Source organism: Hypomesus transpacificus, unplaced genomic scaffold (genome assembly GCF_021917145.1).
Source record: "Hypomesus transpacificus isolate Combined female unplaced genomic scaffold, fHypTra1 scaffold_62, whole genome shotgun sequence".
NCBI lineage: Eukaryota > Metazoa > Chordata > Actinopteri > Osmeriformes > Osmeridae > Hypomesus > Hypomesus transpacificus.
In genome coordinates, this window is record NW_025814035.1 from 205,987 (window position 1) to 327,546 (window position 121,560).

At 41.2% G+C, this 121,560-nt stretch overlaps 1 protein-coding gene and 3 long non-coding RNA genes across 13 annotated transcripts; all 4 read left to right on the top strand.

Moving 5' to 3' along the window:
- The first annotated feature begins 14,967 nt into the window (after nt 1-14,967).
- LOC124466063 lies at nt 14,968-47,947 on the top strand. Of its 5 annotated transcripts, none has more exons than XR_006955871.1 (4): nt 14,968-15,006; nt 37,251-37,374; nt 47,408-47,510; nt 47,702-47,947. It is a non-coding gene; the product is annotated as an uncharacterized LOC124466063 (long non-coding RNA). The 5 variants fall into 5 exon arrangements; XR_006955870.1 differs by lacking the exon at nt 14,968-15,006 and adding an exon at nt 22,868-23,188 and having other exon boundaries at nt 47,702-47,946; XR_006955868.1 differs by lacking the exon at nt 14,968-15,006 and adding an exon at nt 22,922-22,963 and having other exon boundaries at nt 37,248-37,374; nt 47,702-47,946.
- A 2,132-nt stretch (nt 47,948-50,079) lies between these two features.
- LOC124466059 lies at nt 50,080-52,074 on the top strand. Its single transcript, XR_006955865.1, has 4 exons — nt 50,080-50,853; nt 50,933-50,993; nt 51,099-51,227; nt 51,534-52,074. It is a non-coding gene; the product is annotated as an uncharacterized LOC124466059 (long non-coding RNA).
- Nucleotides 52,075-53,543: 1,469 nt separating this feature from the next.
- Nucleotides 53,544-78,067, top strand: fgfr1op2 (FGFR1 oncogene partner 2). Of its 3 annotated transcripts, none has more exons than XM_047017716.1 (6): nt 53,544-53,842; nt 54,606-54,742; nt 55,530-55,647; nt 63,527-63,669; nt 64,403-64,516; nt 77,653-78,067. In XM_047017716.1, exons 2-6 carry the CDS (start codon nt 54,611-54,613, stop codon nt 77,788-77,790), a joined length of 645 nt encoding a protein of 214 aa, XP_046873672.1. In that variant the 5' UTR covers nt 53,544-53,842; nt 54,606-54,610; the 3' UTR covers nt 77,791-78,067. The 3 variants fall into 3 exon arrangements, with proteins under 3 accessions (XP_046873672.1, XP_046873674.1, XP_046873673.1); XM_047017718.1 differs by having other exon boundaries at nt 53,544-53,706; nt 54,636-54,742; XM_047017717.1 differs by having other exon boundaries at nt 53,719-53,842; nt 54,636-54,742.
- A 3,128-nt stretch (nt 78,068-81,195) lies between these two features.
- LOC124466075 lies at nt 81,196-86,327 on the top strand. 4 transcript variants are annotated; one of them, XR_006955875.1, is made up of 5 exons: nt 81,196-82,983; nt 83,081-83,149; nt 83,249-83,302; nt 83,441-83,533; nt 83,636-86,327. It is a non-coding gene; the product is annotated as an uncharacterized LOC124466075 (long non-coding RNA). The 4 variants fall into 4 exon arrangements; XR_006955873.1 differs by having other exon boundaries at nt 83,093-83,149; XR_006955876.1 differs by having other exon boundaries at nt 81,196-82,361; nt 82,927-83,149.
- The last annotated feature ends 35,233 nt before the right edge of the window (nt 86,328-121,560 follow it).

The following is a 121,560-nucleotide window of genomic DNA, read 5'->3' on the forward strand; positions in this document are numbered from 1 at the left end:
TGCTACAATCCTCCCCTGCTAAACAAATGTTGTCCTCAACACTAGCAAAGTATTTTATACCAATATGAACCAAAAAATGTACTTTTCATGTGACCCAAACAAAATACCATATGAGCAGAATAGAATAAATGTTTCACAGTGCAAGTTCAATTTATACAATACTATTGAACCAAAAGGTGATACAATCACTTTGTACCCAATACTCAGACAAGCACATAGCTTATAACTTTGTTGAGTTATCAATAGCGTAAGTATTACATTTGACACTAAACACGTGTTACTATCACTTCTCTCTGTACTCTTTAACTTAGACAGTAACCTTACTCTGACACGCATACTTTAGCCAGTGTCATTTCAAACCCATTTTCTGTCATTTTACCATATGAATTGTTTGTAATGCCCAATATTTGATCAGGGAAAGTCACAGTTATGGTTAAACCTAGTACAATCACAATTTTATATATATATATATATGGAAAAGTAAACAAGAGTGCATAAGAAACTATTTCAATTCAAGTTCAGTAATAACTCACAGGCACTAAAGTTGGATAGAAAGGCATCAGTGGAGCTATCCAAGGTATTCTATACTGTCCATGTCCATATAGTGGAGATACTGCGCTTGCATACAGTGGACTGGCAATAAACCCAACAACTCTCTGGACAGGCTGACCAAGTGCATCGTAAGTTAGTCTCTCTCTCGGGCGTCGATCTCTCTGAGACCTCCTCAACACAGTGTCGGACAGTTGGTTATCTACAACTCCACTGGGTTGGTCTGGAGAGGGAAAAGTCTCTGTTGGTTGTGAAATGTCCATTTCAGTGTCCTGATTCGGTAAAGTGTCCATTCTAAACTCCTCAGCATCTGCTCGGAGCTCTTGAGTGTCCATTGTCAGCTCCTGAGTATCCTCTGAACACTCGGGCTGATAACTTTGGTCTGGTCCAATAGAAGTTGCTACTGACTCCTCTGGAGAGCCATGATGGTGCTGACACCTTAATCTTTGCGTCCAACCTTGTTCCTCTCCATCTGAGCTTTCCTCATGCTCAGATGTGTAACTCACATTTTTGTCTTTTGATCTGTTTTGTTTTGTTACTATTTGACTCAGTTCTGGTTTCTTGGGGAAGTGGTAAAGCATTATAGGGCATTAACATGTTGCGATGAAGAATACGACCACATCCGGTGCCACGCTCATGCTTAACTTCCTAAACAGGGCTATTTTCCCCTTTTTGAGACACCACCACATGAACCTGATCCTCCCAATATGAACGCAACTTCCCAGGCCCTCCCCTCTCTGACATGTTCCTTACAAGAAACCCTGTCCCCAGGTGAGAGCACTGCACTTCGTCTCTTTTGATCATAATACGTTTTTCCTCTAAAGTCTTTTTGATATTTTTGGATGCAATGTCATATGCTTCTTTCATTTGTTTTTGCCATTTTTGAGCATATTCCTCAGGCGTTTTGCGTCCTGTTGTCTCATTCAGTCCAAATATTAAGTCTATTGGAAGACGCGGGTGCCTACCAAAAAGTAGGTAAAAGGGTGAGTAACCTGTCGATTCAGTAGTTGTACAGTTGTAAGCGTGAACAACCTTGTTTACATAGTCACTCCAATTTCCCTTTTTCTCTTCGTCCAGGGTCCGCAGCATAGAAAGTAAGGTACGATTGAATCCTTCTGCTGGGTTCCCATGTGGGTGGTAGGGTGACAATTTGTTTTTGAATTGTCAACTCCTGTATATTTTTGCAGCTGTTTAAACAAGTTATTCTCAAATTCCCTGCCCTGGTCATGGTGTAATTTTCCAGGAAACCCAAAGTTAAGAGAATAGTCATTAAAAATCGTATCTGCTGCAGTTTTGCCAGATTTGTTGCGAATTTGCCAAGGCTTGGGCAAATTTTGTGAAGTTGTCAAGCAACACTAAAATATACTCATACCCTCCCTTGCTTTTTTCAAGATGAAGATAGTCTACAGAAACCATTGCAAATGGTGCAGTAGCTGGTAGTATTGCAGTTAACACTTTAGGTGAACACTGCTCGGTGCATTCAGACATGTACAAGTCCATACTGGCAGGTGTTCTGGACAAGAAGTCTGCGTCCACATTGCTTTTTCCAGGTCGGTATTTGAGCGTTATGTTAAAGTCAGCCAACTCGGAAACCCATCTGTGTCCTGTCGCATTTAGTTTGGCTGTACTTAAAACATAGGTTACAGGATTGTTATCACTATAGACTGTCACTGAGGGGGCATAAAACAAGTAGTCTCTAAAGCGCTCTGTAACAGCCCACTTGAGCACTAAAAACTCAAGTTTCCCTGAATGCAGCCTGTAGTTTTTCTCTGCTGGTGTCAGTGTACGTGAGCCGTACCCAATCACTCAGAGTTTACCTTCCTGTCTCTGGTACAAAACAGCACCAAGCCCTTCCTCAGATGCATCTATGTGCAATATAAATGGATCCTCAAATCTGGGGTAAGCTATGACTGGTGGATTGGTTAAAACGTCTACCAGATAGTTTAGAGCTTTTTGATGTGTCAGTCCAGGTGATTTTCTGAGTGGGTGCGAGTTGTCCTGCCTTGCCTGACCGTACTTGTGGTTGTGAGCCTGAGTGGTCGGATGACAACAATTCATACAAACACTGCATGTCTTGAAAAATCCTGAACATAACTTCTGTAATACCCTAAAAACTCTAAAAAAAGTTTGCGGAGTTCTTTGATATTTGTAGGCGGGGCATTTTTAAGAGCTTGTACTGCAGATACTTCTTTATTGTCCATTTTGTACCCTTCAGAGGAAACGATTTTGCCTACATAGCGCACTTCGTTTTTGAACAAGTCACATTTATCGGGTCGCAGTTTTATTCCCCAAGCTTGTTGACGGTTGAGGACAGATCTCAAATCCTCAATATGTTGTTCAAATGTCCGACTGTACACTAAGACATCATCTAAGTATGGGGTGCATATTTTGTCTCTAAGTCCTTCCAGGCTCTCCTCCATGCTGCGCTGAATAGCTGAGGGCGCGTTAGTGAGACCAAATGGAATCCTGTTCCACTCGTACAGCCCCCAAGGCGTTGTGAAGGCTGTGTATTTCTTTGAATCCTCACTGATTTCACCTTGATGATACGCTTTACCTTGGTCAAGCACACTAAACCACATGTTGCCGCCAAGTCCATAAAATATCTCCTGGATACGTGGTATAGGGTGTCTGTCTGGAATTGTCTTTTTGTTAAGGCCCCTATAATCGATACAAAGTCTTAGGCTTCCATATCGTTTCCTTACGCACACCACGGGCGAGGCATACGGTGAAGTTGATTTGCGAATAAAACCTTTACTCAACAAGTCCTGGACATGTATCTTCACTTCATCATATAGTGCACGAGGGACTGCATTGTAGGCTTTGGCTACAGGGATCTCATCGGTCAGTTTAATGTCCATTTTTTTGTTTTTTATGTACCCTATGTCCTCTTCGTGCTTGGCAAATGCACCTGACTCCTCCCTAAGCAACTCCATGATGACAGCTTGTTGTTCTGGGGTGAGGTGACTCAAGTTGAGAGGTGGGTCACAAGGCTTCTCAGGTGGGTAAGGCGAACATTGAGAGTTTTCAGCTACAACTGAGCAAACCTAAATTTGGTCAAGATTGACTGGATAGCAGTGTGTCACTCTCTCAATGCTACCTAAAAATGTCTTTGCTGGCAAAACTATGTCACGCTGTGTAGTGTTAAAGACATAAAACGTAGCTTTTTTTGAAGTGCCTGATACGCTTAACAACTGACAGTTAAACTTTAACCCTTCATCTAAGGATACTTTTTCATCTGGCTCAAAAAGCATTTCAGTTTTTACTCTTAGATCTGTTTTAATAGGACAGCTAATACAGTGTATTTGTCCACTTGCCACAATAATAGCTGTGCGCCCTGTTCTGACTGGGTAAGTGACAGTTTCACTAGTACCTGTATGGATAAGGTTCAAAAGTGCTTCTGCTTTTCCCGCCCCAACTTTTAGTGAGCTTCTGATTAAAGCTACTCTTTCACCAGTCTCAGTAGGGTCACGTTTTATTAGTTCTTCAATAGCATTAAACCCTATTATAGGCTTTTGCATAATGTCGCAACCTACTAAGAATGGAACTAAGACATAGTTTTCAGCTGCAGCTTTCCCTTTTGGATCGTAAAGGCTAAGGCCAACTTCCACCCAGCCCTGAAAAGGGATTTCAGATCCGTTTACAGCTCTCAGGTCTAAAAGTTCATCACCTAGTAGTTCACTAATGGGATGGACTTTTAAATCTGGTAAGTTGATGGATTTCCATGACTCACTCATTATTGAAACTTGGGCTCCTGTGTCCCATAGAGCTTGAGTTTTAAACTTGTCCATTTTGCACCAAACTAGACACTTTTTGCCTACCAGCTGCGCTATTATTTTGCGTTTAGCACTAGGGTCAAGCATGCTAGATGGTTGGTCTTTAGCTTTGGCACGAGTTGTCTCAGTCTTTGGTAACACAGTTTTCCTGCTTTGGCTTAACTCTACATACTGGACCCCTTTGGAGTTTTGGGGTTTAGCACTTAAGGACTTTGGTCTTGGGGATGTGACGCGTCCCTCAGTCACAGCCTCCTCCAGTTTCCCGGTTTCTGACTTCCCCCTACTCTACATCCTTTTGCCCAGTGCGAGTCACTGCCACATTTAAAGCAATGGTCACAGTCTTTGTTCTCTTGTTGACACGCAGTGCATTGCCTTCTCTGTCTTTTGATTTGTTTGTCACTGTCATTTCTTTTGTCACGTTGGAGCGTTTGCACAAGTGAAGCTACTAGACCTGTAAGCTCTCTGATTGCTGTGTTACTTTCCTCTATTTTTGTGAAGAGTGAGTTGTCTTTTGTTGGTTTGTTAGGTTTTGCTACAGGTTGGCTTATGCAGGGGTCATTCAGTGCTTCGGCCTGCTCAACAACATTTAGTCCTGCCCTAAGAGTTGACCTGTTTGCTTTAGTTTTTAGGGCTCGTTCACTTTCATTGTATTGTGCGATTTGCATTTTCTGTAACAGGAGCTCATCAGTGCTGTTTTCGTCCTGTAAATACATCCTCATTTCTGCCCTGATATTGTCATTTAACAGTCCGGTCATAATTGACTGAAAACATTGACTTTGGACGAGCTCCTTGTTGTACCTGAGACTAGACTGGGTACGCTCAGACGCAAAGAGGATTTTCTGACGTAAATCAAGCACTCTAACCAGAAAGTCAAGAGGTGTTTCATTAGCTCCTTGTGTTGCTTTTGTCAGTTGTTACATTACATTTACATTTATTCATTTAGCAGACGCTTTTATCCAAAGCGACTTCCAAGAGAGAGCTTTACAAAGTGCATACGTCACTGATAATAACAACAAGATGGCCCCAAAGCATTGCAGGTAGCCAAAAACAGAAGTACACATTGTGAACAACCAAAAATAAGTGCTAAAGGGAAGAAACCATAAGAGCATGTAGTTAAGCAAATTACAATACACAACATGAATCTCTAAGTGCAAGTGTACCTGTAGGAAAGCAATAAAAATAGGATTAAATATAATACAACAGTTTAAATAAGCTACCACTAACCAACAAGAGCAACAGTCTAAGTCTATTGTGATCCTTGAGGAAACTAGCGTTGGGTTCAACAAACCATTCCTAAGTACCGTTGTACTCCCGGACAAGTGCGTCTTGAGCCTTCTCTTGAAGGTGGAGAGACAGTCTGTGTCTCTGATGGAGGTGGGGAGGTGATTCCACCACTGGGGGGCCAGGCAGGAGAAGAGCTTGTGTTGGGACCGGGCGGTCTTGAGCGGTGGGACCACCAGGCGGTTGTCTGAAGAGGACCGTAGGTGGCGGGTGGGGGTGTAAGGCTGCAGGAGAGACTTGATGAAGTCGGGTGCAGTCCCGTTCACTGCTCGGAAGGTCAGTACCAGGGTCTTGAATCTGATGCGGGCCGTTATGGGTAGCCAGTGTAGGGAGATGAGGAGCGGGGTAACGTGGGAGCGTCTGGGTAGATTGTAGACCAGGCGGGCCGCTGCGTTCTGAATCCTCTGAAGAGGGCGGGTTGCGCATGCTGGGAGACCGGCGAGCAGCGAGTTGCAGTAGTCCAACTTGGAGAGGACCATTGCTTGGACAAGCAGCTGGGTGGAGTGCTCAGACAGGTATCTCCTGATCTTCCAGATGTTGTAGAGGGTGAATCTACACGACTGGGAGACCGCAGCAATGTGGGCCGTGAGGGAGAGCTCGTCATCCATGGTAACCCCAAGGTTCCTGGCAGAGGATGAGGGGGTCACCGTTGCAGATCCCAGGGTGATTGAGAGGTCGTGGGAGATGGAGGGTTTGGCCGGGATGATGAGAAGTTCCGTTTTGGCAAGGTTCAGCTGGAGGTGGTGCTCGGTCATCCAGGCGGAGATGTCTGCGAGGCAGGCCTCAATCCTAGCTGAGATCCCCGGATCGGTCGGGGGGAACGACAGGTACAGCTGCGTGTCGTCAGCGTAGCAGTGGTAGGAGAAGCCATGGGAGGTGGTGATTGGTCCAAGTGAGGTGGTGTACAGAGAGAAGAGGAGGGGTCCAAGGACGGAGCCCTGTGGGACACCAGTGGAGAGCTGGCGAGGGTCTGACACTTTGCCTCCCCAGGACGAGGCTCCCCAGGACGAGTTGTTGATACAACACAGTTGCATCTTTCTCTGTATAATGGGCTCTTAAGATTTGTCTTAGGTTGGTCAAGCTGAGATCAATTTTTCCTTCTAAATAGCTCCTTATCTTCAGTTCAGGACTTATTGCACGGACTACAGCCTCTACTACTTCAGTTTCAGGGTAGCCTTTTCTTAAGCCACTTTCAATCTGATGCTCAAGGCTACTGAAGCTCAGGGTGTCTTTGGATGTAGACTCACCCACATGACCATTTATGCGTAAATCTTTCCTGAATCCGCCTAAAGATGCCATGCAACAGCTGTTGCTCGTGGAGCCTCGTCCTTTGCGCTGTGTCCCACTGTCCAGCGTTGTCCTCGGCGCCGCTTGGTGCTCCAGCGATGACAACCACGGTGACGGTGCCTGATCCACTGACGGTCCGTGGTCCTCCCTCTGGGCTGCAGACCGCTCCATGCACGTCTCCTCTGCCGCTTCCACGCCCGTCGGTAATGACAGGGACGCTGCTCCCGCCGCCACAGACGATGGCCTTGCTTCTAGCAACGAATCTAGTGTATCGTTCAACTCTAAAAGCACAGACATGCCTTCATCTTCGCTTTGCAAAAACTCGTTGCGCTCGCAAAAATCAACAATGAGCTTAACCAGAGCTTGGCGGCCCCTGCTCGAAATGGCTTTGTCTTCTTCGGTAATGCCACACAGTTCACATACTCTTAGCAGTTCGTTCACTAGTCCGCATAATTTCTGTTCTAAATTCAACAGAAAATCTTTGCGATACTCTGACATGTTTGCAGCTATGCCTGTTTATTGGATTTAACTGAAAATTACGCAAAAATGGTCCGTGTCGTACTAGCTTGACTGTAGCTTTTCACTTAGTATTAGCTTCTCGCTCTCGCACACTTCACCATCTCACCGGTCTTTTTCAGTCTTTCTCCGTGAGGCAATCAAGATCTCGGTAGGACCACCAAAATGTTACACCACTCAAAGACACTTGGGTGTAGAAAAGTTGAGCTCTTTATTAACTCCAACAGGTACATACAGCAACATTCAGAGCACAGTAATACTTTCAACTGCCAAACTGAAAAAAAGCATTTTTCGAACCACTCGACCTGTGCCGTGCTCTCTTTTTCTGTATCTCGTCCGCACCAGCGCCACTTTTGGCAGAGATGTACAGACAATTAAATCCAATGCAACTAAATCAACTAAACATATATTAGAACAAGTCTACTGCTGTTGTAGACAGTTCAGCCAACACTTGTTCAAGTGCTACAATCTCGCTAAGCAAGCTGTATGATGAGGTAACTTTCAATTGCTAACGAGGCAATTAATGGCAGCATGAGTGGGTGAGGGGGTCACAGAGGCATGGATGCCTGAGTTGGATGGGGAAGAGAAACTTGTGGATTGTTTGCTGTAACAGCCATTCCACACAGTTTGGATAATGCAGCAAAGGTGAGGATCGACCAACTCTACAAATAACCAGTTAATCTCACTTTAAGTGAGTTAAGCATCCCAAGGCATGAGAAGTCATTACACTCAATGTTTGGTTTATTTCGAAAATGTCTGAATATTTGTTTTTCCTTTCAAAAACAGACAGTGTTGTTAGATTCTCACTAGCGTACTAGGTGCTGGTCCTAGGTCACCTCATTGGACTAACAGGCTTCTGTGGAGTTTGATGTGGTTGAAGGGGGGTAGAGAGCCGAGGTGGCTAACTATGTCTGCAGGAAGGGCCCTCCCAGTGGTGAAAACAAGAAGAACCAGCAGAGCAACATCGGAGGGAGATTGTATGAATTAGTAAACTGGGTGTGCATGCCCGGCAGGCAACTTGTGGTATATGGGAAACAGTAGGTTTGCTTGAAATAGCCTACATAAATCTCAGCGTCTCAACAGTTCCATGCTACCTCGTCACAATAAGTTTGTTCCTTACCCACGTAGGAGGGGACGTTATTTAAGCAATAAGCCCCAAGAGGCCGTGGTTTACGCTTCCGACGCGAAGCGGTGCATTTCTAAAACTGTAGTATAGTTTAATAATAAACCGTCATTCTTCCGCTACTACAAAGTATAGTTCCTACATAAATCGTTGCCACACAACAGCCAGATGGACATCTTTGCCGTCTTTTTCAATTTGAAATATTCGATGCGCGGTAATATGGAATGTTAAAGAATGTTATGAGGACAACCTGTGAGGTTCTGCTGGATTTTACAACGGCATGGAACGCGATATAGCCAATCACAATCAAGGATGGGGACAACCTGTTATAGAATTTAACTTTGCATAACGTTCCCAAGCCTAAAAGTTATCTAAATGTGACGAACGTCCCGAACGTTTACAGAACAAGGGGGACGTTTTTTAAATGTTCTCTTTTGGTTCTGAACGTACTTTTTTGAAAGTTTCCTGTATGACTTTATGGAGACGTTCCATGCTCGTTATTTTGTGGTCACACCGCAAACATTACAAATATGACATTTGGGATTTTTAAAGAACGTCCCCATACAGTCCCCTGATAGTCACATGGCGTTCTATGTATGACATTGGGAGAACGTTGTTTTGGTTATTCTATGGTCACATACCACTAAGGCCGTCAGAGTTTTCCTTAATGCTACTGTAGCTAACGTTGTTAGTTAGTGGATTGATGCTAACGTGGTTAGTCCCTTTTTTGCATTCAGTTACATGTAGGAACATTTATCTGTATTAGCTTAAATGCTTAGACATATCCAATGTTTATCAGTGTTTACTATGACCAGGGGCCTATTCCATAAAGGCCGCTCAAAAAAGCTAGACTTAAAGTCCTAAACCAGACTTGAATAAGTTTAATTAGTCAAGCGGGGCTTAAGCGGTTCCATAAAGGCCAATTTCAGCTCACGCAGTCCTACTAATTCAAGTCAGATTTATGTAGTCAAGCTAATTGCGCGTGCACCCTATTTTTTAACAGCCCGAGAGGTAAAACATGGATCATACAATCCACCACGGCAAAAGCAATGCACACGGCCACATGACTTCTTCCAGAAAGAACGTCCCCTTTAAATCGTGTACAATGACAGCTTCTTCATCCACCGCTTCAATCAAAGTAAAATGACACGCCATGATTGACGTCATCAACGATAAGACCTTCGTTGATTAATTACCTTCTAAACTAATCTAAATTGACTTTTTTGACATCGTTTAAAATAAATAGCCTACTATTAATTAAAACATTATCCAGTTACCTAGTGCTAACTTCTTAACATGGGTTTTGTGTCGGGGAAATGGAGGGCGGATTTAGGTTTGTTTTGCAATTGTAGGCTACTGTTAACAATTATATTGCTATGATAATTATACTGGGATAATTTAGATTGAGATGTAGGCCCATGCCTGATGCCTAAACATTTGAAATCACAAACTAACATCCATACATTTAACGGCTATGGTGCATAGCCTATCAAAGCATTGTTCATCAATGTTTAATGCATTAGGCTAAATGTTGTTGCCTATGTAGGCTATTTACGTTGATTTTCTATCAATGTTGAACTGATGAGCGTTTTTTTTTTGCAAGTTGAACTGTTTCCTGTCTGACGACCTACCGCGCTGCACCTGAGCTGCTCCAAACTTTTCCCAAACTTTTTTGTCTTGTTTATTGCTATATTTTATATATTACTTCATTTATTCATTTATTGTGTCGTTACCGATGTAATCTATACATCTACTGTCTCAATTATAGGTTTACTCGGCACGGCTTTTTTCCTTGGAGCTCGACGCTACTGTTCCTGTTGAACTAGCCAATTCAACGTTCTGACGAATTATCTTGGCTGGCATAAACTATTAACGTAAGTTAATTATAATGTCTCACACCCACTCACATTGTCCTACATGTGTCATTTTGTTCGAAAAGTTGACTCTATTAGAGAGTCGCGTTCAGTCGCTTGAGGAAGAACGTATGCTAGTAACTTTAGATGCGACTGGCGCAACATCACAGACAGGGAGTCCTAGCGTGAGTGAGGACTCAAGTTTAGCCCCACCGGTTTCACCTTTGCAGCATGGTGGGAGTGGGACTCCGCAGACGTTAGTGATCGGTGACTCCATCACTCGTAACATTAGATTGGAGGGACCAGCGACAGTTTACTGTGTACCTGGGGCCAGAGCTACCGACATAGAAGCTAATCTTAGGGTGCTGGCTAGCACTAGGGCTAAGGCAAATGCCCAAGCTAAGGCACATGGCGCACGCACTGATGATAGGTATGAGAATATTGTCATTCATGTCGGCACCAATGATGTTAGGCTGAGGCAGTCAGAGGTCACGAAGGTTAATATTGCTCGGGCATGTGACCTTGCTCAAAAGATGAGTCGGCATCGAGTAATAGTCTCTGGCCCACTACCTGGTAGGGGGACTGACGAGATCTACAGCAGGCTTGTCTCTCTCAACCGCTGGTTGGCTCGCTTTTGCTCAGAACAGGGTTTAGGATTTGTAGACAATTGGTCTCGTTTCTGGGCCAAACCTGGCTTGTTGAAAAGTGACGGGCTCCATCCTAGCTGGAGAGGTGCTTTTCTTTTGTCTAGGAATATTGAAGCTATTCTAAAGCAGACCTGACACTCACTAGAACAAGCCGGGCTACAGTCTCTTAGAGAGTCTGATAGGTATGTTGATAGGCATGCTGTGAGCTGTTGGGGCCCCGATAGCTCAGCTTGTAGTGTAGCCAGGGTGGTTGCTGATGTTGTTTTTCCCATTGAGACGGTGTCGGCCCCCCGCCCTTTTTCCAAATTCCGGCCCTCAATTATTAGGAATTATACCAATTTAATATATATTCAGCCTTGCTCACCCAATGCTCTTCCAACTCAGTTTCCTGATAACAGTGCCACCTTTTCAGAAGTATTATCTACGTCTAAAGCTGCCAAAAACCCATACTGGAATGTTGGGCTCCTAAACATCAGATCTCTATCCACAAAGGCCGTTTTGATTAATGATCTGATGTCTGACTGCAGCCTGGACCTGATTGGTTTCACCGAAACCTGGCTAAAACCTGATGAATATTTCCCCCTGAATGAAGCTTCGCCTCCTGATTTTGCGTATTCACACATCCCTCGTGTTTCAAAGAAAGGTGGTGGTGTTGCTATGTTATATAAAGCTAGCTTCAACCTCAGCCTAAAATCTGTCAATACCTTTAAATCATTTGAGATAATTTGTATGAAACCACCAACTACTTTAAAAAGGACTAATTCTACTACTGTTGCCCCCCCTCCTTCGTTTTGTATAGTTACTCTATACCGGCCCCCTGGCCCATACTCCCTCTTCCTTGAGGAATTTGCTGATTTTAGTGCTGATCTTGTGACATACACTGACAATATCTTAATTATGGGTGATTTTAACATTCATGTCGATGACCCAAAAGATCCTCTAAGTAAGGCCTTTACTGCTCTTATGGATTCCACAGGTCTCACTCAGGTGGTTTCTAAACCTACCCATCTTCACTCGCATACATTGGATTTAGTTCTCACGCGGGGAATCAAGATTAGTGATGTCATTGTTCATACCCACAATCCTATATGATCAGACCACTGCCTGGTAACCTTTAAAATGGATCTCTGCCAGAGCCTTGGAGGCACCCAGAATATTTCTATTAGCCGCTGCTTAACCCCAAATACAGCTCTGGAACTGGCTAGTATTCTACCCGCTGCACTAGAAGCACTTGATGTCCCGAATAAATCATTAAATGCTAAAACAAGGGATCTGAATTTGGTTCTTCAGCAATCCCTAGATTCTGTTGCTCCACTCAAACCAAGGAAAAGAATAGACAAGAAACTGGCTCCATGGTATTCAGAGGAAACCCGCACTCTCAAGAGGTCCACTAGAAAATTAGAGCGTAAGTGGCGTACCACTAAATTGGAGGTTTTCCGCCTGGCCTGGAAGGACAGCCAAATAGAGTACAAGCAAGTCCTCATCAGGTCCAGATCAGAATATTTCTCTAAGTTGATTAGTAAGAACAAACACAACACTAAGTTCCTATTTGATACTGTTGCAAAACTCACTAAGAAAAGTACACTCTGTGTTAGTTCAGATCTCTCTCCCAATGATTTCTTAGATTTCTTTGACCAAAAAATCTATGCAATAAGGGACAAACTACAGACTAGTCCTGGAGGAGTGGCCATCAACACTGATTTTCCCTCTGTACCCAGCATTCTGCATGTTGAGACTCTCACTCACTTTAACCCTATTTCTATGGAAGCATTCATCAAGCTGATAGATTCCTCGAAACCCACTAGCTGCCTTCTCGATCCCCTCCCTGCCAAACTTTGTAGGGAACTTCTCCATATTATTGGACCGCCCATGCTTAGTATTATTAATGAATCTCTTGTAACTGGACAAGTCCCTGACGATTTCAAACAAGCTATTATCAAGCCCCTTCTTAAAAAACCAAACCTGGATCCAGGTTGTCTTAGCAATTACAGGCCCATTTCAAATTTGCCATCTCTCTCCAAAATTTTGGAAAAAGCTGTGGCAAAACAGCTCACTGAGCACCTCTCCTCAAATCAGCTCTATGAACCTCTCCAGTCTGGATTTCGTCTTCACCACAGCACTGAAACTGCATTAGCCAAGGTAGTCAATGATCTATTATTAGCCTCTGACGCGGGCTTTAGCTCTGTCCTTGTTCTTCTAGACCTAAGTGCAGCTTTTGACACTGTAGATCATGAGATTCTCCTGGAACGTATGGAGAACTATGTTGGGATTTCTGGTACTTCACTTCAGTGGTTCAGATCGTATCTATCTGATAGATCACAATATGTCCACTATGATGGTTGCTCATCCAGGAGCTCCATTGTAAAATACGGAGTACCACAGGGTTCAGTTTTAGGCCCTCTGTTATTTTCACTCTATATGTTGCCTTTAGGAAACATAATTAGAAGTTTTGGGGTAGATTTTCACTGCTATGCAGATGATACTCAGCTATACATGTCTATAAAGCCGGGAGAATTTCCACATGCTATGGAAACCTGTGTTTCCGGGTTGAAAACTTGGATGACTGCAAATTTCCTTCTTCTTAATTCGGATAAAACCGAGGTTCAAATTTTTGGTCCGAAAAAACACCGAAATAATTTATCCCATCTAACCTTAGACTTAGACGGCGTCAAAGTATCTCAAAGCCAGCTGGTAAAAAATCTGGGAGTCACAATGGACCCAGACCTTTCATTTGAGTACCATATTAAGCAAATCACCAGAACAGCATTTTTCCATCTACGTAATATTGCCAAAATACGAAAATTCCTCTCAAAGGATGATGCTGAAAAACTAATACATGCTTTTGTTACGTCCCGATTGGACTACTGCAATGTGTTGTTCTCTGGCCTCCCAATTACCTACCTAAAAAACTTACAGCGGGTGCAAAATGCTGCTGCTAGACTATTGACTAAAACTAGAAAGTTTGATCATATAACATCGACTCTTATCTCTTTACACTGGCTCCCTATCCAAGCCAGAGCTGATTTCAAAGTTCTACTACTAACTTACAAATCTCTGCATGGATTGGCACCACTGTACCTCTCCGGTCTCCTTGCACCCTATTGCCCCGCAAGGTCTCTAAGATCTCAAAATGCCGGCTATCTGGTAATACCCAAAGTTAAGAAAAAAACTGCTGGAGGTAGGGCGTTCTCATATAGAGCACCTCTTCTTTGGAACAAATTACCCATCTCAATTAAGGAAGCTGATACTGTCTCGACATTTAAAACTAGATTAAAAACGTTCTTGTTTAGTCAATTCTATGATTGTTAAAGGGAAGTATGTGTGTACTTTCTATGTAAACCTGGGATGTGTGCTTGCCTATGTGTGTATCACATGTAACTTTTAAATTTTAATTATAGCTTATGTTCACATTGCCCAGCTAGATGTTACAAATAAAGTAAACCTGTTACTGTATATTGTTAGTATTATTATTATTATAGTTCCGTTGCTGTATATTGTTACTGTTATAGTTTTTATTACTAGTTGGAGACAACGGGGGACTGGCTGTTTTCATCCTTATTCGTATAAGTATAACCTACTTTAGAGTTCTTTCCCCTGGAACAGATTTCATGTTCCAACTGAGGGGGGCTGTCGTTGTTTTGGTGTGTGGGGCTGCATCAAATACCCTTTTTGCTCTGTTAAATTGCTGCACTAGTCCACACTTGACCGGTGGGGATCTCATTCTATTTTGACTGTAACTGTTAGCTGCTCCTGGCATTCTCTAATCCCTGCTCTCCTCTCTGTCCCCCCCCCACACATTCCCTGTGGTGTGGGGGGTTTGAGCTGTCAGGACCTGCTTGGTCGTCGGTCTGCCAACGCTGAACCAGGTCGTCACCCGGAATCCAGTCTCCATGACGGCCAACAGCGAGTTTCCCGGTCCCATCCAACGTCTATAAAGCCGAACAATGGATTTTGGTGTTTCAAAACCCATTGACACTGTATGACTATGTTTAGCTTGTGTTCTGCTCCTCTCTCTTACCAACCGTCTCTGGAGGAGGGGATCCCTCTCTGAATTGCTCCTCCCAAGGTTTCTTCCATTTTTTCTCCCGGTGGGAGTTTTTCTGGGAGTTTTTCCTTGTCTTCCTTGAGGGTTTAGGTTGGTTGAGGGGCAGTTCTATGGGCGCATGTGAAGCCCTCTGTGACATGCTTGCGTGTAAAAAGGGCTATACAAATAAATTTGATTTGATTTGATGAGAATAAGAAAATGAGAATATACGTGGTAAATCATCGTCTTCCCGTTGGGTCAGTGTTACAGGGACGTCTGGTTAAGCACCAAGTCACGCTAAGCCTGACAGTTAGTCTGACCCTGACCAGACTAGTTTCGTAGCCTAAGTTGCCATAGTAACCAAGTTCGAACTACGTTGAGCTAGCTTTATGGAACCGAATGAACAAGAAATGAGTCCGACTAACTGACATTAGTCTGGCTTATTTGGTAAACTCGCTTTATGGAACAGGCCTTTGACCATCCTCAAATCTCAAAGCAGACAGCTATTTATCAGCCTGCCTTTCAGGTCCACAACCCCTGGTACCCTGAGTGTGCTTCCTGCCTACCAGCCTTCTACCCCTACCTCCTGCTCTGCATCCAGCGCTTGGCCCAGCCTCCTACCCCTACCACTTGCTCTGTATCCAGTGCTGGTCCCAGCCTCCTACCCCTACCCCCTGCTCTGCGTCCAGCGCTGGTCCCAACTTCCTTCTTTGCATCCAGCGCTGGGCCCAGCCTCCTACCCCTAGCCAGCTTCCTACCCCTACCCCCTTCTGCATCCAGCGCTTGGCCCAGCCTCCTACCCCTACCACCTGCTCTGCATCCAGAACTGCCACTCTCGGGAAACTTCCGGGTTCTGAACTAGTTGCAGTTCCACTCTAGTCCCAAATGAGGGCACTAATGGTCGAGTGCAGAATGAATGGAGGTCTATAGAGTTATACCCCTCAAAATCCACTTTTCTCAGGATATCATTTGTTTTCTAGTAATTTGAATTCTGAATTTGAAAGGGGAGGCAAAACAAATACACACTGCTGGGTGTTTAGTTTTTTTTAAGTAGCTTTTTTGTTCTAAAAAGCCTTTTACAATGTCAATGACGTCATAGACATTGTACAGCCAGAGATACTGCATTTATGGCAAGCTCTGGTCACTTCCTTTTGTCTCTCGAGGCATCAACACCACAGCTGACAGGTTAGGCTCTACTCGTCAATACACATGCTAGAAAGAGTTTTGGAAATAAAGGTATATATAAATTAGTGCTGTCAGTTAAACGCGTTATTAACGGCGTTAACTCAAACCCAAATTAACGGCGTCAATTTTTTTATCGCGCGATTAACGCTCTTTTTGACCGAGCAAACTTTGTCGTTTTTTTCACATTCTGTTGCAACAACTTCTGACGTTAGAAAAACGACAATACCACACCGGATCTAGCTAGACCGGAATCAAAACAACAGGCACGCCACATACTTGTTTGGGCTTGCGAGCCGGCTAAAGAGTAGTAGCAGAGCCCCTATACGGATTAGACATTCTCTGGTAGTAGGCTAACGTTACGTTTTGAGTTGATTGCCAGCGCCAGACACCAAAATGGATGCCAATAAGATTCTGAATGGAAAGTTTACTTTTAAAAGGTTGCCAAATGGTTCCATTGACAAGACCAAAGTGATCAGTGTGTTCTGTTGTTGTGAACTGAGCTATCATCGCAGCACGTCGTGGTGAGCTATCATCGCAGCACACAACTGATGCAAATTCTCCGCCCGCTCGTCAAAGCCAGGCGATTGCAATGTTGTTTTCAATTTAAAAAAAAACTATTGCACGAAATCCTAACCACTTTTCCATGTCGAGAAGAGCATTAACATTTGAAAAAAGAATGGATGAAAAAGAAATCAAGGGACATTTACAATAGATAAAAATGTGCGATTAATTGCGATTAATCGTGAGTTAACTATGACATGAATGCGATTAATCACGATTAAATATTTTAATCGTTTGACAGCTCTAATATAAATATATTTAAATTAGTACAGATTGTTCCTGTTATAATTGCCTTTTGTTTAACCCTTGTGCTGCCTTCGGGTCACATGACCCAAAGGTTCATAACAAACCATCGTTGTGTTTACCCAATTTACCCAATACAAAAACAAATAAAAATATAGCTGCAAGCAGTGATGCGGGTTCCAAAATATTATAAAAATGTACATTGTAGAAGATGGAGAGTTGGACAACAAGAGAGTAAAACTACTTCATGTTTGGCCAACAACAACTGGCTGAAAATTTGAACTCATGAGCATTAGGTTACAAGTCAGTCTCTCTATCCTCTTTGCTACACACCAACTGTTGAGATTGTAAGAATAGAAAGGGCAGAGTATTAGCTTTAGGACAAAGGTTAAGAAACGGTTGACATTTCAAGGTAAAATTGCATGAAATTGCCCATGGTACATCAGAATGATGTCTCCTTGAAGCCAAAAAAGGTTTGAAAAACCATTCAAAATTATATTTGATTTATTGACACAAAGATATTGAGGCAATGTGGACATTTACATAAATACACCCCTTTCAGACATTTTGTATTGCATTTTTCATTCCATTTCAACCTATATAAGGACACATCTGCCCCCACACTATTCCCATCCATACTGTTTCCCTCTCTGCCAGCGCAAGTCACGCCAAAGCATGTTCAGAATTTCTCAAAGATAGCTTGATAATTAAGCAATAAGGTACGAGAGGCAGTAATTTATCGTCAATAAAGTAGGCCTACGTGTTCCAGGGTGTTGTTAGGCCTGACGCGCAGCGGAGGAGCTGAAAAGCACTTTATAGCAGTGAACCCTTAGCCTGGCTCTGCCCTCCAACGTGCTTCCGCTCAATTTGGATTTTGCTTCTGTACTAGGTTTGGGAGCTAGGCTCTGATGTCGGTTTCCAGAAACAAATTTTTTGTAGGTCCAATCAGCGAACAGAGGGAGTGGCTGAGAACGATGACGTTAATGTCTTGTTTGAGTAGTTCAATAATGGCGGCGGAGAAAGATGCGAGCGAAACTATTCTGCGGTTGTGGCAACGCTGCCAAATATAGGTTAAAGCCGGAGCAAGAACATTCCTTGCTGAGTTTTGTTGGTGGCCATGATGTTGTGGCCCTCCTCCCCACGGGGTTCGGGAAAAGTTTGATTTTCCAGCTACGGCAGCTAGCTCCGTTACAGTAGTGGTGAAGGAGTTGGCTAAGGCGAACGCTTGCGATTGGTTATGGCAAATCAGAGTGGCTCTGGGCGGATCCAATAGTTTTAAACTTCAACAGAGGACCCGCCTTCAAGGAAGTTAACGTTTGTCAATCGAGAGATCCCAGACCCTCTGTACAAATGAAATGTACGAGGGTCTGGTTAGGACCAGGCTAGTGAACCCTACGGTTACCAGCGAAATTATAATTAGTAAATAAATAGTAAGCTGCATTTCAGCACAAAATAGTTATAGCCAACAAACGTTGTGTATCGCATTTCAGTAGCCGAGAGAAAATAGTCCCGTACGTGTGGCTGTTGCTGCAACGGACAAACAGTATTGTGAACTTCACGTTTGTTAGCCTAGCTAGATCTCGCACCATCTCATTCATTCACATTGCTCATTTTATAAAAGTTGCTTTAAAATAACAATAATGACAATAGGACACTTTCAATAAAATAGTATTTAATTTAAATACAAGGCCTAAACATTCTAAATCAATCATAAATGTTTCGTAGGCACTGGGTATATGCTAGCTAGCTAGATATGCTGTAAACTAGTTACGAGTGACTTGGGATAGGGAGGACAATAGAACGCGTCATTTTTGGCCTAGGCTAACCAACTGTCAAATACTGTGGAACGCCGGTAGCAAACGCATTAAATCGAATGCTAAGTTAGCCTGAATGTAGCTAAGAACGCCACTGAGAATTCTGGCACCGGAATTTTAAGGTCCACGTCCTTTTCTTAGCTCTATAACTAGCGACTACTATCGAGATATTAAAAACAAACATGCCAGTTAACATGTAGACACTTACCCCTTAATGCTATCAAATGTTGGTTGCAATACATATTGAGGAAGTGTGTGAAAATAATGTTTATACTTTTTGCTGCTTTGGCTACCTTTCATAGAAGGTCGGCACCACTGGGAGACATATCTTAAATGAAAGAGTAGGTTGTTTTCTTCAAAATAAGGTATATTTAGTCAATTTTAAAACATATACATTTTGAGAAAAATCAAGTTGAAGACATGTTGCTGAAAATCCCATAGGAATGCATTGAAATCTGAACGTTCTATCGAGAAAAAGGTTGGTTTTTCCCTTGTAACTTTTTCCCACATGTCGGCACCACCCTGATACTTCCTGGAAAGCAAGGTTACGTAGAAAGACGTCATCAGTCAAATTTGAAAGAAAATCGAAAGACATACATTTTGTGTTTTGGCTCCCTGAATGAGTCTTTCAGAAACCTGTGACGTCAGACGTTTTGAGCCTCTAGAACTCCCGCGCTTGACTCATGCTAGGCTGCTTCCAATGCTCACATCAATTGATTGACAGTATTAGTCTACTACTAGCCTTATTATATATACCCGTATGTGGATGTAAGTATCGGTCATGGTTACTGGTTTGAAAGATAAATATTTTTGACACTTTACATGCATCTTTTCAGTGTGCAGAACAAAAAACAAACATTGATGATATAAAAACCACTCTCTTGGTGATTTAAAAAAAAAGAAGTTTCTATCGAAATGATTCATGGTCGTGATATGCAAATGTTGTTGTCACATAGCACCAATCGGAACCAATCATTACCCTTTTGTCTGTCAGGAAATGCAAATCTATTTTTAAAAAAAGCGCGAATATTCTTTTTTTCCAGCAATCAATTTTGCAAGACAGGAAATTCTATGGCAGATAAAAAGACAAGAACTACTGAAATTGCATTCACAGGTGAGGGGGAGCAACACATGGCCACTTGCAAAAGTTTAGGTATCATTTTAGATCCAAATAGTCTTAGGGTTTGTGGTAAATTACCATTAGAAACATTAACAAATGGGATCATGATCGACATTATCACGCTTTGTCACACATTAGTATTTCAAATGCCAGCGCACCTTGTAACGTTTAATATAATTAAAAATGACTTTAAACTCCACAAGCATTGAAAAGATGTAACTTTACCGGACAAAATGACCAATTTAAATGACCAAATACTGTAGGCCTACTGGCAGGGCCGCCCATAGAAATGGCTGGACCCCTGAAAAGGTCCAGTGAATGAGCCCCCCCTAATAGGTCTTTAGGCTACTTATATTAACGCATGTACGTGTGTGCTCTCTCTCTCTACATTAAACATATGTAAACAGAGAGATACTTACTCAGCGATGGGTGCTACATTATAGAAAAACAAATACATCTTTATACATAAAACTTAAACATAAAGTTTAATAAATATAACTGAGAGGCCTTAACAACTTGTGTGGTGCCGGGCCAGACACACACACATAAAAATAAGAATTTGACATACTGAGATCTGCTACACTCACACCACATTTTGTAGTATAAAATGCAATTTACCTGCCTTCATCTTTGCCTATTACACAGCTATCTTCCTTTTCTTTCTGGATGCAAAGTCTTTTATAATGTGTTTAAAGTCAATTTGTTTAGCCATTTCACACTCAATGGCAAGTATTGTGATTGAGCCTCTCCTGGCTCATTGTGGAGCGCAAGACTTTGAGTTTACTTAAGGACCTTTCTCCTCCTGCCACAGTGAATTGGTTAAGGTAAAGTGCAGAATATCCTCAGAGCAATGAGCAATGCAGAACATGCGCTTTCTCAGTGTCAGCTTTGCTCAAACTAGCTTCCTCTTGGCTAGCAACGTGACTACTGCTGCTCGTCTCTGCCATAGATATATCGATGGTCTCTGCAGCCTGGCTGGGAGCATCTTTCGAAGTTGACTGGAGAGCAAGCAACAACAACCATTATCTAGCGGCTAACTTGGTCTAGCGTTATGTTGTGTCCTGTACCCTGACTCTGTTTAATAATCAACACTTGGTCCAACCCTGCGTTCGCACCACTCGTTGACTTCACCGGTTAAGTCAACAATACAATGTTTATGTTTGCTTTTTTTAAGTAGACCCTAATCGTGAGTATTTCAGTTCAAAATAAAATTGGTTATAATTTCTTAAAATATTTTGGGACGAACATGATTATTGCTGGCATCGCGGCGTGGCCCCACCACGGCAGGGCCCCAGAAAGTTTTCCCATATATGGGCAGCCCTGCCTACTGAACATGTATTAGCAATGAATGATAGGTGTAGAACGCTTGTTATAAGCTTAGCGAGTGGCAGGCAGACAGCAGGCAGTTTATGAAGGGTCACTCTGTTTGAGGATGTAGACATCCACAGAGGACCCATCTTAGATAAGTTGTTGGAGTCAACGTCAGAGGAGTTTGATGCTATGACTCAACAAGTTCTAGAACTTGTATTTGCTAGTTTAGTGAAAGTTTGCTGTAGGTTGGTAGCGGACCACTTGGAACAAGGACGGTATGATGATGTGTCTGAAGATCAGTATCATGTCCTCAGATCAGTGCCCAAAACAAATGTTTCATGCGAGAGGGATTTTGTGATATTTGATTATTTGATTAGATCAAAGTTCAGGGCAAGTAAAATAGCATTAGAGGGTATGGTCATGTTTAAGAAGAATAGGTCCTGGGAATGGTTGTCAGGGTTAGATCCAGATAGAAGAGCTGAAGTTCTCGCCTCAGCTCGGACATCTGTGAAAGGATTTATAAATAGGTTTGTAGTCTTGCAATGGGTATGTAATATTCAGACTGTATTGGGTAAGTAGTCATTTGTTTGGTTTTAGCATTGTGTTGTCTGATCAAGTGGGCCTGTGCGGCACTGACAGACTTAGCTTTGCAGTGTGTCATTTAGCTATTGGTATGTAATATTCAGGCTTTGTGGTAGCTTGAGGATATTCATGATGGACCATTTTGTGATATGAGACAGGGGGCCCCAGTAGGGGGTGACTCCCTGTTAAGCCAAATGGTCTGCCATAATATCTGATAGCTGCATTGGGTAAGTACTAGTAGTATTTGTTTGGTTTTAGCATTTGGTTGTCTGATCAAGTGGGCCTGTGCGGCACGGACAGACTTAGCTTTGCAATATTAAAACGGAGTATGTCTATAAAAGTAGATACAGGTAGGATTAAAAGTAAAACAGTTTGGTGATATGAGACAGGGGGCCCTGTAATGGGGTGATTCCCTGTTAAGCCAAACTGTCTAGCTAGTATAGAAGTAATAGATACAAGTTGCTCCCCTGAACCTTCACCATGGATGCAGAGGTGCCCAATTGTCCTCTGAGAGCTATCAACCTGTAGGTTTTTTTCACAGGCAATGACTACATTTTGGACCATAAGTTTCATATCCCTATAAATAAAGTATATTATTTATAATACAATTAGTGTATACTTTTTTTCCATCATAAACAAACAGACGTGTTCAAATCAAGGTATTTGAAAATAATGGGCAATGTCTCAACAAGCACATACAAAAACCCTGTTCAATGTTAAATACACCCCCAAGTGGCCCAATTTACATTACAGCAGTAATGCTAAACGTGACAAACATTTGCATATTCGTGGTCTCGATTTAACATAATTATTTATAGCGAAGTACTGGACACCCCATTAGCTCGCAATGTACAAAGAATGTAAGTCTGGATAAGAGCAGATAATCTGATAATAGCATCTGCTAAATGACAAATGCTAGTCATATTTCCCGCGCTGGCTAGAAGCAGAGCTCTGTGACGTAGAACAATGGCGTTCTTAAAGGGAAGCTTACAGCTTCTCGGTGCCACAAAACTCAAGGCTTAAAACGGTGGAACGTTTCAAAAAATTACCTAAAATCACGCCTAAAAACTGGATTTGTGAGAAAACTAATAGAGGTAACTGAAATCTGACTTCGGATAAGTTTAAGTTACGTTAGGTTACATACGGAATTGAAAGAAAAACTGAGCAAAACTGATAGGAAATTTTTGGTCTGTCCTCCCTACTTGGGACTCGATAGACTAACATTAGGCTGTTGTTAAGGTTAGCTTATGTTGATTTGGTTATCTCCATTAATTGTACATCTGTGGAAACGTCGTTTTAAGAAGTCAAGACCAGCTCAGGTAATTGCGTGGTTACGAAGCTCAAATTAAATAAGTGGATATCCAGTCAGCAACTAATGGCTGGCAGATGTGAACTTGTAACTAGCTAGCTAACGCTAGCTGACTAGACCTGAGCTTCCGTGCAACGTTTCATTAGCTAGACCTAGTTAGCACTGATAGCACGGGACAGTGCAATATTATTATAGAGGGGGTTCGGGAAATTTGTAATCACTGAGGGTCATCCGATTAGAATGGGAAAGAATGGAGACTTGGAGGTCCAGCTGGATTATTAACACTTTGTATTGTATTTGAAGAATGTATTGTTGTTGGGTGAGTGCGTGTGTGTGGTTCTGAAAGTAAAGTACAAACAGAATGTACATTAATACACGACCCTGTGTGCTGCATTTAAGGAACAAATATATACAGGGAACTAACTAAGGATTCAACCTCTTAAGTAACAACATGCTACTGGCTTACTTTAAATCAACAATGGCATGTAAACTAAATGAGAGACCGCTCAACAGGTTAGCATCGGTAAACTTGAACACTCGTATTTGTGCGTTAGCAGTTTATGCTAAGCGAGTTCACGAACATCATGCTAGTTTATTCAAAATACACTCCTTATGACAATTATGAGTAACGTAAACTATCACGAACAGATAATAACGAGATACAAAGTCAACGTACATATACATGGACGCACACAAAGTCAACCCAGTACATTTATGGGTAATTATCGTTCTAAACAAACTGCCACTCTATCTCACCGTGCCATGGAGCAAACCTAAAGCTATACCATGTGGAGTGGAGTCACATGACCAAACAATTACCAAATATGGTCATTCTCCCAAACATGCTCTGTCTGGGCAACTTAACAAATAACACTATACAGTGTTTCCCACAGATTAGAAAACTATATGTGGCGGGGGGGGGGGGGGGGGGGGGGGGGGATTGGAAATAATTCACAAAATCAACAACAACAAACAAATAATTTCTGCATATGCAGGTAGCGACGCTGCATACAGGGTGCTAAATAACTATTTAACTGTTCGGCTCCATGACGCCGGGTAAGTAGCTAGCTCTTGAAACTTCTCACCAAAAGAACGTAGGGGAACCTTCGATTAAGACATGTCCGTCGGTACCTAGCGAAAAGTAGCCTCAACTTTCCTAGACCTTTAGCTACGGCACTAATGCTGAAGGCTCGCTGATGTAGCTGTCGGTCTCACTAGAACGGCGTATGCATTGTTGCTAACGTGTGCTGACGTAGTGACTGTGTGTGTATGTGAGAAAGACGCGTGCGTGAAAGAGACGGAGGGAGAGCAGGGAAAGGAAATGCAGCTGAACGAATACGCTGCGTGTTTTTACCTAAATAGCGATAAAAAAAAATGTTTTACGAAACGCAATGTGTGGCGGCCGGAGTTGATTCTGTGGCGCACCGCCACAAATTAGTCTATGTGTGGGAAACACTGCTATAGCCTTTTTAACAATGCCGCCCCCAAATATACCCTGTATATTTGCCTATAGGTGAGGCCATAACAGTCTACTCAGTCCTGTGTGGAACAAGAGTGATAGGCAGATTTTCTGTGTACAGAGAAGCTTGAGTCTCTTGCTGTGGTCAAGAGGTCACGCAGCAGGTCTCGGACAATACACATATAGATAGGAGAATGTGCACTTTAACCTTTGGACAGAGCAACATGCAGAAAATAGTATAAACAATGAGTGATGACTGCACCACCTGTGCGTTGTTCTTCCTATGCCTTAAGTTGTGGAATGTCTACCGTTTAAGGACATGTTTTGGTGGTTACTATATTTGTATGGTCCAGCTCATTAGGGATGTCACGAGAACCGATACTTACGGTACCTTCCGATGCTAAAATAACAAAACACCAACGATGCCCATTTTTTTGAAGCACCGTAAGTACCGTGAGCGCCGATGCCAGATGTTAGCATCGGTGCTGCGCCTTCAGGAGTGTTCCAGTCGACGTTTACATTAAGAAAAACAAGATAACAACTGCTGCTTTGGCGATCGCCCCGCTTCGACTTGTTGACAAGAAAGGCAAAAAAAGTAGTTTGCGTTTGAGGCAGATGACCGTGGCGTTATAATTAATCCGCAGAAGCCATTATGCAAAAAATGCTACCGCAGTCTTCAGACCAAGGGGGAATACTTCCAATTTAGCTAAGCACCTGAAAGATCGTCATCTGGATTTGTTTAAAGAATTCAAGGCAAGTTCTGATTCAGTTCCAGAAGAGGCGCAGCACCGATGCTAACATCTGGCATCATACAAAATAAATCAATGTTCGTTGAAGTCGCGGCGAAATTCTGAATACATCCAAAGAATGCTCTTTTTCTGTTTGTTTAATCTGTCATACTAAAATACACGTTACATGATGTTTGAGATGGTGGGCACGTGTGTTACAATGGCTTATGTACATAGTTTAGGTTAGCTGTAGTTTTAACGTTAGCCCATAGCTTAGAAGGTAAACTCATGTCATGTTCATCTTGTTAGCTGAATGGCTTAATTGCACTTTATTATGTTGTGCTATGCTCTATTGCACATGTTTTGTATGTCTTTGTAGGACATTTTGCTATTTTTCAAATATTTTAAAGAAGTTCATGGTTCAAGTAGCCTACATGGAATCTTAGACAATCCTCTTTTTTTTACCATGGTATCGAAATTGGCATCGAGAATCGTGTTATTTTAATGGTATTGGCACCGACTACTGAATTTTTGGTATCGTGACACCCCTACAGCTCATATATAATGTCTATCTGAGAGACATGTTTCTCACTCATGCCTATCACTCTGTTGTGGACTGATGGTGTGATCCGAGCAGCTCGATCAATAAACGAAGTCAACTCTTTTTCATTGTGGTGCGTTCCTTGGCCCATCCTCCGACAGAATATCATCATAACAAAGAGGTTAGTGGTATCTGATCATCCTCAGGCAGGGTTGACAGGCGGACCAATCTGGAAACGGGTCTGGTATAGTCCCGGTCCTTCACTTGCACGGTCGCCGATCTGATCCTCCCATCAGCTCCCGCAGTAGTGTGGGTTACCACCCCCACTGGCCACAGGGCACGAGGCAGGTGCTGATCAACGATCATCACCACAGTTCCGGTTTGGAGGTTGTCGGTTTCCTTGGTCCACTTGCTTCTCGGCTGAAGACTAGGCAGGTACCTGCGGATGAAGTGTGACCAGAAATGGTCAGCCAGGATCTGACTGCGTCTCCAGCGTTTGCGTGTCAGCATTTCCGAGGCAGGATAGACTTTCTGAGGTAGTGACGAGTCAGGCCGCCCCATTAGAAGGCTGTTCGGGGTCACTGGGTCCACGTCTCCTACATCAGATGACACATAGGCAAGTGGTTTTGCGTTCAGTATCCCTTCGATTTCTGTCAGGACTGTTCTCAGCACTTCCTCTGTGACTGACTGGCTGCTGGTTTCCCTCGCCACCTTTGACACTGTGTGCAGCGGTGCTGATGTCGCTTGATGGTCTCCCGTCCTCTCAGGATCCAATATTTCCTGCGAAGCTCAGCGAAGACCCACTCCACTCCTGGGTGACGAAGGTCTTCATCATAACACTTTATGAGATGGGCAGTGAGAGGGTGTTTAGGGTCTAAAACCACCGGATGTGTTACTTCTTCGTCCAGTCCCTCTCCACGGCGCAGGCGCCCACCAACTCTGATAAGCCTGTCAGCATCCAGCTCAGGTGATAAGCTCAGGAGTCTGCTCGTGGAGGGCACTAGTTTCCCTGCGGAAAGGGTTTTGACCTCTTCTGGGAAGGTAGACGCTTGGGCATCTCTGTACAGGCTGATCTCAGCTGACCAGCCGCCCCGTGTAGGCCCCGCGCTGCAGCATCGACAAGAACTTGAAAGGCTTTATATCGGCATGAATCAGATGTAATCCAAGTCAGCACGGTGGATGAATCAGTCCACATATGAACATGGCGGACGTCCAAGGTGAGCTCTCTCCTGAGCGTTGTGGCTAGCTGAGCTCCTGTGAGGGCTGCACAGAGCTCTAGTCTAGGCATGGACTGTTGCCGCTTTGGTGCTACTCTGGAGCGGGCTGCTATGAAGGCCACCTTTACTTCTCCAGAGGCATCCTCTGTGCGCAGATAGCCTACCGATCCATAGGCCCGCTCGGAGGCATCGCAGAACATGTGGATATCTCTCCAGGCATTGGGTGAATCCGACACAGCTGTGGCATAACATCTGGGGATGTGGAGATCTTCCCTATGTGCTTCAACTCGCTTTCCCACTCCTTCCATGCTTGCAGAATGTCAGCTGGCAGCAGAGGATCATCCCAGTCCCTCTGTTTCTCCCACAGCTTCTGGACAAGGATCTTCACTCTGGTGGTGAATGGGATGATATATCCTAATGGATCATACTGGCTGGCGAGAATACGGTAGATGATCCTCATAGTGGGAGCTGCCTGGCTCTCCATCTGACGACATTTGTAAGTCAGTGTGTCAGACTGACAGTGCCACTGTAGGCCCAGGGTTGACTCCTTGGCATCTGACTGTTGGTGGGAAAGCCAGAGCTCGGTACTGGCTGACCGGTCTGCGGCAGGGAGATGACCGATGACCTGAGGGTCATTACTGGCCCACTGTCGCAGAGAGAACCCTCCTTCTTCCAGCAGCACTCTGAGTCTGTCAACCAAACCTTTGGCATCCTTCACGATGGCACAGCTCTGCAGCCAGTTGTCCACATAGAAATGGTGCTCCCCTACATTGTGCACTTCCTCCTGTGGGTCACTGTGGTCAATGACATGCTTTTGAAGGGCGAATGTTGCACAACACGGGCTGCACGTCTTGCCTAAGGGAAGGACATTCCACTGGTAGACTGTCACTGGGGCGTCACGGACCATGTCTCGCCATATGAATCGGAGGAGGGGTTTGTCCTCAGGCAACAGGCGTATCTGGTGGAACATCCAGCAAAGGCAACTGTATGCTCCCTGAAGCGTAGCAACACTCCTAGGAGGGATGCACCCAGAGTCGGCCCTGCCAGCAGACACTCGTTTAGATTGCCACCTTGGTACTTGAATGAGCAGTTAAAAACTACCCGATGCTTTCCATTGTGGCTGACGAGATGGTGTGGGATGTACCACGACTCGGGTGACCCGTTCAGACTGACTGATGGCAGCCTAGTGACATATCCAGCATCCTCTAACTTCCTAATTTCATCATTATACACCTTGGCGATTTCTGGGTCTTTACTCAGGCGCTTTTCAGTTCCTCGCAGCATTGGCAGGACTGCTTGAGGTGAAGACCTTAACAGTGGTGTGGATTTCTTCCTCGGCAGAGGGGTTGCATACCTGAGTGTACCATCTACGTCCACTCTCACTGTATTAGCCTGCAACAGCTGCACAGCTTCTTGGTCACTCCTGGACCGGACCACCTCCTTCTTACTCCTGTAAGGAAGTATGTCCAGGTACCACAGCTTCTCTACATGCTCACGCAGCTCAACAGCAGGAGATTTAAGAGCTGTGAAAAAGCACTGTTGAGGGGACAAGCGGTGCTGTAGCAGCTTAGTTGGTCCTTGTAATGTCCATCCCAGCCTGGTTTTTATGGCGGCAGGTCCACCTGGTGGTCGCAAGCGCACTGGCTTTAAGGGAGTAATCAAGTGGGGGTAGTCTGATCCTATCAAGAGTGGTGGCTGGACATTGTCGGAGTGAAGAGTGGGAGATCTCGCAGGTGATGGTACTTTGCCACTGGATGGCTGTGGCGGGCGAGTCCCAATGCCTCCGCTTTAAAGGCACCCTCTATCTGGAACTTCCTCTTAGGCTGTGAGGCGGGTGAGAGGGTGAAAGTGACAGTCGCTCCTGCTATGACCTGTGCATCATTCTTCACAGTCCTGAGAGAAAGGTTCTCCGGCTTTCCCACTAAGCCAAGCTGGTTGGCAGCAGCCTGCAGCAAAATGGTATTTTCGGATCCATCGTCCAATATGGCATAAGTGGTCAGTGTGCGTGGGCCGTGGTGCAGGAGTACTTTAACTACTTTCAACAGAACACGGTTACTGTGACCTGGTCTGTCTAAGTACAGTGTCTCAGTTGAAGTTTCGGCCACCACTGGTGGTTTCTCACCTTCAGTGTGAGGTCTGGCGTTGATTTCGTGGAGTGCTGTTAAGTGTTTGCCTTTGCAGGTTTGGCAGGTGACCTTTAACCTGCACTTGGCAGCCTGGTGTTTCCGACCACATCTCCAACGCCGGTAAATAGTCTTGATCCAGGCTGTCTTCTTAGCACTTGTTAACCCCTTGAAGTTACTGCACTGATTAAGGTAGTGACTATTGCTGTCACAGTAAGGACAGTAGCTCTTCACCATATCTGGGGTCTTCACGGCTGAGTCATCACAGATGGCTGAGGATGGTGAGGTGCTTGTAGGAGAGGGGACTTCCATTACTGTGGTGGAATATGCCGCTGACTTGCGCTCCTTCTTCTCTTCCTGAATGCATCTCCACTGTCTGCACGTGCTGGTTTGACCTCTGTGCCCTGCACCTCCAGTTCAAATTCAAGCCAGTCAGCGAAGTCCAATAAGGTAGGCACAGGCTGCTTCCGTGGGTGGGTATGCCTCCTAAAATTGCTTCGCAAGTCGTGTGGCAACTTAGAGAGAAGCCTGGCCACATGCGAGCCACAATGGAGTTCGATAGCTCCCTCGTCCACCATCTGATCCAACATTCAATCCAACCAGGGCCCGTACATTAAGTGCGAATCTCCGAAAAGCTTTGAGGTCTCCGCTACGAATATCTGGCTCATCCATCACCTCGGCTATTCTCTTCAGTGATAACTTGTGGGGCTGTCCATAGTGCTCTATCAGAGAGCTCATGGTGTCACTATAAGGAAGGGGCGAATTACAGTATGAATCAGCTATAAGCAGAGCTTCCTCAAATCTTAAGTGGTCCACCAGTACCTGATATTTAAATCGCTCTGTGGCATCTTCTTGCGGTAGATTCTCTAGGGCCAGCTTCAGCCTAGCGAACTGATGGGGATCATCACTGGTGAACTGCGGTATGGATGGCTGAGGGCCTCGGTAGGTTGTCTCTCTCCTGGGTGGAGAGGCGGAGCTGGAGAGGCTATGGACGCTGGACTGTGAAGGGCTTGCTGGTCGTAGTGCCTGGCGAAGCACGCGATGTGGCACATGCCTGTATGGGCCCTCATCAGGATGGCCAGACCTGGCGTCCTGCTGACGTGGTGGAGGTGGATGTGGCTGATGCAGGACTGCATGCAAGTTCAGGCATTCCATGGCCTCATTGATTTAGTCACGTCCACTTGGCTCTGCTGACTGATGGACCGGAGCTTGTGGCAGTGGGTCTTAGAACGATGGTAGATAGGCAGCACACCCATAGCTAGGTGGCTGCGAGAGTGGCATAGGAGGCACATTGAGTGGGGCATAGACTGGCAACTGAGGTCTGAAAGCAGGGTTGGTGCTGTGTCTCGCTGGATGAGTAGGCGGGTTAGGATATGCTGCTTGAGGTGTGAATGTGAGGTGCTGACGAGGAGTAGGATTAGCTGTTCTGTCACTCTGCATCCTGTCCGTCAGAACCTTAACTGTCTCCGTAAGTATCCTATTGTGCTCACTCAGGGCGCGGATTGTGCTGTACACATCTATGGCTGCATTTGCAGGTGCTAGGGGGGTGTGCACAGTACCTCTGGTTGCGCTGGCAGCTCCTTGCACAAGCCTCTGTTGTTCAGTCTGTTGGCTACGAGTAGCATTATGTTCATCCTCATAATTTTTCTCATCATCATCCAATAACTGTGCGTAGCTGGGCTGACGACGATGAGCTGCATACTCAACTTCAAAGTCAGCCAGATGAACCGGTGGTCGGATGGTGCGGGTTGAGTGATGTCCTGCCTCCGGATCAAACTGGTCTTCCCCTCCATACATCTTGTTCCTCAGTAATCACCAATCCCGGGTTTCGGCACCAAATATTATGAGGGGGTTCGGGAAATTTGTAATCACTGAGGGTCATCCGATTAGAATGGGAAAGAATGGAGACTTGGAGGTCCAGCTGGATTATTAACACTTTGTATTGTATTTGAAGAATGTATTGTTGGTGTGTGGTTCTGAAAGTAAAGCACAAACAGAATGTACATTAATACACGACCCTGAATGCTGCATTTAAGTAACAAATATATACAGGGAACTAACTAAGGATTCAACCTCTTAAGTAACAACATGCTACTGGCTTACTTTAAATCAACAATGGCATGTATACTACATGGGGGAGTCATAGTAGGGAGTCAGGTGGCTGAGCGGTTAGGGAATCGGGCTAGTAATCAGAAGGTCGCCGGTTCGATTCCTGGCCGTGTCAAAAATGACGTTGTGTCCTTGGGCAAGGCACTTCACCCTGCTTGCCTCGGGGGAATGTCTTACTGTAAGTCGCTCTGGATAAGGGCGTCTGCTAAATGACTAAATGTAAAATGTACTAAATGAGAGACCCCTCAACAAGTTAGCATCGGTAAACTTGAACACTCGTATTTGTGCGTTAGCAGTTTATGCTAAGCGAGTTCACGAACATCATGCTAGCTTATTCAAAGTACACTCCTCATGACAATTATGAGTAACGTAAACTATCACGAACAGATAATAACGAGATACAAAGTCAACTTACATATACATGGACGCACACAAAGTCAACCCAGTACATTTATGGGTAATTATCGTTCAAAACAAACTGCCACTCTATCTATCCGTGCCATGAAGCAAACCTAAAACTATACCATGTGGAGTGGACATTACCAAACAATTACCAAATATGGTAATTCTCCCAAACATGCTCTGTCTGGGCAACTTAACAAATAACACTATAGCCTTTTTAACAAACATTATTGCTCAAAAATTAACCGAATGTTACTAGGGATGGGCATAATTAATGGGCATAATTAATCAACGATCGATTATCGATCATTAAGAATTTAGTCGATTACATTATTTGTTCATCGATAAAACGAATGAGTGTTCTGTTGCGTAGTGTGAGTCTTGAAGGAATGCAATGGATTTCGCTATGTGGCAGCAAGTAAACATTTTACCAAAACGCCACATGCCTACTCAGTTACCGGCGAGTTTCCATGTATTTCAAAAGTAAACATGAAGAGTTCACGGCGAAGTGTAGCGTGAGACCATATTGACTAAAAAATTACTTTGTTCACTGCCAACACTGCAAAGCTGAGTATAAATACAACTCCTCCACGACTCAAATGATGTACCACTTGAAGAACGTAAATCCGACCCTGGTTAGTGGCGGTGCATCCTGCTCTCGGTGCTGTGCTAGGAGCTGCGATGCACAACGAGCAGAGAAAATTACCCAACGGATCTGCAAGTCCATCGAGATGGATATGCTACCCTTAAGTATTGTTGAGGGAAAAGGTTTTTATGAAGCTTTGTTAATTAGCCGGAAAAAAACGAGGGGTCAGTTGTGTTTGAGCACAGGCTTCTAGCTGCTTCTAGGAGTTACAGAAATAGTTGTTTTTCTTGTAATAGCTACAGATCTCAATGCGGAAACACGCTGTTTTTTCTATTTTCACTGCATTTTAATATAGCCTATAAATAGTAAATTTTAATTTAACAATTTTAATGATTAATCGAAAATCGATCGTTAATTCTCCCGACGATCGATTAAGACTATTTAGTCGAATGCCCAACCCTAGTTACTAGTCTAGCTTGCTAACCATTAAACTGCTGAACGCGAGTACTTGTAGACAGTCTTTTTCTTCTGCAACCTTTTAGTTATTTTGAGTGCGCACTAATATGGAACTCTCCCCTTCAAGGTAAATGTAAAAATGCGTAGAGTACTTTAAATCAATAATGCACACCCCGGAACTCCCTCTCAACCAGTGGTGTAGTGGTAAAAATTGAGGTGGGTAAACTATCAATTTTAGTATTTATTTATTTACAGGGTCGTCAAGCCCCCACCCCACCCACCCCACCCCCCGTAGGCTACGGTTGCCGGAAAACTACGTGCATTGACATTTCAGCCCCTTCACAGAGGCTTGAGAACCCTGTTTATTCATTCATCATTAAGTTTCATTAGGCCTATTTGGATGGAATCAGTAAAGTTGGCTTGTATCTGCATCATCGTATTTAAAAGAACGTTAATAATAGTAGGCTATAGCCGTTTGTCCCATGTCTTAATGCGATGTTGTGCAAACCAAAACTTTTACAAACGTGAATTGATCTTACTCTGTACTTGAGGCCTTTTGCGGGCATCTGTGGGAGCGGGAGCACTCGATGGTCTCCAAGAAAAGCCTGATATCCATGGCTAATTAATCCATTCCGAACAGGTAGACTAATCCACAACGTGTATGTGTGTGGACATACTTTGTGGATCCTGATTGGTGTCGCCGCCGCAATGCATTGATTGGAGGGTCACAGACCATACAGCGCAGATGAAATGATTCAGACTACAGCGTTGATATGTTAAACAATATGAAATACATTTATTTCGGATTATTCCAACGGCAGAATACGAGGCGCAGGGAACTTAGATATGCGTAAACGCGCATAAACGCTATTTAGAGGCGGATAAACGCAATGTCTGCAATTTTGAGGTGGATAAACGCTATTTACGAATTTCGGGAGGTGCGTAAACGGCGTTTACGTGCGTTTAGCCCCCATTACATCCCTGCTCTCAACCAATCAGAATACTTGATTTCATCCACCCGTATTAAAACCTCAGATATTTACCCTCCTTGAGTAGATGTTTTTCTAGGACCTCAGTCAATCCGCAACCCAGAATTCCCTTGTTTACATTTAGTCATTTAGCAAACGCTCTTATCCAGAGCGACTTACAGTAAGTACAGGGACATACCCCCCGAGGCAAGTAGGGTGAAGTGCCTTGCCCAAGGACACAACATCATTTTGCACGAAGGGGAATCGATCCAGCAACCTTATGATTACTAGCCCGACTCCCTCACCTTGTTGGCAACTGAGCTAGGGCACAGCCCTCAATTGGATCGTTACGGGCACAGCATTTGATGGTATATTGGCGGACTCTCTGTTCCCATTAAACTGCACAACATGCACACTCAAGATTATATTAATTTACGGGCTTCGGAAAAACAACATAAGAAAAAGACATCTGCCAAATTCATGAACGCTTGAAAATGTGTTCCTACGCAACAGAAGATTTCTGAGCTGTGCTCCCCCGGAAAAGTTTTCTTAAGTTGAAAGCGCGTCCTCGTGCTCCTGAATTTGCATACATACACGCCTTGACAGCTCCTTATAAGGGCACGCAACAGCAATGACGTGTGCAGTCAGAATCGACACAATCAGGAAAACAACAGGAACAGTAAGTTATGTCCAAGCAAAAGCAACTGGTGCACAGGTGCATCGGTGCAACATCATACCAGAAAGATGAGCAGTCAGACCCCCCAGAATATCACAGGCCTTTTTTGTGACAGTTGCGGGCTAAAATTCCTGATTTCGCGGGAGCTTTTCCAAAAAGTTGCGATGAAAGTTGCTGTGTTTTTTAGATGTTTGTACAGTAACATCTAAACAGTAAAAGTCAGAGCCATAGAAAAAAAAAAATTCTATGGCTCTGGTAAAAGTGAAATGGAACCCGTCTTTCTGCTTTGAAGCTGTGTGCGCAGAAGGGGTCACCATCAAGACCCCATCTATTCATAGTTTTCAGTCACGTGACATGCGCGATTAGCTGGAGGGCAAAAACAACGCTAGCGATGGCAGCTCACACAATTAAAACGCAGAAAAATAAAGATATGTACTCAAACTGCAACTGTTGGGCACTTGAAATCCATATACAGCACACGCTGCCGTATTTCTGCCGCTAAAAACCGCAAAGTCCCTGCCAGAGCTCGACTTCGGTGACGTTTACATCTGTCTTGGGGAGAATCCCTTACCTTACACTGCTGCCAAGATGAAAGCATATAAAAGTACTGACAGTTATATGTACTTTCGATCTAGATGGGTTAGTAATGCTGCTGTTTTGGAGGTGAAGAACAAGAAATTCTTCATTGTAAGAGCAAAGGTTAGCATACCTGTCAACATTGGAGTGAAGGTAATTACGTTTACGTTTCTTGGCCTGGTTTTCCATCTTTATATTGTCTCTACTAGCTAGCTTTATATCTGTCAGTGTCACTGTTGTGTGCATAGACGTTCATTTGGAATAGACCAACCGTCCTGGGGAAAGGGGTGGCCAGCCAACCGTGTTGCTGACCAACCGTGTCACTCAATCTCAGCCAAATTTTACAGTTCAGTGGCGGTTCTGGCACAATGTGCGCCCAGGGCGAGTTTATCACTTGCACCCCACCCCCCCCACCCCGGGAGGAAGAAATCGTGTGCCGCCCCCTACCCCGTCGGCCACCCCACGACAGCGCCCCCAGAACGAGCACCGCTACAAACTGGCTGCGACAAACGAAAACGAAACTGCTGCACGGCAAGCAGGGGTGCCTGCAGCTGCCTGAAGGGGGCGCCAATATGCCAGTTCCCCACTAACTGAAATGATCGATAAGAGAAAACCACGCAGATATTTCTTTTTTTTTAAATGCTCGTGCGCCCCCCACATGACATGAAAAAATGCCGCCCCGGGCGGCTGCCCGGTCTGCCCGTGCCTAAAACCGCCCCTGTTATAGTTAGTAAAAGGAATATAAGGCAAGCGAATTATAAGGCAATCAGAAGTGCTTCGGCCCATCGGGAATTCTCCAGGTGCTCCCGATGGCCAGTCCGCTACTGTGTAGCCTACTGTTAATTTGCAGCTGTACATATTTTTTTTTGCCGTAGCACCACCTGAGACTTTTGCCATTTCTACAAGTAATTCTGTATCAAAAATCAACCGTGTATTTTTCAAATTCTCCCGCCTACCTACGGAGATATCAACAGCGCAACTGGGTTGTACTGTAGGTTGCGGCAGAGAATGTAGTTAATATAGACGGGCTCTGGTTGCGGTCACAAATGGGTTGAAAATTGTATAATAGCCTATGTATTATGTGAGTAGGATGCGTTTCATTCAAGATCTGGCCACTGGACAACATTGAAATAATATATTGATGTGAATATTTATATAACGAGGTTTGGCCATACAAATTACGGGAGTTTCACGGGAGAAATGACAAAACGGGAGGGGGGCGGGAGATGGGTGTGAAATACGGGAGACTCCCGGAGAAAACGGGAGTGTTGACAGGTATGAGGGTGAGTAACGTTACTAAAGTTAATTGGCACACTAGCTAACGTTTTAAAAGTTAATTTGTGGTTCGTTATTTGCAGGGCTTTTGTAGTCAGCGTTGTAGGTCAGTTGTTATTATTAACATATGACATAAATCTAATCAAACCTTGTTTTCAAACGTCAGGTAAACCATTCCTACAGTTTAAATGACCCCCCCAGTAACAGCCTGGGTTGCGTTGGAGGAGGGATTGGTGCGATTTGGGCATGGCACCTGTATGGCAGGTTTAGGCGAAGTTTGTTCACATGTAGGTGCCATACTCTACACTTTGCTAGCAGCTGTGAACAAACTGAGTGGCACTGCATGCACAGATGAAGCCTGTGTCTGGAATGAGCCTCGTATAGCAGTCATCAGCAAAGTAGGCTATGCACCAGGGAGCCAGATAGCTTTCACAAATGCCCAGAGAAAGAGATCTGTTGATGGGTGTGGTGTCCTCCCCCCTGCCAAGTTACCACCTCCAACCCCAGATGAATGCACATCATTTTACAAAATGGTACATCTATCTGAAGACACTAAATGTCAACCAGTCAAAAGCTCAATTTTGTCTGTTGTCCCTGGCCATGCAAAGAGGTACATATATCGGGCCGTCCAACTTAAACCAAATATACAAAGTACAGGTCACTGTCACACCAAGAGCTGCAGGCAAAGAGTGAAGAGATCTTTACAGGGTTAAACATAACAGAATAACAGGTAAATATGATTGAAGTCAGGAATATCACAGGCACAAGTGTAGAAAAGTTTTCCACAGAATCCAATACTGTCATTTTCTAATGTTTTGAATAAACGTTCATTCATCATTGTTTACATTTGTCACATATTACAAACTTACTTACTCAAAGTTGTTTAATTGTAGTGTCATGCAATAGAAAGGGAGACAATACTTCAAGCAAAATGTGCCATGTGGTTTGACCAGCAGGCAGAAAGGGTGGTGACTGCATCAAACATTAGAGCTGCCTGCCACACGAGTCCTGAGGAACCAGTTGTCTCCCTGCTGAAGAAGCTGCGCTACCCTGTACCAACAACACACCACACTCTCTCAGGTATTTACATTCACTTTACACTGGATAAGAGCAGCAAACAAAAAAAAATTGAAATATTTTTCTGTTTTCAGATGGGGCACTGAAAACGAGAGTAAGGTAGTTGAGCAGTATGCCAGGATGATGGAGAGCCACTCAAAATCTTTATCAGGAAGGGAGGACTGGTCATCAACCCTAAATACCAGTGGTTAGGGGCAACCCCAGACAGCATTTTAACATGTGACTGCCATGACATAGGTGTGTTGGAGGTAAAGGGACCAAGCAGCCTTCAAAAGAGCACTTTACTAGAGAAAAGCAAAGAGGACAGTACATTTTGTCTCCAAGAGGTTGAGGGTAAACTTTCATTAAAGAGGGACCATCAGTACTTTTATCAGGTTCAAACACAGATTCACCAAACACAAGCCAGCTACTGTGACTTTGCTGTCTGGGGACCAGGGGATGGAAGCAAAGGGGAAATCTACATAGAGAGAATACATACAGAGATACTGACTTTTTTGACACCATTTGTAAAAAGGTACACACATTTGTCCAGAAGTGCATCATTCCAGAACTAGTTGCAAAAGTGTTTACAGCTCCTATTCTGCCATAATCGTATACTTACTGCGAGGGTCAGGAATCTGTCAAAGACAGTACATTCACAAAAGTTGTTTGAAACTTGACACTACACATTTGAAGATGTCAAGTTGGAAATGCAGCGACTGTGTGTGGGAGCCAAACCAAAGAGGGAAAACAGAAAAAAACAGCACAAAGTATAACTTTCAAGTGTTTTATTGAACACAGGCCACATACTTTGTGCCATATATAAATGTGTGTACTAACGCTATATTATTTTGTTGCTTTACTGTATATGGTTACCTAGCTTGCTACCCTTAGAATGTGGCTGTAACATTAGTTCTGCAGCTAACAGCTGAGTGACTGTTGCTAATGTAAAGATAGATGGCATCAAGTATGTGTGTGAATACAAACGCTGTAACGCCAGTGTTGTACACGTCTTTGTTATTTGGATAACCGTTATGCTGTTGGTGTTATGGCACGGGCGATATCCGCCTTTCTCCTCATTGAAATGTATTTGAGTGTGCACCTCTGCAAACCAGGGTGATCAGATGAGAATGAGCAAATTCGAGGCATCTTACAGCAACGGGGCTACGAGCTAGCTGAGTTACTGTCGCTAATGTAAAGGTAGATGGCATCAAGTGTGTGTGTGAATACAAACGCAGTAACGCGAGTGTTGTACACTACTTTGTTATTTGGATAACCGTTCTGCTGTTGGTGTTGTGGCACGCGATATCCGCCTTTCTCTTCATTGAAATGACTATGAGTGTGCACCTCTGCAAACCAGGGTGATCAGATGAGAATGGCTAAATACGAGGCATCTTACAGCAACGGGGGCTACGAGCCATTGCGATACATCCGTTGTAAACATTAGCGCATGTTGCCGCCCCTCTCCTCCTCATTAGCATTTACAGCTACAGACACCAAATCAGCGCGTTCTGAGGAAAGCTCCTTGTGGGACTACTCGTAGTGGCTATAATTCTGCACCATGGCTGAATTTCGGGAAAGAGACTTCAGATACAGTATTAGGGGACCACTAAGGCCTATATAAAAGCATCCAAAAACAGCATTTCATGTCTCCTTTAAGAGTATAAATTCATCGATGACATCTCACATTGTTTAATTGATGAAAACGATCAATTGTGTACCAACACATTTTAGTGTTTAGCCCGAAGGAACAACTGAGGGAGCCAAATTTGTCAGTGCACAGCACACATGGACTATTTTATCTAGAGCTGTTAGACCTTTTGGATGCTCAGCTTCACACATTTGAATTCCTATTGTGCTTTGAAGTATGGTGTACCGATTCCTTGCCTCACCAACAGGGCCGCCCATAGAAATGGCTGGGCCCCTGAAAAGGTCATGTGAATGGGCCCCCCCTAATAGGTCTTTACTTATATTAACGCATGCACGTGTGTGCTCTCTCCAACATAAAACATATGTAAACTGAGAGAGACTTACTCAGTGATGGGAGCTACATTAAACTTAAACAAATACATCTTTATACATAAAACTTAATCATAAAGTTTAATAAATATAACTGAGAGGCCTTAACAAAATTGTGGCGCCGGGCCAGACGCACACAAAAAAATAACAATTTGACACACTGAGATCTGCTCGTTCACGCCACATTTTCTAGTATAAAATGCAATTTACCTGCCTTCATCTTTGCCTATTATACAGCCATCTTCCTTGTCTTTCTGGATGCAAAGTCTTTTATAATGTATTTGTGGTCAATTTGTTTAGCCATTTCACCCCTTACAAAAAAGAAGTATACTTCAAGTTTATTTTGTAAGTATACTTAGTATAAAAAGTATACTATTATCATGTTACTTAAAGGATACTAGCAGTGCACTTTTTAGGGTTCCTCCAGTAGGAGGAAACCTATTGTTTTTGTTAGTATTATTAGGGTTCCTCCGGTAGGAGGAAACCTATTGTTTTTGTTAGTATTCTTATTATTCTTATTAGGGTTCCTCCGGTAGGAGGAAACCTATTGTTTTTGTCAGTATTCTTCTTATTAGGGTTCCTCCGGTAATAGGGAAACTATTGTTTTTGTTAGTATTCTTCTTATTAGGGTTCCTCCGGTAGGAGGGAACCTATTGTTTTTGTTAGTATTCCTATTATTATTTTATTTCTCAGCTAAATGGCCCAACAGCTCAAAAAGTCCTGGAGTCGGTTTTTTCCAATTTGGCCCAATGATACAACAGGTCACTCATTACTCCCAGACGGCTAGTGGCCCATGTGCGCCCATAGGTGGCGCTATAAAACACGCCCAAAGTCTACGTGATTTCCCCAGTGCCTCGTTACTTCAAAATGCCTGAAAATTGGTATTGGCTTATTTCTCATGGGGAACAGAAAAGCCTCAAGGACCCATATTGTCAGACTTATGAATGTTCTTGTATTGTCCAAATTTGGTACAACCTTCAAAACCCTTCTACTCATAAACCATAGACCCAATCGACTTGAAATTAGTTACAGATGTGTAGAATACATGTCTTTACATAGGGTGACATGGAATAAGAAATGCAATACAAAATGGCTGAAAGAAGTGTATTTATGTAAATGTACAAATTGCCTCAATATTTTTGTTGTTAATAAATCAAATATAATTTTGACTGATTGTTTTTCAAACCTAATAGGGTTCAAGACGACATCAATCTCTAGTACCATAAACAATTTCACCTTGGTATGTCATATATGATTGAATTCAATTGAATTGCTCCACAGTGCGCACGCTCCAAATTCTCACAGACTCATCCTGCCCCTTGACACTAGGGTGACCACCTGTCCCGCTTTACGTTGTGTTGCACATCATTTTCACCCCTTGTTCCGCAGGTCGCGTATAAAAAATGCTGTGCTATACAGCGAAAAGAGGGACAGGTGGTCAACCTACTGACACGCGCAAGCTTGGCAAGACGCACACACATCCTTTCTGGAAATGGTGTGCAGACCAAGCCCCACCCTCACCCTCATTTCGCTTCCAATCGCAGCTCGCCGTTACGAATATAAATTCTTTTTCGGCGGCCATTGTTGTTTTCAACTGGAATTGCCTTAAAGCCATGCTGGAGGCAGCCACGTTCGGTAAGTCCTATTTTTACACATTTTAAGCTAGAATCAATGATTGGGTTCGTGAAAGTACCCTACTCTTGAATTATGGTGAAGGTTTGAGCACTTAGAGACCTTTAGATCGTGAGTTTGAAGTGACGGAAAACCGAACTCGAAAAGTAGCTAGCTTTTCTCCCTGTGTAATTAGTGAATCTTGTAGCATCTCGGCGAATTCATCAAAAAGGTAGAGGAGGGCAGCTTTTAGGAGAACAAGCGATTCCCCACAGACCTGTCGGCTCAGAATTGATTTGGCTCGTGAAAGTCTTTGTAATACATTTACATTTATGCATTTAGCAGACGCTTTTATCCAAAGCGACTTCCAAGAGAGAGCTTTACAAAAGAGCATAGGTCACTGATCATAACAACGAGGTTGTCCCAAACATTGCAAGCAGCCAGAACATGAAGCATACATTGTGGAAAACTAAACAAGTGCCAAAAGGGAAGACCCATAAAAGCATGCAGTTATACAAGTTTACAAATTAAAACAACATGAACCACAAAAAGTGCAGGACTGTTACCTGTGGAAGAACAATCAATAGTAAAATATTTCACAGCGAGTACAAGACTTAACTTCGTTATAACTAACCTACAAGAGCAACAAGTCACTCAATAAGAGTCATTGTGATCCTGAAGGAAACTAGCAACAGGTCTAGCCAAGCATTCCTAAGTGCCGTTGTACTCCCGGAACAAGTGTGTTGAGCCTTTTCTTGAAGGTGGGGAGACAGTCGGTGTCCCTGATGGAGGTGGGGAGCTGGTTCCACCATTGGGGGGCCAGGCAGGAGAAGAGCTTGTGTTGGGACCTGGCAGTCTTGAGCGGTGGGACCACCAGGCGGTTGTCTGAGGAAGACCGTAGGTGACGGGTGGGGGTGTAAGGTTGAAGGAGAGACTTGATGTAGTCGGTCGCAGTCCCGTTCACTGCTCGGAAGGTCAGTACCAGGGTCTTGAATCTGATACGGGCGTTGATGGGTAGCCAGTGGAGAGAGATGAGGAGCGGGGTAACATGGGAGCGTCTGGATAGATTGTAGACCAGGCGGGCCGCTGCGTTCTGAATCCTCTGAAGAGGGCGGGTTGCACATGCTGGGAGACCAGCGAGCAGCGAGTTGCAGTAGTCCAACTTGGAGAGGACCATTGCTTGGACTAGCAGCTGGGTGGAGTGCTCAGACAGGTATCTCCTGATCTTCCGGATGTTGTAGAGGGTGAATCTACACGACCGGGAGACTGCGGCAATGTGGGCCGTGAGGGAGAGCTCGTCATCCATGGTAACCCCAAGATTCCTGGCAGAGGATGAAGGGGTCACCGTCGCAGATCCCAGGGTGATTGACAGATCATGGGAGATGGAGGGTTTAGCCGGGATGATGAGAAGTTCTGTTTTGGCGAGGTTCAGCTGGAGGTGGTGCTCGGTCATCCAGGCAGAGATGTCTGCGAGGCAGGCCTCAATCCTAGCTGAGATCCCCGGATCAGTCGGGGGGAACGACAGGTACAGCTGCGTGTCGTCAGCGTAGCAGTGGTAGGAGAAGCCATGGGAGGTGATGATTGGTCAAAGTGAGGTGGTGTACAGAGAGAAGAGGAGGGGGCCAAGGACGGAGCCCTGTGGGACACCAGTGGAGAGCTGGCGAGGGCCTGACAGTTTGCCTCCCCAGGAGACCTGGTAGGATCTTCCCGACAGGTAGGATGAGATCCACTGGAGTGCAGTGCCAGTGATGCCCATCTCAGAAAGTCTGGAGAGCAAGCGAGTAATAAGCCTATGCGCCAGGGAGACCGCATACGCTTAGGCGGCAGCCATGTTTTGGTCGCGTCATGTTCCTAAGTTCACCATTACACAATTCGGTCGACACCAAAAATGTGTTTGTTACCAAACCTCGAGGAGGGAAGCCTTTCAGGAATTGTACTTCTAGCCAGATGCTCCGATTATTTTTGTGGAAAACTTGCAAGTGGAGTGAGACTGCGTCCCGAGGGTACATTGTTTTGACTTAGCCTCAATGACAGACTCGGCTCGCTCACTCACTGGCAGTGTGTAAACGATATCGTAATTCACTAAATTCTAGTCCTAAAACGTCAGGGAGGGCTGCTTTTTGTAGACAAGAGTCTACTGAAGATACAAAACAAGCCTATTTCATTTGTCATTTTCCTGAGAAAGCGACCTACGTTAGCCAGGCTAGTTTCACTCGGTCAGCCTATTTAAAGGTCTCTGACAGTCAGAATCACTGTTTACAGGCAAAGTTCGAGCTGGTCTTTGGTCAGATGTGTATATTGACCAGTTTAGAGCTAAATACTCTTGCCAGAGCCTGGAATCGAGCCAAACGTTTTGAGTGACTTTGCATGGCCGGGTCTTGTCGTGGAAGTTTCTGCAGACAATCAATCGTTTTAAGCTGAAGTCTGGTGAAGTATAGAGTTAATGTTTATTTGAGGTAGGTTTGAACATAATAACATCATAAAACAACATGAACCACAAAAAAGTGCAGGACTGTACCTGTACAGTGTACAACAATCAATAGTAAAATATTTCACAGCGAGTACAAGACTTAACTTTGTTATAACTAACCTACAAGAGCATTTCACAGTCAAAACTGTAGTTTATGTAAAGTGTAGATGTAAAAAGCTTCATTTTTCACAACTGACATGGATCTTTGCTTCACTTTTACATGCAGAGGCCTGCTCAACAGAGTTCAACAGAGGATGATGATCCCTTGCTGGACTACCCCCCTCTAGCGGGACAGAATCAGAATCAGGACAGCTTCTCTTCAGCCCTGACCCCAGGACAGCTTCATCCAGCTGGCCTGCCCTGACTGCCTGCCTGCAAGCCCTGCTTGCCCCTGCCTGCAGGCCCTGCTTGCCCCTGCCTGCAGGCCCTGCTTGCCCCTGCCTGCATGCCCTGCTTGCCCCTGCCTGCAGGCCCTGCTTGCCCCTGCCTGCAGGCCCTGCTTGCCCCTGCCTGCAGGCCCTGCTTGCCCCTGCCTGCAGGCCCTGCTTGCCCCTCCAGAGACAGACAGTCAAGGCCGATATATGCTTCTGCGTTTTTCGAAAAACGGACACATGGGAACGCCCTCGTCTCCGTGGAACGCCCTCTAAAAGCTCTCCGTCAGCCCTCGTAGAGCCTCGGAGAGCTTGACGTGCACCTCCTTAATTTTGTAACTCTCCGTCGTAGCTACGGAGAGCTACGGAGACCCCCTTGGCTGTGATTGGTCAGTATTAAGTACCTCTTGCGTCAGGGGTAGGGTTGCCGTGATAGCAGGACGAACAGAATCCTTTGACCGCCATTGCTTGTAAAGTTTTTACAATTCATTTTTCAGCTAAACGGTACATGTAAATCAGAATCTGAATTAAAATGTGATGAGAAATGGGCAGTGTAGTTGCTGAAAATGTGCGTATTTTATTGATGGAACGGCTAATTTGTAAATTTGCTTCGACTTTTCGGTAACCTAGGTAAATAAACACTCAACGACGTTGAAACAAAAAACAGTTGCGCCACCTACTCTTCTGGCGGTGAATTGTTTTCAGTACCCACAGCCCACATCTGTGCGCCCGCCCATCCGTAAACGGAGACGCAGAAGCATATTTCGGCCTTCACCCCACAGACACAGTAGCTCTGCAGACTGCTTTTTTGAGGATATTGATGAAAAAGGACAAACCAGCATTTTTTACTTTGATGAAAGTCTACATTTTTTATCCTTTCCATGTCCCAGCATGCCAAGCTGCTGACTTTTAGTGTCTTAAGTAATGAAACCAGTTCAAGTTATGGAGTTTTGACCTGAATCCAATGATTAGTCATCTGAATAAAAACCACTCAAGAAAAGTACTGCTTCTTGGATGATTTGTGCTCCACATCAGTACATCTCACACATTTGCCTTTGTTTCCATGGGATTCATGGAATTGCTAGTTTCTGCTCCACCATTGTTTAATACAAAATATAATTTAGGACAGCAATTCAATTTTTGTGTTATCCTTTCGCATTACACACATTTAGTCAATGTACTTAAACTCAACCGATTGTTGTCATTTTACCATACTGTTCATATTGAACAGACATCAGTGTTTGGGAAGATTACTGTATATTTCCACTTTTGATCTGTATTTCCATCGTAAATTTGGTCTTTAATTTCAATTGGAAGGGGTATTAAAAGGTCCTAAAAAGTCTTAAATTTAACTTGTTTATACCTTTGCTTAAACCGTGTGAAGCCCCCACCCCCCACTCCAGAGACAGTTGGTGACAGAGAGGCGCAGACATTAAGTTAAACATAGTTATGCCTTAAGAGTAGAGTAAAAAATAGAGATTAAATGTGTAAATGGATGTTGAAACTCAGTTCTCTGAGTTGGTGAAGTTTCAGTTTAGGCAAAGGTTGTCTTTTAAACCTCTAGGTTTAAAAAGAATTCAGATTTGATTGGAACTCTTTATTTTATAAATGTATAGTTGGATTTGACATATAACAGCCATTAAATTCATTAAGCAAGTTGTTTAACTCAAACAACCATAACACAGTAGGCTACATATGGTATATAAAGCTGCAATCAGATTTGCAGAAATTGTTAGCTTGGATGTTATCTTGTCATATACATGGGGTCTTGATGATGATGCGCACGCAGCTACAAGGCAGAAAGACGCGTTACATTTCAGGAGACGCGGGACCTTTGCGTGTCAGTAGCATCTCGTCATATCACACAGTCGGAGAACAGCTAGATCATCAGCGTCAGCGCTCTTGGGTACCCAGCATGCAGTGCGGCATGTCAAAAAACGCCAAGACTTGTAGTTTGGTTACAACAGCTATGCAAGGGATTTTTGTTGTTGCGTTCGTTCAGTTAGATGTTTGTAATATTGTTGTATGTTAGTTAAAATAATCTTGTTGGTCACCCTGAGAGTGCATGTTGTGTGGTTTAATCGGAAGTGAGAGTCGGCCTTCATACATTTGTGACGGCAAGGAGATCATCATGGACTGTGTTACAGACCTTTTGCCAATGAGGCTATTCTTCATTGTAAGAAGAAAGAAAGGCTTCATGCGTCCGCTACAGCCTTTCTGTTTTGGATTGACTTCTGCTGGGAGGGAGGTAAACAGCATGGATTGGGGGATAGTGTGCGGGCAGGTGTGTTTTTATATAGGGTGAAATGGAATGAGAAATGTAATACAAAATGTCTGAAAGGGGTGTATTTATGTAAATGTCCACATTGCCTCAATATCTTTGTGTCAATAAATCAAATATCATTTTTACTGATGGTTTTCAAACCTTATTGGGTTCAAGATGACATCACTCTGAAGTACCATCAACAATTAAAAATAGGATTGAATTTGAGTAGTTTAAACTTTGGCTGAATCTAACAACTCTTACCACAGAAACAGTTTACTTTTTTATGCAGTAACTGAACATGACAATATTCAACACTGAGAATAACTCAATGGACAGGGACAGTGACCTGCAAAGTATAAGATTATAGGTTTGAATCCAGCCACAGTCTTTTAGCCTGCCTAAAATTTGAATATCTGTTTAGTTAAACAGGATGACATCATTATGAAATACCATGCGCAATTTCAAGCAATTCCACTTTGAAATGTCAACCGCTTCTTAACCTTTGTCCCAAAGCTGACCAAAGCTAATACTTTGCCCTTTCTACTCTTACATTCTCAACAGTTGGTGTGTAGCAGAGAGGATAGAGAGGCTGCCTTGTAATCTTATGCTCATGAGTTCAAATCCCCATTCAGCCTATTGTAGTTGGCCCAACATGAAGTAGTTTTGCTCTCTTGTTGTCCAACTCTTGACCTTCTACATTGTACATTTTTATAATATTTTGCCATTTTGCGGAGGAACCCGCATCTCCAACAGGCTATCAGGCGATTCCAGTTGAAAACAACAATGGCCGCCGAAAAATAATTTATGTTCATTATGTCGAGCTGCGATAGGAAGCCAAATGAAACAGGAGCTAAAGACCAAGGGTGGGGGCTTGGTCAGCACACCATTTCCAGAAAGGATGTGTGTGCGACTCGCCAAGCTCGCACGTGTAATAACAGCGTACATCGCATTGTACATTAAATCTCACAATTGTGTTTTTGATCACAATGTTAAATGAGCAATACGTTAAATTTTGCATTTGTTGACGCTTGGAAGAAAATAATTCAGACATCGCTGTTAAACCAGAATGTGTTAGCCTAGCTTATGTGTATGTATGCCTAGTTACCTTTTACAATACAACGCTTCGACATAACATGTATATGTTTATTTTGCTATATTAGCTACATCCCTTTAACCTTTCTGACCAGTGTGTCAAGCGCTAGCCTACTGTACTGTACTGTAGCCGGTTGGGGTCCCTAGGGATGCCGTGAACTATGGCTTACACACAGCGTTCAACGTTCAAATTGGTGCCAACAATAAGTTCATGACTTGTAATTGCAGATGCTGTGATGAAGTGGAAGACGGGACTGGGAGAGAAGGCTGTGGAGCTCCTCACAGCGTAGACACTCAAACACGCCCCGGCAGCCCATTCAAAACAAGCCAGGTGAATGAATCATGATTGCAGCTTCCCGATCCAACCTTTCACATGGCTATGTGACCAAAAACTAGAATCCCATAATATTTTTTTGATGATGTATATTATTCTAGATGTGATTTTTTTATGACTTGTATAGCCCCTTTCATACGTGCAATTATGTCGATAGGACACTAACTTATTTTGTGCTTCATTGTCAGGGCCAACAGACAGGACCTGTAGCGGGGACTGGCAGAAGATGTTCATTCACTGTTTGGCACTTTGTTTGAAAATAAAATGACTGAATGTTACATGGAAATGCTGCCTTGTTTATGATTAGCTTGAGTTATGCTACACACCACACAAACATAGTCCTCCTGAAGTTGGCTATGTAGCCTATTATACAAGAACAAGTAGCATTTGGGGCAAATAAGGTCTGCATATGAACCGCCCAAATATAAGCAACAGAATTGAGAAATATAGGTTAGTAATTAACGTCGCAGTTACGGACTGGCAACGTCGGAAAATTACGTTGCTAGGAGGTTGCGGTTACGGACTGGCAACGTCACAAAATTATATTGTTAGGAGGTCGCGGTTACGGACTGGCAACGTCGGAAAATAACGTTGCCACCACGTCGCGGTTACGGACTGGCAACATCCGTCCATCTCGTAATAGCCTCGTTTTGGTTTTAATTGTACGACGCACGTGAATATAGCTTAAGTCAGGCATGAAAACGGGTCAGGGGTGAAAAAGGTGAGAAGGATATTACCCCTCTAAGGGGTAATAAGAAAAAAAATAAAAATCCCTATTTTAAAGCATCAATCTACGGAGCCCCTAAAGGGACATGAAAAAAAAAAAAAAAAAAATGAAAAAAAAAATCTGAAAGGTTCTCGTGCGCACGAGATCCTTTCTGGTGCGCACAAGAAAGTTTCTGGTGCGCACGAGATAGTTTCTGGTGCGCACGAGAAATTATCTTCTCAGACACTGTTACTTGTAGGCGAGGTGGAGGCTCAAAAACCACATTATTTGGTGGCCGTTGGATCACCAATAAAAACTGTGCGAGTTGCAGCATATTGCTGCTGCCATCAACTGTGCCAGCGATACCCCGAGTCGAGATACAATTTGAAAACAAAAGCGTTTTGTTGTGAACAGTATTAAAGTTTGAAATGATAACAAGGACGTAAAGTGTTGCGATTGCGCCGGGGCTTATAACTGTATTTCCAGTTTTTGACATGATAATATATGCACATTATTAAATACATATATTTAGTTATACACTGTGTTCTGCAGTTATCTAAAGGTAGGATGTATGATGTTATCCTGTATTCCATGCAGTCAGGGCATCTCCTGCAACCATAGTGGACCATGTGATGTTGAGACCGCCACATTTATAAATGAGACCCCTGCTCAAGACGGGTGTATCCCTTGTGCCAAAACAGACAACACAACTTCAAAATTCGTTTTTAATGTCTTTCTAGATAATATAGTGGTGGCGACTCGCAAGCAAACGTCCTTAAAAGTCATTTCCACGCATGTGACAGCAGATCTAATGCTCGCTTCTGTGCATGCGGTATCCACCAGATACTTAAGCGTGGTAACGAGAAAGTTTCTCGTGAGCACCAGAAAGTTTCTCGTGCGCACCAGAAAGTTTCTCGTGCGCACCAGAAAGTTTCTCGTGCGCACCAGAAAGTTTCTCGTGCGCACCAGAAAGTTTCTCGTGCGCACCAGAAAGTTTCTTGTGCGCACCAGAAAGTTTCTCGTGCGCACGAGAAACTTTCAGATTTTTTTTTTTTTTCTTGTCCCTTTAGGGGCTCCGTATCAATCTGATGCATTTTGAGATACTTTTTTGCCAACCTGGGGAGAACTGGAGAAACGTAACTTAAGCCATGAGTCAAACATTTTTATGGCCTCCTTACTAAGTATTATGCAAGCCATTTCATGCCAGCCTGTCACTGGGTCTAACATTTACAGTATATGAGGTACAATGTGGTAAGGGCACCACAAATGTGCATAACCCCCACAAGAGATGGTGGACATGCTGTAACTTAACTTGTCTACTCTTCCATCATGATTGACAGCCAATACAAGTACCAGCGTATTTTGAAGTCAAAATGCGTATCCGCTACACAAATTGCGTACAGGTTGGCAGGTCTGCTTATTGATAGAACGGCATTAACGGACTGGAAGTACAAATAGGCGCTGGACTTTGATCCAGACCGGCCCACCAGAACCGGTCCGTATACGCCACCACACCAAGCGCCTTGCTAATGCATGCAAATTCTGTCTGATGTGATGGTAGTTAGGGACTTTCATGGTTAATGCGAGCGCGCATGGCGCGCGAGCGAATTTATTTGGCTGATTTGCAGTAGCGGTTAGAACCGAAACTGTACTGTCCTGTAGCTAGTGGTCCAGGACAGTGTAGCTAGTGGTCCAGATAGCGCCTCCACTGGTACATGACAGTAGCTAGTGGTCCAGGACAGTGGTCCTGGAAACAGCGCCTCCGCTGGCACAGGACAGTAGCTAGTGGTCCAGGACAGCGCCTCCGCTGGCACAGGACAGTGGTACGTGACACCGCCGGAGACGTTATTATTGTGGCGGGTAAGGCGACATTTTCTGATTCTGATTTCAGATTTTAACAATCAATTTGGTTTTGAAATAAGGTCAAAAGATAGGCAAATTAGATAGGCTATTTGACTGTATGATATGTTTTAACACAAATGGTATATTTGTCCATAGAAGTGTGGCGATTTGTAAGAGCACAAATCCCCGCTGTCCTGTTACCGTTGTCTCTGCAGACTGCCACTGCTGCACAACACACATGCTATTAAGCCTATCTCATAAAATATATTTTTAGCACAAACTGTATATTAGTCTATTGTAGGCTATAGGCCTATGTATTTGGGTTCGGGTTAGAAGCGTCGATTACCGGTCGTATGTTTACATTGAAGAGTGAAAAATATTTGCACTCGACAAAATTTCAGGAGCTAGCTTTCTTGACTTTTCATAGATATGTTTTATCATCCAGTATTTTTCATTTTCAAAATCACACTGGGAAAAGCAGTAGGCAACATGAGTGTATGGCGGCTGACCTGAATGTCTTTGTTTTCCAGAAGCTGGGGACAGAGGGGTAGGAAATGTATTTACTGAGCATATGCCTGCATGAGGGAGTATGTGTTGGTTGTAGGTGTTGTGATTTTCTTATATTTATTCCACCTGCAGTTCACTCTATTCAGAGGTAAAGACTCTCCTCTGGCTACAGTGTGAAGACTGCAAAGGATGGCTGCACACAGATTGTGCTGGTGTCGCAGAGCAATCCATCAGAGATCCCTACTGGTGTGGTTGCAAGAGACCTTTGCCTTTGAACTTTGATGGGTATGTGGCTGGTTTGGTATACTTTCCTACTTTCACATTACAAATTAAATGGATGTCAATGACTTGTTATTCTTTGTAGGACACTAAGAGTTCTGCAGCAGGATGGAGTGCAGGGTCTCATTGGTGACGATGAGCTCCAGGTAAATCTGGTTCATTAAACAATAGTAATCAACAATAATAATAATAAACACACATTATTGTATTGGCTTGTGTGTCTTATGGTCTGCAAAAATATGTCCTCACAGAAAATACATCAAGCACTGGTGTCTGATGAAATTAAGTCAAGCCGGATGTATCTTTGGAGAAATCCCGGAACCTCATTGAAACTGAAGCAGCTTTTAAGACCAAAGCGTTTCCTTTTCAATGAAGATAATGTAAGTTTAATGCATTTGGTTATTAACAAAATATTCCACAAGTGCCTTGGATTAATTTATTAGTCATTGGATTCTGCTATGACCATTACATATCTTTGAACAAAAATATATACTGCATGCGTTTGCCAAAGTAGCCTATGTGGTCAAATAATGTACATATGTCAAGAAGACAATTAATGATCCGGACATTACATTATATAATCTTCACATATTAATATGAAAACTCATTGTGTGCTTTAGCAAGAAACATGCATTTTTATAATAGACTATTTCTCTCTTTTCTTAACATTTTGTATCCATCCCCAGAGTATCAAACTACTTGACAGAATAAAGGGTACTTTGGAGTTGGATGGTGACTGGACACACTTGATTTTCTGTTTGATGTGATGAAGCCTGAAGTAAGGAAATATCAAGTCAATTCATTTCACACCTTTTATGTAATGTATATGTCTAAATTGGCCCTGGTCAAAATAATTGTAATAATATATTCTGTTACCGTTGTTTTTGATGAGCATTTCAATTGTTGATGTCTTTGTTAAGGTCACCATCCACATCATCAGAAAGAACGACAGCGTTTGCCGGTACATGGCTGAGATGTGCCTTGCCTCAGGAACTGTGTTTGAGTGAATATATAGTGTACTACAGTGTTTTGTACATGTACAAAAAGTGTTTTGAATTGTATTATTTATGTTTTCAAATACATCTATTTTTATTGAAAATATGAATGGTATGTGTTGATTTTTATTTTATTGAGAGAAATGCTTGTAAACAAAGAAAACTAATGTAACCTGGCTGTGCTAACTGACAGGGAACTGCAATTTAACAGTGTATTTGAAAATGAAAATACTCAAACCTTGTTATTATAAACACATTCATATTTCATTTTGTCTTTAAAATAATAAAGAAAACATAATTCTTCATTATTTCCATATGAAGAACAATGTCAATAAATGACACCCCTTGACTGCAAAATGTAGGTAACCTATAGCCTATGTTGACTTTAATCATTAAAATTAATGATATACACGCCGTCACTAGGAGGCGCTGATAACAATAATGCAATAACAACGTCTCCGGCGGTGGCTCATGTGCATTCAGTTACTCTGAGTAAAATACGTTTTTACTAAGTCAATACGTAACAGTCTGCTTTACATTACACACAAAGTAAAAATTGACTACTTTGTATGGTAAGCTTGTAGCGACACGTCAAGCATGGTTTAGAGACAGTTTAACTTATATTTTGAAAATAAAAGTTTATAGCCTGTTCTCCCATTCTAAAATGTTATGCGACAGTCAACAAAAATGCTGCAAGACAACCAATGCAACTGTTACGAGACAGTTGCGTACCACTATCAACAGAACAGTAACTGTCATGTACCAGTGGAGGCGCTGTCACGTACTACTGTCCTGTGCCAGCGGAGGCGCTGTCCTGGATCACTAGCTACTGTCATGTACCAGTGGAGGCGCTGTCCTGGACCACTAGCTACTGTCATGTACCAGTGGAGGCGCTGTCCTGGACCACTAGCTACTGTCCTGTGCCAGCGGAGGCGCTGTCCTGGACCACTAGCTACTGTCATGTACCAGTGGAGGCGCTGTCCTGGACCACTAGCTACTGTCCTGTGCCAGCGGAGGCGCTGGCCTGGACCACTAGCTACACTGTCCTGGACCACTAGCTACACCGGACCACTAGCTACACTGGCCTGGACCACTAGCTACACTGCCCTGGACCACTAGCTACACTGCCCTGGACCACTAGCTACACTGACCTGGACCACTAGCTACACTGGCCTGGACCACTAGCTACACTGTCCTGGACCACTAGCTACAGGACAGTACAGTTTAGGTTCTAACCGCCTCTCCGCACCTGTTTGCAGTTCACTGAATATGAATACCAACCCCCCCCACCCCCCAAAACAATTTCTCATCGAATCTACAGGATTCACGTAGGTCACCTATTTTGGTTTCAAAACGGCGATTTTCGCCGAAAGGTGAGGGATTTTCATGTCTGCCATATAACCAGAAATTGACGCCATAGGGTGTGTTAAACTCGTCTTGATCCAGGGAATCCAATGGTAACAGTAACTAACCCTAACCCTAACCCTATCCTGATGGAGGAATCCTAAATAAACATATTTTGACTAAGTTTGCTACTTAAAGTACCTGTTTTGTTTGATGCCGGGTCATGCATTTCGATATATATTGAGATTTCCGCGGTTGTATTTCTGAATGCCATGGAAACGCTCAACCAGTAGGTGTGTTCGACTTCATGTAGCACCGGCTGACAATGCCTTGGATCATAGAGTTAGCATTGGATGCTTCAAGTCAGCCGGCGGGCTGCAGGCGGCTGTACCGGTGCTTCATGAAGACGAACACACCTAATGACAATCGATTTAAAGAGCCGAAGTTACACGAACTCTCTTCATTTGTGTACGTCATTTCCTGATAAAGGACCGAAGTTACACGAATTCTCTTCATTCGAGTACGTCATTTCCTAATTTTCTATCCGGTGGTGTCCCAAAACCACGTTATTTCTCCAGTTCTCCCCGTGTTAGACATTCTCTGGTATAAGTCTATGAGCCAAACAAGCTAAAACAGGAAGTGAAAATCGAACCAAGGTATGCTAGCTATCTATACACAAACACACATGTATTACACAGAACTGAAGCTGTTGCTTAAGGAAATAATACATTGCCAGGTATTTCTATAAAGAACAATGAATGTTCCAAAATAGTTATCATCTCAGTCGATGTGATCTGAGCTAATTTAGCTAATCAGCTAGCTAGCAAATAGTTACCTATGTGACCCAGCGTTAATAATTTGTATACCTACACAAGATTATCTCAAACAAATGTGTCGACCTTTCCATCAGGCCACAGATATAATCACAGTTTTAAACAAGCACAATTTTATTGGAAAATAAAATACAGATGAGTTGGACCAGAGCCCGTCTACATTCTCTGCTTGGACTTTAGCTCTAGCAGTTCCAGTAGAAGGCCCTGAGTACTGTCAACTTTCCGGACATGCGCTGCCTTGTTTCTCCAACCTGAAGTTTGGCTAGCTAGCCTAAAATGTTCGATCTACAATGTTTGCCAAACGAATGGGAACATAGCTGCTGAAGAACATAGACTAACCATTAGCATACCATTTATCTATATTGTGCGTAGGTAGCTAGCTAGATAACACCAGGTTCGTAAATCCACTGGCTAACTGGTGCTACTACTCAGGCAGTGGACAAGGAAAAAGTAATTTCAAATGATGAGCCACATTTCGATACGTGTGTATCCGACTGTTGTCTGCAATCAGAATAGTTTAGGCAAGAGTTGAGTGTGCTCTTACTTAAAAGTGAAATTGAACTACTCTTTCATTGTACTGTAACAGGAATTATGTGTTCATTGGAAACGGTTTTAGCAGATGCCAAGTCGCTCGTGGAACGTCTGCGCAACCATGACAGCGCAGCAGAGATGCTCATTGAACAGACAACTCTCCTTAACAAGCGAGTGGAAGCAATGAAACAGGTAGCAATGCAATGAATCACGTATCAGATTATTAGTTCTGTATGTGTGCCAAGGTGTCGTCTGAATGCCGTTTGCACAGCAAGTATGATCACAGCATAGTCAACATATTCAACAACATAAAACGTGTACAGCTTGTTGTGTTGGTTAATATAAAATTGATTTTATGTATTGAATCATTGTCAGCAATATGTCTTTCTCTGTTCAGGTTATGTTTTTTTTCTTCTCCACCATACCTATTAATTAAGGTTAAAAATGAGACAGTTGGATTAACAAAAAAACTATATTGGTTAAATAAGTATTCACTCACCTTTGTCAATATTTCATTGAATTTGGGAGTGTCCGCAACATGAATATCTCCTTCATAATGCTATTTGTTAAATACAGACTGTTCCTTGATTTTGACCTCAAATACTGTAGAACTATGCACTACTGCTGTACTTTCTATATGCGCCGCTTCGGAAAAGAGTCTGGTAAAATATTTTTTTTAAATTTATTTTTAACCAACTGAGGTACTGTCTAACAAACTGAAGCCTTACAAAGGTTTATCAATCACTTGGCAGAACTGTAATGGTAACAGTGTTTATAGTTAGGGTAACAGTTCTGACATAAACTTGTGGCCTTGTAAACCATTGTCATTAGATGGCAGGTGTTAGTGTGGAGCCCTGAATTATGAAAATAATGACAGAATGACATTTGTTTGGATTTGTGGATTCTTTCACACATTTTACAAAGATAATTGTTGCTCTTCTAAACAAAATTTTACCATGGCCTGTGTTTTTGTTGCCAGTATCAAGAAGAGATTGAGACGTTAAATGAGGTGGCAAGACATAGACCCCGCTCCAGCCTTGTAATGGGAATTCAGCAGGAAAATCGACAGATCCGTGAGCTACAACAAGAAAACAGAGGTACAAATAGTGTAGGAGCCATTATTGTGCACTTATGGGGTTAATGGGGCTTGTTTCATTTGGGTGTGGTTAGGGCTGGGGGATAAATCGATAAAAATAACTATCGAAGTAATGACTTCCCTCGATAAAGATATCGTAACATTAATTACGATTAAAATATCGATAATGTCGATAGAGAATAATTAAGAACAGCAGTCCATTTAATTTCTGTGATGCAGCAGGAAGTTTCAGAGAAATGGTAGCCTATGCTCACTAAAATATACTGAGCACCTTGAGTGGAGTAGCTATTATTAACCGCGGAAAATTAGTCTTATTGCCGAAGCGATAGCCATGGCGAGGGAGCAACTTCCAATGAATAAATTATTGATAAAAAGGGTTTGTCTTGAGTTATTTGGAAGTTGTTTGGCTTTTTGAAATCCGACAAAGAGCAAAGCAATGTTCGGTGCAAATTGGTGTAGCTAGTAAACAAACAGGTGGCTACCAAGTCTGGTAATGCGACAAACTGTTCTTCTTGTTGACCTCGACCTACAGTTTCGGTTAATAAACGTTTTAACAAATCTCTGCTTACAAAGGTGTTGGTTGATCTGTCGAAAGTCCATATTAGTTTTTTATATAATATAACAACACGTAGGAAAATCCCAAATCAAACACGATGAATCTGGAGCAGACGCCATGTTGTCAACATCTCCAAGGCAACCGCTCTCTAGGTCCGTAAATCGTTTGCGGACCTAGGTTTAAGGTTTTAAAAAGTTTAAGTTATTTGACCCCAGGTACTTGCTCCCTGGCCGCAAACATTTCTCTCACACCGCTCTGCCTAAACCTTATGCCGAGTGTTGGGAAAAAGTTGAGGAGATGTATTTAGCTACTACTACAGATCTGTGGTCTATCGTTTAATTATTGTTATCGAATGTAAATATAAATATCTATATCGATAATTTTTTACCCATATCGCCCAGCCCTAGGTGTAATTTCATTTGGGTGTGGCCTGTGGTGGCTGGGTTAAATAGGGTCACAGGCACCATTTGACTGGAGGCTAGGGTGACGGGAGGTCATACTGTTTTTACCGCTTTTATATTTAATAAATGGGAACACCCCAAACGAATGCAATTCCGTCTGGACATTGGTTCTGTATACAGCGCGTCATGAACTGGATCCTCCGCGCCCAGAAGCGACTACAGAACTGGATGGTCGCTCCAAAGTAAAAACATCGACCTTTTGGACAAAGTTAAAATCCCAAACTTTTGGAAAAGGTAGAAGCCACTTTGGATTACTCACCTGGAAATGTTTCGAGCACAGGACAGCTGGGCCTAGCTCAGCTGCATGACAAGGCAAAGGACAGTCATGTCCCCCTTCAGTCATGGATCTATCGCTGTCAGCAAAGTACGCTCCTCAAATGAGGTATGTGTACTACAGGGTGGACCGCAGCTTGATGTGAGGAGGCCTCCAGCCTATTCCAGGAGTTTGTGCTTGTTGGGCACGGCCAATGATCTTGTGGTGGCTTTCATTCATTCACAGTCAAAAATGTCTAATAAGAATATTGATAGCCCTGAAATGGAGCTTACTGGCATACAAGCCAAAAAAACACAAAGTAAACTGTCGACAAAGGGTATTGTTTTAGACATGGAATGGTTACAAAAGGAAAGAAGTGATGTTTTTAAAAGTGTAAGCAAAATAAAGGAGAAAATAGGAGTTATGGTCATCAAATGCAAATGTTTCTATATTTCAACAACAACTGAAATGCTTGAATACATTGTGTGAAAATGCATCATCTCTACATGACACATTGTTAAAGGATTTTAATTTGCCCATGGACGAAATCCAAACACAAGATGCCTGGTTTCATGTTAAACAACGCAATAAGAAAACAAAAGGAACAAATGGAAATGGACGCTGAAATGGCTGCCGCTGCGGTTCCTCCGTCTGTGTTGGAGAGCAGTTCTGTAGGAGGAAGTTCTGGCACAAATTGGATGAATTCTTACGTGGGCAAAGGGCTCGAAGAACAAAAACGGACCCTGTTTGACCCAAAGCTAAAGGAATTTGTGTCTGAACCTAACCTTATTAGCAGCGCCCCCAGCACTTGTGCTAGGTGCGAGGCCTAAAATACGCAGCCATGTCAAGTCATACACACAGGAGAAAATACAATACAACAGCAAATCACAGAGATGCCATTCTCAAATATGATTTACAAATGGAGCCTGAGTTGTCTACTTCAAAGCCTCAATCTGTAAATTCTATTTTTAATCCACTGATCTCTGATCATCCCGCAACGTCACAATATGAGGAGTTTAGTGCACCATCACAACAGTTCACCACCCTACAAGACCCAACTGCACTAGATAATGCCATCTGCACTATTATGCAAAAACAAAATGAAATCATGTCAATGCTTGTACAGTAGCAGTTAGCTGCATCTTTGCCTCAGCTAGGCCTGTCGTGATAGTCAATATATTGACTTATCGCACGGTATATGGCAATGAGCGCAAACATTTTTGGTGCCGCGATATATTGCAACTGATCATTTTAATAATAAAAAATAATGATTATATACATTTCTACATAAGAATGTCACCAACATTTTAGTAGATCCCGCTGTCTGTCATCTTGTCTGCTTTCTGTGTCGAAAGCGTAGGCGGGACTAGCGTCTCCACACACACAGAGCGGACACCGACAGGTGAAGAGAAGGCGTGAACTCACTGTTATAAAGCGTTCTGTTTCATGACATCTACAGCTAGTTAGGAAGAACAAGTAAAAATTGACTTGGTTTCAAAGCCGCAATCTTCAGCTCCGGTGTAGGAACATTTTGTCTTTAAGCCAAATGAGATGAGAGCCAATTAATGTGAACGAGCCGGTAAGTCGACTTTGTTTAAAAACAGTGTAAACGAAAAGAGGCAACTAACCTAACGTCTCACTTAGCAATACATAACTGTCCCACCCAGTTTTTCAACCTGTGAACAACAACTGCAGCTGGAGCTGGAATGGGGTCTTCCATACAGTTCTGTTACAGATACCTTTTCCCGACAGTGCAAATATAAACGTGACAACGCGAAATTGCGTAACTCGCTATATAGACAGAGATGCAGCCATTACACATGGTCTAAAAACCAGCATTTACAAATATGCTGCAAACTTTTGACAAACACAGGGCCGCCAACTCTCACGCATTGGCCATGAGACACACATTTCAACCATTTCACACGCTCTCACGCCACACCTTGTATATCTCAAGCTGAAATGGCAACGCCAACCAAGTAGCCCTGTTCACGTTGTAAACAATAAGGGATGATGGACTGAAGCGACATAGACGTGCGAACAGCCGCGAAAACTCGCCTATGCGGGGGGGGGGGGGGGTCATTATGTAATCAGTGGCATACAATTTTGACTGAAAATTACAATTAATGTGTGCAATAATATCATTTATCACAATTAATTTTGGTGCAATATATCGCACAAGAAAAAGTTGTTATCGTGACAGCCCTAGCCTTAGCGTGACATTCCCATTTTTGATGGCAATCCATTGCAGTGTATTTCATTTATGAGAACTTTTGAACACTGTGTGGAGGAGAGAAAAAGAAGCTATCTGGATTGCTTGTATTTCGTGGAGCAATACACCAGGGGGCCGCCTAGGGAAATTGTGAGGAGCTGTATGCATATGCCATCACAACAGGGCTAACAAAAAGCAAGGGGACTTTCAATGGAAAATTTTGGAAACAAATAAAAAGTCACAACAGCATACATGGACAAACTCTTTATATGGCCAGTCATAAAATCTGAGGATACTCATGCACTGGAGGAATTTGCTCTGTTCTTAAGAGGATGCTGCAACGCCATGTCAGAAATACAGTACATGGAGGAGCTGAACTTACCATCTCATATGAGGCAAGTGATCATGAAGTGGCCCAACAAGCTGCGTGAAAGATGTAGATCTACAGCTTGTGACACACAGGAATGGCGAAGCTGCAGCAAGTTAAGATCCTGTGCCATCCTCTGTTTGGAGACCTCTCTGACAGCTGACAGTTTAAGTCCTGCCATACAGGGTACATACAAGGACAGAGACACTAGGCTATTACCAGAGAATGTCTAATATGGGCTCTGCTATTACCATCGAAACCTGGGACATCTCATTGGAAAGGTGTTGCCAACGTTGGGGAAAATATTTAATTTGGGATGATCTTGGAGGGATTTTACAGGTGGGACTGGCAAGTTAGCCCATAGCTAGCCCATAGCTAGCATGATGTCTTCTAGATCTAGATAGAGCTATATTTACCGGTAGTACTAGTCTACTTATCTGAACTACAACGACATGATTGTCCGGGACAAGTGGATTTGTAGGGCAAGTGGAAGAGAATATACTTGCCCCACTGGACAAGTTTAAAGTCAAACAAAATAAAATGGCATGTTACTTGCACTGGCCAGCTTGCAAATACTGAGGATGGCCTACTGAAGTTGGGTTAGCCAATGTCGTTAGCGATGCTAGCTAACGTTTGTTTTCTAACTGTATATAATATTTCACTGGGTCTTGCAGCTGTTTGACTGAAATTATTATAAAATGTTAGGTTCTACTACTAGCTATTTGCCTACTTTAGCAAGTCACAGTATTTCCAAGCCCTGATAATGTAACTGAGAAGACGCAGTAAATAATTCCTCTTTCAAGTAATAAGCCCCCGTTCAAGTCAAATTAGCTGCACGGTCTGTAGAGATATTGGGAGGAAGCTGCAGTACAGTACGTAACAGAAAGTGTTTAATTCTGCAGAAATTGTGTAAATGTTTAATGTAACAAATACTGTTTTTTATAACACCTCAATTGTTATCATTTGTATAATATTACAGCTCATCTTTGTTGGTCAAAGGCACAATCATTATCCGGACGTGACTTTTGTGCATGGAAAAGTGAAACGTAAATGTAGGCTAGTGTAGTGCTTCAAGTAATGTCAGGCCCTGAATGATCACTAGATATAAAGAAAACGTTGACTTCCACTCTATGCTATTCACTGACAGTAAAAATAAATGGTATATGTTCGTAGACGAGCTCCAAGGTCGTTGCTGCCCTCCTTTCAGTCACCACTGCCATCCAGTCTGCCAGAGCGGCTTCAAGGTCATCCGTCATCATTCTGCTGGACCTTTCTGCGGCGTTTGATACGGTTAACCACCAGATCTTGCTCTCCAGACTTTCTGAGATGGGGATCACTGGCACTGCACTCCAGTGGATCTCATCCTACCTGTCGGGAAGATTATACCAGGTCTCCTGGGGAGGCAAAGTGTCAGACCCTCGCCAGCTCTCCACTGGTGTCCCACAGGGCTCCGTCCTTGGACCCCTCCTCTTCTCTCTGTACACCACCTCACTTGGACCAATCATCACCTCCCATGGCTTCTCCTACCACTGCTACGCTGATGACACGCAGCTGTACCTGTCGTTCCCTCCGACCGATCCGGGGATCTCAGCTAGGATTGAGGCCTGCCTCGCAGACATCTCCGCCTGGATGACCGAGCACCACCTCCAGCTGAACCTTGCCAAAACGGAACTTCTCATCATCCCGGCCAAACCCTCCATCTCCCACGACCTCTCAATCACCCTGGGATCTGCGACGGTGACCCCCTCATCCGCTGCCAGGAACCTTGGGGTTACCATGGATGACGAGCTCTCCCTCACGGCCCACATTGCTGCGGTCTCCCGGTCGTGTAGATTCACCCTCTACAACATCCGAAAGATCAGGAGATACCTGTCTGAGCACTCCACCCAGCTGCTTGTCCAAGCAATGGTCCTCTCTAAGTTGGACCACTGCAACTCGCTGCTCGCCGGTCTCCCATTATGCGCAACCCGCCCTCTTCAGAGGATTCAGAACGCAGCGGCCCGCCTGGTCTACAATCTACCCAGACGCTCCCACGTTACCCCGCTCCTCATCTCCCTCCATTGGCTACCTATAACGGCCCGCATCAGATTCAAGACCCTGGTACTGACCTTCCGAGCAGTGAACGGGACTGCACCCGACTACATCAAGTCTCTCCTGCAGCTTTACACCCCCACCCGCCACCTACGGTCTTCTTCAGACAACCGCCTGGTGGTCCCACCGCTCAAGACCGCCCAGTCCCAACACAAGCTCTTCTCCTACATGTATGTGTAAATGTGCTGCGTTGCTAAATGATAGCAACTCACCAGCAGGACAGTTAATCAATTCTCCACTCATTCTCCTCGGTACAATGAACAATCGATTTATTTGGCTTCGACGGCCGGCTGCGGACCATCATATACATTAGTGGTTCTTGCCACCTCTTCTTCAATCCGGTCAGTCGCCGTAGTTCTAGTACTAGACTGAGGCTATTCTCCTCCACGACTCCCCAACGTGACGTCATCGTCAAATTGCGCTAATATGCTAATTCTAGCATAAAAAATGAAAACTTGTCTTAAACACCATTTTGAGACACCATTTGGAGATTTCTGGAACAATATACATATCTTGAGTGCTTTATGTACCCATTAATCGACAGTGGTGGTTAACCTGCCATATGGTCTTTAAATACATACTTTTTGAGTTGCTTTATTTGTCTTAAATAATATAATCTACAATTTCTGTAGAACATTTCTTTAATTCAGCAATGGTGACACAATCGGGAATCAGATCTCTCCATACGGCAGCGCGACAAAAAAAACCTTAGTCGACCAAGAGCATATCGACCAGAAAATTGACTAGTGAACTGAGTGGGGACTGGGGCCCGTTCTCCGTACGTCGCTAACTCAGTTAGCTGGATTTAAATGTTGATGATTTGTCATTATCTTGGATTGTTCGGCTCTTCGAAGCTCATCCTGGACTTGCTGTCATAGCAACAGGTCCGCAAGCTTATGTAAAATCGATTAGATTGAGGCTGTACAAGCAAAGGTGATACAGGAAGTCTGTCACAGATATGTCTTGTCCGTTTTTACTACAGGAACCTTTTGGAGAAGGTGCAAGAATAATTAGCAGAATTTAACATGAAACCGAATTAATTGCTCATTGCGTGATAGATAGGCTCCTTGAGCACAGCGCGATATGCTATCCTTTTTGAGAGGATAGCCTATCGTTTTTTTGTGAGGGTGTAATTTACATAATAAATGTGTTGAAACCACATGATGTAAAGATGATGAATGAAAATATGAAAGAAAAAATTAAAATGGGCCTAGCTTACTTTAATAAGCGATAAAATGTGTGGTCACTACTCCACATTTAATTTGGTCTGCTACTTTTTCCCAGCCTTCTTTCTTGGATTTTGCAGACTTTGAGGTTTTCCCTGGCGTTCTGATTAAATCTTCAAATTCGGAGTAACCTTCGAGCAAGCTGTTGTGCTGTTGGCTCTGTGAAAAAACAGTGCGCTCATTTTGGCCACGGTGAGCAGCCATAGACTTATGTGAGCAGCCAATAGCAGCGTTGCTGATCAAGGTTTCTACTATCGATACATACCCCCTTTTAGACCAATGCATAACTCAATCCAGCTATACTAATTATAAACAACATGGGTGTTCATAGAACCAAATTAGCCATATTATGATTAGCAAGCTGATGTCATCTTGGATGTGTCATTTGATCTCGAATCAAATAAGCGACGTACGGACAATGGGCCCTAGCCCTACTGGTTATGTAACGTTGGTAGAATGGTATACCGGTCACGGTATCAGCTTACAGCAGGCACTGTGCTGTAGGCTATCTAACAAGCATTTTATAAAGCAATTAAAACAGGTTGCACCATAACAATTATTTGCATTCGCACAAATGTTCCCAAATATATTTTTGGGTTGCACAGATACAATTTCGGGAGCATATGCGCCAAAATGGTTGCAATTTTAAGCCCTGATATACATAAATTTGTATATACACACCCACACAGTTTATTGTACCCCTTCTTCCTGCAGAGTTGCGAACGTCTCTAGAAGAACACCAATCAGCCCTTGAACTTATTATGACTAAGTATAGAGAGCAGGTCTTCAGACTCCTTAAGGCCAGTAAGAGAGATGACCCCGCCATTGTTTCACAGTTAAAGGAGCAGCACACCACCGTAAGTAATGCCAGATTTTTGGTCTTAAAATTGTTATTGTATTGATTTGAACGCAATTGATTTCACCCACTCTGCACAATGAATGCTTAATCTTTTTAAATAATTGACATGTTAAATGCTGTTATATCCACAAAAGGGGGAGGGGAAACCTCCTTATTAATGCCCATGGTTTTGGAATGAGATGTCCAATAAGCTCATATAGGTATTATGGCCAGGTGTCCACACTAGGTCATATAGTGTATGTCTCAAACAATGGCAGGTAAAATAAATAGATTGCAGAAGATAAAAATGCAAGGATTTTGTTAAAAGCTTCCTCAATGTTCCAATATCCTTATTTTTTGCATGCATTTCTTCTTTTTATATATTTTTTTGTCTACTTTGTTTTGTTTGGCTCGGCTAAAACATTGTGCTCTTATAAATATGGGTCTGGGTGTTTTTGATGCATAAGTGCATTTAAGTTTATGGCAAAACATGCCATAAACTTAATTGGAATCATCAGTATTTTCTGACAGTGTAAAATTATATTTAAAAAATTAAGATATTATTGGCCATATAGGTTCATACAAAATCTATTCTTTCATCCCCAACCTTCAAGTGGATTCTATTAACATAAACCTTTAGCATTTTTGCATGTCCCATTTACTGATTACTTTGCTAATTAATACAGTTGTTAATGTGGATTCCAGTATTAAAATATGTTTTTATCCCTAAAATCTTCCATATATTTAAACAGGAAATGCGGGCACACTATGATAAAATCAATGAGATGGCGACAGTAATGAAGAAGGCAATTGAAGTGGATGAGGAGAGACAATGTGAAGATGAGGAAAGGATCAAACAATTGGAGGTAAGCAGTCATTGGGGTTTTCACACTTGGTCCCATTCAGCCCTGAAAACAAACTCGTATTGATTAGTCCGCATTTATTGCGCATGTTAAAACTCTAGGGAGGTGGTCTAAGTTTGCTTCGCTTTAAGTCCTCATTGTGGATCATTAACCTGTGCATTGTGAAGAGAAAGTGCTCCAGGTTCGCTTTGCCATTGTATTTTATCCCTCTCGGCTTGATGTAGACAAACCATATATTGACTGGGACATTTGAAAAAACAAACATGCAGCAATGGGAGCTAGTAATGCTGGTATTACTAGTGGATTGGGAATTGTTTGGTCAGAGGAAGAAACGACTGCACTTCTCCAGATATGGAACGAAGAACACCTCAAAAAGCAATTATCTATCATGCACAAAAACTTATAAAATGAGAAACTTGAAAAAATTAGAAAAGGTTCCAAGCAATAACTACCCATAATCCAAAGCAGTAAATGTCTGGTGCCGTATTCACAAAACAGCTTAAGACTAAAAGTAGCTCCTAACTTGCTGGTTGATGAGAAACTCAGCTTGTCACTCCTAATTTCAGGACGCAACATTTCTGGCTCTGGCTAGTGTTTTAGCGCTAAAACCATCTCCTAAATCTGTGAAAATGTAGGGGTGGTCAAGAAGTCACTAAGACTAAATCAAAATATTCTATTTTAGTTAATCTTATTTTATTTTTTACTGTTGCTTGCTTTTCTACAGGTACACTTGCACTTAACGATTCATGTTACATTACATTTACATTTATGCATTTAGCAGACGCTTTTATCCAAAGCGACTTCCAAAAGAGAGCTTTACAAAAGAGCATAGGTCACTGATCATAACAACGAGGTAGTCACAAACATTGCAAGCAGCCAAAACATGAAGCATACATTGTGGAAAACTAAACAAGTGCCAAAAGGGAAGACCCATAAGAGCAGGCAGTTATACAAGTTTACAAATTAAACAACATGAACCACAAAAAGTGCAGGACTGTACCTGTGGAAGAACAATCAATAGTAAAATATTTCACAGTGAGTACAAGACTTAACTTTGTTATAACTAACCTACAAGAGCAACAAGTCACTCAATAAGAGTCATTGTGATCCTGGAGGAAACTAGCAACAGGTCTAGCCAAGCATTCCTAAGTGCCGTTGTACTCCCGGAACAAGTGCGTCTTGAGCCTTTTCTTGAAGGTGGGGAGACAGTCGGTGTCCCTGATGGAGGTGGGGAGCTGGTTCCACCATTGGGGGGCAAGGCAGGAGAAGAGCTTGTGTTGGGACCTGGCAGTCTTGAGCGGTGGGACCACCAGGCGGTTGTCTGAGGAAGACCGTAGGTGACGGGTGGGGGTGTAAGGTTGTAGGAGAGACTTGATGTAGTCGGGTGCAGTCCCGTTCACTGCTCGGAAGGTCAGTACCAGGGTCTTGAATCTGATACGGGCGTTGATGGGTAGCCAGTGGAGAGAGATGAGGAGCGGGGTAACATGGGAGCGTCTGGGTAGGTTGTAGACCAGGCGGGCCGCTGCGTTCTGAATCCTCTGAAGAGGGCGGGTTGCACATGCTGGGAGACCAGCGAGCAGCGAGTTGCAGTAGTCCAACTTGGAGAGGACCATTGCTTGGACTAGTGGCTGGGTGGAGTGCTCAGACAGGTATTTCCTGATCTTCCGGATGTTGTAGAGGGTGAATCTACAAGACCGGGAGACTGCGGCAATGTGGGCCGTGAGGGAGAGCTCGTCATCCATGGTAACCCCAAGGTTCCTGGCAGAAGATGAAGGGGTCACCGTCGCAGATCCCAGGGTGATTGACAGATCATGGGAGATGGAGGGTCTAGCCGGGATGATGAGAAGTTCTGTTTTGGCGAGGTTCAGCTGGAGGTGGTGCTCGGTCATCCAGGCAGAGATGTCTGCGAGGCAGGCCTTAATCCTAGCTGAGATTCCCGGATCAGTCGGGGGGAACGACAGGTACAGCTGCGTGTCGTCAGCAAAGCAGTGGTAGGAGAAGCCATGGGAGGTGATGATTGGTCCAAGTGAGGTGGTGTACAGAGAGAAGAGGAGGGGGCCAAGGACGGAGCCCTGTGGGACACCAGTGGAGAGCTGGCGAGGGCCTGACAGTTTGCCTCCCCAGGAGACCTGGTAGGATCTTCCCGACAGGTAGGATGAGATCCACTGGAGTGCAGTGCCAGTGATGCCCATCTCAGAAAGTCTGGAGAGCAGGATCTGGTGGTTGACCGTGTCAAACGCTGCAGAAAGGTCCAGCAGAATGATGACGGATGACCTGGAAGCCGCTCTGGCAGACTGGAGGGCAGTGGTGACTGAAAGAAGGGCAGTCTCTGTGGAGTGGCCAGTCTTGAAGCCCGATTGGTTGGGGTCAAGCAGGTTGTTCTGAGAGAGAAAGTGAGACAGTTGGTTAGATACAGCACGTTCAATTGTTTTTGAAAAGAAGAGTAGCAGTGATACCGGTCTGTAGTTCTGGAGGATGGCAGGGTTAAGGGAGGGTTTTTTGAGTAGAGGGGTGACTCTGGCCTGTTTGAAGGCAGAGGGAAAGGTGCCGGAGTTAAGGGAAGAGTTTAGGACATGGAGAAGAAAAGTTATGATGGAGGGGGAGATGGTTTGAAAGAGAGGGGAGGGGATGGGATCAAGGGGACAGGAGGTGGGGCGATGAGAGAGAATGAGGTCAGAGAGCTCTGCCTCGGACAGGGGAGAGAAAGAGTTTAGACGTTTAGTAGGGTCAGTCATGGAGGTTTAGGGGGTAGGAGAGGTGGGTTTAGGGAACCGACTGCTAATGTCGGCGACTTTTTTCTCAAAGAAGGAGGAGAAGTCGTCTGCTGTCAGGGTGGAGGGAGGGGGCGGGGGAGGTGGGTTAAGAAGGGTGGAGAAGGTAGAGAAAAGTTTGTGGGGGTTTGAAGCAGAGTTAATTGTGTTAAGAAAGTAGAGGGTTTTAGCACCAGTTATGTGAGAAGAGAAGGATTTAAGGAGGGAGTGATACTTATCAAGGTCCAGACCGTCTTTGGACTTGCGCCATTTCCTCTCAGCTGCTCGAAGGGTGGACCGCTCTTCACGAATAACATCCGTAAGCCACGGGCAGGAGGGAGAAGATCGCACAGGCCTGGTTGACAGGGAACAGAGAGAGTCAAGTGATGCAGTTAAAGTGGTTAACAAGGAGTCGGTGGCAGTGTTAGTGGGGTGGGACGAGAACTCGTCAATGGGAGGGAGGGAGGATGTTACAAGAGAAGAGAAATGGGAGGGAGACAGGCAGCGGAGGTTGCGGCGGAAAGTTACAAGGGGAGGGGAGGTAGGAGGGGTTGGAGGGAGAGAGACAGAGAATTGGATAAAGTAGTGATCAGAAGTGTGGAGGGGGGTTACAGAGGTTAAGTCAGTGATACAGTTACGTGTCAAGACGAGGTCTAGCTGTTTGCCTGCCTTGTGGGTCGCCGGTGTGCTCAGCAGCGTCAGGTCAAAGGAAGTAAGGAGAGACAAGAAGTCGATGGCCTGCGTTCCTTGGAGGTGGATGTTGAAGTCCCCAAGGACTATCAGGGGGGTTCCATCATCCGGGAGGACGCTGAGGAGCATGTCCAGCTCCTCCACAAAGTCGGCTAGCGGTCCTGGTGGACGGTAAAGAACAATTAAGCATGCTTTGATAGGATCAGTTAGCATAACATAATGATGTTCAAATGATTTGGCAGTAACAGGGAGTGGTGTGGATGTGTATTTTATATGTGGGGATAGAACCAACCCTGTCCCACCACCACGCCCAGTTGAGCGGGGTGAGTGAGTGAAGTAGTGGTTGACGGAGAGAGCAGCTGGAGTTGCAGTGTTCTCTGGGCGGATCCATGTCTCAGTCAGCGCAAGGGCATGAAGAGAAGCATGAGATGCAAACGCTGGGATGAAGTCTGCCTTGTTCACAGCAGACTGGCAGTTCCAGAGCCCTAAAGAAAGAGAGAGGGCAGGTGGAGAAGAGCTGGATAGCTAGTGAAGGTTAGAAGTAGACGTATATACTTTGTGACATATCTACGTCTACGGGTAGTGTAATGAACAGGAATGCTAAAAAAAAACACATGGTAGCTATGAAAAATTTCTAGGTAAGATATAATATAAATAGGTTGATACTTATCAGAAGAGGTGATCCAGCCCCGTCGGCCTTCCTCGGTGGACTCCGCAGGTAGACTCCTTTGTCTTTGTTCGACTGAGTCTTTGTGCGATGAGGCTGGCAGACGAGGCTGCCTCTAAAGTGCCAGGCGCCTTAAATATGCAAGGCGCAGCTGACAATGAACCCGAATTATGTAAACAAAGGCCAGGGTCTCGCGCAGCGGCAAGTACCCTGAAACTCGATCTCTAGCTAGCTACTTTACTTAACGGCCTGGATAACTGCTGTCTACCAGCCTAGCCCAGACAGAAGATTTAGCACAACACAACACAATACTACAAATTGAAGTCACTTACTTGGTCAGGAGACAGTCACGATGTACACTCAGTTAGACACTATTCGCTCTGAATCTGGTTACAGAAGTCAGGGCTATTTAGCTACTTTCGACAATGAACCCTAATTATGTAAACAAAGGCCAGGGTCTCGCGCAGCGGCAAGTACCCTGAAACTCGATCTCTAGCTAGCTACTTTACTTAACGGCCTGGATAACTGCTGTCTACCAGCCTAGCCCAGACACAAGATTTAGCACAACACAATACAATACTTCCCTACATTTATGACAATACACAATACAATCATGTTGTTTAATTGTAACTTGCTTAACTACATGCTCTTATGGTTCTTCCCTTTGGCACTTATTTTTTGGTTGTCACAATGTGTACTTCGTGTTTTGGCTACCCGCAATGCTTTGGGGCTATCGTGTTGTTATTATCAGTGACCTATGCACTTTGTAAAGATTTTTCTTGGAAGTCGCTTTGAATAAAAGTGTCTGCTAAATGAATTAATGTAATGATTGTAGTAGAGTTATCAGGGATGCAGTCACTTATAGAAACAATCCAATAACACCGGAGAGCAAGGTTGACAACTCTACTCTACTTGGCCTCAGGGAAAATACTGCGATGCAGCACAGACGAGCGAGGTAAAACTGCCATCTGTCAGTAGATCATACAATATGCCCAGTGCAGACCCCACATCGACAATTCATGTGGCTGTCTTTATGAATATTTGCAATTTCTTCACGAGATGCACATGAGAGGAGAATTAGAGGCTTAGAATTAACTGAACAAAAACGTGTTTAATTAGTGAGACTTACCCTACAATTGAAAATCTTTATTTGAATAAGGCTAAATACAATGTTTTAAACCTGACATCGCAACATAATACCACGTTTTACAATAGTTCTATGATGAAATCATTGACAGAGATCCATCCCCTATCAGCCAATCATTGTGGGCATAGTTAGTAAGCTTTTTGACATCATCAGAACATTTATAAATATTTAGGAGAACTCTTAGTGGTAAGATAAAATGTTTTGTGAATATGGCCCCAGAGCTCCAGATAATTTGAACAGAAGGACTGAGGCCCCATGCAAGGTTCCCACGGGTCCTTAAAAAAAAGAATAATATTCACACTCGATCAAATTCCAGAACCCTGCTTTCTTTCACCCAGTATTTTTGCATATGCAAAATATATATAGTTTATATAGTCATTATATTAATTATGTGCTAAATCACAAAAATATAAGTTTACATGGGCGTTTGTGTATTGACTGGTAGACACAATTCTTATGTCATGACATAGTGGGTACAATAATTGTAATCGTAGAATGCAAATATGTTTTGTAAAGTGGATGAACATAACTAATAAATGTATTCAGCATAATCACATATGAGCGAAACAAATGACTTTACTTTATATGTATAGTTCTTGAATGCTTATAATCTAATAATGACAGTAATGTGCGTGTGCGTGCACTTTTACAACTAATGATGAGCTGCTTTCAAAGGGAAGCAAACAGAACTAGCAAAATAAGGTGGATATACTTCCAGTTTAGATCAATGAATTTTGTTTTGCAAATGCTGTATGGTAAATTAGGCCACAATTATGACAACTGGTTCAACCATTGTGCATATAATGACTTCTGTTATTAACTAAATGTTTAGATGTTTGTGGTGGTAAGACAATTTAACAGAGTACAAATATAGTAAATTGACAAATGAAGGCTACATAATAAATAGCATGAATGTAAGCTACCACAGCTTTGGCAATTTGACTAGAATAGAAGTGGAGGTTGAACAATTACTTCAGAGATGACAGACAATTTAAATGGTGATCTGAGAAATACAGGTACCAAAACCACTGAGAAGAACGGTCATCACCAGCTGCCAGTGTTGTAGTACCCTGAGACCAATCTGACATTTTGAAGGTCTCAGTCTTATCTCGGACTTGACCGCTTTTTTACTTGGTCTCGTCTCGTTCTTGGACATAGAGGACTCAGGATTTTATTTTGAGACCGGTCACGACCACAATTGCGGGAATATCACTAAATTGCCTGCGCATTGTTTAATTTATTTGTTAATGACTACTGTTATTGGATATTAAATATCATGCTTCAAATGCAACCAATTACTTAACTAATTTCTTATTTGAAATTACCCATCACGCCTCCTCGCACCCCAAAAGTGAATGAGGAAGATGGGCAAAACAGTGGCTTTGCAAAGTGGCTTTGAAAAGTCTGTCCTATCCTTTCGATGTCAAAGTGAACAAAGGTGAAAAGTATAGAAATAATTTAGCCTACCAATACACATTTATTTTTCCTTTAGTGGCAGAAACATAACACACAATAAGTATGTGCTTTAGATAGGACATGGAAGCAGCCTATGAAGGAAGGGAGGGAGTGAGGTTATTCTTATTGTGTGTCATGCTTCTGCCACTAAAGTAAAAATTAATGTGTACTGTATCAACAAAACATAACCAGGTGAACAGTTAGTGATACACTAATACATTTCATTTTAGTTACAGAAATGTAGTTTCAAGTTAAGTGTTTTGTCAGGTGCACAGGAACAACACAAGGTCAGACTGGGCACTGAAATTCTTGGGACAAGACAACGCAAGCAACCTGGCATAACATAACACAAGTACTAAGATAGTTAGTTTCCTAAAGGATCACAATGACTTACTTAGACTTGTTGCTCTTGTTGGTTAGTGGTAGCTGATTTAAACTGTTGTATTCTATTTTTTTAGGTAATCTTATATTTTTATTTTACTGTTGCTTGTTTTTTTCTACAGGTACACTTGCACTTACAGATTCATGTTGTTTAAATTGTAACTTGCTAACTACATGCTCTTATGGTTTTTCCCTTAGCCACTTGTTTTGGCTACCCGCAATGCTCTGGGGCTATCTTGTTCTTATTATCAGTGACCTATGCACTTTGTAAAGCTCTCTCTTGGAAGTCTCTTTGGATAAAAGCTAAATGAATAAATGTAAATGTCAGAACATAGATTATATCTATGATAAACTAAAATAGAATAGAAATAAAATAATAATAAACCTCCTAAATATACAAAATTGTATGCAATATACAAAACAATATACTAGACCTCTAATACACCTGTAGTTACCTCATAGACCTCAGGGTTTCCTTATCTATTCTTTTTTTAGTTAAGGCGGCTTAAGCTTAGTTAAGTTGGGTAAGTTAGTGTCAGTGCAATAATTAATTGAAAGTGACAGTGTTTAAAGTGACTAGTGAGAAATGTATCAATGGTAAGTGACCAGTGTGAAATGTATCAGTGTCCATTTAGAAGCCTGATGACCCTTGGATAGAAACTATTGTCCAGTCTCCTAGTGCGAGACCGAATGCTACGGTAGCGCCTGCTAGAAGGCAACAGGACAAAGAGACTGAAGAATGGGTGGTAACAGTCTCTTAGGATCCTGTCTGCTTTCCTGAGGCATTGTGTGTGGTAGGTGTCCTGTAGGGCTGGGAGCTTCCTGCCAATGATGAACTAAGCAGACTTGCCACACTACGTAGAGCCTTGTGGTCCCTGTGTGCAGCAACCAGTCAGAATGCTCTCTATTGTGCATCTGTAAAAGTTAGTGAGGATGACTGAGTCCACACCAAACTTCTTCAGTCTCCTCAAGAAGAAGAGCCTGGCCGCTTTGACCACCTTGTCCGTGTGGACAGACCAGGTGAGGTCATTGCTGATGTTCACCCCGAGGAACCTGATGCAGCTGACCTTTTCCACTTTGGATCCGTTGATGTGAAGGGGTGCATGCTCCTCCTCCTGCCGCCTCCTATGGTCTACAATCATCTCCTTGGTTTTGCTGACGTTGCGACGTTTGCTGGTTTTGCACCATGATGTCAGGGTATTAACCTCCTCTCTGTAGGCTGACTCATCACTGCCAGAGATGAGGCCCACAATGGTTGTGTCTTCAGCAGACTTAACAAGAGTTTGGAGCGTGAACAAGGAGAACAGGAGAGGGCTGAGCACACAGCCCTGGGGGGTGCCTGTGTTGGTGATCAGTGTGGAAGAGGTGCGGTAACCGATTGGCACCACCTGTGGCCTCCCCGTCAGTAAGTTGAGGATCCGCTTGCAGAGGGAGGCGCTTAGTCCCAGGTCCACAAGCTTGGAGACCAGTCTGGAAGGGGTGATGGTGTTGAATGCTGAGCTGTAGTCAATGAACAGCATCCTCACATACGTATTCCCATTGTCCAGGTGGGTGGGAGAGAGCGGTATGCATTGTCAGGGCGATGGCATCATCTGTAGACCTGTTGGACCAGTATGCAAACTGCATAGGGTCCAGGGTGGGAGACAGCGAGGAGCAGATTAATGATTTGACTAGCCGAAGCACTTCATGATGACAGAGGTCAGTGCTATCGGGCAATAGTCAATTCATGCAGGTGACCTTGGTGTTCTTGGGCACAGGGACGATGGTGGTCCTTTTGAAGCAGGTGGGGAGTACAGACATGCTGATGGAGAGGTTGAAGATGTCACTGAAGACCCCTGCTAGCTGGTCAGCACAGCCCCTGAGGGCCCTACCTGATATGCCGTCTGGGCCAGGTGCCTTGCGAGGGTTTATCTTTTTGAAGGGTTTATCTTTTTGCTTCACCTAAGCTACAGTTAATGTAGGCATGCCACTGGCTAGGCCTTCAGGTAGCTCCACTGCAGGGGGGGTCACTGTCCCTCCCAAAGCGAGCGTAGAAGGTATTCAGCTCGTCTGGCAGTAGGACAGAGGGCATGGGTCTCACTGTAGTCTCTCCCTTTGTAGTCAGTAATGGCTTTAAGTCCACTCCACATGCGCCTGGGGTCAGAGCTATGGTAGCTGGGTCCTGTAAGCCCTTTTCGCTGATTTGATGGCCTTCAGAAGGTCATATCTTGCCTTCCTGTACTGAGAGGGCTGGAGTCACTGCACAGGACCAGGGAGCAGATCAGGCAGGCTTACGCAGATGTTGACCCAGAAGTGGCAGAGTTGCTGAGGGAGAATGCAGATCAGTCATAAACGTCTGTTGACGGCACCTGGCAAAAAAGAGGCTTCACCTCTCCCTATGGAATTGGTGTGTGTGTATTGACCTCCTTTCAGCACTGGTGACTGACTATGAAGTCCAATCCTCATATTGACATGCTTGTGCCTTGAAGGAAATTGCCAAGAGAGAGAGAAAATAACAGAGCAGGAGTTTGACAGCTGGAGAGAGACGCACAATAACTGTGCTAAAAACTTTGCAGGATCTAGTAAGGCAGTGGAGCAGGAGTCAGCAAAGAGGATGTGGGCCAGATCTGTGTATTGCCGTGCGGTACACCGAGATGCTCTCAGATGGGGATAGTGCAGCATTTAGGGAGGTGGTTGCACTAAACCCATACCCTGGGCATGACATTTTAAAATTGGTGTATCTCAATTAGGGATAGGGACCGTTAATTTTTATCGATATCTATACCATTTTCGATACTTTTCTGGGGTGAGCTTGAGCTTTATGTAAACAAGATTACTGAACAACATTTATAACAATAACTTATAGAACAAGGGGAACGTGTTGCTCTCAGAAGGAGGCTGGATTAAGGAGCACATATTTGCACAATGGATCCTGGCTCTGGATAAATCTACAATTGTCCACTACAGATGTACTATCCACAACCTGGATGAGTAACTAGTATAAATGACTGATTAGTTGGTTGGTTGACAAAAAGTAACATTGACAAGCTGTCATTGTTCAAGACGTGACCAGCTAACCAAACTTCCTTGTCTCATCCCTATTTTGTTCTGTCTCTGTTATTGTTTAACAAGATGCTTAAGCAGCCCACAGAGCCATGCTCCCGGTGACAATGTTTAGAATGATCAGCAGCGGGGTGGGGGAGGCTAGTCTTGACTCACACAATGACTGTGCTCGTCAAAAAAAAATCTGGTTCGTGCACGCATCAAATTTTAGGGGCATATGCGAGTAAAATAGTTGCACTGAAGAGCCCTGGTTCTTATTATTGAGGTTTATTATTGTCAACAATGGAAGTTGGGGTGCGCAGACTGCGCTCACTGTCCTGCAACGGCAGCTGGAGTTGGCACCGTTGCTTCTCGAAGACAGTCGAAAGTACTGCATTTTAAGTACTGCATTTTACCTTTAGCTGATGCACAACGTTGAGGTGCTTATTCATTGCAGTAGTGTTCCCCCCCTTACAAGAAATTATCTTCGAACATATATTACACGTCGCTTCGTCCTTATCTTTGGCTTTATTAAAATGTAGCCAAGCCTTTGACCGCTTAGTACGTTCAGCCATCGTAGCTGCCAACAAAATGAGAAATGTAGCGAAGTAGGGCGTGAGCCAATTAAATGATTCTTCTTTTAGTTTAAAGGCGGTTGGGAGGCCATTCAATTGAATTGAGTAATTGTATTAGACAATTGATGTACGTGCACCAGTGATTTGATTTAAATTACCTGGCTTATCTCTTGAGACATAAGTTACATTATATTACCTATATATGGGGAAGAAGCTTATCCCACTGTACAACCGCATGTAAAGTGACAGCCTGCTGCAGCGAATGCAGCATGGAGGCACTCAGAATACAAACTAGTGCCTTTACCCAGTTATACGGGCGCGGTTTCCAAAAACAGTCTTTGTATGTAGGGAAAAGCTGGGTTGGCAGCAAGTATGGCCATCTCCACTTTTAATGAAAGTGCCTTTGCCAACTGTGATGGAGAGGTTGTGGCTTCAGAGAACTGTTGTTACTGTGGATGCAATGAGGGAAACAGATCGGTTCAGAATCGCTAAAGTTGAGGCTGTTACCGCCAGCATGAAACATAGGCGCAAGAGTCTGAGCACAGAAAAAACCCTGAAAAGACACAAGCAGGAAATGGATGATGGGCCTACATATGGAGCAGGCATACAACTAGGCTTTAAATAGGATGGGTAACTAGGCAGTGTTGTCCTCGATGGACATAAAACCAACTAGGGTGGCAGTTCTACTAGTGCCAGTGTGTGTGTGTGAGTGTTTTACTAGTTCTGTTCAGTTGAAGGCCATGCTGTCATTCCGTTAAGTTTTTATGTCTTTGAGATGTTTTATATTGTTGTTGCTAAGGATACTTAAAGATAATTTCTGTATATTGTATTTTCCCCCAAAATGTATGGAATTTAACAAAAATATTTTTTAAGACCGTTTTCACAAAATGATTTTTTCCTCATACTATGAGCCAGAAATCTAATTCAGTAGCTCTTACATCAAACTTTTCATTTGGATTCCTTTCAATATTCTGAAGGTTTTTACAAAGGGGTTTGTTTACATGTAATTCATAGCCTGATTTATCTAGCATTTTATTCATAAAACATAGTGAAATTATTATTTTTAATGGCTGTATGACTGACAGTATTTGCAGATTTTTGGAGTGATAAAAATGTATATAAAAATGTCCTCTGTAAAAGCCTTTGACTCTAAAATGTCAATTCTCCATTGTTTAGATTTATGTTCAGGAAAAGTATGCATATTTCATGAAATGATGCCTAACTTGCATATTTACATGTATTATTTAGCAGACACTTTTATTTAAAGCGACTTCCAAGAGAGAGCTTTACAAAGTGCATAGGTCACTGATAATAACAACAAGATAGCCCAAAAACATTGCGGGTAACTAAAACATGAAGCACATATTGTGAACAACCAAAATAAGTGCCAAAGGGAAGAACCATAAGAGCATGTAGTTAAACAAGTTATTTTAATGTTGCTATAATTTGCATATTTAAATATAATATTTCTAAAACTTGTGATACAACGTATTTTTGTTTTGATGTAAGTGATCAACTGGGGAAGTTTCATGGTGACATCTGTTAGTTAAAACCTTTAGACCAGGGGTGTCAAACTCATTTCGCATCGTGGGCCACATACGGCCTAGGGAGATGTCAAGTGGGCCGGACCATTAAAATTATACCATACTCTGCTATAAATAACCAAAATATCATGTCTTTCTTCTGTGTTATCTAGTTTAATTGATATAAAGACCATATCGTATAAAGTCCGTCCAACCGCTTTAACAAGTAATGATCTCTTCGGTGGTGTAGTTGGTTAAAGCGTTGTACGACTACATATTGTTAATGCGAATCTGGGATCCCAAGTTCGCGCCCCAGTCCAGTGAATCTCGTACGATATTCTTTAACTTTTACTGTGAGAAAATGACATAATTCTAAAGGCCTACGGATGTATCACAACATTTTAATGTGTGAGCACTAATATCAGATCAAAATGAACACATGTAGCCTTAATTAAATATTGAATAACGTAGGGTAGTCTACCGTCGGAGACAACCACTACACCTCATTCAGCCAGTTTAAACGGCTGCTAGATGACGCTGTTCATTTTCAAAGCGCCGATAGTTCGGCTCTTTGGGCCGGCACAATCCGGAAGAAACCACCAAAGCTTTACAAGGCATCGTTCGCCCATCCCTAGTAGAGACCAAGGTATTAATTGATACCGTCTGCTGTTTTCAGTCTGTCTCAGTGATGCGGCTTGTCTTCTACTCTGATGGAAAGAGTGCGCCCCTTAGCGGATAATCCATGAATTGCAGCGAATTAAAAATATTAATTCCATGTCTTTTATGCATTTTTTCCACTTTCAAATTATCCTGCGGGCCTGATCGAACCTCCTTGGGGGCCGGTTCCGGCCCGCGGGCCGTATGTTTGACACCCCTGCTTTAGACAATTAACATGTGGTGTCTGGCTTTAAGTTATTCATTTTCTTTCAGCTGGAGAATAATGGTCTTCGTGAGTTGTTGGGAGTCAGCCGAGAGGCCTTCTGGGTACTGGAGAGAGAGAATGCTTCAGATAGCTCTTCACTCTCAGCCCTTTTAACCAGGGCTGACATCAACCTTCGGAAGAGCTAAGCCCTGTAGGACCTTCCTCCCATTCCACCCTCCCAACTCACTTCTAGTCCCACAGACTCAGAGTACTGCACCACAATGCAGTGGAGCTTCATACACTTTACATGCTCATTAGACAAGTGACAAAGCCTTTCTTTAATATTGTTGTGGCAGATTTCTATTTTGTTGCTTGTGAGAATTGTGTTATAAGTAGTGATATGGAATAAAACAATTGAATTGGATGTCAATTCTTGACCTTCTGTGCCGTGGTAATTGTATTGTATTAAATTGTAATAAGTAATAAGTATTTATATATTTTTTTATATAGGAGGGTGTATACTGTATTGTTCTGACCAAGGATTGGTACCGTATTTTTTGGAAAAAAAGCCGCATTTTCTATAATACTTTTATTTCTATTACACTACTCCGTTTTCACGGAGACGGACACAAGGAACGCCCTCTCCGATGTGGAACGCCCTCGTAGAGCCCCTCGTAGAGCTCTTCGTGCACCTCCTGATTTTCTTGACTATCCGTCCGCTAGTCCGTAATTTTACAGATACCCCTTGGCTGTGATTAGTCAGTATTAAGAAACCGCTTGAGTCAGGGGTCACAACGGGGTTGCCGTGACCAACAAGACAAACAGAATCCTTTGACCGCCATTGCTGTAAGTTTTTACAATTCATGTTTCAGCTAAACAGTATATGTTAATCAGCATCTGAATTATGTGATGAGAAATGGGAAGTGTAGTTGCTGAAAATGTGCATATTTTATCGATAAAACGGCTAATTTGTAAATTTGCTCCGACTTTTCGATAACCTAGCTAGCATCGCAGTCCAGTGCCACCTACTCTTCTGGCGGTGAATTGTTTTCAGCACCCACAGCCTTCGGAGTACTATAAATTCAACAAGTCCGTCTGTCCGTATCAGAGTGGGCGTAGTATAAATTGGCCTTAAGGTGACATATAAGATAAAGATCAAATGACAGAAACGTACGCTTTTTAATGGCTGTTGTAGTAATGAGCACTAGAAAGAGACCAATATGGACATTAAGTTAAAGATAGAGCAATATGGACATTCAGTTATTTATGGCACCTGGTGCATATCTATCTGTGACTGATTTGGCTGGAAATGGATTAGCAATGATCGTTGCTTTTGGATTGTTGTATGTGTAGAAGACACTTATGGCTGATTCTAGGATGGTAACTGTTAGATAATTGTCATTATCAAGTAATTCACAGAGTCAATGACGTCAAGGAAGCTTTATTACTTGCGGCTGGCTGCAAGGAGACAAATAGCCATGGTGGTCCAAAGATGTCTGCAAGCTCGTCTCCATGCAGGGCCGTATCTCGAAAAATATTAATGGGGTGGCAGGAGATTTTGAGGGGTGGCACCCCCGTGGCAGAAGTGTGTATATATGCTGATTTAATTGCAGTCATATTAATCAATGTTTATTTGGAATGCCCCCAAATTAAGACAATTTAACTCAAAAACTTTAGGCTACGTTATTATGGCACATTATTAAAGCTTTAATTCAAATATATCAAGGAAACACTGAAAAAAGTTTTCAAAAGTGTTTTCAAAGATTTATTGGTTAATAATAAACTGTATCACCAAACCGAAGGTTGGACAACTCGGTCAACTAGTAGAAGAATGTGCAACAAGTTTGAAGTTTGTATGGTCGATTTTGACAAAGATACTGAAGAAACACTGAAAATTGTGTGTATTCAAGTGTCTGCTAGGTTTTTCGGCATTCCCTAAATATGACACGGAGCCTGAACAGAGGTATGAGTATGAATGTTTGTTGAATCTCTAAACCTTTGTCTCGGCGCAGTGGGGCGGGTGGTTGGAGTCGTCTAGTGCTGCATTCATTGCAGTGGGATATTAGCAGGCCCAAACGTAATTCACGAGTGCAGAATTCCGATGTAAACCCGCGGAATTTCAAATATAATACATCGGTCCGAGGCCAAATTTAAAGTTCACATGACATGAAAACTTCACTTTAGGAGGTTATTTAACATTAATATGAGTTCCCCTAGCCTGCCTTTGGTCCCCCAGTGGCTAGAATTTTCGATAGGTGTAAACCAAGCCCTGGGTGTTCTTCTCCGCCTTCGAGAAAATGAAGGCTCAAACCCTCCGTTTGAAAATCTGCTCCTTGCGACGTCACAAGGAGCCAGGCTACCGCCCTTCTCTCTGCTTTGCCCGCCCATGAAAAAGTGAGCTACGATCGTGCGAAGGCAAGTGCGATATCGGTTTTTCCTGGAGAGACATCATGGCTAGCAAACAAACGAAGCATAACAGTTGCTCAGTGTTTGAATGTACAAATCAAACGTTTTTTTTTTTTTTTCTTCTCCATCCAAACCTCTGCACAACCAGTATCTTACTCTTATTTTCGACACAACTTCCCAAAGTTTTGTATGTCTGCGCCAAACATTTCAGCCACTACTGTTTCCTCAATTTGAGCCAACACAAAGCTGGCCTTGCTAAAATTAAATTCTGGATCATTACTAAATCTCCTTGGTCAAGTTACAAACCTTGGACACCTTAACTAATGCTATATTTTGTTGCTCTACTGTGTATGGTTACCTAGCTTGCTACCCTTAGAATGTGGCTGTAACATTAGGGTTACCAGACGACTTCTTTTACCCGGATATTACATGTCCTCTTTACGAGACCAAAAAAAATGCGTCCGGCAGGGATTCCAAAAACGTCTGGGATTTTGTCTCGTCGGATATTTGTTTTTCTGTGGGTCTTTCACAAACTATTATTAGGCCCTTACAAGTTTTGGAAAGTGTATCTCTCTTACGTTCCACCTTCTTGCGTGAGCTCTGACTGTAGAGAAAACTGTCATTGGTCGACCGCCTTCTCAGTGTTGCCTGATGCACGATAATTATCCTCCAAATACGATCATTTTGAGCCTTTGGTACGATACTTATCCATTCCCAATCTGGCAACACTGAGCACCTTGCGCCTCCAGTTGCATTATTTACAATAGCACATGACATCTGCAGCCATGCCAAAACGTAAATATGTCTCGATTTTGTTATTTGTCGCCAAAAATATGTTACATTTATTGCTATTACATTTATTGCTGTAATATATGGACAAGACACATTACCCCCCCCCCCCCAAGATGGATGGCATCCATATCTGTCAACACTCCCGTTTTCCCCGGGAGTCTCCCGTATTTCACACCCATCTCCCGCCCCCCTCCTGTTTTGTCATTTCTCCCGTGAAACTCCGTAATTTGTATAGCCAAACCTCGTTATATTTACATTTAGTCATTTAGCAGACGCTCTTATCCAGAGCGACTTACAGTAAGTACAGGGACATTCTCCCCGAGGCAAGAAGGGTGAAGTGCCTTGCCCAAGGACACAGCATCATGTGCACCAGCCGGGAATCGAACTGGCAACCTTCAGATTACTAGCCCGATGCTCTACCCGCTCAGCCACCTGACTCCCTGGTTATATAAATATTCACATCAATATATTATTTCAATGTTGTCCAGTTGCCAGATCTTGTATGAAACGCATCCTACTCACATACTACATAGGCTATCACACAATTTTCAACCCATTTGTGACCGCAACCAGAGCCCGTCTATATTAAACATTCTCTGCCGCAACCTACAACCCGGTTGCGCTGTTGATATCTCCGCAGGTAGGCGGGAGAATTTGAATAATACACGGTTGAATTTTGATACAGAATCACTTGTAGAAATGGCAAAAGTCTCAGGTGGTGCTACGGCAAAAAAAACGAAATATAGCTGCAAATTAACAGTAGGCTACACAGTAGCGGACTGGCCATCGGGAGCACCGGGAGAATTCCCGATGGGCCAAAGCACTTCTGGGCCCGAGGGCCGCTTGCCTTATTGTTTTTACTACTAATAAAAATTTCGGTAGAAGATTGAGCAACACGGTTGGCCAACACGGTTGGCCGGCCCCCCTTTCCTCCAGGACGGCTGGTCTACAATGACAGATCGAAAGCTAGCTAGTAGAGACAATATAAAAATGGAAAACCAGGCCAAGAAACGTATCTAGAAATCTTCAGATTTTGTTTGGGCTTGTGTATTAGAAATTCTCTCTCGCAAATATCCAACTCGGTGGAGTGAGAAGGGTGGGTGGAGTTGTCTTGTGCTGCATTCGCTTGCAGTCGTTATTAGAATTGTTCTCGCAGTCGCCACAACATTTCTTTGTTTTCAAAGCTACCGACTTGGGTGGCAGCTGGGATGGCAAGGCTATATTTAGGGTGGCAGTTGCCCCTGTGTTTCCATGTTAACCATTTATACAACAACCACTGGCGTGTTCAGGGAGTGGCCTAGGGTGGCACGTGCCACCCCTGAAATCTGATTGGCCACCCCAAGTGCCACCCCAATATCTTAAAATATGATTGGCTATATACCAAGTCAGAGGCGGGCCACGGCACTGAATGTAAACTGCACTCTTGTTTAGAGTTGCAGTTCCTTCTCAAACCTGAGAGGCAGATATGCGCTAAAGTAGCCTGCAAAAAAAAAGGCGCTAAGAAGAAGTTTGAACGGCAAACCTACAGGTGAAACAGTCTATGGAAGCAACACGTCTCTGGAGCGTCGTCGTGAAAGATGTGAGTAGCCTACATTTGACTGCACTTACTGTGCCTGTAGTTAAAAGCTGTAACGGTAATAAGCTAAACATTTACCCTGTCTTGTTTTATTTCTTTTTATTGTAATTGGCACAAGGCTGTCGTCATCTCATCTAATTAGCAAACACTGTTTGACTGTCAACGATGCTAAAGCTAACATTTAGCTATTCTGTACTGCTAACATTGTTATGTTAGACCCGTGTAACATCAATTACATTCGTGTGTATACACCTATCTATTGTACAACATATAAGAATGTCGTGCATTAGGGACTATTACAGTATGAAAAGAAATCAGAATATAAAGGATTTCTTCCAAAGAAAGAAATCCAAAATAGAGCCAGAGCAGAGCAGTCAGTCAGAGGATGAGAGCCAGTTTGTCCTGAAACAGGCTTCAGCTGTACACATAGGTATGTGAAATCCTGATGGTTCAAGTTTGTTCTCATGTTTGAATTTACTCATTTGGTTTGACTGTAACATACCACTTAGTTTACTTAGGAAAGGCTGGTTGTATTATCATTCTAATCACAGCTTATGTATTATTATAGAGTCACATGTGGATGCCGGTAAAGATGAAAGACCCTCAACATCACATACACATCAGGGTTTGTATGAATTTACCTTCTTTAAAACATTATGTGCATTGATTCAAACTGGGATATTTCACTTATACTACAGTGGCATAAACTGTCATTAATCCAGAGGTTCCTGCAGGCCATGCACATGGGGATAATGGTGTGGCAGCCCCATTTGGCGGGCTCAGACCTATTGGTATGTCTTAACAATTCATTTTTCATATAAAGTATCATATGCTTAATATTTTAAGCACATTTTATTATCATTCTAATGACAACCTATGTGTTATTGCAGAGTCAAATGAAGATTCTTGTGATGAAGGCCCCTTACCGTCACATACACAGCACAGTATGTATGCCTTACCTTTTTTTTACATTACAGTATCCACTTTTATTTGGATCATTATATTAATAACACTGGTGTCTAAAAGCTAAATGTGACAATTTGAAATATAATTAAACTTATAAAATCTCTGTATTGCTTCAGGTGTGTCCAGTGCTGACAATCAAGAGGTTCCTGCAGGCCATGCACAAGGGGATAGTGGTGTGGCAGCCCCTTTAAGCTGGCCCGGACCTATTGGTATGTCTTAACAATTCATTGTTATGACTTAACAATTCAAGTCAAATTAGTGACTTAAATGACACTTAAAGGTTCTGATTCCCATACATTTGTCACTTACAGATATTTCACAGTCAAGAGCAGCAGGACCCACTCAGCCCCAGTTAAAGATGTATCCAAAAACCATGCAAGGGGAGAAGAGGTCGTTCAATCCATCTTGGTACAACACGTTTTCATGGCTTGAGTACTCACCAATGAAAGACTGCGCTTACTGCTATGCATGCAGACAGTTCTCTTTGCCTAGCACGTCAGAATCAGTTTTCACCTCAGAATCCGGCTTTTCAAATTGGAAAAAAGCAATGTATAAAGAGGCTGGCTTTAAGGTGCATGAAAAATCAGATTCTCACATTACTGCCATGTTAGCTTGGAGTGAACACAAGAGGGCTGCACTTACAGATGCTTCTGTATTAAACATGATCAACAAAGAGTACAAAAAGAAGGTTGAAGAGAATCGCAGTTACATTAAAACTGTTGCAGAAGTACTGCTTTTGACAGCCACACAAAATATGGCACAAAGAGGGCACTGTGAGTCTGAGCAATCTGACAACAAAGGGAATTTCTTAGAAGTTCTTGAAATGATTGCTAAACACAATCCCATAGTAGACCAAAAAATGAAAGCAAAAGGCAATGCAAAATACACAAGCAATACCATACAAAATGAAATTCTGCAGTGCTTAGCCAGTATGGTGCAGGATTCCATCGTGAAAGAAGTGAGAGTGAGGTATTCTCCATCATTGCTGATGAAACCAAAGATCTACAAAAAAAGGAGCAGCTGTCATTAGTACTTCGATATTATTACAATGGGGCTGTTCATGAAAGCTTCCTTGAATTCCAGCATGCACAAAATCTAGATGCTAAGGGGCTTAGTGGCATGATCATCAAGTGCTTAGAAAGCTATGGCCTTCAGTATAAATCAAACCTTGTTGGACAAGGTTATGACGGCGCCTCAGTAATGAGTGGTAAACATTCGGGTGTGGCAGCCAGAATTAAGACAGAGGCTAAAACTGCGTTTTATGTCCACTGTAATGCGCACTGTCTAAACTTGGTCTTGGTTGACACTGTAAAGTCAGTTCCAGAGGCAGATTGTTTCTTTTCACTGCTTGAAAAGATCTATGTATACATGTCAGGCTCTTATGTGCACCAGAAATTTACTTACTGTCCAGAAAGAGATGTATGGTGGCACACCTAGAGAGTTACAAAAATTAAGTGACACAAGATGGGCATGTAGAGCAGTATCTTGCAGGAATTTGATGGATAGATTACCAGCTGTGTTGTGTGTTCTTCAAAATATAAGTGAAGAAAATTACAGAGACAGGTTCATTGATGCTAGAGGTCTGCTTGCACAGATTGACCTCACATTCATAGGCCTTACTTGCAACCTTCCGAAAAGTTTTCGGTGACACAAAGCTGCTTTCTGACCTGTTGCAGTCACCCTCAGTTGATTTAGCTATGGCAGCAGAAATGGTGGAGTCACTTCTTGATACTTTTAGGACTATAGGACTGAGACATTTAGTGATAAACTGTGGCATGACATAGTAGAGACAGCCAAACAGTGCAACATAGCTGTTGGGAATGTTGAGAAGAAAAGAGCACATAAAGTCAGCACCAAACTTGGTGGGTCGTATGTGACATGTACTATAGGCCTGCGCAAGGGTAATGCAGACAAAGACGCATTCAGGCTGGGACTACTCTACCCCGTCCTTGACACCTTAGTTTCTGAAATGGAAAGAAGGTTCTCAAAAATTAACTGTTCAGTAATGAGAGGTATACAGGCCTTAAATCCTAAAAGCAGTACATTCCTCCAGGATGACCAGGTCTTAGACTTTGGAAAAATATATGGGTGTGATAAGGAAAATCTTACTCATGAGCTTCACCAGGCTAGAAGAACTTTGCCAAGGAAAGCTGAGAGTGGGGCGGCACAGTTGGGAAACATCCTAGATTTAACAGTGTTTTTGGAACCATACCAAAAGGTGTTTGTTGAGCTCTTCAGGCTATGCAAAATAGCTCTAGCCCTCCCAGTCACCAGTGCTGCACGTGAGCGGAGTTTTTCAGCTCTAAAGCTCATTAAAACTCATTTGAGTACAACCATGCTAGACAACAGACTAAGCCATTTAGGTGTGCTAAGTATTGAGTCAAGAAGAGCGAGGGCACTCAACATGGATGATTTTATCAAAGTGTTTGCAAGCAAACACAAGAACAGGCGAATTGCACTGTTTTAACCCTCCTGTTTACCTCAGCTTAATAGTCCATGAGCCAGGGGGTTGGTCGTGCCATTTTGGAGGGAGCAAGTCTCATGGTGATATTTTTTTTGAAAGGTCTATGTGGGACATAGACCTATATACTGTTCAAGTGTACCAAGTTTCATGTGGTTGTGAAAAAGTTAATATCATTCTCACATATCACCTGGATTATAACCCACTGCTACTGAAATGGAATTCTCTTGACCTCAGTGTCATGACAATGTGACCGATGGACAGATTATAGTCTAAGCTTTACAATGATATATGACTTCATGGCATTGTGTGTTGGTTTCCCTCTTTTATACTGGATCTATGTGTAAAATGGCAAAAAAAGATGTGAAAATTTGAATGATGTTGGCAGTTTTGTCAAGTATATATTTTGCCCAAAGAGTCTTATTTATTTTAATTTTGTTGGCACTTTATACAGAAAGTGCATTGTCTTTTTTGTATGTACTGTATATCATACCTTGGAAGGTTGTTTTGAAGCTAGAATAAAGTATGGTAGTTTTCAATCACATTTGTATGTTGCCTTTTCCTGAATGTTGTGACTAGTAGGTCTGTTCTTGCTTGCAGTGTTAGTAAGTAGATCTATCTATAAGTAGATATGGCTGTGGTAACACCCCATACAAAAATGGTAACGTAATGCTATGCCGACACATGTGTGTGTGCGCGCATACGTGAGTGTATATGTCTGCACAGGCGCTCCTGCTCACACTTCATGCCACCCCTGCACACGTCAGTGCCCCACTGGTGCCAACCCTATCAAAAATGTCTGGACACGCCCCTGACAACAACGCTCTCAACAGTCATTAGGTGCGTTCGACATCGACTGCGGCTGAAACGACTGGCGAGAGTGCCGTTTGCAGTCGGGGAGGAGTTAAAAACGCCTCCTTAAAGTCGGCTATTCCTGCGTCTCTTGGTTTGCTGCGTTGATGTCAGTCATGGCCGATCAAGTTCTGTTTGCTTACTTTATCGCTGACGAACTGCATAGTTGAGAATTCAATTGTTTTCGCATTAGAACTTGCACGAACCAGTGCACTGAAATTTATCATTTTATGTATTGGGCAATGTTAAACTTTCTCCAATCTGCAGATTGATAATACAACCCAGACATCCCAAGTCTCCCGGAAGGTCCGGGAGTATCCCGCATTTCAATAGGGAGGGAAGGGGGGGGGGGGGTTACTGGGGTGGCTAAGGCTACTTCAGGGGGTCCACAGACCAAGGCCGAATCCCAATACTCCCCCTTACCCCTTCCCCTTAGTTTTGCGCGTTTCCGTGAGAGCTAGTGGTGTCCCAATACTCTTTTGGAGCTAGGGGTAGGGCTAAGACTAAGGGGTGTACACCCCTTAAAACCAAGTAATATCGGGAGCTTATTGAAACCTAGGGCTATGTGAATCCTGCGCGACCGGCAACAATGGCGGCCAGATCATCCAGAGAGTCCGATAACTGTAATATTTTAACTGTAATATTAATTATGACAGTTTTGTTTTGTGTTATACACAGTCCTGAACATACATATATATGCAACCATTTTCCAAATCGAAACATTTCTAAAAATCGCTTGTTTGGTACGCTAATGTGCGTACCAAACAAGGATTTGGTACGAACAGTGTTGAATTGCACAACAGTCCCGTATTTTTCTGACTAGCATGTCTACAGTTTTAAGTAAACTCCATTAGCAGCAAATTTCGTTTAATATCAGTGCATAACACTACTTGCTTTGGAGATATCGATACGTGCTAGACGACGTACCTGTAACCAAGTGGCGTCCCATTTCCTAGGGCTATGTATCCCTTTCCCCTTAAGGCCGTTATATGGTACTCCATACTTAACGATTACGGACACATGGGAAGGGCCTACGCATAGATGGAACGCCCTGAAACGCCCTCTCCGTCGTCTACGGGGCCGTCGGAGAGCTCTCCCGTGCACCGTTGAAATTCCTGTCGATCCGTCATGCCGTGTTGTACAGCGACGGATATCCCTTGGCCGTAATTGGTCCGCTACGACATCATTTCCAAACGACATCATTTCCGACTTCGACAGAAAGTCGTTTTCTCTAAGGTCGTCTTTTTGAAAGACGTCTGTGATGAGAACTTCTTGGAGAGAAAGTTTATTGTGAGCTAGTTAATGCTCTACTCTAGCGAATTCAGAAACGTGAGTTTGTTGTCTGTGCACTGACTGCCACAGTTTAGTGACCTAGAGTAGTACATTGTAGTTTTGACTGTTTGTATGGAACTTTTTGTTTCCAATTATATCAGTCTTTTTGTTTATCATTTTTCATATTGGATTATACACTTGGTGGTGGAGAAATGAATTCACAAAACCAGAGCCTTGTCTATATCGCAGGGGTGTCAAACTCATTTTCACCGAGGGCCACATCAGCATTATGGTTGCCGTCAAAGGACCAGTTGTAACTACGATGTAACGTCAGTAACGATGTAAAAACATGGTGTTTTTGTTGTAGCTTTTGTGGCTTTTAATTCTTGGACAATCTGCTGTTTTTCTTGGAGAATACATTTGCATATTTTTCTCAAGTGTTTGGTGACAAAATGTAAGCGCGCATAGCGCAAGTCAAGAGCAAAACTTTTTTTGCCCTTCATTTGAACGCAGAATAGCTTTTTGAGCTTTATGTAAAATAAACATTGCCGTTTTCCAATTGGTAAAACCTTGTCTAATGAAGGTGATGTCTTCATCCTTTCTGGCTCCAAATTGTCGACAAGGGAAACAGAAACATGCTAGCTTGGCTGAGTACTCTAACCAAGTTCGAGAGCGATACCAACTTGGGTTGAATGCCCGAGGACCTTGGCTGAAAATGCACATGGGGTACGTTCGCAGAACCGGCTGCATTGGAGTGCTGTCATTCAAACCATGCTCGCCTTCACCCAGTTAAACTTTGCGTTTAACACTGATGTGCATACACTGCTTTCTAGAGGCGGGATGTCGTCACTTTTCCGTAACACAATCGAAATGCATGGTGAGAGATGTCGTTTATGGTCAATGCACGCTGTAAAGCAGCGTTGACTTATTTCAATAGCCCATTAAGCTTCCGCGGGCCACATAAAATGACCTGGCGGGCCACATTGGGCCTTGAGTTTGACACCTGTGCTATATCGTATCGTCTCGTCACATGATCAAATAGAGACTTGCCATTGCACAACAACATGCATATTATCCAGCAATCTTCATTGCTAATAACTAAACTACCAAAGAAAATAAGAACGTATTCATTTCATGGAATCGTTTTTTAATAGTTTCTATAGTGTATATAAGATAAGCATATCATTTTGTTATAGAGTGCTACTATTTTCCCCACAAATAATACCTACCATGATAGAGATAAGTTTGCTCTTTCAGGTGGATATAGTGCATTCGACACAGTCTTTAACATAATATTATGTGACTGTACCTGCTGCACTCATCGTCTGACTAGTGACAGCTGGGGCCTGTACTACGAATCAAGATTTGGCGTTAGCGAGGTAACTTCAGGTTCAACCCAGGGTTTTCTGTACTACGACGGTGGATCACTTGTTACCGGGGTAGATCGCCATGGTAACACATGCTGAACAGCTAACCTGGTCGGGAGCAGGATAAGTTGGAGATCAGAGATCAACCGGTGTAAAAACCCCGCCCACTAACTCATTCTTGACGATAATGTCGTCACTGTTCATAGTAGATCCTTTGCAGCTTGGTATGCGGATAGTGAGAGGTGCGCTCAGAAGAGCCAGAACATTTAGAGACCAACAAAACCCTTTTGCATTCCCTCATGAGTATCTTTCTGAAAGATATAGATTCTGAACAGAGGGAATTACGTATATTGCCAGCTTCTTGAGCCGTATGTTGCCAGTGCGACGCATTGAAGCTGTGCACTCAGTCCCACAGACTAGCGTTTCGTTATTTCGCTATGGGTAGTTTTAGTGTGGGTGATGCGGAGTGATGAAAAGTAGATAGGCTATCCAAAGTGCCCTTTGTAAAAACTTTGGACTCTAATATGTTGACAAAATGAAACAAGGTTTTTCACTCAATGTTCTGATTTCCGTTCTGGAAATGTATGCAAAGAATATCATATTTTACAACTTAATCATTTGCTCATTTACACATAGGCCTACATTTACAGGAAACTAGTAATGAAAACATTATTTGACCAACTATTAGTTATCAACTTGAGAGGTTTCATGTTGATATGTTATCCCTATTCAGGGTGTCTCCCCTTAACCCTTTTGACCTTGGGTTGCTTTGACCCATTTTCTAATCATTTCCATATCAGAAATTGGGGTTTCTTTCAACCAAAACCTTTCAAACCAAAAAGAACAATGGGTATCTGTACAAAGCTCTTCACAAGTGATACATAAATGATCATTTCACTACTTTGAATTTTAATGTTTCATTCACTTTTATAGCATTTTTCAAAAATAATAAATAGGACATTGAAAGAGAGAAGTGGTGAAAAACCCCATAAAAGATTCAAAAGGCACAACAAAAAAGCCACAAAAAGGTATAAAAAGACCAAAACGTAGACAAAAGTTTAACAAATACATCCTCATGTGTTCTCCCTCCCCTATGAACAGGAAAACTGTCAGTGTAACTAAGTTTAGTGTCATTCATTCAGTCATGTACTATCTCTTCTCATATTCCAGTTTTTCTGTCTCCAGCCTTGTTTTTTTTTATTAAAAGCCTCTTATAATCGAGCTCCAGGGTTCTTTTATACAGGGCCCTCACATTGTCTGCTCCAACCTGAAACAAATGAAGAACATTGTCCCTTTGCAAGGCACACTTGGAGAAAGTTGAAGGTGTCCATTTGACTACTGTGGTTCATTGCTTATACCTTGTGTCTTTGTCATGGCCTTAAAGTGGAGGCCCTAGGCTCAGGGGGAGGAAGAAGTTCCTCTTCCTGCTGAGTTTAACACCATAGACATTTAATCAATTGAGTCATATTTGAAATGCACTTTAAGGACTTGTGTCTTATGTTGAAACCACCACCATTAGTAAGTCATTATAGACACTTCAATCACAGCCACACGTTCACACACTCTCACCATCTGTGTTGAAAGTGGTAAATAAAACTCAAGTGTACCCCCAAAATGAGCAGGCAGATACAGCTTCCTGATCATCTAGGACCTCAACTTGAGAAAGTAAATGGTATATTTGATCAATATTCAGCAACCACATATGGCATACATACTGGCGTATGACTATTAGAGTTAAGTGGCAGAGCGGTGAGGGAATCGGGTCAGTAATCTGAAGGTCGCCAGTTCGATTCCCGGCCGAGCCAAATGACGTTGTGTCCTTGGGCAAGGCACTTTACCCTACTTGCCTCCGGGGGAAATGTCCCTGTACTTACTGTAAGTCGCTCTGGATAAGAGCGTCTGCTAAATGACTAAATGTAAATGTATTAGTTTCACTGTTACCTCTGTATAGCACAGTGGGACGACAGTGGGTGGTGGCAGCAACACCACTGTATTTCCTGTCACTGCAGAGAACAGTAATACATTTCACTCCTACAATATTCATAAATAATTGTTGAATGAACATGGTCACATAGATTACTTGAAACATACATATGCCTGGGCTTCCAACCTGCTGCCACCAGTTGCCTAATTTTTCTTCCTGTTGGCTGCAGGCAATTTCATTGTTCTATAGGTCTTTTGTAGCTATACAATATCCTACAAAAGGGACTAATTCAGGCAATTCAGCCTTGTACTTGTAAAATATGTGCAAGTATTGCCTACTGCTACTTACCGTTTTGAATTATGGTTTTATATTTATTTTGCATTTGCTCCCACGATCGTTTGCCACTGCGGGGTTGCAACTAAAATAATACAGCAACAAAAGTTTAACGTTGTGGAATGCACACATGTAATTATGGTCACATCTTCAATAAGTCATGTAGCTTACGCATTTACAGCATATGCTATTTTCGGCCAGCTTGGCAGCAGCGACTTTATTGAATTTTGCCTGTGTTATAAGTCTGTATTCCTGATATGCTTGTATTACAATATTTCACGCAGGAGGAGTAGACAAAGTTTGTAAGATTATTGTCTGCTCCTCCTGCGTGAAATATGCGGCTCTTGTTTTGTCCATGTTTGCGATTGGACATACGATGCAAACACCGCCCCTTTATGTGAACGCGCACGTCTCTAGATTGGAAAGATCTGGGTTGAGTTAGAGAGATGATAACCGCCGTCGTGATACCACTTATCGTGATTGCGATTGTTAGGCTTCGCGTAGCCGGGTAACTGAAAGTAATCCAGAGCATGTTGAACTTGATTCGTAGTACAGGCCCCTGGTAGGAGGGTCACACGTGTGATGAGAGGTGGGAGATAAACAACGACGATTTCTAACTTACAAAGATGCAACAAAGCAACGTGTTTTCGACAAAAAAAACGCTTCTCCACCTACTGTTCTGGCGGTGAATTGTTTTCAGCACCCCCAGCCTTCGGAGAACCATAAGGCAACAGAAATGCTAATTAATCCGTCATATCCGGCGGCCCGCCCATCCGTAACGGAGTCTGAGTACCATACTGGCACCTTTACTTTCGAGGGCCAAGGGCTAGGGGTAAATTAAGGGGAAGGGGGAGTATTGGGATTCGGCCCAAGTCTGAAAATGTGTGTGTAACCTTAGCCTGGCATCTAAGCAGTGTAAATTATTCATATGATTGCTGATGAGAAATATAAATTAAAATTCACTTGAGTTCTTCAGTGTGGCCTAGGATGGTCCACTAGGGTTACTTAAAAAAATTATACATTTACTATGAATAGACTGTGTCTCTACATCTGAATTGCCACTGCTTTCTTTTTCACACACACTGTGGTGTAGGCTACTCACAAACTGGAGAGACTTTGGTCACTCTGTTTTCATGAATACACTGTATAATCTGGGTTCAACCAGGTTAGATCCTTCTTTTACATTAAAACATAACTTTTAGTGTATAATCACACAAAAAATGCCACAGCCATCAAAACATGAATCAACAACCTACATTTTAAAGTGAGGCTTAATCTGGGAAAAAAACTTTTGTGTAGGCTTACATGTGTGTCCTACAAACACAGGCTTCCAGATATCAATAGTTTGATCAGCTGCCTTTAGTAACTCCAATACCTGTCTAGACATGTTTACAGTGACTAACAGGTCTTCATTGCTATGGCATAATGCCTGGCTGGACGTCTGAGTCTGTTTATGGAGTCCATAAAGTCCTGGTGGTTCGTGGAGTGGCATGGGGGTTTGGGCTGAAGGGATGGGGCATTGTTAGGACCAGGTTTAACCTTTTAGTTCTCTCTCTTATGCCTGGGTTTCAAGAGAGCTGGTCGTGATTGTTTTGTGTGTGCTAGTACCATTCTGTTATTTGATTTGCCGTAGGCTATGGCCAAACAGTAGCCTGTGTTACCGTGAATAAACGATTCAGATTCTGTAACGTCATCGCATCCCTGTTGCTTTTGAATATTTATTGATAGATTTATTTCTGTATTTATTTATTTGTGTACATTTCTGTATTGTATTTCCGATGCAATAGGAGCTTTACTCCAATTTAAGAATCTCTTCATACCCTTCATGTGTTTTCATTAAATGTAACTTACAAACAAGTAGTTTGTTGCATCTTTATTTAATCTTGCCCTACTATTTAGTATGATTTTTATTGAATCATCAATAACTGACAGTTTAACATTTTATGCATGTGTACTGCACAATGATTAACCCTCAAGGACTTGGGTTTGCGAAAGGCTACAGTACTGCACAAAGTCAATATGACTATTGATATATGTTCACGTTATTTTAGTCTCTGCTATGAAAAGAGTGTAAAGGGTGACACTCCCTTTACACTTGGCTGTCTTGGTCTTGCACCTAGCATCTTGGATTTCATAATGGTTGGGTGTGATGCATGGGGATGTATTGCATGCTCCAAATAGGGAGTTGTGATGTATTCTACAGCTTCCCAGCTGATAGTGAGAGGAGAAAGAGGTGGTTTGCTTAAGTCAACAGGAGCAACCTCAATACAACAAACTTAACACAATTAAAAGCATGTAATAATGACAAAAATACTGTGGTTTAAATGTAAGACAGCCCTCTCCATCACATTTTCCCTCATCCAGTGGTCTCCCTTCCAGCGCTTCTTCATCCAGTGTTGTCCCATCCAGCGCTACTTCATCCAGTGGTCTGACATCCACCTCCAGGGCACTGGGCCTCTGTTCAGCTCATGTAAACCTCTGTAGCAATGCCAGACTGCAAGGGTCATAGAAACACATACGCACACACACCACATAAACAGACAGTAAGCTGTAATGATCATCACATGATGAACTGAATGTTACAATGGACTAACTCATAGTTTGCTGAGTAAACATTCACTTTATGAATAGAGTAACCATGTTGTACTCTTTGTACTCGTTCTTTGGTGGTTCCTTGACACTGTGTATAATCTCATCCAATTTCTTACTGTACCAACTCCCATATTATTGGTGCACAGCGACCAGTTATGGACTAATAATTAAATACAGCTTTCCTCTCACAAACATGTTGGTAGGCATTAGTTTCCCAATAAATATTAAGAGTGCACTAAATTAGCTAGCTACACTTAACATTACAGACAGGTCATCACTCACTTCGTAGCACATTGTTTTTGCTACGTTCTGGCCTCTACATTTTTAGCTAGCATCAAAAAATCTCATTACTTTAAGATACTGAAATGTTAAATGTACTAGATGCCAGAAAATGTGCCAAGAACATACACATTCTTACCTTGGCACAGCTACATCATACACTGCAGTACAACTGTTCCTCAACGACGATGCTGCTGTGTTTGAAACTGATGCTTGCTAGCTCGCTCTAGTTCTGCTAGCCTACAGTACGGTGGCCCTGAACTGCAAAACACCCCCCCTAATATGAGTACATCCCCAAATGAAAACACTCCCCCCGAATACGAGTCAACTCCTCCCAAATCGGATGACTTGTTCACCTCCCCCCAACAGAAAGGTACGCTCCCCCAAATGGAAAACGACATGACATTAACTCAAAAACACATTACATTAACTCTGAACGGAAAGGGTAAGTACTACACTTCAGTGCTGATTGGATGCAGTACGCTAGCCTGGCTGCCAGCCCAACTTCTCCCCGCCCCCAAAAAAATTTGGTCGGGAAGTTGGTTCTGGAGGGTCTCGTATTGGGGACCAACTACAGAAAAACAGAATCTGGGCGAACCAATTAAATTGCCAGGGCGGGCTTTATACAATGATGGACAGATGATCAACAGTAACGTAATCACCCACGTCACAAAAGAGCGCTTAAGTTGAATTCGTTTTGAACAAACATGGCTACCGCTGGAGATCTGGGATGTTATGATACTGCCATCGAGTCTGTTTTAGAAGACATCGACAGCGCATTAATTTTGAAAGAGGAACAGAGAGACGCAATCAAGGCATTTGTCGATGGAAAATATGTTTTTGCCGTCCTTCCTACGGGATTCGGTAAAAGTTTAATTTATCAGCTGGCCCCAATGGAGTTGTATCCTAAACGGAGAACTTCGTATATGCATTGCCTTTTATTGTTTCGCTCAAAAAGGTTGACCGTGTGAACAAGTACTCTCCCTACCCTTAAATTAATTTTACAACACCGGCAAAAATCGTTTGTATTCATTCTTCAAGCATACTTCAAGTCTGCTTGTAGTTTAGTTCTGTTGACAACAACTATGCGGTGCTTAACATACGTCACATACTCTGTTGCTCTGATTGGTTGTAGATCTATCCAATTGAGCGAAGAGGCATTTGTTTTCCAGGCTCGTTTGAAACACGCCCTGTAGTCAAAGCCCAACGCAGAGTTCTCAGACTCATATTCTGACTAGAATTATGAGTATGACAAATCAGGCTAGCAGTAGGCTAACAAGAAATAAGACATTGATCGGCAGAAGTACAAAATGCAATAGCCTGACAAGAGTTACGTGCACCAGGACATTTGTTTGGCTATCGAAGAATGTAGCTAATAGTAGCCTACTTATGCAAAAGTATTGCGTGTTAACTGTAAAAATGTATAGCCAAACAACTATCCTGTCCACGTTACTCTGTCATTGTGGCATTTTGTTCTTCTGCAGTGGACTATAGACAAGTTCATGAGCCGTTTCCGCTCTACTTCCTGAACTGCTCCCCTATATGCAATCCACTTCCGTTCTGGCGGGCTGGGTTTGTTTTGCTAGCTAGATCCGTTGTGCCGACAAAGCACTGATATTGCAGTGACAAAGAGGATATAACATTTACAACATGAAGAAAAGTGGTTCGAGAACGACGTGTGCGGTAGTTGGTTGCAAACACTCGAGAAAGCACCTGAACGAGTGGTTGGATAGAGTGCTACGACCAGTTTTAAAACCTAGAATCGCCTCTAGAATTGCCTCTAGCCTGTTACTGTTAGGCTATACTACAGTATTGTTTGTAGGATATTCACATTTTGTTGGTGTTCCTTTGTCCTATTGTTGCAGTGGATTTAATAATTATACATTGATATGTGGATATAATAATTCAAACCTTTCAAAGTGCCAATACAACACATCTATATAAGCCCGGCATGAGGTGTGTAGCCAACCAGTGCTTGTTTAAAGCAGTCATAACCGGGTTCATAAGAATAGATACGTTGGCACTTCAGGCAGTGACATTTGCCACATAAATAAGGATAACAGTGTACTGCCTGTCTTGTCCTTCTGAAGTTGTTAAATTGAATAGGCTGAACATCAACATGTAACATCAAGTATAGCCTATAAATTCCAAACGAATTAGCGTTAGCTTTCAATTTTACGTATGCCTAGGCTACTTGTACCGTGTCCTGGCAATAAATAAAGAACATTATGCTACATGTTTTGCCAGGACAACTGGCAAGACCATTGAATGTTCATGATGTTCCTGTGTGTTTATTCCTTTGACTGGGTACAACAACGCGATCAGTCAACCGACCACAAATGGTTTTAATGTCGGGCTACGAATTTATTGAACAACTTCTGTCTGATACGTGTGGCATCCTTTAGCCAAATAATTAGCCTACATTTTGCTGAGAGATTGAAGAGCTAGACAACAAATGTTCTTATGAATCACCGACTAAAAGTCATCTTCTGACATTGCCTTTGCTCCATGTTAAAAGCTCCAAAATGATGGCCTGGCAAAAGCTTTATAACTATAAATATACTCTAAATGTACTTAAAAGTATGGCAACAACGTTATCCACAAGTACATGCCACAACGTTGGCAACTTATCCAGTAGTAAATGTCAAACGACAAGTATGTCAAAGTAGTAGAACCGTGATCCCAAGCTAGCATAGACAAATCGCTGTGTTTATACCGGCAGACGCTGTGCAAACCACTTCCGGCGGAAATGAATTGCATATTTGTAGAGTTATGGCAGCCCCCTAGTTTTGGCCCGTAAACTTGTCTATAGATTGTTTTCACGATGCGTCATCAGACCGGAAGTCGCCATATTGGAGGCACTCCGCATCACAACAAAGCACAAGCACTGAATATATACAGAACGTCGTCAAGGAAAAGACAGATCGAGAAAAACATTTGGAATATTATCGACTTCCAAAAGTTATTAAAAACCAGGGAGAGGAATGCCAGAGATTATCATAGGAAAGGAGGCACTTGGCAATGCTCAACCAAGATCTACTAGGAAAAAATCATGATCGAGAGTCACTTGGCTACACCTTGAGTATCGCAATGATATCATACAGTTACGGTTAGGTTGGTTAAAGACGTTGCATTACTTACTTTGGCCTTCACAACACAATTCGTTGATAACTTGGTCCTGCGTCTCCCTCACCCATCCACACACCATCTGGTTATAGGCCTCCAAACCTTGGTAGGATTTAAGGTCTTCCGCTGTGTATGGGCTCGGCGAAAAAAACAGGTAGTTGACTATATCGGGAAATGCAACTGAAGGAAGAATCATCGAGTCGTCACGGATCCTAGAAGAGGGAGCTAACTCGTAGGGATCTGCACCGCCAATAAATCTTAATTTCTCAAAATATTGCGCCTTTTCTTGCGGTCCAAGTCCTTCCCTATATGCCTTTGCATCTTGGACGCATTTTGATTAGCTTTTCGGTTGTTTAGACATGGCTACATTCACTTTAAGTATCCAAAGCGCACAATACTCCATTGTACTCCGTTCAGTTTTTTACACCGAGTGCCTCCACAATGGCCGCGCATCCGGGTTACCGCCCAAAACGTGACGTCGGTGAAAACCCTCTTAGTTTTTTCTTCTGAAAAGTCCTGCTTCCTTCAACTGCATTTTTAGCGTGCGCATAGGCTACTTATTTCAATATTGTTGTAGCGCCCCTCGTGGCTCGGTTCTGAGCACAATGTAAATTAACTAAACCACTGGTTGGGGCGCCCTGAGTTCTTTTAAATATATTTAAATAGGTCTGTTAATTCAACAAAAATACATTAATATAAGCATGTCACTCGGTGGTAAACCTCAATACATACAAGTTATTATCTTCCTACCGCAGTCACTTGAAAATAAAAGGGACAAAAGTCTGTCGCTGGCTGCCGAATGTTGCTAGTGTAGCACCTCTAACCTGTATTAGAATGAAAGCTATATATCTATTACCTAGGCTCTGAGCAGTAATTGACAAGACTCACAAGGAGACTTTACTTTTTTTTTTTTACAAAACAGCTGGCAGGTTTATTCCACAATCATCAAGCAACACACTATTCAACAAAGTGCTTTATCTTGCATTAATAATCACCAAAATAAAAGAGCTCTTTGATTACAAATGTGTATGAAAACAAAATAGATTGTCCTTGGACAAAATGGAAAATCACTCTACCCGGGTAGTAAACCAAAATCAATTTCAAGTGTTCCTTATCTTGAATCCAGAATTTGGTATCCGAGATCTGGATACTAATCTGTTCAGTCACTCTGTAGGAAAGGATCCAACACAGCTGGCCACACTGTGTCCAAACGTTCCTCCTGTAGAATGTGTTCACTGGGACAGGTTCGCCATCTAAGTCGTTATGGTTTGAAACCAACCTAAATCCAGGATCAAATAAAAAACCAATCTGTACGTAATAGTACAGAATGAATAAAATAATTACAATCATTTCTATTTCCTTTTCTTTTCTCAATAAACAGTTACACATTTAAAACCATTTGCTATGGTTATACAAGAACGATTCAGCTCACCCTACAACTATGCGCCATAACAAGTCTGTTTGACTAGAGACCATAGTTTGCATTGGCAAAGCCAAAGTATGGTACAAAATTAAACAATAACATTTCCACATTTCTTATCCTAAATAAATGATATTCCTTATGGGATTAATGCATTTTCCTATCATAACATATAATTAACTGTATGCTATTTACTATTAAACAACATGAAATAACTACACTATATCCCAATAGTTATGTTCCTTCCGTAACACATTTAGAGAAACCAGTATTTAGCTGAATGCTCAGTTCAGAAATACACAAAACTCACACAGTATGAACTAAATGAAATTACTACTTTTTCTAACTATACTCTCACGGAACTCCGATTGGTTTTATTTAAAATATCATGAAATCTTAAAATCAACTATTGTCCACAGATAACATTGCATCGTGTTAGCTAGCAACATGGTTTGCTAATGAGCACGTTGAAACAACTGAAACTCACCGGAGATTTCGGCAAGGAAACACGGCAAAGAAACAACACAAAAGCGTCTCCTTTAATGCAATCCTCGGGTTACTAAGAGGTTATCTTCTCAATTATTTAGAATTAGAATTTACTAGATATCACTGTTTTCTAATTTATTTTTCCACATGAACTTGAGCTTTGTTCTGATACCACTTGCTACCGCGGATAATCCCTCATCAAAACCAATAAAACCCGCGCTAGTGCGCCCTCTACTGGCATCATATAATTTGACCCTTGGCTAGTTAACCCTTTAGTGACAGCACATTCCATGTGGGTTACACACTCCCCTCCTAAATCAGCATGAGTCCCTTCATGTGCTATAATATCCTGGCTCAAACACTTATAAGTTCTTTACTTTCATATTCACTAAGTGTATTGAGGGCATGATTGAAACTTTCTAAAAGGTTTTGAGCAAATGAGATAAGGGGTCTTCCCAACTGTGGGTAGTGAAATCGCCCAGGTGCTCTCCTTGACCTTTCAGATCGACGTACTGACTCGTCTTCCCCAACTTCTCCAAGTACTTCCTCAATGTCAGTTGTCTGTGCTCCTTTTGTATTATTCCCATCTTCTAGATCACCAACATCCAACAGAGGAACATCACTTGGCATCAATTGACTTGGCTCAGGCAAGATCTCTACATGCTCAGTAGGAAATTGTTCAACAGTAGTGTCTGGCTGTAATTCTTCGGTCTCTTCAAGACATGCCTCTGCTCCTTGTGCTGGCAATGCCAACACATTACTTGCCGAGAGCTCCTCTGGAGACTGGGATGGTAATGTCTCGCTCAAGTCACTTTCTCCGGAAAGATGGCCAGATGTATCCAGATTCCTTTGGATGTCGTAAACCTTTGTGAACCTCTTCTCAGTGAAAACTGAAGATTTCACAGGAAACTCAGCGTATTCACATTCAGACTCACAATCTTCCTCTTGCTGCTGAGGAGAACTTTGTCGTGTCCTGGGACGGTGTATGGTCCTTGGCAGATCTGGTTCATCTTCTTCAGCTTCAGACAATTTCCCACATGGTAACAGAAGATCCCTGTGCAGAGTCCGGATTGGACCATCTTGATTAACTGGCTGAACCATGTAAACAGGTAAGTCTCCCATCTGTTTTAGGACACAGTACACAGCAGATTCCCACTTGTCTGCAAGTTTGTGCTTGTTCCGCAGCCGGACGTTCCTCACCAGGACTCTGTCCCCCACTTCCAGGGTAGATTCTCGGACCCTCTTATCAAAATGGCGTTTGTTTCTGCCAGCAACCTTCTGCGAGTTTTCAATGGCTGTTTGATAACCCTCCTCTAGCCGAGACTTGAGATTCCGCACATATTGTGAGTGAGATGCTGCCTTCCCCTCTCTGACACGTAAACTGAATGCAATATCCACAGGTAGCCTGGGTTGCCTCCCAAACATCAGCTCATATGGGCTAAACCCTGTAACCTCGTTTCTGGTACAGTTGTAGGCATGTGTGAGTGGTTTTACAAAGTCCCGCCAGTGACTCTTCTCTTTATCCTTCAGGGTACCCAACATGCCAAGAAGGGTGCGGTTGAAACGTTCAACCGGATTTCCACGCGGGTGGTAGGGACTTGTTCGCCCTTTCTTGATACCAGCTATCGCACAGAGCTCTTTAATAGTATGAGATTCAAAATCCCTGCCCTGATCACTATGTAAGCGTTCGGGAAACCCATAATGCACCAGAAACTGCTCCCACAGGCACTTTGCAACAGTAGTAGCCTTTTGGTCTTTGGTAGGTATGGCTACTGCATATTTGGTAAAGTGGTCTGTGATGACCAGGATGTCTTTAGTGTTGTGGGTGTCAGGCTCAAGAGATAAGAAGTCCATACAAACCAATTGCATTGGCCTAGATGTCTGAATACTGACAAGAGGTGCTGCTTTTTCCGGCAAAGTCTTCCGTCTGACACATGTTTTGACCTTGTGCTCGACGTCCGCAGCCATCCGTGGCCAATAGAATCTTGACCTTACTAATTCAATTGTACGCTCTATCCCCATATGTCCCATGTCATCATGAAGACAAGTGAGTGCAATTGCCCTGAGTGACTGGAAGTACGAGCTGATAGAATGTTTTCTCTTCAAACTGACGTTTCCTGTACAGAAGACCATCCCGCATTTCAAGACGTTTCCATTCTTTAAGCACCAGTTTGAGTTCAGGGGAGTCATAACTGATGTCAATTGGTACTGTATTTCCAGATTTTAACCAGTTAATGACATCCTTGATGATGGGGTCAGCTTCCTGTCGTTCTCTGAGTTCCACTTCACTGAAAGTGGGTACAGTTTCATGTCCTATTAAGTCTTCTTCACAATAGATGTCTGGTACAGCCTCGACATGGAGAGCCAGGGATTCGACCAACGTAAAGGAAGGTAAGTAGTCGTCAGATTCTCTTAGAAGGTGTCTGTGACATACAGCTGTAACCACATCTGCAGGTAAGTTTAGATGGTCTAGATGATGTGATGTGAACTGTTTTATCCTTTCTTTCTCTTCCAGCTCAGCGTCATCATCAACCAACATACCATGGGGTCGCCTAGAAAGGCCATCGGCATCCTGATTGCTCTTTCCAGCCCTATACTTGATGTTGAAGTTGAATGTGGAAAGGGCTGCAAGCCAACGATGACTGGCGCAGTCTAGTTTAGCTGAGGTGAGTATGTAGGTTAATGGATTGTTATCCGTTACGACAGTGAAGGTATTACCATAGAGATAATCTTGGAACTTCTCTAGGATTGACCATTTTAAAGCTAGGAACTCCAACTTGTGTGCTGGATACCTCGCCTCACTTCTTGAAAGACCCCTACTGGCATAGGCAATGACTCTTGTTTGTCCATCCTGCTCCTGGTATAGAGCAGCTCCTAAACCAGAAGTGCTAGCATCTGTGTGCAAAGTATATGGTAGCTTTGGATTTGCAAACCCCAGAATTGGAGAGGAGGTCAGCTTTTCTATTATACATGCAAAAGCTTCTTGACAAGCAGGTGTCCATCTTTCGGCAAACGGCTGTTTTGGATTTAAATACTTCCCTTTATATGTCGACATCTTCTGACCTTTTTTCAGCGGTGGGTATCCAGAGGTGAGATTGTTTAGTGGCTTAACTATTTTGGAATAGTCCTTCACGAAACGACGATAATAGCCAGAAAAGCCTAAAAAAGACTTCAGTTCTTTTAAAGTCTGGGGCTTTGGCCATGTTTTCAGTGCACTGACTTTCCCAGGGTCAGTCTCCACCCCATTTCTTGAGACTACATGTCCGAGATAATGCACAGAGGTTTGGAAGAAGTTGCACTTCTCGGGGGATAGTTTGAGACCATTTTCTCTTAACCGTTGCAGTACATGCGAAAGTCTGGCTTCGTGTTCCTCCAGGGAGTCTGAGAACACGATTAAGTCATCAATGAACACTAGCACCTCCTTCAAGTTAATGTCACCCATACATTTCTCCATTAACCGTTGGAAAGTGCTAGGCGCGTTGGTTATTCCCTGTGGCATCCGGCTAAACTCCCAAAAACCCAAGGGGCACACAAAAGCAGTCTTGGCTTTGTCACACTCCTCCATTTCGATTTGGTAATATCCTGACTTGAGGTCCATCACCGAAAACCACTTAGACCCTGTAAGGGCCGAAAATGCCTCTTCCAGGTTTGGTAGGGCATAAGCGTCCTTTATTGTTTTCAGGTTAAGCTTACGATAATCGACACAAAGGCGGACATCACCATTCTTTTTTTTTACAACAACGATGGGTGAGGAGTAAGGGGACTCCGACTCCCGTATCACACCAGCTTCCAGCAGTGATTGCAGGTGTTTCCTCACAGCTGCATAATCATTAGGATGGATGGGCCGTGCTCGTTGCTTGAAAGGGGTCTCATCTTTTAATTTGATATTAATGATGTTTGACTTTGGTGGCATGGCCAAAATCAAGGTCATGGTGTGAAAAAACGTCAGCATAACTGTTGAGCTTCTTAGTGATTCTGTCTTTCCACTCTTCTGGCAAAGGGGACTGACCAAAATCAAATGTCAGGTTGCTTTGGGTGGTTTGACTCGGTGGAGAAACAGTGGCACCATAACAGTTCACAGTAGCAGAGTTTTTTTCAGGTAAGTAAACAGTTTCAAGGATCTGTTCGGGAGCATGTAATCCTGCAATAACACAGTTTGCAGGAATTGTTATATCATGGTCTGTTTCATTCCTGATCCACACAGGCAACTTCTGTTGGCGCTGTTGTGGCAGAGTGACAAGACAACAATCAACGAAAATCCCACCAGGTAAGGCAGAGGTTGTTTGTTGCTCCAGAACTGCCCATTTCTCAGTATTAGCAGAACTGACGTTGGCATAACCTTCCACAACAACTTTCTTATGTGCAGGAATGACTTGCTGTGTTTTTCCTTTAAGTGCCATGAGGCCAATTTTTCCAGTGGTATTCAGCTTTTTTCGAAGCTCAAGTGCCCTGAGGATTTGTCTATAACCATAAACAGTTGGAGTGTTTTTTTGAGTAATTTTCTGGTAATGTTCATCATACAGCACATCAAGTAAGTTAGTCCCTATCAAAACAGGTAAGTCATTGTTGGAGCGTAGATCAGGGACAACTAATGCTAATGTGGATACTTCGGGTGCAGTGTCAATGAAGTCTTTTGGGAAACTAAAGTTGATTTCTACATACCCTAAGTATGGAACAAACTGACCATTTGCACCCTCTACATTAAGTAGATTAAAAGGCTGGATTGACTGCTGTGATAAGTGTTTTTTGTAGAATGCAGTTGATACTGTGGTCACCTGAGATCCGGTGTCAAGGAGACAGTTACATCTTACTCCTGACACAGTAACATTGCTGGTGCATTTCTCCCCTATTAGTCCTTTTGGTATATTAGACTGATGTGTTGTGCTGTGTGCGTAACTTCCAATAGCATTTGGTTTGGGACAAGTGTGATTCATCTCTGTTCCTGTTTGCCCCGCAACAGGAACAGAACCTAGTTTAACTCTGGCTGAGTTTGGGCTTCCCACACCTGCTGCTTCTCTCTGAGTTCTTTTCGGTTAGCCTCAACGACGACTGGGTTGGGCTCATTGCTGCAGGTTGGGGCTATATGTCCATCTTCACCACAATTAAAGCAGTACCATGGGCGAGGCTTCTTGCTGGATTTTCCCACATTCTGATGTGGTGGTTTCTCTGCAGGCTCTTTTGGCTTATATTTCTTTGACTTGAATGTCTTGATGGTAGCCTTTTCTGAGGACTCATCCATTGATGCTTTCAGAGTTGCCAACTGGGTTTGAAGCTGTGCTATTTGTTTTTTCATTTTCTGTGTACCCGCATCAAGGTTGTCTTCTGCAGCAGCAGCTGCTATGTCTTTCTCATCAGTGTCAAAGTCGTACACATTCAGGGAGTTAGACTGGACTTTAGTTTTGGGGCATCCGAGATGTTGTCTCATGCGGCAGGACTTGGCAGTTTGCTTGTCCTCTTCAGTTCGTAGTATGAGCAACAACTCAGGAAATGATGGTGGGTTATACTTTTTTTGTTCCAGCTGGAGATTTGTGATGAAGCTGTTGTTCCAGCATCCCCTGCAGAACTGTTTCAGTAGTTGGCGGTCTGAGTCTCCAGCCGCAATACCATTTCTTTTCACTACATTACTCAATGTAGCCTGTAGTCGATGTAAATAAGCAGAAGGTTTTTCACCTGTGTTTTGGTTGGTGTTTAGGAATGCTGCAAAGAGTTCGTCACCATCATCCACAGTACCATAAGCTGAGTCAAGAACACTCAGATATTCTCGTGAACTGGACAGAGGCCCTAGATGTTTCACAACATTGGCCGCTGGAGGGAGTAGGCTTTCTGAAATCTTCCTGACCACTTGTTTGTCAGAGACTGTGTTATCTGTGAGGTAAAACTCTGCATTGCTACGCCAGGTGTCATAGTCAACTTCTAGGTTTGGACATGGAGTTTTTCCAGAGAAAAGCCTCCACTTGGAAAAGCTGTAAGATGATGACAACATATCTTTGCTCTTTACGATATGTTCCACCACCACTCTTTGGACTTCAGGGGTAGTAAGTTGTTCAGGTGCTAATTGGTAGGTTGCTCTCCCACCACTAGCTGGAACTTCATAAGCCTGTTTGAGTGGAAATGGAATGCTATCCATATTCATTGTCCCCTTGGAATGAATAGTTGGCTCAGTTGGAGTCTGGTCAGGTACTGGTTCTACTACTGTATGTGCATCATGGGTATACAGTGGGGATTTGTTGACTAAAGGGTCTTCATGCTCAACTGGGCGATCCTGCTTTGCAGAGCGTTGAATTCTAGCCAACTCCTCAAGCAATACTTTCTCAAAATCTGCACCACTCATTTTTGCTACATCTTTCAACTCAGAGAGGCAGGATTGGGTTAATGTTGATCCTACATTAGCAGTATAAATGCTAGACAAAAGATGGATATGATGAATAATGTTAGGATAGAAGGCCTGTGACATGGTAAGTCACTCTGGAGTTGTTGAATAGCTGTGCCAAATTGAAACTCTGAAACGCTTTATTCTTAAAATTAGCATCAGAACTGTCTATTTTAACTACTCTTTCAACTGACCCATATCTCTCCAAAAATTCAACCACTTCATCATCTACATCAGTACCAGAAAGACCACTGACTAGGACTGAATTGGGCACCTTAATGTTTTCTGACTGAATAACATCCATGTTGCCCTAAGTGAAATTACAAAACAACCCAAAAAATAAAACACATCAATTTACAGAGATTTTGATGAATTGTGAACAAATGTGCCAAGCTGTTCGGTATACTTATAGATATAACCACAAACTGCTCCTGGCTGGCTCGCCAAGCTTTATGTAGCACCTCTAACCTGTATTAGAATGAAAGCTATAAATCTATTACCTAGGCTCTGAGCAGTAATTGACAAGACTCACAAGGAGACTTTACTTTTTTTTTTTAAACAAAACAGCTGGCAGGTTTATTCCACAATCATCAAGCAACACACTATTCAACAAAGTACTTTATCTTGCATTAATAATCCCCAAAATAAAAGAGCTCTTTGATTACAAATGTGTATGAAAACAAAATAGATTGTCCTTGGACAAAATGGAAAATCACTCTACCCGGGTAGTAAACCAAAATCAATTTCAAGTGTTCCTTATCTTGAATCCAGAATTTGGTATCCGAGATCTGGATACTAATCTGTTCAGTCACTCTGTAGGAAAGGATCCAACACAGCTGGCCACACTGTGTCCAAACGTTCCTCCTGTAGAATGTGTTCACTGGGACAGGCTCGCCATCTAAGTCGTTATGGTTTGAAACCAACCTAAATCCAGGATCAAATAAAAAACCAATCTGTACGTAATAGTACAGAATGAATAAAATAATTACAATCATTTCTATTTCCTTTTCCATATATGGTTCTTTTCTTTTCTCAATAAACAGTTACACATTTAAAACCATTTGCTATGGTTATACAAGAACGATTCAGCTCACCCTACAACTATGCGCCATAACAAGTCTGTTTGACTAGAGACCATAGTTTGCATTGGCAAAGCCAAAGCATGGTACAAAATTAAACAATAACATTTCCACATTTCTTATCCTAAATAAATGATATTCCTTATGGGATTAATGCATTTTCCTATCATAACATATAATTAACTGTATGCTATTTACTATTAAACAACATGAAATAACTACACTATATCCCAATAGTTATGTTCCTTCCGTAACACATTTAGAGAAACCAGTATTTAGCTGAATGCTCAGTTCAGAAATACACAAAACTCACACAGTATGAACTAAATGAAATTACTACTTTTTCTAACTATACTCTCACGGAACTCCGATTGGTTTTATTTAAAATATCATGAAATCTTAAAATCAACTATTGTCCACAGATAACATTGCATCGTGTTAGCTAGCAACATGGTTTGCTAATGAGCACGTTGAAACAACTGAAACTCACCGGAGATTTCGGCAAGGAAACACGGCAAAGAAACAACACAAAAGCGTCTCCTTTAATGCAATCCTCGGGTTACTAAGAGGTTATCTTCTCAAAAAAATGATAGAAAATCGCTAATCTCTGAAAATAGCATGAAATCATTGATAATCTCAATAACTTTTTCAAACTTGTTTCAAAAAATCTTGAATATACACCAGATTATTCTAATAGTGTCTGGCCTACTTCCACACCCTTTACTTTTTCAATAAATTTTTTAAAAAAATGATAGAAAATCGCTAATCTCTGAAAATGGCATGAAATCATTGATAATCTCAATAACTTTTTCAAACTTATTTCAAAAAATCTCGAATATACACCATATTATTCTAATAGTGTCTGGCCTACTTCCACACCCTTTACTTTTTCAATAAAACATTTTAGAAAATGATAGAAAATCGCTAATCTCTGAAAATAGCATGAAATCATTGATAATCTCAATAACTTTTTCAAACTTGGGTCAAAAAGTCTCGAATATACACCATATTATTCTAATAGTGTCTGGCCTACTTCCACACCCTTTACTTTTTCAATAATGTTTTTAAAAAAATTATAGAAAATCGCTAATCTCTGAAAATAGCATGAAATCATTGATAATCTCAATAACTTTTTCAAATTTGGGTCAAAAAATCTCGAATATACACCATATTATTCAAATAGTGTCTGGCCTACTTCCACACCCTTTACTTTTTCAATAATGTTTTTTAAAAAATGATAGAAAATCGCTAATCTCTGAAAATAGCATGAAATCATTGATAATCTCAATAACTTTTTCAAACTTGTTTCAAAAAATCTCGAATATACACCAGATTATTCTAATAGTGTCTGGCCTACTTCCACACCCTTTACTTTTTCAATAATGTTTTTAAAAAAATGATAGAAAATCGCTAATCTCTGAAAATAGCATGAAATCATTGATAATCTCAATAACTTTTTCAAACTTGGGTCAAAAAATCTCGAATATACACCATATTATTCTAATAGTGTCTGGCCTACTTCCACACCCTTTACTTTTTCAATAATGTTTTTAAAAAAATGATAGAAAATCGCTAATCTCTGAAAATAGCATGAAATCCTTGCTAATCTCAATATCTTTTCCAAACTTGGGTCAAAAAATCTCAAATACACACCAGATTATTCTAATAGTGTCTGGCCTACTTCCACACCCTTTACTTTTTCAATAAAACATTTTAAAAAATGATAGAAAATCGCTAATCTCTGAAAATAGCATGAAATCATTGATAATCTCAATAACTTTTTCAAACTTGTTTCAAAAAATCTCGAATATACACCATATTATTCTAATAGTGTCTGGCCTACTTCCACACCCTTTACTTTTTCAATAATGTTTTAAAAAAAATGATAGAAAATCGCTTATCTCTGAAAATAGCATGAAATCATTGATAATCTCAATAACCTTTTCAAACTTGGGTCAAAAAATCTCGAATATACACCATATTATTCTATTAGTGTCTGGCCTACTTCCACACCCTTTACTTTTTCAATAATGTTTTTAAAAAAATGATAGAAAATCGCTAATCTCTGAAAATAGCATGAAATCCTTGCTAATCTCAATAACTTTTTCAAACTTGTTTCAAAAAATCTCGAATATACACCATATTATTCTAATAGTGTCTGGCCTACTTCCACACCCTTTAATTTTTCAATAATAATTTAAAAAAAATGATAGAAAATCGCTAATCTCTGAAAATAGCATGAAATCATTGATAATCTCAATAACTTTTTCAAACTTGTTTCAAAAAATCTTGAATATACACCAGATTATTCTAATAGTGTCTGGCCTACTTCCACACCCTTTACTTTTTCAATAAATTTTTTAAAAAAATGATAGAAAATCGCTAATCTCTGAAAATGGCATGAAATCATTGATAATCTCAATAACTTTTTCAAACTTATTTCAAAAAATCTCGAATATACACCATATTATTCTAATAGTGTCTGGCCTACTTCCACACCCTTTACTTTTTCAATAATGTTTTTAAAAAAATGATAGAAAATCGCTAATCTCTGAAAATAGCATGAAATCATTGATAATCTCAATAACTTTTTCAAACTTGGGTCAAAAAATCTCGAATATACACCATATTATTCTAATAGTGTCTGGCCTACTTCCACACCCTTTACTTTTTCAATAATATTTTTAAAAAATTATAGAAAATCGCTAATCTCTGAAAATAGCATGAAATCATTGATAATCTCAATAACTTTTTCAAATTTGGGTCAAAAAATCTCGAATATACACCATATTATTCTAATAGTGTCTGGCCTACTTCCACACCCTTTACTTTTTCAATAATGTTTTTTAAAAAATGATAGAAAATCGCTAATCTCTGAAAATAGCATGAAATCATTGATAATCTCAATAACTTTTTCAAACTTGTTTAAAAAAATCTCGAATATACACCAGATTATTCTAATAGTGTCTGGCCTACTTCCACACCCTTTACCTTTTCAATAAAACATTTAAAAAAATGATAGAAAATCGCTAATCTCTGAAAATAGCATGAAATCATTGATAATCTCAATAACTTTTTCAAACTTGTTTCAAAAAATCTCGAATATACACCATATTATTCTAATAGTGTCTGGCCTACTTCCACACCCTTTACTTTTTCAATAATGTTTTTAAAAAAATGATAGAAAATCGCTAATCTCTGAAAATAGCATGAAATCATTGATAATCTCAATAACTTTTTCAAATTTGGGTCAAAAAATCTCGAATATACACCATATTATTCAAATAGTGTCTGGCCTACTTCCACACCCTTTACTTTTTCAATAATGTTTTTTAAAAAATGATAGAAAATCGCTAATCTCTGAAAATAGCATGAAATCATTGATAATCTCAATAACTTTTTCAAACTTGTTTCAAAAAATCTCGAATATACACCAGATTATTCTAATAGTGTCTGGCCTACTTCCACACCCTTTACTTTTTCAATAATGTTTTAAAAAAAATGATAGAAAATCGCTAATCTCTGAAAATAGCATGAAATCATTGATAATCTCAATAACTTTTTCAAACTTGGGTCAAAAAATCTCGAATATACACCATATTATTCTAATAGTGTCTGGCCTACTTCCACACCCTTTACTTTTTCAATAATGTTTTTAAAAAAATGATAGAAAATCGCTAATCTCTGAAAATAGCATGAAATCCTTGCTAATCTCAATATCTTTTCCAAACTTGGGTCAAAAATTCTCAAAGACACACCAGATTATTCTAATAGTGTCTGGCCTACTTCCACACCCTTTACTTTTTCAATAAAACATTTTAGAAAATGATAGAAAATCGCTAATCTCTGAAAATAGCATGAAATCATTGATAATCTCAATAACTTTTTCAAACTTGGGTCAAAAAATCTCGAATATACACCATATTATTCTAATAGTGTCTGGCCTACTTCCACACCCTTTACTTTTTCAATAATATTTTTAAAAAAATTATAGAAAATCGCTAATCTCTGAAAATAGCATGAAATCATTGATAATCTCAATAACTTTTTCAAATTTGGGTCAAAAAATCTCGAATATACACCATATTATTCTAATAGTGTCTGGCCTACTTCCACACCCTTTACTTTTTCAATAATGTTTTTTAAAAAATGATAGAAAATCGCTAATCTCTGAAAATAGCATGAAATCATTGATAATCTCAATAACTTTTTCAAACTTGTTTAAAAAAATCTCGAATATACACCAGATTATTCTAATAGTGTCTGGCCTACTTCCACACCCTTTACTTTTTCAATAATAATTTAAAAAAAATGATAGAAAATCGCTAATCTCTGAAAATAGCATGAAATCATTGATAATCTCAATAACTTTTTCAAACTTGTTTCAAAAAATCTTGAATATACACCAGATTATTCTAATAGTGTCTGGCCTACTTCCACACCCTTTACTTTTTCAATAAATTTTTTAAAAAAATGATAGAAAATCGCTAATCTCTGAAAATGGCATGAAATCATTGATAATCTCAATAACTTTTTCAAACTTATTTCAAAAAATCTCGAATATACACCATATTATTCTAATAGTGTCTGGCCTACTTCCACACCCTTTACTTTTTCAATAATGTTTTTAAAAAAATGATAGAAAATCGCTAATCTCTGAAAATAGCATGAAATCATTGATAATCTCAATAACTTTTTCAAACTTGGGTCAAAAAATCTCGAATATACACCATATTATTCTAATAGTGTCTGGCCTACTTCCACAACCTTTACTTTTTCAATAATATTTTTAAAAAAATTATAGAAAATCGCTAATCTCTGAAAATAGCATGAAATCATTGATAATCTCAATAACTTTTTCAAATTTGGGTCAAAAAATCTCGAATATACACCATATTATTCTAATAGTGTCTGGCCTACTTCCACACCCTTTACTTTTTCAATAATGTTTTTTAAAAAATGATAGAAAATCGCTAATCTCTGAAAATAGCATGAAATCATTGATAATCTCAATAACTTTTTCAAACTTGTTTAAAAAAATCTCGAATATACACCAGATTATTCTAATAGTGTCTGGCCTACTTCCACACCCTTTACCTTTTCAATAAAACATTTAAAAAAATGATAGAAAATCGCTAATCTCTGAAAATAGCATGAAATCATTGATAATCTCAATAACTTTTTCAAACTTGTTTCAAAAAATCTCGAATATACACCATATTATTCTAATAGTGTCTGGCCTACTTCCACACCCTTTACTTTTTCAATAATGTTTTTAAAAAAATGATAGAAAATCGCTAATCTCTGAAAATAGCATGAAATCATTGATAATCTCAATAACTTTTTCAAATTTGGGTCAAAAAATCTCGAATATACACCATATTATTCAAATAGTGTCTGGCCTACTTCCACACCCTTTACTTTTTCAATAATGTTTTTTAAAAAATGATAGAAAATCGCTAATCTCTGAAAATAGCATGAAATCATTGATAATCTCAATAACTTTTTCAAACTTGTTTCAAAAAATCTCGAATATACACCAGATTATTCTAATAGTGTCTGGCCTACTTCCACACCCTTTACTTTTTCAATAATGTTTTAAAAAAAATGATAGAAAATCGCTAATCTCTGAAAATAGCATGAAATCATTGATAATCTCAATAACTTTTTCAAACTTGGGTCAAAAAATCTCGAATATACACCATATTATTCTAATAGTGTCTGGCCTACTTCCACACCCTTTACTTTTTCAATAATGTTTTTAAAAAAATGATAGAAAATCGCTAATCTCTGAAAATAGCATGAAATCCTTGCTAATCTCAATATCTTTTCCAAACTTGGGTCAAAAAATCTCAAATACACACCAGATTATTCTAATAGTGTCTGGCCTACTTCCACACCCTTTACTTTTTCAATAAAACATTTTAAAAAATGATAGAAAATCGCTAATCTCTGAAAATAGCATGAAATCATTGATAATCTCAATAACTTTTTCAAACTTGGGTCAAAAAATCTCGAATATACACCATATTATTCTAATAGTGTCTGGCCTACTTCCACACCCTTTACTTTTTCAATAATATTTTTAAAAAAATGATAGAAAATCGCTAATCTCTGAAAATAGCATGAAATCATTGATAATCTCAATAACTTTTTCAAATTTGGGTCAAAAAATCTCGAATATACACCATATTATTCTAATAGTGTCTGGCCTACTTCCACACCCTTTACTTTTTCAATAATGTTTTTAAAAAAATGATAGAAAATCGCTAATCTCTGAAAATAGCATGAAATCATTGATAATCTCAATAACTTTTTCAAACTTGTTTCAAAAAATCTCGAATATACACCATATTATTCTAATAGTGTCTGGCCTACTTCCACACCCTTTACTTTTTCAATAATAATTTAAAAAAAATGATAGAAAATCGCTAATCTCTGAAAATAGCATGAAATCATTGATAATCTCAATAACTTTTTCAAACTTGTTTCAAAAAATCTTGAATATACACCAGATTATTCTAATAGTGTCTGGCCTACTTCCACACCCTTTACTTTTTCAATAAATTTTTTAAAAAAATGATAGAAAATCGCTAATCTCTGAAAATGGCATGAAATCATTGATAATCTCAATAACTTTTTCAAACTTATTTCAAAAAATCTCGAATATACACCATATTATTCTAATAGTGTCTGGCCTACTTCCACACCCTTTACTTTTTCAATAATGTTTTTAAAAAAATGATAGAAAATCGCTAATCTCTGAAAATAGCATGAAATCATTGATAATCTCAATAACTTTTTCAAACTTGGGTCAAAAAATCTCGAATATACACCATATTATTCTAATAGTGTCTGGCCTACTTCCACACCCTTTACTTTTTCAATAATATTTTTAAAAAAATTATAGAAAATCGCTAATCTCTGAAAATAGCATGAAATCATTGATAATCTCAATAACTTTTTCAAATTTGGGTCAAAAAATCTCGAATATACACCATATTATTCTAATAGTGTCTGGCCTACTTCCACACCCTTTACTTTTTCAATAATGTTTTTTAAAAAATGATAGAAAATCGCTAATCTCTGAAAATAGCATGAAATCATTGATAATCTCAATAACTTTTTCAAACTTGTTTAAAAAAATCTCGAATATACACCAGATTATTCTAATAGTGTCTGGCCTACTTCCACACCCTTTACCTTTTCAATAAAACATTTAAAAAAATGATAGAAAATCGCTAATCTCTGAAAATAGCATGAAATCATTGATAATCTCAATAACTTTTTCAAACTTGTTTCAAAAAATCTCGAATATACACCATATTATTCTAATAGTGTCTGGCCTACTTCCACACCCTTTACTTTTTCAATAATGTTTTTAAAAAAATGATAGAAAATCGCTAATCTCTGAAAATAGCATGAAATCATTGATAATCTCAATAACTTTTTCAAATTTGGGTCAAAAAATCTCGAATATACACCATATTATTCAAATAGTGTCTGGCCTACTTCCACACCCTTTACTTTTTCAATAATGTTTTTTAAAAAATGATAGAAAATCGCTAATCTCTGAAAATAGCATGAAATCATTGATAATCTCAATAACTTTTTCAAACTTGTTTCAAAAAATCTCGAATATACACCAGATTATTCTAATAGTGTCTGGCCTACTTCCACACCCTTTACTTTTTCAATAATGTTTTAAAAAAAATGATAGAAAATCGCTAATCTCTGAAAATAGCATGAAATCATTGATAATCTCAATAACTTTTTCAAACTTGGGTCAAAAAATCTCGAATATACACCATATTATTCTAATAGTGTCTGGCCTACTTCCACACCCTTTACTTTTTCAATAATGTTTTTAAAAAAATGATAGAAAATCGCTAATCTCTGAAAATAGCATGAAATCCTTGCTAATCTCAATATCTTTTCCAAACTTGGGTCAAAAATTCTCAAAGACACACCAGATTATTCTAATAGTGTCTGGCCTACTTCCACACCCTTTACTTTTTCAATAAAACATTTTAGAAAATGATAGAAAATCGCTAATCTCTGAAAATAGCATGAAATCATTGATAATCTCAATAACTTTTTCAAACTTGGGTCAAAAAATCTCGAATATACACCATATTATTCTAATAGTGTCTGGCCTACTTCCACACCCTTTACTTTTTCAATAATATTTTTAAAAAAATTATAGAAAATCGCTAATCTCTGAAAATAGCATGAAATCATTGATAATCTCAATAACTTTTTCAAATTTGGGTCAAAAAATCTCGAATATACACCATATTATTCTAATAGTGTCTGGCCTACTTCCACACCCTTTACTTTTTCAATAATGTTTTTTAAAAAATGATAGAAAATCGCTAATCTCTGAAAATAGCATGAAATCATTGATAATCTCAATAACTTTTTCAAACTTGTTTAAAAAAATCTCGAATATACACCAGATTATTCTAATAGTGTCTGGCCTACTTCCACACCCTTTACCTTTTCAATAAAACATTTAAAAAAATGATAGAAAATCGCTAATCTCTGAAAATAGCATGAAATCATTGATAATCTCAATAACTTTTTCAAACTTGTTTCAAAAAATCTCGAATATACACCATATTATTCTAATAGTGTCTGGCCTACTTCCACACCCTTTACTTTTTCAATAATGTTTTTAAAAAAATGATAGAAAATCGCTAATCTCTGAAAATAGCATGAAATCATTGATAATCTCAATAACTTTTTCAAATTTGGGTCAAAAAATCTCGAATATACACCAGATTATTCTAATAGTGTCTGGCCTACTTCCACACCCTTTACTTTTTCAATAATGTTTTTTAAAAAATGATAGAAAATCGCTAATCTCTGAAAATAGCATGAAATCATTGATAATCTCAATAACTTTTTCAAACTTGTTTCAAAAAATCTCGAATATACACCAGATTATTCTAATAGTGTCTGGCCTACTTCCACACCCTTTACTTTTTCAATAATGTTTTAAAAAAAATGATAGAAAATCGCTAATCTCTGAAAATAGCATGAAATCATTGATAATCTCAATAACTTTTTCAAACTTGGGTCAAAAAATCTCGAATATACACCATATTATTCTAATAGTGTCTGGCCTACTTCCACACCCTTTACTTTTTCAATAAAACATTTTAGAAAATGATAGAAAATCGCTAATCTCTGAAAATAGCATGAAATCATTGATAATCTCAATAACTTTTTCAAACTTGGGTCAAAAAGTCTCGAATATACACCATATTATTCTAATAGTGTCTGGCCTACTTCCACACCCTTTACTTTTTCAATAATGTTTTTAAAAAAATGATAGAAAATCGCTAATCTCTGAAAATAGCATGAAATCATTGATAATCTCAATAACTTTTTCAAATTTGGGTCAAAAAATCTCGAATATACACCAGATTATTCTAATAGTGTCTGGCCTACTTCCACACCCTTTACTTTTTCAATAATGTTTTTTAAAAAATGATAGAAAATCGCTAATCTCTGAAAATAGCATGAAATCATTGATAATCTCAATAACTTTTTCAAACTTGTTTCAAAAAATCTCGAATATACACCAGATTATTCTAATAGTGTCTGGCCTACTTCCACACCCTTTACTTTTTCAATAATGTTTTAAAAAAAATGATAGAAAATCGCTAATCTCTGAAAATAGCATGAAATCATTGATAATCTCAATAACTTTTTCAAACTTGGGTCAAAAAATCTCGAATATACACCATATTATTCTAATAGTGTCTGGCCTACTTCCACACCCTTTACTTTTTCAATAAAACATTTTAGAAAATGATAGAAAATCGCTAATCTCTGAAAATAGCATGAAATCATTGATAATCTCAATAACTTTTTCAAACTTGGGTCAAAAAGTCTCGAATATACACCATATTATTCTAATAGTGTCTGGCCTACTTCCACACCCTTTACTTTTTCAATAATGTTTTTAAAAAAATTATAGAAAATCGCTAATCTCTGAAAATAGCATGAAATCATTGATAATCTCAATAACTTTTTCAAATTTGGGTCAAAAAATCTCGAATATACACCATATTATTCAAATAGTGTCTGGCCTACTTCCACACCCTTTACTTTTTCAATAATGTTTTTTAAAAAATGATAGAAAATCGCTAATCTCTGAAAATAGCATGAAATCATTGATAATCTCAATAACTTTTTCAAACTTGTTTCAAAAAATCTCGAATATACACCATATTATTCTAATAGTGTCTGGCCTACTTCCACACCCTTTACTTTTTCAATAATGTTTTTAAAAAAATGATAGAAAATCGCTAATCTCTGAAAATAGCATGAAATCATTGATAATCTCAATAACTTTTTCAAACTTGGGTCAAAAAATCTCGAATATACACCATATTATTCTAATAGTGTCTGGCCTACTTCCACACCCTTTACTTTTTCAATAATGTTTTTAAAAAAATGATAGAAAATCGCTAATCTCTGAAAATAGCATGAAATCCTTGCTAATCTCAATATCTTTTCCAAACTTGGGTCAAAAAATCTCAAATACACACCAGATTATTCTAATAGTGTCTGGCCTACTTCCACACCCTTTACTTTTTCAATAAAACATTTTAAAAAATGATAGAAAATCGCTAATCTCTGAAAATAGCATGAAATCATTGATAATCTCAATAACTTTTTCAAACTTGTTTCAAAAAATCTCGAATATACACCATATTATTCTAATAGTGTCTGGCCTACTTCCACACCCTTTACTTTTTCAATAATGTTTTTAAAAAAATGATAGAAAATCGCTTATCTCTGAAAATAGCATGAAATCATTGATAATCTCAATAACCTTTTCAAACTTGGGTCAAAAAATCTCGAATATACACCATATTATTCTATTAGTGTCTGGCCTACTTCCACACCCTTTACTTTTTCAATAATGTTTTTAAAAAAATGATAGAAAATCGCTAATCTCTGAAAATAGCATGAAATCCTTGCTAATCTCAATAACTTTTTCAAACTTGTTTCAAAAAATCTCGAATATACACCATATTATTCTAATAGTGTCTGGCCTACTTCCACACCCTTTACTTTTTCAATAATAATTTAAAAAAAATGATAGAAAATCGCTAATCTCTGAAAATAGCATGAAATCATTGATAATCTCAATAACTTTTTCAAACTTGTTTCAAAAAATCTTGAATATACACCAGATTATTCTAATAGTGTCTGGCCTACTTCCACACCCTTTACTTTTTCAATAAATTTTAAAAAAAAATGATAGAAAATCGCTAATCTCTGAAAATGGCATGAAATCATTGATAATCTCAATAACTTTTTCAAACTTATTTCAAAAAATCTCGAATATACACCATATTATTCTAATAGTGTCTGGCCTACTTCCACACCCTTTACTTTTTCAATAATGTTTTAAAAAAAATGATAGAAAATCGCTAATCTCTGAAAATAGCATGAAATCATTGATAATCTCAATAACTTTTTCAAACTTGGGTCAAAAAATCTCGAATATACACCATATTATTCTAATAGTGTCTGGCCTACTTCCACACCCTTTACTTTTTCAATAATGTTTTTAAAAAAATTATAGAAAATCGCTAATCTCTGAAAATAGCATGAAATCATTGATAATCTCAATAACTTTTTCAAATTTGGGTCAAAAAATCTCGAATATACACCATATTATTCTAATAGTGTCTGGCCTACTTCCACACCCTTTACTTTTTCAATAATGTTTTTAAAAAAATGATAGAAAATCGCTAATCTCTGAAAATAGCATGAAATCATTGATAATCTCAATAACTTTTTCAAACTTGTTTCAAAAAATCTCGAATATACACCATATTATTCTAATAGTGTCTGGCCTACTTCCACACCCTTTACTTTTTCAATAATGTTTTTAAAAAAATGATAGAAAATCGCTAATCTCTGAAAATAGCATGAAATCATTGATAATCTCAATAACTTTTTCAAACTTGGGTCAAAAAATCTCGAATATACACCATATTATTCTAATAGTGTCTGGCCTACTTCCACACCCTTTACTTTTTCAATAATGTTTTTAAAAAAATGATAGAAAATCGCTAATCTCTGAAAATAGCATGAAATCCTTGCTAATCTCAATAACTTTTTCAAACTTGTTTCAAAAAATCTCGAATATACACCAGATTATTCTAATAGTGTCTGGCCTACTTCCACACCCTTTACTTTTTCAATAAATGTTTTAAAAAAAATGATAGAAAATCGCTAATCTCTGAAAATAGCATGAAATCATTGATAATCTCAATAACTTTTTCAAACTTGTTTCAAAAAATCTCGAATATACACCATATTATTCTAATAGTGTCTGGCCTACTTCCACACCCTTTACTTTTTCAATAATGTTTTTAAAAAAATGATAGAAAATCGCTAATCTCTGAAAATAGCATGAAATCATTGATAATCTCAATAACTTTTTCAAACTTGGGTCAAAAAATCTCGAATATACACCATATTATTCTAATAGTGTCTGGCCTACTTCCACACCCTTTACTTTTTCAATAATGTTTTTAAAAAAATGATAGAAAATCGCTAATCTCTGAAAATAGCATGAAATCATTGATAATCTCAATAACTTTTTCAAACTTGGGTCAAAAAATCTCGAATATACACCATATTATTCTAATAGTGTCTGGCCTACTTCCACACCCTTTACTTTTTCAATAATGTTTTTTAAAAAATGATAGAAAATCGCTAATCTCTGAAAATAGCATGAAATCATTGATAATCTCAATAACTTTTTCAAACTTGTTTCAAAAAATCTCGAATATACACCAGATTATTCTAATAGTGTCTGGCCTACTTCCACACCCTTTACTTTTTCAATAAAACATTTAAAAAAAAATGATAGAAAATCGCTAATCTCTGAAAATAGCATGAAATCATTGATAATCTCAATAACTTTTTCAAACTTGGGTCAAAAAATCTCGAATATACACCAGATTATTCTAATAGTGTCTGGCCTACTTCCACACCCTTTACTTTTTCAATAATGTTTTTAAAAAAATGATAGAAAATCGCTAATCTCTGAAAATAGCATGAAATCATTGATAATCTCAATAACTTTTTCAAACTTGGGTCAAAAAATCTCGAATATACACCATATTATTCTAATAGTGTCTGGCCTACTTCCACACCCTTTACTTTTTCAATAATGTTTTTAAAAAAATGATAGAAAATCGCTAATCTCTGAAAATAGCATGAAATCCTTGCTAATCTCAATATCTTTTCCAAACTTGGGTCAAAAAATCTCAAATACACACCAGATTATTCTAATAGTGTCTGGCCTACTTCCACACCCTTTACTTTTTCAATAATGTTTTTTAAAAAATGATAGAAAATCGCTAATCTCTGAAAATAGCATGAAATCATTGATAATCTCAATAACTTTTTCAAACTTGTTTCAAAAAATCTCGAATATACACCATATTATTCTAATAGTGTCTGGCCTACTTCCACACCCTTTACTTTTTCAATAATGTTTTTAAAAAAATGATAGAAAATCGCTAATCTCTGAAAATAGCATGAAATCATTGATAATCTCAATAACCTTTTCAAACTTGGGTCAAAAAATCTCGAATATACACCATATTATTCTATTAGTGTCTGGCCTACTTCCACACCCTTTACTTTTTCAATAATGTTTTTAAAAAAATGATAGAAAATCGCTAATCTCTGAAAATAGCATGAAATCACCATATTATTCTATTAGTGTCTGGCCTACTTCCACACCCTTTACTTTTTCAATAATGTTTTTAAAAAAATTATAGAAAATCGCTAATCTCTGAAAATAGCATGAAATCATTGATAATCTCAATAACTTTTTCAAATTTGGGTCAAAAAATCTCGAATATACACCATATTATTCTAATAGTGTCTGGCCTACTTCCACACCCTTTACTTTTTCAATAATGTTTTTTAAAAAATGATAGAAAATCGCTAATCTCTGAAAATAGCATGAAATCATTGATAATCTCAATAACTTTTTCAAACTTGTTTCAAAAAATCTCGAATATACACCAGATTATTCTAATAGTGTCTGGCCTACTTCCACACCCTTTACTTTTTCAATAATGTTTTAAAAAAAATGATAGAAAATCGCTAATCTCTGAAAATAGCATGAAATCATTGATAATCTCAATAACTTTTTCAAACTTGTTTCAAAAAATCTCGAATATACACCAGATTATTCTAATAGTGTCTGGCCTACTTCCACACCCTTTACTTTTTCAATAATGTTTTTAAAAAAATGATAGAAAATCGCTAATCTCTGAAAATAGCATGAAATCATTGATAATCTCAATAACTTTTTCAAACTTGGGTCAAAAAATCTCGAATATACACCATATTATTCTAATAGTGTCTGGCCTACTTCCACACCCTTTACTTTTTTCAATAATGTTTTTAAAAAAATGATAGAAAATCGCTAATCTCTGAAAATAGCATGAAATCATTGATAATCTCAATAACTTTTTCAAACTTGTTTCAAAAAATCTCGAATATACACCATATTATTGTTTTAAAAAAAATGATAGAAAATCTAATAGTGTCTGGCCTACTTCCACACCCTTTACTTTTTCAATAATGTTTTTAAAAAAATGATAGAAAATCGCTAATCT

Excerpts from the sequence above, each read along its gene's own strand:
- fgfr1op2 (XM_047017716.1), top strand. The coding sequence starts at position 54,611 with ATGTGTTCATTGGAAACGGTTTTAGCAGATGCCAAGTCGCTCGTGGAA. Across the intron at positions 63,670-64,402 it reads TAAAGGAGCAGCACACCACC|GAAATGCGGGCACACTATGA; the intron begins GTAAGTAATGCC and ends ATATTTAAACAG. Across the intron at positions 64,517-77,652 it reads AAAGGATCAAACAATTGGAG|CTGGAGAATAATGGTCTTCG; the intron begins GTAAGCAGTCAT and ends ATTTTCTTTCAG.